Source organism: Diorhabda sublineata, chromosome 1 (assembly GCF_026230105.1).
Source record: "Diorhabda sublineata isolate icDioSubl1.1 chromosome 1, icDioSubl1.1, whole genome shotgun sequence".
Lineage (NCBI taxonomy): Eukaryota > Metazoa > Arthropoda > Insecta > Coleoptera > Chrysomelidae > Diorhabda > Diorhabda sublineata.
The window spans coordinates 27,282,460-27,404,355 of NC_079474.1; the positions used below are offsets into that span (position 1 = coordinate 27,282,460).

The following is a 121,896-nucleotide window of genomic DNA, read 5'->3' on the forward strand; positions in this document are numbered from 1 at the left end:
TAGTTTTCCGAAAGTTTACTTTTCGACCTGAACGCTCGTTTAAAAACCCCGATTCAATTATAAAATATTATTTTTATTCAGCATGAATTATGTGAAGCCAACATTTTTCTTGCTTTTATGAGAACTCATCAATAAAAGAGATGTTGCATAAATTTGGAATTCATTAATCATTATATCTTGATTTTTCATGGAAAACTATCATTTATTGGTTGTTATGACCTAACGTCAAGAATATATTTAGTTATATATATAATTAGATATCAAGTGTTGTGAAGAAAAGTTTCCTAGAAAAATAAAATATATTATTTGGCAAAAAAACTAATCATCAATATTTTGTTAATTTATTAATGAGGAATAAGTTAACCGAGAACTGTTTTTTGTTCCTTAATACTATCAATCATGTAATTGGGTTTTAAGGTATAAAAATAAAATAATGTACTAGTATGACATACATTTGTTATGAGCTTCTCCGTACAACTTTGAATGGAGTCCCAATGAGTTAACATCTACATTTCCAGTTATTGTTCAACCAAGACTCTGAATAGATACAGTAAACATCGATTCGTTATCTTGCTTGTAACAGTATTTACCTCAATACTTTCGTAATAAACAGATTTGGTTTTAATTCAGTGAGAATTAATAGTAACAAAATAACGCTGTGACCCAAATTTTTTTTATGTTTTCAAATAACCTTACTGGAGAATCATGAAGATGTGATTAGTCATTAGTCATTAAGCATTTGCTGTATGATGATTTTTGGTTTGTTTTGGAAAAATTACTCTCCAATCGATTTTACCTATTAAAATAAGTAATTTTTGTATTTTTCTGCTTCTTCCCATCTTCAGGTTTTTGTGATATATCAAATTAAAAGATATCTATCCAAGTACTTTTCTTGTAATAATGAGATTTCATTTTTGTTGCAGATTCGAGGAAGAAAATTGGATCGCTTCTCACGATCCATGAAACTTTCGAAACTCTACCCAGATACTAAATATCTAATATGCGTCTTGGCACTTGGAAACTGGGCACTTAACCTCAAAGAATCTCCACAAGGTTTGAGACGTTCTATCAACGAATCCCAAGATTTGGAAGTCTTCTCAGATGGTATGCGTCCATTATTAGTCGATTCTCCTACGAGTAGATGCGCGGAAGTAAATACCCTCGGAGCACCAGATAGTATGCACGTAGGAATGGGAATTCTACCTGACCACTCCATGGGTACCCAATCTATTTTAACACGTCGCCTCGGCCTTATTATTGGCTGTTGCATGGGTTTTATAGTATTTATAGGGTTAGTGACCGTCCTAGGATATCTTAAAATTAAAAAACAGAGAAGGGCCGTCAAACGGGACCAACCTTTACCACCAGAATACTTGTCGTATAGACATTTTTCAATACAGAGTGGAGAAGCGGGTGGACATCCGCATTTTATAACGAATATGAATACTACTGTATTGAACTAAAATTGACGGTTGTACCGTCTATACAAGGTGTATCAAATATTAAATCAATTGAATTATTTTTTAAGGTTCATTGGTGAGGCACATGAGAATGTACTATATATCTTAAATAAAAAAATTAATATTTCATTTATATATTTCAATATTTTGAGCTGGGTTGAATCAATTTTTCGAAATTAAATATTCTTTATATTAAACCATTATAATTATACCATTGTACAGCTCTACTCACAATTCATTATTCTAAACAATTCTAAACTCTAAACTCTAAAATTTCTATACTAATTATCCATCCGGTTACCAGTCGCTTCTTAAATATCCTTACTACAACAAACATTCCTCTTCAAACGGCTCTATACCACGGGTCAGTGATTGTATGGCTTTTTGAATTAAATAAGTTTTTAATGAAAAATTATTTCATTCGACAGATTCGTCGTCGAAAAAATTCTATGTGAAATTATTTTTCAATTGGAATGGACCACAAGCTACAATCGGTTTGAAAGTGCATTAAAAATTATATTATAACATACGTAATAAAAGGAATAAAATTTTCAATCCTTATGTTTGGGCTTTAACTTGAATTTACAGTAATGCCAGTGATAATGCCAACTTTTGTTTTAACACGTTAAACTTCGATCAAAATTGAAAAACTTTCCCCTTATCTCTAATTATTTTGTGTTTTTACACCATATGGAGTGATTATCCAAAGAAACATGAAGAAATTATTTATTTGATATAAAAAGTGCGCAAAAATGCTGCTTTTTGTGCGCTTAAAACTTTCCCCAAGGCCGAGAGCTGTAGCACACTAAAAACATCATTTTTGCATTTCTCATTCGAAATAAAACTTTTCATTGTATTTCTTTGAAAGGTACACCCGACTTGCACTATAGAAAAACAAACTTTTGTTAGCTGTTTAAGATCGTGAAAAAAATCAAATGTACCAAGAGTAGAATAATGTTTCAAGGACCCAAGACGGTCCAAATAAACTGTAAAACACATTTTAATGCGATCTTTTGGATCGTGGAGAGAGTTCGAAATAAAATTCACCATGCGGTTCATACGACCGCTCTGGGCACTGGGGAAAAATCAGTTGCGGTCCTATGGACCGTACTGGGGCTCAACGTGTTAAGAAACCCCGTTCTACGTAATAAAATCCATTTGACATGATGCAATACAAAGTGCAATACATTGCAAGAATCATTATTTCTTGATCAAAAGCATGCGCAGATGAAGTTCAGCGTTTGTTTCATGTAAGATCTCGTAGTTGCTACATTATCGATTCGGGACCATTTTCATAGCATGCAAGCTGCAATTCTATGGAGAAATGAGTTTCTGATCTGCTGATATTACTTTTACGTTTTCTATGTTCTGTCTTATATTTTATTTTCCTAAGAACTTTTCAAATGCTTCTTCATCCATTCACAAATAATTTTTGTAAGTTTTCTCATTTAATTCTATAGCTTAACTCATATTTTCTCTTGTTTCATCGAGTCAGGACCTGGCTCCTCTGTTCTATTCTTCCAAAAGCAAGACAGCAACAGATATAACTATCACCAGTGATCTTCTGATCACTGTTTCGTGTTGACTTTACATATCTTTGTTATTTTTAAACCGGTCATAGAATATTGAATAAAATTTGAGGTTAGAACATTGTTTGATTTTACTTATGGTAAGAGACGTGCATAATATTAAGCGACGTGCAATTATCGTCTATGCAATATTTTGATCTTGGAAGAAATTGCATGCAATCGCACTTCCTGGTCTTCCGAATATTCCATGGGTCATTGGCTCAAAACCGGCTTAAAGTACTGGTAAACTGTCCTTACAACTTCTTATAACGTTTCATCGTTTCAATTTTTAAATATATATATATATATATATATATATATATATATATATATATATATATATATATATATATATGAACAATTTCAGTAATCAAAACGTTAAATTTAATCAATTGTTTCAATTTACGGCTCTACAATAATTTCATAAATATTGTATTGTTATAAATGATATTACCCAGAGTAAACTGAACAATTCAATTACATTCAGAATAATAAATGATGTTACTTTATAATGAGACAAAACTGTTCTTATTTTCTATTCAAGTTTTTGAAACAGTATAACGTGACACGAATTAAACTACACCGAGACTGAAACGTCCTTATTATGTTAATTGGTTTCAAATTTTAATTTAAAGGAAGATTTTAGTCGAGATGCCTTCCTAACAACTAATTTATTCCTTTATAATTGAAGTTCTTCTTTTTCCTCCTTAATGTGTTCGTTCTATGCCACGATATTCTCTCCATCATTTTGTTTACGAGATAACATGATTGTTGCCTCGATTTATTTCCATTAAGTTTAATGTTCTGGCTATAAATCGACCTAATCATGAGCTTATTGCTATATTCTATTTCTATAAAACCGTGGCAATTTGCTAGTTACCAGTTCATATCATTGACCTGATACAGACAGTCTTGTATCAGACTTGTTTTCACTAGTAAAGTTTTATATGGACCCCATAAATTTTCTTGATTTTTAGTTGGTCAATGCTTTTCTATAAGTGATAGTTTTGTGATAATTATGTAGTACTAAACAATTCTGTGGAATTAGATTTTAATTCGTAATGCTTTGGAGATTGACTATTTTTCATCAAATGCCACCTACTCTAATCAGAAGGATAAGTGAACTACCTCAACAACTGCTTTTCTTACCTTATATTTTACTGCTTATTTTCCTGCGACGTATACAACCAAGATATTATATAGTATTCTATTCGATATTATTTGTATATTCGCGAATGAAAGAGATGGGCTTTACCTTTGACTTTCGAATGAGTACGAAGGTTTTTAAAATGAAAATAAGTTTTATTCCTTAACCCTCTCCAAAAGTGCAAATATAAATTTTTCTCTATATCCGACGGTATTCTAGTTACATAAAAGGAAAAGATTGCCAATTGTTGACGAAGCTGTGTAGAAGAGAACTTCTCTGAAGTTTTGGTGAGCTCGATAAGATCTTGGGTGAGAAAATCTCTATTCGTTACCTATCTTTTTTATGTTTAAAGCTAATGTGGCATATTATTGAATAAAACCCAATTTCAAACTTATTTTGAGATTCAGTACAGTCCTAGAACTCTTCTCACTACGTAGAGATCCAGATCGTACAGGTGAATGAAAATATACCTCCAGATTCTAATAGAACTATAAACATAGAAAATTAAAACTTATATTACCGTGGATAAAACGTGGCTTAGGACTTTTTTATTATTCTAGTGCATTTACAGAGATAGAAATAGATCTGTCGACATATCAATAGTATGGAATATACGTACAACTAGAAAATAAGGTTGTCACACTGAAAGAGAAATAAGTCCCTATGAAAAAATAAAAACTCAATATTTTTCTACAACTGACTGAATTTCATCACATCTAATTCACATTTCTCTCATCAAATGGATTGATTTTTTGCTGAAACCTCACCTATGGGATTCACCAAAAGAATGATTTGCAATGGGTCCTTGCAGATAAAAATCTTCAAATGAAAACATATCGTATGTGAAAAAGGAATTATCTGTCTATTGTGACATGGGTCTAAGTCATGGTCACAGTAATAATGGATTGTCTCCCAATTTCTCAGTCTTAATCAATTTCTTATTTCACTCTTATAATAACGTTCATATGCATTTTTATTCAATTTCCTTTTTTATTTGTATTGATCATACCCTTGGTATTTCAATTAAAAAATTTGTTCTCGAATATTGGACTATAATATACCGATATTAATTATGTCACATTTCTCATTTTATAAGATCTTTTGCTTCAAATTCTTCCATTTTTTTTCTCAATTATTTTACCATTATACAATTATTGAATACTACGTTGAATTATTTTCTCCTCAAATAAATTATTGTGTACTAATATCCACTATTAGATAATCTCATGTTCGTCTTCTTCTGTAATACTAACTCTGCCAACAAACAATGAAGACGCTATCGCCAAGTAGTTAATTGTTACGGAATCTAGCAATTCCGTGATTATTAATAATGGAATTACACACATTATTGTTCGTTGTTCATACTTGGTTAAATTTCAAACAAGTTTCAGTTGCGTGAATGCTCTTACAACCAGTGATATGTTGGGAGATAATATCGTGGTAAACCAAATCCTACCTAAATAATTTCGGGGTTTCCAATTCACAAATACTTCAATAACTTTCAATATAAATTGTTTCAAACTTTTGAATCGAATGTTAGTGATAAGAAATTAATTGATTCCACTCTTAACGCACTAATCTCGGAATTTACTCAAGTACCAAGTACTTTAATTAATGAACATGTATGAACATCGAAACTATAGTCGAGTGGATTAGGAAGTAAGTTAGTCAAATTAATGTATTTCGTTCTATTTTTGCGGTAAGAGCAACCCCGTTACAACGCATGACCGCTTACTAACTCGTCCTCTGAATATTTAGTTTTCACGGAACTCCAAAATGTCTCGGTGAAGAGAACAAACAACTTTTACATTGTTGTCTAAATGAGTTCAACAGTAATGTTACATTTCCACATTCTAAAACTGATGAAGCAATCTGCATATTCTCATCTCAATTTATCGGTAATTGCATTCCTCTTATTTGTAATATTTATTAGAATGGGTATAAAAAGCTAACGTGAAGGAATACATTTATGCCATCCCGGACTTATGTAGATCTATAAAAGAGAGCATTATTCCTCCATGTATCGTGTTGTTATATTTTGGAAGGATGAGATAACAATGTTGATAAATCAATCTAAATGTTACTGAACGCTAGAGGAAATCCGTTCTGAAATTTTTGAGTTTATTGCGACCAAACTCAGTTGAAATCTCAATTTTATAATATGTAGTAATATGTTTTTATTGGTGCTGCAACTCAGCAATCATTCTCCTCTCTCCATACATATTTAGAATTTATATACTACTGATCTGATGGTCAAACTAAAGTGAAACCGTGTCAGTTACCCTCGAAAAGCTAGTAGATTATAAACGTGGTAAAAGATATTTCAGTTTGAGAGAAAAACCGCCGATCGCTTCGTGCAGCCGCTACTCGGACAGAAGAAAGCGGATTTCAGCTGTAGGCTACTGCGAAGCTCTCGCACTACACACTCCACCATTGTTGACATTCAGGCGTCAGTCGCCAATGTGCCACAGCCACATAAACATGTTCGCCATTAATGATGTTCCCGCCAAGTGTGAATCGCGAAGTGTTTTCTACAGGTTTAAGGTCATAGTGCTGCACGAATCCATCAGAGAATGAGTCGGGTGTATGGGGAAAACTTTATGACGGTGTTGTACGTGAATGGTTTCAAAAGTTTAAAGATGGCCGTAACGATGTGCATGATGAAGAGGGCCAAGCACACAAATCTCTCCTTTCATATGACCTGGTTCAACGAGTTGACAGAATGGTTAAAGAAAACTGCACATTCCCCATTACTGCTTTGTCTACGGGATTTCCAAAAGTTTCAAGGTCTGTTTTTTCTTCTATTGTTACTAAACGGTGAGGTTATATTTGCGGCAACTTTCTTTGAAGAGGGTTGTCCACAGATATGACAAAAGTCTCAATCTATTCGGTAATTATAACGAAAAGTAACCGTAAGTGTACCAATCTTTTGGTAATCAAATTATGGTTTAATATGAACTTGTCTTTTATTTATAGCCTATCGAAGGTTGAAAGAAAAAACGGTCTTCATATATTGATAAAATTGTTGTTACTGCGTCAACACTAACATAAATAAAAAATCGTCGAGGTATTAGTTAACTGCTTGAAAGATTGCGTAAATATTTTTCAGTTGAAAAAAATGTTAACGATATTGAATATATACATTTGTCGTGTGTTATTGTAGTAATGGAAATTGAAGATTGCATTGATAAAAAATACTCGTTAAAATAAGAAGTGAAAAAATAGCATATTCTGTATTTAGATTTATAATTTGAATTCAAAACAAATTCAAATGCGATTCCAACCATATTTCTTGAGAAAACTTGTAGCGAATGTAATTATTAGTGCAAAATAGCAAGTTTTCAGTTGTTATAATAAAAACCAAAGCCGCATAAGGCGAAAAACTTGATTATTGGTTCTTAAAGTTATATATTTTTTGTTCCTTATAAAAAACCATGCGATAAAAACAGTCGATAATCATATCAAAGTTCATAAGAAAGGGCAGTAGAAACTACTATTCGGGGCAAAAAACTTTTTCATCACACGTCGCGTCAATTAGAGACGCTCTGGTGTAATGAAAGGAGACATTGACAGAAAAATAGACCAGACTACATGAAAAAATTGTTTTTGTGACTTTTTCTGTTTCGTGCAGGAATTCATCAATTTCTTTCGATTGAGATACTGATAAAAAGTTTTGAAATTGACAAAATATATTTAGGGAGAAACGAATTAGAACCTCAATATTTTTTAAACGTATTTCGATTTAGCGTTCTATATAAAGAGTGATCTATAAGTTCAAATTGGAAAGCTGGGACAAGAAATTTTTTTGAAGTTTAGTTTTCAATAAAATTTTGATCAAATTTCATTAGATTAGATATAGTAATTTTTATAATACAGAAAGAGGAATATTGTTATGGAATCAAGTAATACTAGTCAATCATGATCTATTTTGACAAGGTTGAGGATAATAACTAACGAAGTAATTGTGTAAAATCTTAATTCGGATAAAAACTAGACCAATGAAGTCATGAGTTACCACTTTTCCTTAATTGTGATTAAATATATATTTGATGTTGCTTAGATGAGATTAGATCAGCTATGACGTGAAACTACATCACTAGGGGCTCTCTTACACTACGCTGGCAAGCCACGACACTAAACACGTCGTCGATCACCTATCATTCAGGTAGCAAAACCTTACGAAGTGAGCTATTTATTTGGTGACTTATATCTTCTGGTGTTAAGAAGCTTGGATACAAGTACCGTAGCTTTTGTTCATATACAGCCTCAAAGACAAAGGAGGTTTTCAGCTGCTTTCTTTGGTTTCTTGCAGCGACGACAAGAGTTTCTCTTATTTTCTTCAAATGGTAATTCACCGGACAGTGTACAATGAGCTCACCAGTAACACTTCTTAGCTCTTATTTGCTTAACGATACGGCTTCCTGGAACCAGCTGGTAGAAACAACAAAAATCCTTCTGAGACGCGTTATATAAACTACTTCCAAACTTTCAAACACGTGTTGTTGCAGGAAAACTTCCAATAATTCTCTAGATCGAGCTGAATAACTTCCAGAATCAGATTCGTGGTTTTAGTAACTCGGTTTTAGCCAAGAATTCGCTTAAGTCTGCGCTTCCCTCCAAAACGCAAGTGCGCACCATAAATACCTATAAATTACTTTCTTCATTCATTAATTTAAACACTAAACTGATAATAATTCACTAATCACAATCACTATATAAATAACTTGAATAATTTATTTAAATTCTCGATTACTTTCTATTTCGGTGTGTTCACTACGACTATTTGTTGTACATTAACTACTGCGCTGCACAAAATCCTTATATATCCCAAAAAAATTCTCAAAAGTTTTAGAAATTATAGAAACAAAACAAATAAATAACATCACACGGATTCCGCGGTTTATAAAAATTATGTATAGCTCCAGGGCGAAGCGCGTTTGTATCATTAACTCTAGCATACTAGTTATAACTTACATCATTGTCATAGTAAATATTGTGAATGATGAATGATGATGAATCGAAAAAAACCTTTAGCAAAAATGAGCTACTACCTACAAGAGTGTATGTAAATATATGACCAGACCTGATCTGAGCCATTTATGTACTTCATGACATTTTTTTATATTAGTAGTTAATATGGAGTCGCCGCATGTGATACTATTCGTTGTCCGAAGATTGATTGCACTATTAGGAGAAAGCGATTCTCTTAAGGTAATTTAAAAACAAATCTTCTGTCATATCCTTGGAATAATCAGCATCATAGAATTTTTAACATACATCTATATTAGATAGGTACGACGCAGTCTTCCTTACATTGAGTAGTATTATAATACTTTTCCCTTTAGCTTATGCCTTCTTAAACTACTATTGTCTACCAAAACTACATCAAAACTGTCGTCGTCGCTTATTATTATTTCCATTTCGAGGATTTCATATATTTTGCAGTACTCAGCTACATAATATATATTTCTCCATTAGAATTGACTAATATTCTCATGTGATTCAACCAGAACTGAAGTACGTAAAATGTACATAGTTTGTAATGTAAGTACAGTTGCCCGTCCTTACAAATAATCACGGAAAAAACGAAATATATAACCCCACAATTTTTAAGCTTCCTACATTCATTATTAAACTGTTCCGACGATCAGACCATATAAATGATGTGTGACGTGTAACTGTATTTATATTAAAAAACTATGTACATCCATGGCCATTTTCATAGGGATGCAAATGTTTGGTTCTGATAAGAAATAGTTAAAAATTTAATAATTTTTAATTAATAGGTTTGTTCCAGCAGTAAGCTCAGATCATATTTCGAACGTTGATGTACTACGGATGACTTGACTATAATCTATTACGAACATGTAGGAACATCACCTTTGACACAGTTGGCTTTCATCTCCACTACCAACTAAATGCTCTATCTCCATCTTAAAAATATTTCACAGACGATATACGATCTAAAATACCGTAAGATTTTGAGGAAACCGAAAAAAATTGAACTTATTCAGTAGTAGCTCGAAACGATCAAAAATATTTTGAATAAATATTGTATATGGATATGCGCATGTCAATGCATATCGTAAGTTTTTGAGGAAATTGAACTTAGGAAAACACTGTGCAGCTTTTTAAATGTTAAATGTTAAATTTGGGTCAGCTACCTGCTCTGGTGAATCCCGAGCGCCCTCGACTTTCGACCCTTTTGGGAGCCACTGTGTACCTGCTTTTTATTACTGTTGCAGTAAGAAACAATTTTTTTATCAACAATTTCAAATTATTACAACAGTGCTGTTTAAAAATACGGCGTTTTTAATGACGAAAATCAAAGCTCTTTGAGAATATTACAAAGCTTAATTGTATTATTTTAATTTTTTGTTAAATTTACGATTTTGGCAAGTGTTTTTCACTGCAACAGTAATAAACAGGTACACAGGAGGTCCAAAAAAGGTCGAGCGCAAATAGCTGACCCAAATTTATTATTTAACATTTAAAAGGCCGCACAGTGTTTTCCTAAGTTCGGTTTTCTCAAAAACTTACGTATTGACATGCGCAGATCCATATCCAAAATGTATTCAAAACATTTCTGATCGTTCAATTTTATTCTGGAACGTGGAAATTTTTGTTCATTACATGAACTTGATACTGTAGAACGAAATTTTCGTATCGCGCATGATCCAGTAGTTACAAACAGTCTGTTCGAACAAACCTACTCGTATATGAACCAAAAAACACTTTCTTCCGTTACTAATATCAAATTGTAATGAAAATGTTCTTTATGAAATTATTTGTTCCATAATATTGAATTGAAATAATTTCAAATGATCACTGAAAATGGATGCGTAACTTTTTTTATAAATTTTCAATTTTTGAAACACACTCCCGATATTTGATAGAAAAAATTGGAACCGTCTAGTAAAACGCCATAAAAATTGTTAGACATTTTTATAGCATCATGTTATAATAATATTATGTTTTTAAATGTATATATTGTATAAGTTAAATCTTAATAAATGTATAATAAAATTGGTTTATAAATAATAATGTGTTTTTATTGATAGCTGCAAAAATTATTTTCTCTACCTTGGACCCGTCACATAGTCCCAACTACTTATGTTTTGTTTGTTTATATCAAAATAAAAACCTTATTTTATTTAAATTGCAGCGAGAAATGAAAAAAATGGCATCATCAATGTCTAAGAATGATCTATATAATAGTCCGAGAGCAGGACTGTATAAAAGTCCTATGGATCAGACACATGAATCATTTTTGGGTTATGAACAATAAAGCCGTAAGTCTAGAGGTCTAGATCCCTTAAGTTGCTTGACTCCCGCATGCGAAATTATGACTTCACTTCCGGTTTCTATTTTAGGTGTAATTGTAATTTATGAAATACATCAAGAAAATTTATTTCAAACGAAAGTTTTTGATGAGTAGAATAGAAATGTTAAGTGTTGACAAACTCTATTTATTCGCTACCCTGAGTCGACCACCATTAAAAATATTTTTGACTGCTATGAAAAGTGACGTATTTCTCATAGCTAACTTAATTTTAAAAGCAGATATTGCTCATACTGTGAGAATCAACAAAAATCGACGAAAACTTAGTTGGCTATTGTCAACTTTAAACAGTTTGTACAACTGTGAGATCATAGAAGTTTTTCAAATTATTAAGGTAGTTTTCATTAGTGGTTTCAAAAAGTCGCAATTTCCATTAAATATTATTTTAGTAGGACATAATTATACCAATTTATGATAAATAATATGGATACTGACAGTAGTGACGATTGTGATAATATTCCGCCAAAGATATCGAAAAAAGCAGCAAAAGTAACTTTAGATTTGTTGCCGGAAATTTTAAGAAAAAAAAATGAATTATCATGTGAGAAAGTTATGGAATTGACTGGAAATACAAAAAAAAGATCTTTTTTGGAAACTGTATTTTTGGTATATTTTAAATAGTTGTCTAAAACTTTAAAGGCGTCTACACTTTGGTCACCATATTCAATGTTGCGAAGTACTATCAGTATAAAAAATAACATTGATATATTCATGTATCAGAAATTTCGTTCATTTTTGAAAAGAAAGTCTTACAATTACGTCCCCAAAAAATCAAACATATTGACAGCAGACCAATTGCAGAGATTTTTAAACGAAAGAAGAAACTATTCTTAGAATTTAATTTTATTTTTTCCTTGAATTAACAAAATTTTTCTAATTAGTGGGTTTTTCAGTAGATAAAAATTAAATTTAAATCAATGGTCAATGGTGCAGTTAATGATAGTGTGTTCGCTTGGAACTCAGTAGTTCCGAGTTCAAAACTCTCGGATGGCAAGAATTTTTTTGTAAAATTATAATATTTAGATAATTTAGGAAATTTATATTCAGCTTTACTTGTCAAATTAGATAACACGAAAACAAAAAAGGCCAGAACGTTCACTGTAACGGGAGAATTTTATGAGATATATAAAAAATATGCTGCTCTTCAACCGATTGATTTGCCAAAAAAAGTTTCTTTTTAAATTTTCAACACGGAAAATGTGCTAGATAGACATAATCGCAATATTTTGAAGATTGGAAAACTTCCATTGCTTCAGATGTTCTTCGACAACAATTTTAGTAAATGCAGGAGCGCCATGGAGGATGGCAATCCAGTACTGTGGAAGAAGGAGTAAGTTCCATTAATTTTATTGTTTCAATTTGTGCAGTTGCAGAAAACGTATAGTATACAGCATGTGGGACATGGACATGTTTGCGACAGTCGCCCTTCGGGCTCGTGCCACAAACTTCCACACACATGAGATAAGTTGATCTTTTCCCACTTGTTGCACAATATACTATTTTTTTCAATTATCTTACGCCATCGAATACATGGATTTGTTTACGACTCTCTGAAATTCGAACCCCTTAAATGAATGAGAAAACATTGGTCGACACCTTCTATTTGCCCGAATCTGACTAGCAATTTAATTTGAAGAAATAAAGAGCCATCTTAAGTTTGCCATTATTTATGATGAATTTACTAAGAACGTGTTGTCATACGAGTGCTATTTGAGTTGTTTACAGATTTTATATGAATTATGATGAATTTAATGAAGGTCGTTCATAATCGGCTATTATGCCAGATAATCAGAAATCATCGGCACTGAGCGAAAACTGATATTTCAAGATCATCATGTTTAATAGCGTGAGATTGAGGCATACTAAGGCATTAGTTCCACTCGCAAACAATCAAAATATTGCATGAGTATTTAGCTGTGACAAATATGCATGCGAACCTGAAACTAAAAACAATAGACCCAACCAAATTCAATAGAAGTTGTTCGCACACGAGCACGCTGTGAAGCAAACGGTCGCCTGCTTTTTAGAAATAATTGGACATATCGTCACCGTTTCGTTGGAGTAACGTAGGGCAATCAATTTTGAATGATACACCAGCATTTGCTTGCCGAAAGTGTTCGAAAAAATCAAAGAAATCAATCGCAGGATAATTATCCACAACGACAATATTAGTTCAAAAACATCGAATTGATAGGTCCGTTATTGACTTAAGTGAATCGATGGTTGATGTGTTAAACAATAGTAGATGAACATAATAATACCATAAAGTGTTGATATATACGGGAAATAAATTTCAAAATACCTACGCTCTATGGTAGTATTATGTTCATTCAAATTTAACTATTTTTTCATATGCTACAACCCTTCTCAAAATTTCAAACTTTATCACATTGTACATTACGATTAGACTTTGATTAAGCCCGATGCAGAGCGATTCAGCCATTGTGAAGGTCTACTTCATGTGCAAAGCGAAGAAGCCGACATGTATCTATCCGATTGATTTCGATATGTTTTCCGCGCTCCTTCCTATTATGTCGTCTCGAACACCCCGGAGTAGAGCACAGTTAAAAATACGTGCATTTGAGTTTCTTCTCCACTTTGCATCTTAGATATTGACCATCTTGCGTCTTGAGGCGCTTTTGCGGTATACCAGTGTCCAGAAATCAACCCGATTACTTGTCTTAGCCAATTTCTTTCTAAAGTTGAGACTATCTTTTATTGCTTTAGATGAGAAGAGTTTTGATGTGTTTCATGTTGATGGTTTTCAGGCACCTGTTTTGAAAGCAGTCTTCAGTTCTGCTGTCCATTAGACTAGAATATGGGAATTAGAGAGACCGGTAGCATACTTTTGACAGCGCTTTTGCTAACTCGACCACCCTTTCATTTCCCAGGAACCCACCAAAACTCTATATAGTCATTCGTCGACGGCTTTTGAAGCTACTTATACAGTTTTATACCACTTTAGGAGTGATAATCATCATCACAGGTAACTCAAGGTTCATATGCTTCTGGTTGATTATGTGTTTAGCACAGGTTTTAGATTTCTCGAACCGTTGCTGCAAAAAAGCTGCCTCTGTTCTCAGTTGTGTCTTTGACCCGTATACAATACGGGCTTGTGAAGTTAAGGAAGTCATCTTCCCCGTCTCTTAGAAAAAATGTCTCAAATTCAGATCTGATAAAGTTGTAGAACTTTTGGCAATGATTATATTGTAAGTTAGAAATTTTTCGAGTTCCTTCCTCTTTAATGTAATATTATGCATATGATCCATTGCTCTCCAGAGACTTCACATTTAGGATAGCCCCTATTGCTTTTTACATTGCTATCTTACTGAACACTATTGACACTTACAATTACACTATGTGATGCGCGTTTCGATAACCAAGTTATCGTATTTAAAGATTCAGCTCACTCTCAGCTTGATCTGCTCATTCATGACTATTTCCCATATGAAATGGAAGCGCACTTCTATGTGCTTAGTCCGGCAATGAAACTCTGGGTTCCAGATTAGTCTTATAGTACTCATATTGTAGACAAGTTATGTTGGTAACCGAGACAGGCTTGTTATTTCGTTCAGCAGCCTACTCAGCCACACACTTCCCCGCGCCTTCACTTGCAGCTACATATTCAGCTTCAGTTGTGCTCAATGCCACGATTGGTTGCTTGCGAGTCATCCATGGAATAGCAGCTCCAACATAAGTAATAACAAATCCAGATCTTGTCTCAGGATCGTTGACATAATCGAGGTCAGAGAAGCACTGTAACTCCAAGGCTACACCTCCACAGTACAACAGACCATAACGTGAAGTCCTCTTCAAAAATTTAAAGATCCATTTTACGGCTTCCCAGTCCCTAGGAAGGTAGGACGAGTAGTAATAGTCGGATAGAGCAGGCTTCCAACAGCTTATATATAGGGTACAATCTTCTCCAATGGTGATCCATTCTTGTCACGATTCCATTTTTCAATTGGTGTCATTACAGGATTTGAATCTATCATGTTGAACCTCCTTAAGATACGTTTGGTGTAACCATCAGTTTTGACTTTTATTTGCATTCCAAGAAACGTATCCAAGGTGCCAATTGTGATCCCGAACTCACTTCTTAATTTTGGCAGTAAAAGCGTGCTGGGCCCATAATATCTTAGGCTAAATTTGAAATAAAGAGGAACTTTTGACAGTGTAATTAAAAACAACTACTTGAACGTCAATGTCAAAAAAAAATAAATAGTTATAGAAAGGTTTTCGTGAAAATAATATTCAAACGGTTAGTCCATTTTTCTTGTCTTGTGCTTGACCAAGTACGAGGTCGGTAACTCCAACATAAAATAACTTAAAACTTTTTTCAATATTCATTAAATAATTATCTGTTTCTGCAAATTGTGGGATCGAGAAGGAGGTATATGAATTAGAAACTTTCCATCTTAAACGAATAGATCTTAATCCTTCTTTTATTATTTCACGAAAGCTCCACCAAAGCGGAAACCGATAAAATAGATATTAATAACAACCCCTGTTACTTATTTAGCTTCATAACTTTAAGATTTACACTCGGTCCCTCTTCACTTCCTACTACGGCGCAGCCAGGCCAAGTACCAAACTTAATGGGAACATAAATAACGCGTTCAGCTCCTCGTTAGCAATACAAAATGAAAGTTTAATAAAAGTGAATTATTGCGAATATTAAAACTAACTTATTTTGCAATGAATTCTAAACTCTGCCTTGTATCGCAACTTTTTGTTTCAGCTCTCGCTTTGGCCTTTGTATTCTTTACTAATGAAAAGCAAACCCTGAAAAACTTCGAAACATGCGGTTCAGCCTCTAACGAGTATATAAAGATGTATAGACTTTGTTAATATAGCATTAGAAAGACACGAGCTTTTTTATAAATATTAAGTGATGCGTCTGTTTTAAAAATGAAGATTATCGTGGAACCAGCAAGTGTATATAATCAAAAAGCCTCCAGTTTCAAATGACAAGTGGAAAATGAAAAAAGTCTGTAAGGCTTCTCGGACAGTGAGAATCAAAAGCAAAAATCTAAGCTTCTTATTTCATTCAAAGATAAAATCAGTAAAATTCTAGAGAGTTTGTATCGTTTCGGCGAATAAGACAAATTCTTTCTAGCTGGAGACATTTATATAATTTTACAATCCAAAGCTATTATTATTATTATTCATATTACCACGCAGAATTCTTGTGAATATAAAATGGAAATATATAAGAGATTATTTATGAAATACTATTGAAATGAAAGTTTTTTTTTTTGATCAAAGCATTTGCGAAAAAAACAAAGCTAGTAGCTTAATTTCAGAAGCCAAATAAAATTCACTTCCAACACAAATACTACTGCTACCGAAGTAGTTCAGTAAAATACTATTTGGAGGCCTCGGGTCAATCATTATTTTTTTCCTCCCTATATTGTAAACATCGCATTTGACACTGTTTTGAAGGAAGTAAGTATCAATGATTTAGAATGCATCGATTGCTATTGACGACGGGATGTAAGTCAACTAGATGATGGGTTGTGAATTAACTAGATGAGGGGTGGCAAGTCAACTAGATGACGGGTTCTAAGTCTACTTACCACCATTAGATGGTAATAATGTTCAACATAACAAACATAGGAAATTTTTTCATCGTTGAAATCATTGAACTAACAACGATTAATTCTTCTAAGATTGTCCGAAGTTTATGATGAAATATTTTCCTGTATGAAAATAGTGGAATTTACCATCAAACAATCACACCATAACGTTGATGGAGATCATATATTATACAGTATATTTTAGAATAAAGGACGCCTAAAGCACCGTTTCGGAAATTGCAGTAGCTGTCTTTATTTTGCATCAGACAAGCAATATTTGCTGATTATTCTATATACGTTTGATGATTATACCAATCAATAATTCCAATTTCTCTCAATTTTTTTCAACTGTCAGCTTGACGTATTTGACAAAATGCTTATGTTACTAGAGAGAAACCTATCAAATGTGTCCATAATTTCATAATATCGAAATAAACAAATAGAAATACAATAACAAATTAGAATCAGAAGAATCTTATATACTTAGCAAGATGTGAATAAATACTAGTGTCGAACTTTATTATGAGATATTCCATGTTTTTGCGATCATAACTATCGTATTTGCGGTGAATAGACTATGTAAGGTACGCCTTAGGTACCAACAAACAATATTATTTACAGTTCACGCTTCTTATTAGAAATTATTGTTGATGTTTAATATCTGTTTCACATAATGAGAAATAAAAATTATGTATTTCTGTTAATTTACAAGAAATTGCAAAAAGAGCTTTTATATTCTAACTCTCTCTAGTGCTAATGATTAACGAAACTTCAGTGAACTTGTTTATTGACATATCCAGAAGAGAAATCAAAAGTATGGAACTTTTCAACTTCAGAAAGTTTTCTGAAATAAAACTGAGTGCGCTAAGAAATTCATGTCTACCAGGAGTCTAGGATCGAGAGGAACCTGGATAATATAGCACCAATTTAAATTGAAACTTTGAGTCGAAATATTCTCTGGCCAAGATCTCAGCCACATGAAGACTTTATGAATTTGTAAAAAATTCAAAGGAATTTGTAATATACTTAGACTTATTCGGTTTCATGATGCAACTACACGTGAAGAATCTCAAAAAAGAAAGAAAGCAGCGTCGATCCGAATTGAATTCCAATTCATTAGGACTACACTCAAATAGAATGACATTCGATGTGCAACTTTCTCCATACAGAGTGCAATCTAAATTCAAGAAGTTTATATACTTACCAATGTCAGTATAGACCTAAAGTATAGTGAATTCGACCCAACAATTCCATATGCATCGGATAGGCGGCAAATCATTAATTCAATAAATAGGGGTGAAAGTTGAAGATTTGACGGCATAATATGTGGGAGGGATATTTCAATATATAATTTTTTTACTACTCTACCATAAGAAAATCAATTATTATCATAGAACCCAAGAATTCTATGCACTAATTCAGAACACAACACAGATTGATAGTCAGTTAAACAGTAATTATTTAGAATTTAATCCCGAACGACAAACGAGTCGACGAATGAAAGGAATGTCCATTTAAGTAAAAAGAGTTGGTGCAATATAAACAAATATATCGTATGCTCAAATCTAAATCACCTTCCACGTTAAGCGATAAGTAAAGACAAACATAATATTTCAATAATTTCCTCATTCTGACTGATTCGCACTGACATAAACTTCATGGTTGCTAAAGCAATTGAAGTACTTATACCTGTTTTTATAGAAGAGTGACTGTTAATTTCTATATCTTCATTATGGCTGCAAAATTAGCAGAAGTGCGCAATTAGTGTATTACTAAAAATATTAGTAATATTTTGTTGTCCAAATTTTTCTTTTGAAATTTCCAAAATGAAGTTTTCTTACGTTATATAGTTTCATAAAAAATTTTGAGATATTTAAGCCCACAATAGTTGATTTCACATCTTTGATCAATTATCTAACCTCGTTATCGTGTATACTTAAGAAACCTTGTGATGGGTAAGAAACTGAACAAATCAAAAGAGAACTGATTGCAAAAGGTAATCAGGATTCCATATACTCCAATCCTTCGAGTGTAAGAAACTCTCATTCCGCAAAAGTTAGCTTATCTCTGCTAAAAAGTGATTGTAACAAAAAGCATAAAAAGAAGCCACGTTTAACCATTAAATGTAGGATGAAATAAAAAGTTTGATAACGTAGCACAGGGATGTAGTCGCTTTACCAAAATTAATTCACAAAAAAGTAACTTTTGAAACATCATAGCGTTATCTTAGCTAATATTGAAATATATGAATTCAAAGTTTACCTTGACGTATAAAAGGAGGACGGTCGCTTTTATAAAGAATAAATTTTTAACAAGTTTTGGTTTTCACTCATCCAACATTTTGCCATCTAGTGCGCAAATTAATATATGGAAATCTGAGAATGTAGTATCAGGCGAGTATGATGGATGATGTGAGTACCTCCCATCCCAACAGTTTGTTTATGTTTCAACATTTCATCAAATGAACCACCCTGCATATACTCTACCAAACGAACAGAAGAGCCTTTTTGGAATATCATCCCGAATATGCAATACTTTGTGTGCTTCATTTGGGGACAGCTACTGTCTTTTGGATTATCAAATAGGACCCATATTTAGTCTACAGTGATTAAGAGATCAAAAAATGCTTCTATGAGTTCTGTTTATATAATACTGATAGATTATGGGAAACCCAAACACCTGCTCCGCTTATTTTCCCAATTGGCTGCAAATATTCTTTAATGGTCGACCGAGGTGGTTAAGGATGAGAGCTTCTCGATTGCCGACATGGATATCAAATATTAAAGGTGGAACAGTTTTCGTAGTGTTCCAGATAGCCATAAAAGGGTCAAGAAAATCTAGTATATAGTTGACAACTTATTATTTATCTTCAGCTTTAATTGATAGATTTGAATTACACAACATACAAAGTTTGATCAAGTTCATGGTTTATTTGGTTTATCATCATTCTTTTCATTACTCGTTTGCAATGCCATTAATTATCTACAAAATAAGTAATCCAGAACCGAACCACATAATCTGATCTGATCTTCTGAGCTACAAAAAATCAATAGTGAGTGAACGTTACACTCATCTATGCCCTTACAATTATAGCAATCGATGGGAAAAGCTAGCTGATATATGAAGAACAGTACTAGAAATTGAAATAGCTTAGCTATATCAACAGTTAATCGAAGAAAAGATTCAAATAGAATGTAATAGTGGACATAATAACTTGAAAAACGTTAAGCAGTAATTCATAGATCGACTAGAATTAATATAAAGACTCAAACTAAACCGTCCTCGAATTATCCAATGATTTCCGAAGACGACTTGTTGCCTTCCTATAATTTCGAGCAGACAGAAAAGAGAACAGAATTTCTAATAAAGTGAACAAAATTTGGAGCGAATACAAATAACATTGCAATGCAAGAATAATAGAATTGACTGCATGTTACGGTGAAAATGCTGTATATACCTTATAGTAGAATAAAAATGGTAATGACCCTTAGTGGCCGGATCACATGAAAAATTAAGATATTTGATTACTTGAATGTCCACTTCCATATGTATTTCACAACGGATGGATTCATCCATGTGGCCATCCGAAATGAATCATTTAAATTTCTCATCAAAAATTGAATGCTTGGACATAGTCCTCTGTTTTATTTGGCATTCAGAATATTTATTGTATATTGTATAGTTCTATTTTTCACCATAATATTATCAGGAAAAAGAAAAACTTGGATTATCATTAGTAAGTTGACCATTCCAATATATTTCTGAACAGAAAATGTAATGAAAACTATCAAGAATATCTTAAAGATTGATACCTGGACGTTGCTACCCAAGAATAATGTTTTGAAATTAGAAATCTTCGCATATGATGATCAACAAAACATTCAGTAATCTCGTATTGTGATTTTAAACTCCTGTCCTTCAAGTGATTAGGCAATTCATCTTAATTGACAAGTATTTCGAACTGCACCATTATGAATCCATCTCTGTTTTCGTATAACGCTCGCTGTCATGTTTTCTTTATAATATTCTTTTTATGGAAACTCAGCTTCCGGCGATGGGCTTTTTCAGAGGAAAATCCAATAAAACCAACGTTAGGTAATTGCTTTTTAACATGTATTAGCGTTTGGTATTCAACATAAAGTAAATTAATTTTAGTAGCTGTATCAAAAATCTGCTACAAAACTATTAGCTGAGATCGCAATTCTCTCATGTTTATTTCCTTGCATATTAGAATCAATATGATAGAAACTGATTCTAGCGCTATACAAGTAAACTTAGAGCTCTTCATACTATACAGATACCATTGCTGAATATAATGATAGAAACATTAAAGATCTAGAATTTCATTAATGAATGTATATAAAAAAATCGTTTGATCATGACATGAAAAGCCTGTAGATATTTTGGAACACAAAGAATAATTGTCGACTTTCTTGTCATGTCATCTCAAGAAATAAACTTCTTCGACCAAAGTTATTCTGTACATGTTCCGAATTAAGTCATTAGGAGATTATTGTACTATTTCTTATTTATCGTATACACTATTTCAAAAAATAAAATCGAATAACTACCAACTGTTACCGAGGGAACAACAAATAACTTATCACCGCCACCCAGTGGCGTTTTTATTTTTCGCTTTGCTCGTAGCGTTTCCAGATTTTCCGGATTTATCAAAACGACGAACAATGCTTCCGGAGGACGACAGCCCTCGATGGAAATGGATTTGAGAATGTTCGTTGCTGGATGTGGGAAATGAACCAGGATATCATGAAATACAGTGCCAGCCGCCGTTTCGACATTTTTCTAAAGTCTAATGGCCGTAAATTTATTCGAGGTGACTGTTGGAAATAAATGCTGTTTATTGGGAAAAAATTTGAAAACAACGTACCGAGGAAAAGTTACTTTGTCAGTTTTTAACAGTAAAATGTATGTGACTCCTTTTATCGTTCTCTTTCTCTTAATTAATTCACTTATTAGAGAGTTTTTATTAAGATAACAGTGAAAATATATTTCAAAAGTTATTTATACAGTAAAATATGACTGGGACCGATGTATCTGATTTATCACTGGTTCCAAGTATTTGAATATTTGATTTCACTCCATTTCACTAATTCCTAGATATATCAATCCGCTCTGACTTTCTAAAATTCCTCAGAAAAAAAGTCTTTCTTGTTGCAGACACTGATTTTTCAAGTAAAAAACTAGAAAAATATATATTTATGATTGGAATTGAATTAAAGCAAAGACCGAGAATTATAATAAAGCATCAGATTATTGGGGTTTTTTCTACCACTCTCCTTTTATCCATTTTTCTTTCTTCTCGATCCTTTGATACTACATTTTAATTTGTCGTATTGTTTTCCTCTTTCTTGCTTCCTATCCTACATGTTCTAACCAAGATTTCCTTTTCATGTCTATGGCTTTTACTACTTTCCGTATTATACTTTGTGGTATTTATGTGTCCTTACCAGTAACATATTTTAACTACTTTGTTTACCACAAATTTTGTCTGTGCTTATATATAATTGTCTCATTTCTTATTCTGTCCGTCCTCGTTGTCACTGCTACTTTCCTTAGTTTTTTTTATATCTACTACTATTATTCTACTATGTTTTTCGTTGTTCACCTGCATATTATCATTTTTATATATTTGCCTACTCATTTTCTCCTGAATTATGGCTCATTCAAATCATAGTATATGTGATTTGCTTTTCTTACTCCGTCGCTATCTCAATATCTATTTTTCCATCTTCTACGACAATGCCAGATATTCAAATTCTGTCACATCAACTATTTTTCATCATCTTATTATTGAGTCTTCCTCCTTTACTACTATCCTCTTACATTTTTTGTATTCTCTTCCACTATCAGGTATTCTATTGCCTTGATCCATTTCCTTATATCTGCTTACTATGTCATCTGCATATAATAATCTATTCATTTGAACCGGTTCTAGGTTCTTGTAGCCAATTATTTTCTCCTTTTTCTGGATTTTCTCTATTATTGTTATTATCATCGTATCCTATTACTAGTATAAACAGAAGGGGAATAAGACTGTTTCTCTGGTTTTCTCCTATCCTATCATAAACTTTGTCGATTTTTTTCCATCTGTTAGAGCCTTCTCTCTTACGTTCTCATATATTCCTTTTGTTATCCATTTTTCTGTCTATTGAATCGGAGTCAACTTTAACTTTGTTTATCCATCATTTGCTCCTCCTTCTCCTTATAATCTCTGTAGTTTTCACACATTATGTCAGCTCCTTTTTCATGTAGGGTTGGTTATCTTGTTGGTGGCCGCAATCATCTCAGTACGGATCACCGAGCTAATTCCTATCCATACCATAACACTATATCCACGGTAGCTTATTGGTTTGATGATGTTGCGTTGAATGTACTGCTAGCTAAGATAAAATCAACGCATCGTGCAAAATCTTTTCAGTGATTAGACTCACCCTGAGTCGTTGTGCTATTTGATAGAATCATAATTCGCCTAGTGCTCCAACAGTAGGTTCTTACGTTTATTTTCTTCGTTACAAGGCTATTGGTCGTTGACTCTACCAAATTATAAATCGAACAAACACATAAATTTGCAGTTGCACGTGAAATTGATACGACTGTTAAATTTTTTACGGCCAATAATTCAGATTTAAAAAATATGTATTAGTTTTGCAGTGAAGTGTACGTTTAAAAAATTTTCACAATTTGGCATGGAATTCGAACCAATTTGTTAATATTTTTGTTATCGTAGCTCTTTCATAAAGTTGACAATTTGAATTTTATGATTATTTCAATATGCAAACTACAAGTTGGATATTATATTTAGCAAAATCCATTCTCTGCATATCGGAGATAATTTCAATTCTTACTCAACCCATATTGTTAGGAATGGAAAGATGGAATGATTAAGAAAAGAAAATTAACCTTTAAATACAGAAGTGATGTGATGAATTGCGTATCAAACCAAATAATCAAATCTTTTCTATTGCAATAAAAGCTAGTGATATCGTTGAATAAATTGTTTTGATAGGAATGATCAATTATAGTTTCACTCTGGCAAACGCTTCCTGATTATTTTCGCATGGGTTTAGTAAACTGCATAACTTCACATTGTATTGTAATTTACACAGTTATTAATATTTGTCTTGTATATAATGAATTATCCACTTTTTCATAATAATTTCATAATTCAGAACAATTGTAAAGTCTTTAGTGAATATAGTTTAAGAGTTAACTGGCTCCGTCGAGAAATTACGAAAAACTCGAATTATAATTCGCTTTTTAAGCTGATAAAAATGTTAATGAAATAATCTGTATTGATAGAGCTAATGCTTTGGTCTTTAGTGTTCTTGCCCATTCAATATTTTCCATGTAAAGTTCTCACATTTCTTATAAAACTATTTGAAAAGTTTCCTGAATCAATAAATCACATTTTCTAAGAGCGAATGAAAATATCCATCTCATATTTCAACGTTTATTCTTGAAAAACTCCCATTGCGGTCTGAAGTGTGAATTACTTTTCGTAGAATTGAAAGAAATGTCGTTTACCCCAAGATATAAATTTTTTGGATTAAGGTTTTTGTGGTATCACTGTAGAACTTTTTGTAAAATAACCATTTTTTTGCTAATTATTTGATCGATAAAATTATCAATTAGTATGTACAGCGGTGAATTTACACTAGGGGCAGTCGACAAGGGCCCAGAGCGAGACGAGAAATTCGATTCATCCATTATTTGTGATTTATAATTTTGGCACTTTTATTAATAATTACTAATCGAAATGCTTTAATCAATTTATTTCCTTAAAGATTACACATGCTCACAACCTAGCAGCTTGACGGTTAAGTGGGGAAGTGTTAATCAAAAATACTTTTTCACATACAACTATTGAACAAACAGAGGAAAAATAATATTCCGAACATGCTCCATTTCTTGAAATAATGGGTTCTCTAATTTTAAAAGTGGTGATATGAAAAATGATTTTACTCAAAGTCTAGATCCGTTTATTCAATCTCACTTCTCAAGAATTGCTTAATAAATTCATGCCTTTTAGTTATACGAGAGATAAGTAATATAATAACATAAAATTCACATATCTACATGGTGGGTATCACGGTTGATTAATGCTGATCAAAATCTCGCCCTTGAAATTGAAACGAATGATTGGTTAGTGGATAGTCCAATTGAGTTTTTCTACCATTATGTTACAGTAGATGAAAATCTGGGTACAAAATTATACCACAGGAAAAAAAAATAGCTGAAACATCGAGTTTTATTCGATAAACGTGCTACCAAGAAAGCAAAAAGTGTTTTTTAATAAAAAAGTTATTGCCACGATGTTTTTACAAAGGTCCAAGACAATGATTCCATAAGTGGTTCAGGTGGACCCCCGGGGGTCCAAGCGAAGCTCTGAAGTAGGAGTGTACTAGAATTTCTATAGTTACATCTGATTTTTTGGCGAGCTGGTAATATATTGTGAATGTAGCAACTTAAACTAATAATAACTATTTTGAAAGTGGTTTACGAGGAAAAAAGAATTTGAGAACTTCTGGTGTAAACTTTATTATTCAGTTTTTTATATAAAAAAAAAGAGTTTGTTTTATCATTATAGCGAACCTGCCTGTTCATCCGCAATTTTTGTTTCAGCAACCATATTCATATGATATATCTCCTTCTGATTTTTTTTCTCTAATCACAAAAAATGAAAAACGATATTAAACAAATTAAAAGAGACGAACGCGTATTTCGCGGACCTTAAAAATAAATTCGTTTTCGAATGCTTCAAAAAAATTGCTGGATCAACGACATAGAGTTGAAATGGTGTTATATTAAAAAACAAAATATTTTTTAATTCCGTTAATCCGATTTCTAGAATATCTAATAATGTATCTTAACGTACCAATACGTACAGGACTAATATCGAAGAGAAACATTTCTACTCGGAACAATGTAGTCCGATTTAACGTAACAATACTATTGCTTTTCGCAACGATTGTTTCATTGAATTTCTTGAACTCCAAGGTGCTAGAAAACTATTTTCCAAGAATAAAGAAAATCTTATGCTGACGCCTCAACTCCTTCAAACTCACTCAAATAAAATCTGGAACAACGCAGTAGCGCCCATAAGGAATATCACATTTTCTCAGGAAATTGAAGAAAATCCATGCATTACATTGCTCACAAATCAATAATATTGTTGATATTGTTGAATTTTATTAGCTGACTTGAAAAATATATTCCTTCAGAATTTTACATTCTTTCAGGAATCAGAGTGTCTCTTATTTATTTTCATGGGAAAGTTAATCGACTAACCAAAGTGGAATAAAAATTATATATGAAATTAATATATGAAAATATTCGCCATAATATATTCATTATGCAATATAAGTTATAAGTAAAGAGAAATTAAAGCTCTAGGCGACTTGATTGGATGATACTTTACCTTGAAATAAAGTAGATTCTGAGGAAAAATGTTTAACAATCATTTTTTCCTCACCCACATTAAACTTAAGTTGAACTGACAAGAATTACTATAGATATTCGAATGTAGATAACCGCTCCACCGATGATTGGAAGAGCACGCGCTCATCTTAGATCAAAGATGAAATTGAATGATGCAGTTAAAATTTTCTTGGCGTGCAGCACTCATCTTATTTCCCTGATCAAATCGAGAGATAGCTTATAATGATGTCTTTGGCATGATAGTCGTATGAAAACTGTTAATTCGTAAATTCTCAATCGTCAAATCTGTATATGTAATGAATATTTTTTGCAGTCATAATAGTGAAAATCAAATGACAGCACAAAATTTGTGATACTTGAAGTTACAAAACTCTTGAAGAACATTTTTCAGAGTTGTTTCCGTACTGGTCAAATATATGTCCTTAGCGAACATCTGGACATACAATTCACGCGAACTTCATTCTATAATGATTGCACGCAATCATTAAATTTCTTTTTATTCTCATTGAATTTAATTTCATACTAATTTCTCCATCACATCCTTATCTCCTCCATCTCTACCCTTTTATCATCAATTTAATTTATTATTATCGGTCTTATTCCAATACTTTATTCTAATTTTTCATTGCCGTGTATCTTCTTGTTTCTAAGAGTTTTCACACACCAGTATATCAATAAAACTCATCATTTTCACATACTGTGAATTTTCCAATGAAAATACATCTTGGTGTACACCACTGATAAACTAGAGCTGTAGCAAAGCAAACAGTTTCCTTTTATTAAAGGAAGGATCAAGATAGAAAACGTTCTCCGTTTCTTTGATTAGGTTATCAAAAGTTTGGGGACGGTAGAGGCTTTTTAGATAGATCTAAATAGGATATATCCACAGCCGCAACTCTAAACTCAAACGGAATATTTTATAGAGGTGAAATGTCGTAGCGTATGCCGAAAGGCCTAAGATATAGGAAATGACGTTCTCCATGATGCTGACTGGTATCAGACTTATAAGTATATATATATATATATATATATATATATATATATATATATATATATATATATATATATATATATATATTTGTGTTTGTGCATATTCTTGGAAGGGCATCCGGTTCTGTTTCCGACGGTTACTATTGCTTACGAAATAGTAAGTAGACTTCAAAATAAATACTTTTTGCAAGATGAAAATTTAATAAAATTCGTTTCCAGATCTAACCAAATTGGCTGCGACTGAAATTTGTTTTTTCATCGCCATTTGAGGAAACAAATAATATTGGAGTGAAAAATCAATTTATCATTAAATATTTTATTCTACAACAAGATGGTTCTCAGAAAGAAATCTCGAAAATATATAATAAATATCTTCAATGTTTAGAACATCTGAGATAAATTAATTACCAAGCAGACTCATTTTGATAAATAAATCACAATTTATCAATTACACATGTTCTCATGAACCAATATTATGCAATCAACTCTTCTGCTTGTTTCTTACAAGTTGCAGGATACTAGACGATAAGATGTACAGAAAAACCGATGAATCTATATTTACTGAATTGATGCCGTTGACTTGTAGCGTAAATGGGATTTTAGAAATATTTGGTATACCAATCTGGGGATGTTAAGTATGAAAATCCATGTAAAAATTATATAATTAACACTGTGGGGGACAGAATAAACAATTTTTCTAGTTTCTAATTTATGATTTGAAGCATCCTAATCCCAATTTTGTTATTTTATATAATTTACTAATAACTAATCAAGAAACTGACATTGATATTGACATTATAACAAACAGTAGGTTGGGTGAAATTGGATTCAATTATATCTCTCTTTTCTCGTTCCTTCTAAAAGATTCACTAACTGTCTCTTCCTTAGACCTGTAAATAAATCTGAGCTAGAGCAAACTATACTCAGCATTCAGAACAAATATTCCTGCGGTTTCGATAGGTTATCAGTTATTTTTGAATTTTCCAGAAGTGAGATTAACGGTTTATATTCTGTAATCAACGAATTCTTTGGAAAGGGTCTTTACCCTAGCTGTCTAAAAACAGCTACAATTGTTCCTCTGTACAAGGGGGTGAGACAAAATAGCACTAGTAACTATCGTCCTATTGCATTATTACCAATCTTATCGAAGATAATTGAACGACTAATGGAAAACCCTCTATCACCCATTCTTTTTAAACATAAAATGTTGATAGCTCAACAATTTGGTTTCCTACCTAATAAATGCATTAATAAAGCTATTTTTTCTGTTCTCAATATATACCTCACTTAACAATAAATTTTATACGGCATCAGTTTTCTGTGATTCCGCTGCGGCCTTCGATTGTGTTGATCATGAAATTCTACTAGTATTATGGCATCCGAGGTGTTCCCTTAAAATGGTTTGTATCTTACTTGAATGTCGAAAACAATTGGTACGAGCTAAAGCTTCAAGTAAATTTTCAGCTAGGTGTACTTCAGGGTTCAGTTTTGGGTCCAGTTGTTTTCTTGGTACTCATTAATGATGCCACAGACTGACGAATTAATGGTAAATTCTCTTTTTTCGCCACACCAGTGTAACCTGGAGTGGTCCAGATATACAAGCTTTACATTCTACCATAAGCAAAGATTTCATTATTATTAAGTCCCGGTCTGACGTAAACGGTCTCTGCTTAAACACTGAGAAAACCTTAGTTTTATCTTATAAAGGAGCTTGACTTGACACGATCCTCAAATTCGATCAAGTTTCTTGGTCTACATATTGACGGTGCCCTTCAATGGTCTACACATGTAGAAAACTTGGCAAAAAAAATTATCCTCTGCTTGTTTTACGATTGAATCTGTATTTGAACAGCTTAATTCTCGTACTGCTTTAATAATGTATTACTCGTTGTTCGAATCGCATCGTCGGCTTGCCTTTTTGGGGGTCTTGTAGCTTACACCTCTTCGATTCTATTTTCAAATTACAAAAAAATAGCTATTCGTTATATTTATGGTTTGAGTAGTAGAATGCATTGCAAATTCTATTTTAAAAACACAATATTTTAACTCCTCACGCTCTTTTCATTTTAGAATATGTTTGTTTGGTTCGCAAACACTTTAACAACTCACTTGAGAGAGCAATCCATGCCTACCCTACTAGAAGAAAGAAAGAAATACATTTCCTTAACTATACCCACTTCTGATCGGGTACAAAATACCGTCATCTTCAGCGCCATAAAATTAATCAATCAGCTACCTTTGGAATTAAAAATGGCAGACACATTCAATAAGATAGACAAAGACATTTCTGCATCAAAGACCTTATTATTCTATGACAGAATTCTACAATTTACCATAGACTCAAAAGACTGGTATGATTCAATTTAATATGAAGTAAGATATTCTATATATTATAATTACTATATTAGGTCAAATTGTTATTTCATATTTTGATATTATCTAATATAAAATTGTATCGCTTTGTCTCGATAAAATTGTGAAATATTCTAATGACAATAACGCTTATCTCTCTTTCTATCTATTGGTTCGAAACAAAAAATTTTAAATTTATCTATGGAAAAACATAAATTTTGCTAAGAGGAACATCACTCTGTGTAAATAATAGTTATTGCACTACACTAAAGAACTGCTTGTATTGTTAAATCGTTAAATTTTATTGTTCAGTTAAAATTATGAACATACCATGAAACGTGACACTCTTCTCAATTTCATATGAAAAACAACACGTTGTGTTACTGGATGTTATATACTTTGTGGGTTATTATGTTCCCCATTGGATGTGAGAGAATGAACGTGCAGTGTACTACAAATAGTGTAGATAGTGTACAAGTATAACTTGACCGTAAATATATCAGAAACAAAATATTATGTCGTATCTCGACAACGAAACAAACACAAGAGCATGTTTTTGAACGTGAAAAGTTTGAAAGATTTTTTTTATTTCAAGTTTCAGCTTCGTTAGTTTAGCTTTTTGACGTAAAATAGATGTGTGTATGCGAAGCTCGTTACACACACACACACACACATCAACATGGTCAAAGAATATTTCAACGGATTTTATCCAATCTGTTTGTTTATCATTATCTCACTTCTATTTTATACAGGATGGGTATTAAAACATTGTACTTGCTAAGTTTTCCATATCGCATGTTATTTCAATGTTATTTTAAAGTGCCAAATAATTATTTCTTTTAAAATTAAGTTAAAAGTGGAGAATAGAAATTTAATAGAGGAACAAATATTAAGAGCTGTAGGAGTTACAAGGTGGTGCTACGGTTTTTGACCTCCAGTGGGTCCATAATGTACTAATAAATGTCCGAACTGTCGGATTATCAATCTTTCTGCGAAAAGACCTCTGAATATTCCACTTTTATTACATGAAGATCAGGCAACAAGTTTAGATTGGGGTAGAGAAAACAAAAACTGGACTAAAGAACAATGGTTCAACATTCATCATTTCATTCAAAGAGTAAAGGGGTATGATAAAACAACAGGGATTAGTCCATAAACATCACATTTATTGAGAAAGAGCAATACATTTGAAAGAGCTTATCTTCTTTCTTAAGAAGGATTTTTAAGAGCAATTGATTATTTCAATCTTATACTTCTTGAAGCCGAGCCAATAAACACACTTTCTGCAGATTTAAATCTGAGTCAACATCCTTGGTGTACGCTATAAAAAAGAGTTACGCATCTAAGAACTTCTTTTAATAATTGTGAGGAGCTTATTAACTATTTTTGGCGACAATGGGAAGCTACTGATCAAATTGATAACCTAATTTTTAATATTAGAAGATTATCATAGTTGAGTTAGTGACCAGTCAAGGACCGTTGCGCTATCAGACTTGGGATGAAGAGGTAATACAACAGATTAAATAGCTCATCCGGCTCAATTATTAGATACCTAGTAATATCGAATTGTTGTATTATATATTGAAAGAGAAACTTTCCAAAAAGTTTCCTCTAATAATTTGTTAGACTTAGATTTGGATTTTCCAGAAACGCACGTGCGGTGAAAGGAAGAGCGGTTTCAGATATCAGAAAAGAGTTCTGCAACTCTGAGAACTGATACTATCCGTAAGATTATTCAAATTTTACACTCCTACCGATTGTGGATCCATATGATGCAAACAATCCTCTCCAGGTGGTTCATAACGTTCTAATAAGTTTCCAAACTGTAAGTTTATCAATTTGTCTGCGAAAAGACCTCGAAATATTTCATTTTTATTACATGAAGATCAGGCAGCAAGTTTAGATTGGGGTAGAGAAAACAAAAACTGGACTAGAGATCAATGGTTAAAGATATTGTTTCCGACGATTATAGTCTTTGATTTCATTAAGATAGTAGAGTAATCTGATGATATAATAGGGATTTGTCCATAAACATCACAGTTATTAAGAAAGCAACACATTTGAAAGAGCTTATCTTTTTTCTTAACTTAAGGATTTTTAAGAGCAATTGATTATTCCAATCTTATACTCCGGCCGGTGGTGAATCCATATGATGCAAAAATTTCTAATCTTATGTTGCAAAAACTATTCAAATTCTAGCCGAGCCAATTAAGACACTTTCTGTAGATTTAAATTAATAATGCAGATCAAATTAATAACCTAATTTTCAGTATTAGAAGGCCGTCATAATTCATAGTTGCGTGACTAGTCAAGACCGTTGCGCACATATACATTTGAGAAGAGGTCATACAACAAATTAATCAGCTCATCCGGCGTTTTTATTTAATTATTAGATACCTGGTGCTACCGATTTTTTGTATTATACATTTAATGGAAAACTTTCCAAAAATTGTCCTCTAACAATTTGTTTTCAAAAATATCACTAGACCATATTGATACGTGAATATTTAGAATATTTTGAATAATAACATAATATACTAAAGATATGCATATGGATTTGGTCTAGTGACATTGGTAGTGTTATTGATTTATGAATAATGGTGTAGTTAAAGTTCACATCCGTATTTGCTTCTTCTCGCTAGCTCTTCATTTTTCGTTGTTGTGACATTTTTGATAGTTCCTATTATGTGGATTGCCATCCCAAATACGTTGCAGATACTAATATAATGTCGTCCTAGTATACAGCGCACTAATGTTCAATGAAATTTGGTGCAAGTTAACATATTTGAGATAAATCAATGAATATTTAAACTCATATGAAGTAATACAATTTCATGTGCTCACACGTAGACCTTCAATTCAATATTTCCAACAAGTTGAAGAGATTTATAATGAATAAAAATAAACTCACTGTAAACTCTATAAACGGAGTTTGTTTCATTTGAAACCCATACATTGTAAAAGGACGATGTGATTGTTTGATTACGATTTCTCATATTTATCATTAAACATGTTTTTATGTAGATAAGATTTTTTGTGGTGATTATGGAATTTAAGGTGGGTTTCAAACGAAGCAAGTTTTTATAGAAAAATAATTTATAAGTCTTTGATCGGAAAAAAAATACATTTAAAGACGTAGATTTTGGATTTTACAGAAAGGCACGTATGATCAAAAGAATAGCGCTCCAGATATCAGAAAAGAGTTCTGTAGCTCTAATATAGAAAAATAATATTAGAAGTTTTCAGTTCGTCCTCTACAGAAGAACATCTAAAATCAAAACGAATCGATTGTTCTTAACTACAAATATGGATCGAAAGGCTGGAATTTGATACAAATATTGACCAATGGGTATTCCATTAACTGATAAAATTATGGGCGCTAGTGTTATGGTCGAGGATGGCAAAGAGGTAGCACAAATAAAAAAAAAATTTAAAACCAAACTTAGTCACGCATGATTTATCTCGAGCGCAGCTCCACTGTCCTGAAACCGTGTGGAAGGTAGAGGATAGGATTAACGTATTTAGGCTATTAGGACACTAAGAAGGTTCTGAAAGAAAGGTGACCAGGAATTCCAAAAATAAAGCAATGTGGAATACCCTGGGTCAAGTATCGATCGGTCAGGGGTCAAATGATTATTGTTTGATCGCAAAAAGGTTCCGGGAATCCGATCGGAGGGTGAGAAACATCATGAATGAATGTGTACATGTACTATATATTTTTGAATGCGACAGCTTATGGCGTGGTCGTCAAAAAGTCTATAGCCAATTTATTCAATGTATCGGTCCTTATTCAAATAAATCCCGTAATTAATACCTAAAGCTAACTAAATAATTTCATCTTGACATCGTTGAAAATATGGTAGAAATACCTGGACAAGTTAAATAAGCTACGTAAAAAGAATAACTCCAATGGGTTTCGGGGAACATTGGGAAAATGAAATACCAGAAAGATTTGCTTAAGTAGGGGCAGATGAACTTTTCATAGGACCTGAACCCTTTTGTAGAATTGGACACAGATCGAAGAAGAAAACTTTATGAGAGAAGATTGATAGAGAAAAGTTTCTGGAATAATGTACAGCAGCTGAACAAGGCAAAATATTCCTGGTAATAGTAACAGGAGCTTTATCAGGGCATTGCAGCCTCAATGGACATCTGCAGACGCTAGAAGATGAAGATTTTTTGCAGCTAGAGTCATTCCACATCCTGATCTTTCTTAAATGATTGCGATTAATAAATAGGTTGTAAACACTGAGTATTATCGGCAAGAAAAGGAGATACTATAGATCCTTTATCACAACATTCATACAACAATGTTTCTCAACTTATTTACAATAATTGTACGTTTCATATTATTACGAAATATTTTTATCGGTCGATTCATTATATAATTGTAAGGAACGTTACTCTAGCAAACGATAATAATCGATTATTATTTTTTTAATTGTAACTCGACGTAATCTATAAAATTTTTCGTACCTCATATTGAAAAAATCTTTACCACAACTTTCTCTTACATATCTACAATATAAATATGAACCAAAATAACCGATTAAAAATTTATTTATAGTAACCTATGAGATAATCAGAGCCGATAAGTTATCCCCAATGATTGCAGCAGATGACTTACTATTTCATTATATGTGTTGTTGATATTTTCATTCAGTTTCGATTGTTTTTTCCGATCGACTTCAATCACATCAAAAATTTAGTTAAGTGCGCCTATGAGCTCTCTAATTAAGAAACATACATATTTGTCTAATATAATAAACAACAGGTGATGTACTTCTTAGAATTTACGTATTAACGTTGCATTTAGTTTTAAGTTTTCTTTCGTCTGTCTTCACATTATTGAAGTAATTGCTTTTTTATTATTTTTCTCAAAATGTTAATAACGCGCCTATGAGTTGTTAATTTACGCATTTGTAATAATGCTGAGCATTTTACATTGTAGTACTGCACATATCTATGTAAATCGATGTGACTAATCCTACTATCAGTAAGAGATATGAAATTACTATATTTCTTTAGAATACAGCAATTGTGCGTATAGACTGGATCAAATGTTATCCTCTTTGAAACGAGTGAATTACGTGGATAATTAAAATAGTGTTTTGTGAAACCAACGGTACTTATATGTAGGTATACTTTCATATTAAATATTTCGTTGTTTACATAAAGTCTAAGCAGTTATTACTTGAATTGAACGTTTTGAAAGTCTAATAAGGGTTAACCAACTTTGCCTAACCTAATTTATATTCAGAGGAATGCACCGACAACGGTTCTGTCTAGTTCAGGTAATAATGATCGGTCGCGGCATGAAAAATGGCAACATTGTGAAAATCACCGATATTCATTGAATATTTTTTCCGCGCACATCGTTCATTGCCAATGACGTCTCGAAGTAATTCACCGAGACATTTCTCATTTAAATTTGTTAGCTGTCTTTAGCACGGTATATATTATAGTTAAAGAAAAATATTAATGTGTTCCGAGCATTGTATATACTAAATTGCTTTTCGGAAAGTACAACTCGAGTTTAGGTAGATCACCTAACAGCTGATTGCGGATCCTAACCTAGAAAGAGATTTAGGTCACAGTTTCCGAGCATTCAGCGAAACAGCGCTCAATTTGCGGGTGTAATTTCAAATTTAAAACATGACCTACAAAAACTTATGCTGAAATTAGGAAAAGTATAAAAACCGCATACCTCTTTAACCAATTACGCTTCTCATGAGAATTGGTAGTAGACAGCCAGGTGATTAGATAATTTTCAAAGTTTAAATAACCATATACAAATGAAACAACCCGTCAGCTGATCGCATTCACCCCCTGGTCTACCAGGGTTGAAAGGATTATATGATATGACTAAAACCGAATAAAATCGATCAGTTTCTAAACAACAATGAACGTGATCCGGGTTAGTTTCCGAACATTCAGCGAAACAGCGTTCAATTTTTGGTTGAAATTTCAAATTTAAACCATGATTTACAAAAACTCATACTGAAATTCGGAAAGGTATAAAAACCGCATACCTCTATAACCACTGGTCCACCAGTTTCTGAACAACAATGAACGTGATCCAGATTAGTTTCCGGAACATTCAGATCATAGTTTCCAAAAAGTCGTATAAAAAACCTATGGTGAGGTTTTCTGTTTGTTGCACTATGTTATAAATGTGGTCTTTTCAGAAAGTTTTAAGGGAAAAATTACTATTATCGGCATTAGTCATTAGAAGAAGGTGATCTGGAATCGGAAAGGAAATGAGAATACCTGTATGTTTCTATGATGATAAATTATTGAAAGACATATCGGAATTTATGATAAACAGAGGTTAGTTGATTTGTTTGAGGTAGGAGCAGTAGGAAGTCAAGCAAAGGTTGTACGAATACCATGGATTTTGGAAATTTTTTATATTATATCTGTCTCACCCATAGAAGGAAAGATTATCTTATGAGTAGGAAGGAATAAAAGTATCTTTTACATGGGACATATAACTAAAGTGTTGTAGCTTGATTGGAACGGAGATGACAGTGCTAATTTTTTGAAAAGTTCCATTAAAAAATTGGAAATAATGAAAAATTCATGGAGACTTTCTTTTTGTATGTGGAAGATACTTTGAAATATGAAGTACTATATAAGTATTTTACATAGAAGTAACCAAGCATTGTTTAATGAAGGAAAGACAATCTGGGGCAATGTGGTGTTTAGTGCCTAAAACTGACATATGAGGAAGAAATATCAAATTGATTAATTGGCGAGAGATTTTAACAAGGTTGCTCAGCTGAGAATGATTTTAGTACGATGTTTTGTTACGAGTTAGATGGACCATGTAGTAACAATAGGTCATAATGAAAGATCACACTATTATATATCAGTTTATCTGACATCCCTCCCAAACAAATAATCTTTTGACTTTGTTTCGTAATCCGCGGAAATAATTTTAACATTTGATCCGAATATTTTCTCTTTAAAATTAAATTTTTCGAGAAATAGTAGATATGGTTCGTCCATTTTTTAAATAATAAATGTCGTACTACATTTTAGGCAATAGTAATTTTTTATAACTACGGCAAGTTTTGAGAAAATTACTTCGATAACAATCAAAAATTTCCAATTCATTATATTTACCTTAATTTCTGCAAATTTTGTTGATATTTTAAAATGTCATTTTGGTCAGTGTTTGCTTGCGATATTATCGGAACAGATAATTCAAGACCTCAATTTACGGTAGTCAAACAATTTCCGTATTACTTGTTTAAACATCGATTTCAATTAATCAGGTGTACTTTCGTCATTATAATAATATTAGGATCACCAAGGAAAATCTATATCATATTTTGACAATAGAACAGGGTCGGTGGAATATTATTTCAATACGTTTCAAGTGTTTCAATGAAATTTTCAAATATACCTACATAATTTTGGATTCTACATAGTGGTTAACCGAATAGAAATTTTCTTACGGCAAATTAAATTCAGGCTACAAAAGGCTAATAAAATTGAGTTCAAATGAGCAATCTACGTATAGAAAATTATGAACTTGTTTTAGAATACCTATGCGTGATAGTGTAAAGGTTAGAAGCGAAGTTTAGAGTTATTAAGCCATTATTCCACAAGCCCATCAACATTCAATTATTTTTTGTTATTATATTCATAATACAATGATTCCACACTGATACATCTTAATCATTCAAAAGCAACTATTTCCACGATGCAACTAATGATTTTCTTAACGCTACAATCCTGTCATCTAATGAAAAAGTTAATTCCATAGAAGCGACGTAACTGCTTTGTGATCCTTCTTGAATAAAACCAATAACATACATTTGCATTTGATAATTCTTTATTTATACCTCTAGTATTTCATTTATTGAGGGTACAAGGAAGGAGAAAAAGTCTTTGTATATGAAGAAGACACCATCGTAATGTTAAATAAGAGTGGCACACATTAGCATTAGGGAAAATTTCAGAGGAATCTACAATTTCTCATTCATACCATACGCTTTGTCTACAGCAGTGCCATTCTGGAAGGTTTCTGAACTGTTAATTATAGTATCCAGCTAGACATTTTCTCATATAAGATACTCCTCCTTCTCTCTACTCGCCATTATTTCATTTGATGTCAACTCAAAATAATAATTTTTTAATTATTAAAATGCCTAGAAGTAGCGACAGTTAAATTAATATAAAGTTTATGTGGTAAAAAGACATAATCTTTTATTTGTATATTAGAAAGAAGCCTACAACTGATCAGGTAAATCTACCAAATTGCAAATGTCTTGCGTATAGAAAAAATACTGTACAAAATACACTATTTACACCGTCAATACACCAACACTCACGATTACACTGTCTAACGTGCGTTTCGATAACTAAGTGATCGTCTTCATTGACTGAAGACCAGTTTGTCTTCAGTCAGTGGTTATCGAAACTCGCGTCAGACAGTTTAGTTGTAAGTGTTGGTGGAGTGTTGTATAATATACTATAACCTATAGTATAGCCCACAATCATAAATATAAATATGTGAACTATATAATGTGGCATTTACTATTTTTGTTTACTACGTATTTTGAATAACCTTGGACAGCTTTTTACAATCATTGATTGTGTTAGGTAGGCCCCTCTCCAATTGCAATGAGTTGTGATTGAATTTTATTTTACTGGTGGTTAAAAATTGCTTGTGACATTTGAAAATATTCGGAAGCCTATCGATATACCCGCAAAAAAGTCTGCTGACTCCTAATTACAGTAGTAGTCCAAGAGGCTGCAAAAAACCTGGTCTATCGAGTTACCGGATGAAGTATTTTTGAATGATACTACTCACTGTAACTATTGAAAAAATCATTTAGTACCAGGGCAAATATTTTTTGGACATAAACTAAACCTATCGAGTAACAGCTTGAAACTGGTTTTAAAATTTAGTTTCAAGTGAGTAAAAAATAATTATGAACAAGTGCTTTGTTAAATCTGGTGCTAATCCCATGGCACGACACTTTTTAAATTTTTTTTTTGTTTCTTTACCGTACCTATCGAGTAACCGCTACAAATTATAATAAAATTAAAGTTTAAACATCTCTTATTAAGAAAATACATTAGTGTCCCTTCTATTGTAGTGACAAATGTCTGGCAATATACTTTATATTCCTTCAAGCCCTATACTATTAGTATTCATATATTATCAAGGCTAGTCAAGGACTATTTTGGAGTAAAGAGAGAAAGACTCATGTACATTTTTCATAGACTTAATGTCGCTTTCTTCTAGTCTTATAGTAATATTAGATACAACAATGAGCGTCGCTTTCTCAGGTATGCTGTGAGCAGATAATTTTTACTACGCTTCATCCATGCTACCGAGAGAGAAATTTAACATTAGAAAAAGATACATGGAAACGCTGTCCAAACTTGATGCGAACATTGAGCGTCTCAGTTATTGAACTAGTTGTGGTGCAGTGCGCACGTGATCCTTTAAAACGTCGTTTGAAAATTTTTTAGAGTATTTCCTATTAATTATTATTTAAAAAGTGCAGAAAGTGCTTCGGAGCAACAACAATGAAGATGTGTTTTTATGTGGTCCAGCTAACAATTTGAAAGACTTCGATGAAGCTCATTTTGAAAAGTCTAAGCGTATGCTCGTGTTTCGTAAGCAAAGAAAACATAAGTATCACGATATTAATTTTCCTACAACGATGCATGATGCTGGATATCATCCTGAGTGTTATGGAAAATTCGTTATATTAAATGAAAAATATAAAGAAGAATAGGAGATGATGCTACAGAATATTTTATGAAAAATGTAAAAATATTTGATTCAACTCAACTTCCATCATGGTGGAAATCACTGAAACAAAAAATTCTACGAACCATTTATGTAACTTCAATGTGGCAAAATGCTACAGAAGCTAACTGCATCAATTTCTCACCAGAATAATGCAGATGGACAATTAATGACAATAAAATTGAACCGCTTTGGTTCGAAGGTGATCCGACACCTCTCTTAGTTGAAGACATTGTTATGGTAGAACTTGATGAAGTAGAGCTTGATGAAATTGATAATTGACGATGATTATGAAAATAATGATAGTGATCATGAGGATAATAACGATGATAATCATTATGAAAATAGGTTGACCATGATTATAATCATGATAAAAGTGACGGAGACTTCATTGATGATAATCATGACGATAGTGATGATAATGATCATGATAACATTTAATAATAATTCCATATATATATATATATATATATATATATATATATATATATATATATATATATATATATATATATATGTTTTAATGTATATTTTTACATATTTAAGTTTTTTATTAATTTTATAGTGAAATATATGAGAAAAGTTTCATTGTATTTTATATTTATACTTCATTCATAAAATATTCGTATGAATAGAAAAAACACTTGATGTTTATTTATTGATTTCCCAATGGTTCTGTTATATGGTTGTATAAGCAGGGATATAAAATATCGTGCCAGGCAATTGTCACTAAAAATGAAGTGGCACTATGTATTTTCTTAATAAGAAATGTTTAAACTTTAATTTGATTATAATTTGAAGCGGTTACTCGTGCCATGGAGATTAGCACCAGATTCAACTAAATTTTAAAATCAGTTTCAAGCGGTTACTCGATAGGTACAGTTTATGTCCAAAAATGTACCGTAGAAAAAATATAGCAATGTTGTGCACCATATTCATCTGGTAACTCGATATGCCAGGTTTTTTGCAGCTAGCTCTTGGACTATAGTACGTCCAAAATTTTTCCAAGTCTCAATCATATCTTTCGGATTAGAAATTCTATTATGATAGACAATGTTATGCAATGTGAATACCATATTGTTAGGTATTTTTTGTGTTGTGTGTTGAAACCACGATAAAAGTGAACTTTTTTGGATTTTAGGCACGAAAATTGTAGGAAAATTATACGATTTACGGTATTAAAATCGAATTTCTAGTCTTAACTGAATAATTGAGAAACGCGAATGTTAATTGAAATCAATAGTATACAAGATATTTCAATTAATCCAATCATTTTTAAGATAAAAGCTTATCAAACAATGTGCCCAATATTTAGTCCAATTATAGAATCATGTTTAACTTTAAAAATTATTCTATCAATAAATTCATGAGTTTACGAATACTTCTGCATTAGAAACTTAAATCCTCCACTTATACTTATGTTACTTTCGCACGTGGGTTAATTAGAACTGTCGCCCGATATTACCGATGGTGTGCTCCAAGGTAACGCTGGAGCACACTTTTTGGGATCGGGTTCAACCAAAGGTTAAATAAAATGAGATATTTTGCGATAGAATGGGACACCACCAAAACAGTTTGCGACGCAAATGAAATGTGTCAAATCAATAGTTAGATGTCTGCTTCAAAATAACACTGGAGGACACATTTTTGTGATTGGGTTCAAACAAAGGTTAAATGCAAGGAAATATTTTACGATAGAATGCGATACGTCGCAAACTGTTTTGATGGTGTAGTAGGAGTAGACAGTTAATTCAAAGTTAAAGTAGCATTATCTAAGTCATTTCAACCAACAACAAATAAATTGAAATACTTTCTGAAATTAGAATATTGTTATTGTCAGGCCCCGAGTACGGTAGACCAATTTAATTAATTTTTATGATGATTTTTGAGGAGAATCTAATCCTTATAGAATAGAATATTTTCAAAAGATCCTATAATTGCTTATATAATCAATTTAAAAATAAAAATTTCCTTTTTGATCGAAGCTTTTCATCCGAGATATAACCCTGTATGGTCTCAAATATTATGAATAAATAAAATTATTAGACACAATAAAATTACATTCAGTTCACAATAAATTATGAGAAATTCCCTCCGTAACTGACCCTGAGGTTAACCAGTTAGACGTCCAGCAGGCTACGATCCAGATGACTCATTTAATTTTTACTGTACTAGATATAAACTAGATAAAAGTTTTCAAGACATTGGAGGTTTCTTATATTTTTCCCGATGAACGATTTGTTTTGCAATTTTTATTCTTGTTATTTACCCTCATAATATATATTTTACTTGAGTATTTAGGTTTTACATAATTCAACAATTTATATTGACACATTTTCGATTATCTGATCTGACAAACATGAAATTATACAATTTTTGAATCCAAAAGTATATATAATTTGCAACAGAATTATGCAATCATGACTATGAACTATTTTTTTATCTGATCAAATATGAAAATACTTAAGATAACGTATCACGTAACGTCATTTGCGCCAGACGACATAAGTATACCCCAAAAATGGTATGTTCAAATATCACAAGAGATAATAATCGACTATTAAACAACTACCAGACATTTAATTGTGATAACAATTCATTACTAAATGAATTGACTCAAATTGTAACGTGAATTATTTGCCGACATGATTCACTTACACACACACATTACACAAAATGGCAAATTCATTCAATAATTTATGTCGAGTAATGTGTTTTGAATCGTCGGCCATATTAACGTGGTGGACAAACAAAGATTTTATTTCATTCAAGAAGATTGTTTCGAGAACTTTTTTCATTAAAATGAATAACTGTGGCTAAAACAATGGAAAAAAAACACCACTACTGATAATAATTTTATTGTAAATAGCGCAATATTTTTCCCTCAAGACAATATGTCGTCTGGTTGTGACGCCATCCCTTAATGACCTATAATGAAGGCCAATCAACTATCGCATAAATGCAGTAGAACTAACGATATATTAAAGTAGAAAGGATGATATCATACGGCTAATCTCTCTAAGTTTCCAAACAACAGTTAACAAGATCCGGATAACTCTACGAATATTCAGATCATGATCGTGTTAACCTGATCATAGTTTCCGAGAAGCGCCAATACTCCAATAATTATAACCCAACTCATTATAAGTCAGGAAATTCTGCAAAATAAAAATTTTACTGTGCTATACAACGATAATTTTCACATTGATACATTGAGTAAAAATTGGGAACTACCGATATTTATTCACATTTTCAATTGCCCACTGTTTTAACTTTGTTATTATCTCTAAATACTGTAGCTTCCAAGTAACGGATTCCCCCAGGAAAGCTGATGGGTATGTGGGACGCTCGTAATCTAAATCGCTATCTTCCTTCATCTCCGTCTAATCAGGAACTATTGTGATATTATTTCTGGTTGGTGAGTCTGTCCTTGTATGTTGTTCCGTTTGTTACGTTTCTATTATATCGTCATACCAGGCAGCCTTCTACATTCTGTTGCCTAAAAATTGTTTCTGCGTAGGTAGCAACCAGTTGCTACCATTCTGCCTCGTGCTGCATCACCTGGACTATATTAAGAGGGTTTATGCTGCCGACAGTCTTCTCTACTTCCTCTCTCAAATCTCTCAAGTGGTTACACATCATCATTTGAGTCTTGTTCACAACATGTACACTCAGGTAATTGTACTTTATTTTGTTAATATTCCTTCCGAAGTAGACCTTGTCTGGTCAAAAGCTGGGTAATGTACAAGTTCACATTTCCGAACTTTGGGTCTAAACCTTTTTATTAGTCGTCGCGTTCGATGGTTGCTGCATCCTGTCGTTTTATATCTCAGCAGCTTCTGTATATCCTCTTACGCTTGAAATCCAGGGGGTCCACGAGAATTATACCCGCCACCACAGAACAGCCTGTGCAGAGACAGTCCGGTAGGAGCTGGCGATTCTCAGTGCACCTTGTCTCTGCACCATCGTCATCACTTTGAAGTATTTTTTTATTTTTAGGGCGTCTGGACAGACCTCTGCCCTATACAGAAGAATTGAGTAAGTTGTTGCAATCAGCAACCTTCGTTTCTCGGCCATGGTCCGCTAATATTTGCGGCTTAAAGATACTTTCCTCTCGGCCGCCTTTCGAGCTGTCTGCTGTATGTGAGGCCAGAAAGATATCTCCGTATCTAAAGTCACTCTCAAATACTTTACTTCGCATCTAGACTCGATTTTGTCTGTCTCGATCTCAATGGGCAGTCTTGTCTGTATTGGTTTCCTTGTGAGAAACATCAGTTTGTTCCGTTACGAGTTGAAGTCCGTAATCTGTCATCCATCCCCCTATCGTATCATAGCCTTGTTCAATTTAAGCTGCGTTATTCCTGATTTTTCGGTGATCACAACTATCACATGATCGGCGTAAGCAATGTGAAGCACATAAAGAAGCGATTCCAGTCTAAGCAAACTATCATATAGAATCTTCATTATCATGTTTATTACTATCATTAATGTTATTATTTTTATTACTGATAAGCAAACTTTAGGATGGTAGCTGTATACTTACCTAAAGAAGCAAAAAATATGGTCAAAGGATTCTGCCACCATCAGCGGCACCCCGTATTGTTTATATAATTGAGATGTATCATACTAGACAATAATTTTATAATGCCACATATCGCTTTGATTATAAACAGATGAAACAATTCACTAATTTTATAGGATAACTGGCTTGAATTTTGAAAGTTTTTTACCACATATAATTTAAATTATTCACATCAACATTCTATTTGACGCATCATATCCAATAAATAGAGCAAGCTCTAAAAATATTGAAGAAATGTTCTTGATATCATTGTCATACTTGTCATTTATTAATAATGTTGTTGTGGATATAAAGGAGATAAAGTTGTCTAAGAGGGACAATAACATCAAGAATGACATCTTCACCTGGGTTTTTCGAATCTATTGACAATACATATTGTACAGAGCCTTTATAAAGATCAAATAATGGAACGAAAAGTTTGCATTTTCAAAAAACTCTTAGACAGTTTTATTTTGATTAATGAAATACCTAGCAACTTATTAATATGGATAGACCCATCGGAACTGAAGGCAACGAGATTATTGGAATTATACGGTTAGTTATAATCAGTTTTTTATAAATTGTCTGTAATTTTAGTGTATAATTTATAATGTCTCAACTCTTAACTCACTTCCGTAACAACATCTTTTTTACTATTCGCTGCCACCACTGTAAATGAAATTAACTATTCAATAATAATAATAATATCAGAACACTAAGTTTGAATACGACAATCGCAAACTAAAATAAGATCCAAAAAAACCTATTAAAATAATACATAATAATATCTAAATATTCAATTGAAAATCGTAAAAATTTCAAATTTTTAACTACATAAGATAACGATTCTCATTGGTTTTCAGTTGTTATAGGTTTAATAAAAACATTGGGCTATTTTCTGCTTGATGATCACGAGGTTATCGTTGCAGGCAACATAGCGTGTGCTGTTAAAATACAGTTTTTATTTATTTGTTACGTATAAATGAAACATTTTTCTATATATAGAACTATAGAAGTAAAGTGAATAAACGTTTTATAGTTTGAGCTCTCACTTCATTACATAATCACGTTAAAAATAAACTCATAAAAAACTTAATATTAAAATGAGTTCAATTTGAATCTCATTTAAGTTAAAGTGATCCTGGGAACAAAAATAATTACAACTCATATTGTCATAACGACCAATTCTTTCAAACTATTTTTGTTGTATATTTGAATTTCTTGTTAACACTTTTCAGGTGTTTTAGTTGTTGTATTTTTACATCCTGGTACAAAACACGATTTATATACCATTTTTCAAATTTATACAGTTTAATAATAACGATTATTTTGGAATAACCGAGAGAATAACTATCGGATTTTCTTGGTGCCTATTACTGAAATGTTTAAACCCCCTACAACATTTTTGATTTTTCAATAATTTTTTTTTCTATAAATATTGATGAAATAATTGAAAAAAAATATTATAAAAGTTGTATACAGGATGAGTAGGGAGGAGCGCACCAAACTCTGGGAGTGTGTTATATCCGTGAAAATAATGTAAAAAAACTCATATGTCCTTATCCGATTTTCATTTGTTTTCAAGTTATGGAGTAATTAAAAATGTTCATTCAACTTTCCACTTATATCTGAATCTGAACATTATCAAAGTATGCCATGTTAGAGGCTCAAAGGCATTTGAACTGTCAGTGTACAGTGAACAGTAACTAAACGTTTAATTTCGAATTTATGTGATTGCTAGTGTTGCAAAATGCCAGATACTTATTCTAATTGAGAATATGCAAATATGGTGTTTGTTTATGGTTTCTGGTCAACATTTTACACACCAAAGATATCCTGATAAAAACATATTTATTAGAGTTTCTAACAAATTGTACGAGACTGGTAAGCTTCTTAGTGTTAACATATCATCTGAACGCGCTACTCGACAAGATTTGGTAGAAGTAAAAAATATTCTGCATCTAGTAGAAGAAGATGCAACTATTAGCTCACGGAGAATTGCCACTCAATTGGGAATTCCACAAAAAAAGGTGATAAACACACTCCACGAATAAGGCTTATATCACGTACAGAGATTACAGCATCTACAACCAGAGGATTAAGCTAACCGTATGAAGTTTTGTCGGTGGATAAATAATAATCATCGTGTTTTATTGTTGTATCTTTATCGATGAAGCTACATTTACCCGTGATGGCATTAATAATACTCGTAATACTCATGTATGGTCGGACAAAAATCCCCACACAACAGTCGAAAGCAATTTTCAACATCGGCTTTCTGTAAACGTGTGATGTGGTATGGTTGACAGTTATTTAATTAACTAACTATATTTCTTACAAAATGAATTACAAGGCCTACTAGAGGATGTTCCTGTAAATATTAGAATGCAGATCTACTATCAGCACGATGGAGCTCCTGCATAGGTCGCTCGTCAGGTCAAGCAGCATTTGGACGAACGTTTTCCAGGGTGTTGGAGATTGGTCGTGTAGATCCCATTATTTGGCCTGCAAGATCTCGAGACCTCACACCACTAGATTTTTGTTTATGGGGCTGGATGAGAAACGAAGTCTACAAAATAAAAGTGGACACACGCGATGCACTAATTAGACGAATTGAGTATACTGCAGCCCATATTAAAGAAGAAAAAAATGAGTCAATTGGGAGAGCAACAAACGCTCTTCCTAGACGAAGCAGAAAATGCTTAGAAGTCAATGTTTTTATGTGATAATTTGTGAATAAATCAACAATCAACAAAATTCTGATAAGAACGTATGAGTTTTTTTTACATTATTTTCACGTGTATAATACACTCCTAGAGTTTGGTGCACTCCTCCCGACTCACCCTGTATAATTTATTCAAAACTATTTTTTACTCAAACCATGCAATTACCCCTATTATAACATACATCAAACAATGCGAACCGCAACTGTTAACAATCTAAACCAAATTAAATATTTGTAGTAAAGTGTAAAGTCTTTTTTGATATTTTCAATATAAATGCTTTCAGGAACATGTGTTCTTTGGCGACACAGAGGTACTGAGAAAACGAAAACTAGTAAAATCCACTACTTTTGTAGAACAAATGGGTATAATAAACACTTTTAAACTCGCCCTTGTATATTAGTTTTACGGTCGAAAATATCTTTGATACTTTTTATAGTCCTCCAAGTAACAATAGATAAATTCTACTAGAATACCCTATTGTTTTCAATTAATTTTTACATAAAATATTTTCCTGGTTTTTCACTACTTTTTATAAAGGTCTATAAAATTCATTTCTGATACCTACGTGAATAATTATCATTCTATCAACCTAAAACATCGGGTTTTATTGAACATTTTTACGCGTAGATCATATCTCAGCAACGTTTTATCTTTAATAAAACAATTTTGTCGTCTCTAAGAGTTGAATAAAATTATTTAGTATGTATGTATATGTAAAATTGATTTTTTTTCAATGTGAAGAGAATAATGCTTATTCATGTTCCATAATGTATCAAATGTTTCGAAACATTATTTCATTACAAAGAAACGCTATCACTTGCAAGTAAACACAGTTTTATTGTACTAGGTATATTTATAAAAATATCTTCAGCTTCCTGTAAATATACATGGTATACAGATATCTATATTTTACAATAACATAGATAACAACACAATTTATTTGTTTCAAGGATTTGGGCACAATATTATATGTTATGAAAAAGATAAAATTGCTATTCTTAAAAAAGACAAGTTCGCACATTTGATATAAATTATTCAAAATATAAAAAGTGGTACATAAATAACAAAAGGCAACACTTAAACTTACTCGAACTAAATATGTTCTGCATTTTATTGCAGTGCCTCTAAAGTTACAGCAAAATATCAGCTTTTGACATTCACATCTAAAAGTTAAAAATAGGCTATTACACCTTTATTTCAGAAGTGCTATCGTGCATATTTCAACCTGTATATTCGCAACTAGGATAAATGATGGATGCCACACATCTGCTGTATCACAGAAATTTTATCGTTTGGTTTTATGGACAATATTCAACAATGACTTCTGGTAAACCAGTGATATAACTCGAATCCACCGATCACATAAGCGACTTTTATTTTTCATTTGCCAATCTGAAAGGCTTTTCGAGAAAAATGAGTTCAAGCAGTTCTGAAAAAAAAATTTAAACACAATTCGCAGCTGGATTTGCTCACAAAAATAGCTAAAATGTCAATTTCAAGGCGTTGAAGTTACTTTATATCGTAAACAGTTCATATATTGATTTGTTTGCTTAAGACATTGTTGCTTAAACTGGGTTTTAAACATATGTCAGAAGAATAGAGACTCTTCATTGATTTCTCAAAGTTAAGTCTGAAGGAAGATGTGGAAAATGAACCCTTATTTAATCTCGAAAAGATCCTATTACCACCTTAGCTCACCAAATTAGGACTAAACAAAAAAATTTTGTAGAAGCCATCGATAAAGATGGAACTGGTTTCAAATTTAAAAAGAAAACTCCTTTTTCGAATTTTGATAAAATAAAGGAAGGTATATTTGTTGGTTCCAGCGGCAAAAATTAATGAAAGATCGGCATTAATTATCACCTCAAATGAAAAAGATAGAAAAGCTTTGTTGGCGTTTATCAAAGTTACTGAAAAATTTTGGTAACTACAATACTCTTCTAGTTATTCTGATCTCATTCAATAAATACTTAACGCATATTATGCATTCTGATGTAATATGCCCTTGAAAATAAACTTTTTACATTCCCACCTAAGATTTTTTCCGGAAAATGTGAGCGCTTCAAGTGACGAGCACGGAGGACACTTTCATTTAGATATCGTCGCAATTGAAAAGCGCTATCAAAGAAAATGGGAACCAGCAACGCTTGCTGACTACTGTTTTTAATTTGACCGGACTCAGAATATAGGAGACATGTGAAATGGTCTAAAAAAAACATGTATTTTTAGTGCTGATAATAAAACTTGAGTTTAATAAATACTTTTTTTCAGAACAATAATTCATTCCTCTGTCACAAAAATCTTAATTTTTTTCACTTTTTTATTTACTATAACCAAAAGCGAAACTAAAATGAAAGTAGAAACTTGGAATATACTGATATCAAGAAGAGCAGGTGCACAGCATTGGGTTCAGTCCCATTCTACGAAACAATTTGTACAAATTTGTCTCAATGCTCGATAAACATGTACATATGAGAAAAGCAGGATCCAAAAAAATTTTATAAAAACGTAGAATAGAAAAATCAATATAAAGATGAATAAATTCATGTAAAACCAGATAAAAAAGATATTATGAGCGATTTCTTATTGGGAACGTAGCAATGAAACACTAAAGTGGACTAACTTTAATATATTTTCCAAGCTTTCGAATACTCATTGAATCATCGTCTGGGAAATACATAATTAAGATTTTCGGTGACTTTTAATTGTATTAATTCTTGTAAAAATTTTTGAATTCATAGGTTTCAAAATTCAATATTCAAATTGACGTAGATAGAAATATTTCTATATTTTTCTGTAGTGTTCCATTTTGTTCGGGATATATAAGGATCCATTTTGATTTTTCCATGATATTTATTCGATGTTTTTTTCTCACCATGGAACCTACCAGAATAATTATGAATTTATAATTTTTTCGCTATCCAATTCATCCTCTATTTCTATATTACCTTTGCGTTTTATTGTTCCACCATTTATTTCGTCTTAAGTCTCCATTTCAAACGTGATAAGTGGAATCATAGACGTCTTGTATTTATTTATATTTTTTTGCTAATGTTTTATACATTAACATTGCTCGCCACGAATTTTTGTTCCAATATCCGGTCTCACATTATCTCTGTTCATCTTATAACTTGAATATCTGACAGTTCCATATATGTGCGCCTCTGTATCAAGATATCTTTGTCGTTCCGATACGCATCTATTTTTTTTTTATTTCGTAACTGCCATGATCGCAACTTCTTTGATTTGTTCTTCTCGGTGTACTTTCTGCTACTAACTTGAATATGTTAGATTTCCATCAAATATATACCAAATCTGAATAAATGTTTTAAAAGAGATGGATACAAAAGGAAAAGAAATATAAACATTCTTCAACCTCTTTATGTCCTAATAGATTTTGGTGTATTGGAAATACTAATATTTATGATTATATTTAAATGAATCACAGAATTTGAATGAACATATTGAATTAATACTTCCTCATTTGATTACAGATCGCATACCAATACAGCTGTTCCAAAATATGTATTAGTATCATTATTCTACTTTTCAAATTATAATTATTGATAAAGTTTCTACTCACCATCGACTATTTTTCATTTCAACCACTATGGACTCCACGGAAGTTAAATATAATCCAAACCCAAGGGAAAAAGCAAATATATTTTCGGTGTTATTTTTTTGGTGAGAAACTACTTTTAATACGACAAAATCGACTCTCATATTAACATTTTTTCATTTTCAGGTACGCAGTTCCAACGTTTAGGGCAGGGTGGAAAAGGGAATTAGATGTTGACGATGTTTATAATACATTGTCAGGTGATAAAAGTGATTACCTTGGAGACAGATTGGAAAAGTAAGTTTACTGCTACATTGATTTAGAATTATCTGAGTTTCTATCATACTAACATTAAACCGGCGCGTGTGTGGTGAATTTTTACAACTTCATGTACGAGTATGTGCTAGGGTTAGAAGGATCCCTCGAGTAAAAATAAGGTTCTAGGCAGAAAAAAATTATTATTCATTTTTCAATAAACAGAAATAACAAAACAACGAAAAATAATTTTAGAACGTTTATCTCTAGAGCCCAAAAAGACATTTCACTAAAAATAGATGCATCAAAAATATAATCAGATAAAAATTTGGAAGCACTCTATACTTATTAAAAATGTTATGACTGCTTATTTTCGAAGCAAACTAGGCATAAGCTTTTAATGTTTATCACCCTATTAGTTTGTTTCTTTTTCGTACGTTATTTCGTATTTCGTATTTCTTTAGAATCACCAAGGGAGTTCTTGACTCCCGTTCTGAACTCAACACTTAGTCTTATATTATCTCGTCGAGTTGGTATATTGCCTTGTACTAATGACATTCGAAGAACATGTAAAAACGAACGCCTTCTTTGATACATATGATCTGAATTAATTTGACAAATCACCCTGGCATTGCAGGCAGCTGCTCATCAATTTAATCAACTGCCTACTGACTTTGCTATATATTTCAGGAGTTCCAGAGTGTCTCACAATGGCTTTAACACCAGATAGATGTGTTCTAATTATATTTTCAGCTCTTATTCTTACAAAAAGAGCTGAACAATATTTCTCCCACTTAGTTATTTTAACCTTTCCTATATATTATTATGAAGTTTCGTCACTTCCAGTGTCACAACTGCCTTCTTGTTTTCTATCTTACCTGATGGATCACGTTCTTCAACCGTAGCTCCATCTTCAGCTGTTTCCATACCCGCATCGCATCTACTCCATCTTCTTGTTCAGATTCAGATTCATGTAGACTGTAGCCTACAAAGTCATCCTTTTCAGAATCACTGGAGCCAATAGGTTTTTCATCAATTTGTAACTCATATCACAAAGCTTAAATCCTTTTCTGCTGATTTTCGTAGCTATACATTTTTATCTAAGCAATAATAAAAATTGAGAAGTAATTGAGAAATTAAAATGATGGAAGAAGAATAACAAAAAGGCAAATAATTACCTTGTTAAGAACTAAATTATACTCAGTTTGGTGGGGTGACAATGGTTAATTATTATAACGAACGCAGATCTTTTACTGCACGTTACTAAGATACACACCCTCTCACATCGAAACAGCAACTGTTGTCGCAATCCAGAAGCTGCCAGCTGCTGAAAAGGGGAGTGCAAACATCACTGAATAATCCATGGTTGACCATATATCCTCGAATCTATTTATAAATCACAACAAACTTTACTTTATTATGTATGTGAGTCTGATACTTTTGGAACGTGTCTAGGGTAAAAGTCCAAATTCGAAAGAGTTACATATCAATATCAAAATTGACCCTGTAAAGCACAGTGTTGTGCTTAAACACTCGCATTTAAAAGAGCTGAGTTTAATTTATTCCAGAAAAATGTAGAATTTATATTAGGGTAGTTGCAGTATGATATGACAGTGGAAAGAATGAATTTAAATATGGTAAAGAGAGGTATACTGACTAACAAGGAGATGGAGTACTTAAAAAGTTACCACACACTACATTGTTATAGAATTGTGGTTTTTCATATTATGTAGATGCAGACAAGCAAACTAGAAAAGAAATTGTGTCTAAACATAGTCAAAGAAATTTTATTTAGGTTAGGCAAGGTTAGTAACAATGGACGACTCATAGATACCTGCGTCAGGGTAACACACCTAGTCACAGGTCCCTCTTTGTACTAGCCACCATAACTCAAACAGGCATCAAATTGAAATAAAGATAACTTGCATGTGCTGAAAATCAGTGGTTTGCAGAGTTGCATGTTAAGGGATCGATGGGGAAAACGTGTTCACCTCAATGGAAAGAACGGGTATTAAAAGTGAAAATGATATTTTTCCAATTTTTAGTTGAAGTAGTTCTGGAACGGAGCAAAACAATGAGCTCCTTTACTTCATATTGCATTGACTAGCTGCAAAAACTGAACGCCCCCATGTTATCAAGATGTTTGTGGTATATTCCTTATTAACGACTGATAAGCTGGACACCGTATTCAGGAATAACTTCGCACCTGTCATATCAAACTCTTTATTTACTGACTATTCTATACTTTAGTATAACAAGAATTAATTATTGTTTATTTTCTTCAAGTCAAATCATCAGAATAAAATAGATGTTTTCCATCTATTTCGTGTAAATTGTAGTATCAGAGTAACCGAAATGATCAATATCTGAAACTTGCAAGTCGTTTAGACCATTAAAAACTCATTTAAAAGATGTAAATAATTTCATCATTTCCACTTTTCACTATGAATATCAATTTTTATTAGGCGTTAATGAATATTCATGACATAACTACTTTTTTGCTACATTTTATTTTGTTTTTCATACTACCGATTAAAAGAGAAATCTAAAAACGGAGAACGGAGAAAGAGTTTCTATAATAAAATCTGGAACATTATCCACAAAATATATTAAAAATTAGATGATGGAATTAGTCATTTTTTATTTCTTGGCAGCAACCCTTAAGGGCTTTGTAATTTATTTTAAACTTCAATTTTTCCAGTTGAGTAGGCGTTTGGAACCATGAATATTACAACGCTCATTAGAATACAGTGCTTTTCAGATAAAAGTATCCACCTTTAATAACTTTTGTAATACTGGTATTTAGAAAAAATCCAAAAACACGTCAATTTATGTTGGAAGGGGCAAGCATTATGGCTGTCCGACAATTTTTAAACGAAACATTCCCCGCTCGTTGGATAGGTAGAAGGGGGCAGATGATGGAGTGGCCACCTAGGTCACCGGATTTAACACCCCTAGACTTCTTTTTATGGGGGTATTTAAAAACAAAAGTTTATGCTACCCAACCAGAATCTCTGGATTATTTACGAGAGAGGATAGAAAATGAATGTCGACAATTAAATCCAGCCGTATTAAGCAATGTCAGAGAGGCATTTCAAAATAGATTATACCATTGTATGGAAGTGAATGGTACTCATTTTGAACACTTATTGTAACTTCATAATAAATAGCACAGTTAAAAAGATTAAAGAGTTTGAACTGTTGTACAGCCCATTTTAGTACAGGCAAATAAGGTGAAAGTAAATAATAAGTAAAATTTGTGCTCTTAAAAGAAAAATTGTTTATCTCATAAACTAACCACTTTAACCTACAAGTATTATACATTTTTGAAATCAGCTCAAAGAGGAGTATCCAAATTTTACATAAAAAATATGAAAAGTAATTTAAAAAAATAAAGGGGATGCTGCTAGGGGTGAGGGGGTGGCTTTTCCAGTAAGTTTAAATAAGCCATAATGCTTGCCCCTTCCAACATAAATTGACGTGTTTTTGGATTTTTTTCTAAATACCAGTATTACAAAAGTTATTAAAGGAGGATACTTTTATCTGAAAAGCACTGTATATTTAAGAAGGTTAATAGTCGGAAAAAATAAAGATTGAATAGGGGATATTAATTTATGATATAAGATTTCCAAGGAATATTTTTTATCTTGATAACAGTTTTTTTCTGAAATTTCCACACATATATAAAAATTTATCATATTTCAGTTTGAGACGCAGTGTAGGTAATGTAGATGATCTAAATCGCAATCAAATTACCAAAACTGTAATTCGGAATATTGTAGAGATGTATTTTGCTATTTAAAATTCTTTTTGTAAAAAGAAATCGAAATATTAGCAAATTAAGTTACTTACTACGAACAAACTGTATGGAAAATAGAGGTAAATTCGTAATCAACGCGTTATTACCATCTTTTGTTTGGTATTTGACTTGTGTTAGCACCTTGACCATCATTTTTTTAATAACTGCAGATGGAGCATAAGTAATATATTCAGTTTTGAATATGTTTTTATAATGCTTAGACCTCTAGATACATTTCCAAGTTATTAGGTTGGCATCTATACTTTCCAGATATGAAGCAATTGAGACTTTTCACTAAATCTGTGATTAAACAACAACACTTCTCTACAATAGTTTAGATCCTAAAATCCTATAAAGTGCGCTAACTCCAAGCGCTAGCCAAATATTTATCAATTATTATCAATCTTATAGTATATATATATATATATATATATATATATATATATATATATATATATATATATATATATACTATATATAGGATATGGATAGAATTTTATTGTCGATGTGTCCACATTGTCATATTTTTTTTTTCGATTTTAGATCAGTATTATACTTATATTATTTTTTCTCTCAATAGACATTGGAATGAACAAATGCAAATGGTTAAAAAGAACCCAAAAAAGAAACCGAGTCTATTAAAAGCTATAGTTAAAACCTTTTGGGTCGAATACACCCTTCTGGGAATCTTAATAGGTATAAGCGATTTAGGACTTAGAACATTCCAGCCTACTATGTTGGGAGGCATATTGGATTATTACAGTCCTGAAAAAATCACGAAAACAAAGTTTGAAGCATATATGTACGCTGTAGGATTAGTTTCATTCACACTGGGTATATCTTTAATCATGAATCAATTTCTCATAAATGCTGGTCATTGTGGAATGAGAGTAAGATCAGCCGTATGTGCTTTAGTGTACAGAAAAGTAAGTATTCATTAGATATCTGTTACCATATTTATCATCGATTAATCCATTATTATTACATTAACTTCAAGTTGTACTTGGAATGTTCCGTTCAAACGTTTCTCTAGAGTCTTTATATTGAGATGGAAATTTATTAGATCTTGAAATATACATATAATAAATATGAGTTGAAAATCAAAAGTTTTCAACAAGTCCTTCATAGAGTTTATTACGATCTTTTAATAGTGTATCTCTTTTAGTCTTCACACCTAGTATTACATTTATTGAGGTGGTCTTATTGGTCCTAATTGCAAAGGTAATCTCTTTGCAGTCCCGTTGGTGTTCTGGACATAGCCCATGGAGACTTCAAAATTTGGAAATTGTCACCAATCAGCGCTTGACAGTAATAGAAGATGTATATCGTAGTCTTCTAATCTATCACACAGAACCTGCGGTCTTCTCTTTGTTGTATCTGTGATAATCAGCTTCCTAATGTTCTGGGATTAGCCTTTTCAGGGTCATTGTTTCTCCCTAACTTAGCTGTAGTATTTATACAGCCTAAAATGAGGGGTTATTAGCCCCTATGATGGTTTTGGCACATCTGAATTTGTACCTCTTTGTTTTCTCCTTTTTCTACAGCTTATGGTTTACTTAATTCGCGAGGAACCAATTGTGACTGCAGATGACTGGCTTAGATAGGTCGCCAGCACTTTCATTGCCCCTCTGTCCAAGTATCCAGAGCATCCGCAGTAAGTATGTTCATCAGCTCGAATCGTATAACAGTCTTTCACCTTCTGTTGGAATGGTACACTCCTCTCGTCCTTGTCGCCTTTTATAGACTGTAGATCAGAGAGCAATTAACTATTAAAGTTTTCTCAGTCATACCACTATATTTAGCTTCTAATGAAGCATCTCTTTCCCTTTGTTATTTTTTTAATTGATAATTATAGGATTTTTGCAAAATATGCCTCCATGCAATATGCTAATCACATTAGTTTATTGCCCTATCGCAATAATGCAGTTATTATTGTAAATAATTGATTATCGATCTTACAAACTAAAATATACATTAAACATTAAACGAAGGACATTGAGGTCTACTAATATCAGGAAATCACAAATTCTTCTCAATAAAATAGTATTGGGGTTATTCTAGTGAAGGAGTTAAAATTCAGGACTATTGAAAGTGAAGTTTCACAGAAGGTAAACTTAAGAAAAAATCGATTTATTATTGAAATTAGTAAATTGAGGTCGATTTCTAATAACCAATTGACCCTTGAAGAAAAGTAACATCAAGATTCTTTTGATATTTGAACACACTACTAAGAATAATCCAGAGCAATTTCTCATAATTGAGAGAAATCATACATGGAGAAGTTCACTTGATCAACCATTAACCTTTTCACTGCTAGTATTACTTTATCAATAATTTCTGAAATCCATTAGAATGCGATTATGAGACTATTTTAGTCAGTTGCAACAGTCGTATGTTGAAAACCTTGTGCCCGACTTTAGGGATGGTCCGCAAGCACAGAGCATTTGTCTAGACCTACTAAAATGGGGCAAAACCGGGAAAACTTCCCTGGTCCGACTAAAGAAGGGCATCGCAGTGAAAAGGTAAAACTTGATGTGTCGTAAAATAGTTAGTATGCCATAAATAGCACTGTGAGGACTTTCCTATGGAATAAATAGAGATTACTGCTCCGTTTTTTTTATATTTGAACAGGGTTGGTTTGTAGTTTGAAATTAACTCAAATTAAAACTAATACATTGTGAATTTCCAAAATGTGCAGAAATCAACTCGGAACGGATATTTTACTTATGGGCGCTTGTATTAGTGACTTATTATTAAACCTTAACCAAACTATATACAATGTAAGATTACGTCGCGGGAGCTAAGTCTCTGGAAAACGGCGCAGCCTCGCTGAGACCTCGGTGTTCGAAATCTATCTCGATGCATAATTAATTTCTCCTGGAACAATGAGCAGATAGCCGGTATTGGGTTTCCCAAGTCAGCTATGTCGGGTAGGATTGATTTTATTGTATGTTATTTGCAATGTCAGGTATTGGTCAGTCAGGTGTGGACGGATTATCATTTTATTGAGGTAGTCTGTATGGAGAAATATGTACCTGTGTTAAGTATTTCCAAATGCAAGGTCAAATGGCGTGGTCGCCATATACATATTAACGATCCAGTATATCCAGGTGAAGTTTGTAACAAATTGCAAAGCTTTAAATTTTATATAGAGTGAATACTAAATATTTATCTCGCCATCGATCAGTATCCATCGATTTTTGTGATTATTCTCTTTCACAGAGTTTGAATTACATAAAAATTTGATGGATTCCAGAGATCGAGTATTCTTTGTATTTACATATAGGAAAATATATTCCTTGAAATAATAAAGCTTTTTTCCATATTTATTAATTAAATACGTTTAAACCTATTTTTTTAATTTGTATAATTACAAATTAGATTTATCTCCTAAAAATATCTTCAAATAAGCTTCAGGCATACGCAAGTTCATAATTGAAACGAATATTTTTGAAAAATTTCCCAAACTTTAACTTTGTTCCAAATTCATCTACTTCATATATCATTTAGGCTACTAGATTAAGCAGAACAGCGTTAGGGGATACTCCGGCAGGGAAGGTTGTTAATCTTCTATCAAATGATGTAGCCAGATTTGATTTTGCGTCAATGATGATTCATCAAATGTGGATTGGTCCTACTTCCGGTATAATAGTAATGTATTTACTATTTCAAAGATCTGGACTTCCAGGAATTGCAGGAATTCTAGTTGTTATAGTTATGGCTCCTTTACAAGGTAATATTCAGTAAATATAAGTATTAAAATCCAATTCTTCTATTAAAATATTATACAAATAAAACATGTCATTGAAAATAGCTGTTTCATATTCGAATGGTCCAAATATTATGTTGCGAATTTATTATTGTAATCGACATACTGATGATGATGATTGATGATTGAAAGATTTGTATATCTGCAGCTTACTCTGGAAGACTTGCATCAAAATATAGAAAGATGACTGCTTTAAAAACTGACGAAAGAATCAGACTAATGGACGAAATCATTCTTGGTATACAAGTGATAAAAATGTACGCATGGGAAATACCATTCCAAAAAGTTATTGCGTTAGCAAGAAAAGCTGAAATTAGAATCATAAGAAAAAACGCTTATATTCGTGCTCTTTTTATGACATTGGGAATGGTTACAACTCGTCTCGCACTTTTTGCTACACTTATAACAATTACATTGACTGGAGAAAGAATAACTGCTGCAAAGGTAAGATTTGATAGTTTCACTAATTCACTATATACGAGAACTGATCATTTTTCTCTGCCCATGGCTCATTTAACAATCAAAACGATTCTTTACATCACGTCACATTGTAACCTATTATGTATAGACTCATTATATAAACTGACAAACCGAACCTTTTTCAGCGTACCTAAAATAAAAGCCTAATTAGAGATAGAGCTATATCTCAGTATCAAAACACACCCAGATACAGAAGTACTAGGACATAGATAGGGAAAATGTGTTAACCATAATGGAGACTACATACTGTTATATATAACTTTATATGTCAGCAGTTTTTAAATTGTAGGATTCCTCAAAGAGGAATGGCCGTACTGAAACTAACGATTTTGCGCTACATCACATCCCTTCAAGGTCGCCGAACTTTGTGAAAAACACTGTTTATATTCCTTCCCTAGTTAAACTGAAGAACCGTATTGAGCAGCCATCAAACCTGTCTCTCAAGATAAGCTATTTAAGGTGTAAATCGAATTTGACTATCGGATAGAAGGGGACATTTAGCACCTGTAAATGCAATTCTATTAATTATTCTTCAATATAAAAGGAAACTCATGTCCATATGATCATTAGTTTTGAAAATATAAACATGCATGCATTATCTTTGCTCATTTTTATTGTAATTGGGACATTAGCGAAGCAAACAGCCCGCGTATTAATACTAACAATAAAATGACAATACAAGAGTACTATATTTCATATTTGCTTAGTGTCTGGCATTCATTTTCCATGCGCACTAAATTATGCATTATTGGAGAACGAAGTTGAGATGAAAATGAGCTCATTTCAAAACCCATTCTATAATATAATCACATTTTTAACACGTGTTGTATAAATATCTATTACGATATTTTAAATAGATCTATGTATATTATTGTGATGTGTCTTCAGAGACCGACAAGACGCTTTAACAAGTCATAGCGCGTGTTTTCAATATCTACATCAGAGAGGTTAGAAAATATTGTAGGTTATACTCACCACCTGTGCCGAGTTTGTTTACCTTTACCGGTATGTTCTGAGCGTGACTGAAAAGTGTTTTCTCAACTATATTCGTTTCTGTAATATGTCTATATTTGTCTTTATGTTAATGGAGGAACAATTTATAGAAGATGTACGAAATTATAAGTTTTCGTCGTACAAAATTTCAAAATAAGGACTACCCAGATAGAAAATATAATATTGTATTTTGTTGTTTTCTACCTTAGAGTTATTAAAAGTCGTTCCTCTGGAGATATTGCTTCTTCAAAATTTGTATTTTGCTTCTTTAATTTACTTTTTGTAAGCCATGTCAAATTCCGTCTTGGTCATCCTAATATACATTTTACACCTGTCATTATCATTGCTAATTTCGCGCCACAGAACATGATATTCACCACATTCGTGCCTACGTTGATTTATTGGATGAAGCCAGTATTCTCTGGATTCATATTGTAGCACAAACAATGCAGTAGTAACCTCAACCATTTCCTCTTCTTCATCCAACCAATCCATCTCTTCTTGTAGGTGCTCCATTATATTATAAGCTCCGGAGGATTGTGAATGTTTGTTGTGTGAATGTGTAAATCGAGGATACTACTTCACCGGTTTAAAAACATCAAAATGTCAGCTGGCACACACGTTTTACAATACAGTTATGTGCCCGGCCTATCTAATGTGTCTCATTATGACGTGTCGTGTTGACACGTATTAACACGGCACGTGTTAAAAATGTTTCCTTAGTCTTCTTGGTTCACAGCGCATTATGGACAGAAGTCATGATGTCAAACTATGAGTTGATTTTCCACAACTCCATTGGATATTAGGAACTCTCTCCCACAGTGTTACCACGCTGTTGATATGGATACTCGATATCGAACTTGCTGTCAACTCTAGAACACTAATCTCATTTTACAATGGTTATTGCTAAGATTTATCGCTATGACTAGGCTGTCAAAGAAGTAGTTTTATAAGTTTTTATTGACTTTAATACACATTTCTTCTATATTATTTTTCTATTACAATTATTTATTAATAAAAATATAACATTTTCATCAGTCATGTATTTATTACATAATCATCTGTTTCAACGTTTTTTTCACTGAATACATATTTTTCACTCTAATAAAAGATAATTGTTTACTTATTATGAACTAGAGCAAAATACTTTCGAAAAACTTTGTTGAACAGACGCCCGGATTGTGCTAAGTTCTAATTTTACATCAATAGTTCGTCAATCTTTTTGCAAATATGGAATCATCAAGACATATGTGACTAACTTCTAGAGAAGATAAGTGTATACATTCCAGGACAAGATACCAACATGGGAAACTATTTTGTAAACAATTCTTCAACTACTCTTCGTTTTGTTTTTGTTGTTATAAATGTCATGTTCTCAGGTTCAAGTCTTTCTTGTATAAGACTAACTAATAAATTTACATATATTTCTGTAAACGTCATGATTAAGTTCAAAGATACGCGGATAATGCTATTCAAATGACACCAAATGTCAGATGTAGGATTATAAACTGAACGTGATTTGTAAGTGAAAAATAATATAAGGGAGCCGCAATGGGTAACATCGCACACTCAAAACACACGACACTTTTATCGAAATAGCTTCGTCGATTCGGCGAAAGTTACTCCTAATACACTTATAGCAACTGAAAAGAAGCTCAACTTAAAAGTAACTAAAGTCACTTATTAGTACATGTCTCTGCACATTCAGCAGACTCAATTGTGACCGAAACCTGACTAAATCAAAAGTAAACGTTTATTGTTATGAGGCGTTTATTATGTTCTTAATATAGACTATGACAAATTAGTGAAGCTTGGAGTACTAATTGAATTTAAATGCGGGTAAAACGTTTGAACCAGAAGCAAAAGATGTCATCTAGGACCGAAGACAATGCAGTCTGTACGAGAAATCCACAATTGTATACTCACAAGAAATTTTTCTCACTATTATTGCGACAAAAGTTGCAACGAATTTCAAACTTTGATCTTCATCTGCATCCATACAAGCTGCATTTAACCCAATATTTGGAAGAATGTGACTTCAGAGAAAAGCTTATATTTGATAATAAGTCGGAAGGTTTTGTGACTCCAGAACTACAAACGAAGAATTATAGGACTTTATTTCAACAAGAAGGAGCTACTAATCACTTTTGATTTCAACAAGACAGAACTACCAGTCACATGTCAAATAATTCCATGTTGGTTGTGAAACAGATATTTCTAGGCAGATTGACTTCGAAAAGAGGTGATATTTCATGGTCTCCTCATAGTCCAGATTTGACGCCCCTTGACATTTTTTGTGAAGACACTTAGTAATAATCCATAATCAACTCAAGGAGAATACCCGTGGTGAAATTACAGTTAGTACATCAGCATAACTGAAGGAAGTACACAATAATTCTGTTCGCGGTTAGATAAGTGACGTCGTTAAGGCGGTCAACATTTAGATGATGTTATGTTCAAAAAATAAACTGTAGTTTGTACTATACAATTCCATAGATTTATTTTAATTAGACATTTGTATTTATTCCCCCCCCCCTCCCCTGAATTTGTTTGTGATTATATACACTAATTTTGAACTAATATAAATAATTATAATCTTTCTTTTAGGTGTTCGTTCTTATGTCATATTTTAATTTACTTTCAAATACATTGAGTGGAATCTTTATTAGAGGAATTACAGAGATCGCTGAGCTGTTCACTTCAATAAGTCGCTTACAACAATTTTTGGTCAATGATGAATTCAAATATGATCAGCTGAACAACATTGCTAAGAGTATTGATGAAAAATCTGAAATTATTCTCAGTGTGGATAAACTAAGTGCCAAATGGAATTCCACATTATACGACTGTGTACTTGAAACTATCAATATGGAAGTGAAGAGAGGCAAACTGATTGGTATTATTGGACCTGTAGGATGTGGAAAAAGCTCCCTTCTGCAAACATTCTTAGGTAAATTATTTCATTTATTACTTGGACAAGTAGACACAAGATCAAAAAATAGTGTTCTGCAGATCGATGCAAGATCTCAACTTTGCTTTATTTTTCTTAAAACCGACATTTTGATGTAAAGTTGAGCTGGGTGAATTGAATATACAAATAGTTCAGAAACAGGTCATTATGAGGTTAGGTTAGGTTAGGTTACATTAAACTTAATTATTTACTTTCATCTAAATAATAAAATGATTAACAAATATTAATACACGTTATAATGTTTTGAACAAAAACAGACTTCAAAGCAAGAATAAGAATAGACATTCCTAGAAGAGAAGAATGGAATGAAAAATCCATTTTAAAGGATAATGAAATCTAAAGCTCGGTAAAAAGATATGAAATAGGAGCTGTTGTGATTTGAAATTAATTCCACCTCTAAAAATCGTAGTGACTAGAAACTGAATGTAATATACTTTGAGCGGAAATCTAAGCAATCGATAAAGCTGTTAATCTGATAGGGGAAAGTGGTGGATTAAAAAGAAACACAAAAATCTACACAGCCTTAAAAACAATTGAATCAAAACCGATAAAATCCAAAGAGGTAATGAGCTATCGCGTGGCAATCTCCTGCGCTCGTGAGACTGAAGGGATCCTATGTTGGGTACCTAGACTCTATGAAGTGGAAGGCTTGGTGGCAAGGGAGAAGGAAATAACAGTGCTACTACCGATGAAATCCGAAGCCAAAATCTGGATATATGGTCAAGCAGAAGTGATTGCGCTTTATCCACAGAAATTGAGTCAAGGATCAATGAATATAATTTGTAAAACAGTCAATCCAGAAGAGCATTAGAGTGATCACAGGACATTATACTGTGGCCACAAGACTCCAGACATTAGGAGTGACAACGGATAGCTATTGCAAAAAGTATAATGGAGAAGAAGAGACAATTTAGCATCTGCTCTGCCTTGATGGACAAACTACGTCAAAATTGGGCGACTCTACAATAGATTCCCTCGACAAAATAGTAGTAGAATTAGAAATACAAAATGGAAAAATTTTTATTCGCAGTTGGAAATACTTGAAAATAAGCTAGTTAACTAAGTTTCCAAATAGTGGAAAAATAAAGGTAACACAATAGGCCTCAAACCTTAGAGTGATCTACGACTAATCTAGATCGAAGTCCTTACTAGCCTAACCTATCTTTTGCAAAGGATATTCGCTATTAGAAGCTTCGCTTTCCGGACGAAAAATTATCCTCCACATTAAAACATTAAGAACAGCATGACAAAAATTGTGAAATAATCACATGATTTACATACTTTACGGAAAGGAAGAAAGAAGGAAGCCTTTGTTCAAAAACCTACTAAATTTTATTAAAAAATACCAACTAAATATATAGACAAACTAATAAAATTGATTGAGTAAAATATACCCAAGGTTGTTATTTATTTAAATTATATGAAAATTTGTGGAATAAATAATTACGACTAATTATTCCCGAACATTGATCACGCTAAACTTTTTAATTTTTAGGCGAATTGGATATTGAAAATGGAAGCATAAGCGCAAATGGCGAATATTCATACGCATCTCAAGAACCTTGGATATTCGCTGCAACCATACGGCAAAATATCCTCTTTGGAGCAGACTACAACAAAAAACGTTACAAAGAGGTTATACGAGTTTGTGCATTAGAAAAAGATTTGGAACAATTTCCTCAACGTGATTTCACCATTGTTGGAGATAAGGGTGCCTCTTTAAGTGGTGGTCAAAAAGCTAGAATAAATTTAGCCAGAGCGGTATACAGAGAAAAGGATATATATTTGTTAGACGATCCTTTGTCAGCTGTCGATATACATGTTTCTAAGGTCCTTTATGAAGACTGTATTAACGGATTTTTAGCTAACAAAACTAGAATTTTAGTAACACATCAAGTTCATTATTTGAAAAACGCCGATAACATTATTATACTCAACAATGTAAGTAGCTCTTATGAATGGAAATATTCTTTTAACTATAACACTTAGACTTGCCACCTATGAAAGCATTTATAGAAAGTGAGGCAATAAAATAGACAATTAAAGCATATAAGGAACAGAACTTAAAGCACGCTATCTAAACCTCTCTCTCAACGAGATCAAAACCGTCTTTCTCCAAACGGGAACGCCATTCCAAAAGGTCCATTAAACAAAGATGAGCTAAGCAGAGCTACTGATATAGTCACAAGACACCTGAAGAATATCGGAGAAACACTCGACACATTTTATCGTTTATACAAAGAATCAAAGGAAACACCTGCTCTGTGGATGCAAAGCTTTCAATCGATAAAGGCTACGCTTCCACGAAGACGTGAGCCTCTTAGTCCCCAGTTAGGTAGTTCACCTTCCTAAGTCGTTGCTTGACGCCCTAGTTCTGATTTAATCCAATAATTCTAAAAATAAAAACTAATCAACTCATTATATCAACTCCTTTCGGTTTGCAGTCGAAGAACAAATTAATGAATTTTAGATTGGTTTCGACCTTTTAACCTGTCATATGACTCCTCCTCAAAAAATAATTTTCGACCTGAGTTGAACTTAATATTTATAGTCAGATATGATGTAACCATAAGTATTGAATTGGATGCCACCAGATCTTCAAATTCAAATAAAAAAGAAATAAAAGCTGGAAAACTTTATATAGAATCAATTAATATCTCCGAACACGATCATCTTCTGAATTAATAATATTATATCCGCCGATAAAAATTGGAATAAATTCGTATAAAAAGAAAACTATTAACAAGCAATTTGAATTCTATAAAAATAAGATAAGACCACTTATTTGAAGAAGGCGGTAATCTGGTGTGAGGCTCTATTGAATTCAATTCAATTGAATGAGGAAGATATATAGGGAACATAACTTTGTAAAAAGGAACTTATGTTCTATCCCATATAAAAAAAAACAAATCCATAGTTTTGGAAACAATAGAAAATTTCACGAAACAATAGAGACAAAAGAGAACAAATGAAACTCGGCTTTCAACAAGAATTATGAAAATAGACCAAAGGAAAAAACTATAATAGAAAAAACAAGCTTACTAGAGAATAAAACATAAATCCACAGAATTATTTAAACAAAACAGTTTGTTCTGAACACATTTTTAATTATGCTATAATAATGGAATATCGCTTCCTAAATTTAACTGGAATAATTTGAAGTGAAGAATAGATACATAAATTTTTGTCAGATCCAGATTTGGAAGTAACTATACGAAAAAGCCTCACTATAACTAAATACTTTGGCATTTTCATGTAATTAATCAAATTATACTTATAGGGAAGAATTGAAAATGAGGGTACTTTCAATGAATTGGTCAATAGTGACAATTTATATGCTAAACTGTTAACATCAGAACCTGAAATGACTGAAGAAGAGAGAAAAAAACACGTGGAAATCGTTCGTCAAATATCTAGACAATCTAGGAAAGTAAGTTTATTATTTATATAATAAATACAAAGATGGACGTAATCATGTTTTTTGAACAGCAAATCTAGAAGTCGTTCTAAACTTTTCTATTATAAAGATATTAAATTATATTCAATTGAATTACAAAGTTGATTGCTTCAAATTTTGTCAGTTTCTATTATACTTTTCTTTATGTCTTTTAATTATTTTTTCAATTATCGTGAAATTTCTCTCGAAATTACATAGCTAAGAATCCAAATCATTTTTTTCTAATTAACTTAAATTTAACATTTTTCAAATTAATTTGAGCCTGTACTCACAAAGAAAAAGTCATGATATATTTTTGACATCTCCTACAGACAATTTTCCCGCTAACAATTTTTGAATCACTACTTTAGTCAATGCGCTTCAATTCTAGTCCATAGCTGCTAATTCCATAATAATAAATTCAATTATGATATTACTACCTCCTCTATTTGGTATCTTCACATCTCTATATGTCTCGGCAAATGTATTTGTAGGTTGTTCTCTTCAGTATCTTTTGTCAGAAATCATAAATCTATGCATCCATTCCTTTATAAAAACGAGTACTTATTTGTTTTGTACTTATTGAAAGAGAAACAAATTACCTTTTCGTAAACTTTATTTTGCACAACTCTCGAACGAGACTGTAAATAATTATTAAAATTTGTTTTTTGTTTGTCGAAAGAAAGTTCCCTTCAAATTTTAACAATTATTTATAAACAATATTTTTTCTAGAGTAGAAAATCTTCTACTACAAGTTTACTTAGTGCCAAGAGTATAGTAGAGAGTATTTTAGAGGATGACATGGACGATAGTGACGATGAGATTGAAAATAAAAATCCGCAAATGAAAGATATGCAAGAGGAAACTACCAAAGGAAAAGTGTTGGGATCTCTCATGATTCAATATTTCAAAACAGGTGCCAATTGTTGCAACGTAATTCTAATTCTGATTCTTTATGTGTCAGTACAAATTTGTGGAAGTTTAGTAGACTATTTTGTTAGTTTTTGGACTACGATCGAAGACTCTCGAGTTATAACAAACTCTACCACTGTTTTACCTGCTACTACTATATCATATGTTACTGAAAATATTTTAAACTCGTCTTCCGCGAATAACTTTACTGAAAAAATTGCTTCTCGCGCATTGTTCGAATATCCAGATTGGAGTACGGAAACTTGTTTATTCATATATGCAGGTCTCCTTTTAACGGTAATATTTCTCACTTTAGGAAGATCGTTTTCATTCTATTCACTAGCTATGTCATGTTCACAAAATCTACACAAGTCATTATTCAATGGAATCATCTATGCCAAGATGAGATTTTTTGATACAAATCCCAGCGGTAGGGTACTGAATAGATTTGCTAAAGACGTTGGTAGTATCGATGAAGTTATACCAAGAGTTTTGCTAGATGGTGGTCAGGTAAGAAATGTAAATTGAACTTTATTTTTCCCTCCTACAGCTTGATATGTTTCAGATGATTCTTCAAATGTGCGGATCTCTAATATTAGTGGGCGTAGCTAATCCGTATGCGATTATTCTTGCAATCGCACTTGCAGTTATGACTGGGGTTTTGAGAACTATATACTTGAAAACGTCCAAAAACTTGAAGAGAATCGAGGGAATATGTGAGTATGACATTTGCTAATTCTGAGAGAAACATTATGATCATTTCTGAGTGTTAGATACAAATTTTTGCTGGTGCAAAATCATAGTCTCCAGTATGTGCGTTTGGTGCTCATTTGAACTGTTTTGTACTTATGAATATATTCTAGATGTAATATTAACGGCAACAATGAAATCTTCTTTTTTTCTTCACTATCACACAAAATTTAATTCAAAAATATATACTGCTCATCAGTGGCGGCTTGTCAATATGTTCTAATAGTATTATCCCAAAATATTTCCAAACATATTGTGAAAATATCATTTCAATGATCAAAAGGCTTACTTACAATTATGTAAGTTAGTAAGTAAGAAACTATCACTAGGTTCTTCGCATCAATGATTTAACACACTTCTACTTATATATTATACAAAAATACTTCGTATTCTGCTACGAGCAGTGAAAATAAATTACGTTCAATCCATCTCCTACAGATAACGAAGGTAACTTCGATAGGTTCTTATCGGTGCCAGTTAGACTTTGGTCTAAAACAAATTTAATTTAATATCAGAGACTGCGTCGCGCATATAGATTAATAATTATTGGAGCAAGAGTTTAATTTTGAATTGTGACGTTATTTCTCTGTGCACCCATCATTAATAAAATATCCAGTTTAATGCAAAAAAATTAAATATACAAGAACAGCGAAATAGAACAACAATGTTCAACTCAAGTTTTTGAGTGTGTAACAGTGCAAGATTTGTTTTGTTTGATAAAAGACAAAAACTGACATGAAGTTTTTGTGGCTAGATGTTGCATTTGAATTAGGATTAAGAAGTCATGACCAAACTTAGGAGTTGAGACACATAGGAATTGTTTGATAATTAATGGATTTTAGCTAAGTACTAGCTTGCTAAATACTAGGAATACTGTTTCCTATCTAGTTCTTAGCTAAAATCTATCAATTAATAAAGGACATCTAAAGAAACCTTCTGGCGTTTATAGAGAAGTTTAGAATTCAACAGAAAAGGTTATTATAGATATTGCTGTTATTGCTGACGAAACTACAGATGCTAAGTAACAAACTACAGCTTGTTATTGTTACGCCCAACATACCGGAAGGTCTGTAAAGAGATTTTGGAACTTAATAAATTCAGTTGATCGTATTAACTATTAAATACCTGATAATATTTTAGAAAAAATTAATATACTGATTATTAAAATACCCCTTGAATGAATAGTTGGAAGATATGACGCTGCTTTAGCCATGAGTAGTGTTCTGAATTTTGATAATATCTATAGCAATAGTCCACAATAGATAAAAACTGATTAACGTTATGACAGCTATTGATAACTGCGATGACATTACGAGGATGGTGCCAGAAGTACCTAGCCTGACCTAGGGATGGCAGTAGTTGCTTAAAAAATTCCACTGTATTAGAAAGTACACAATGTATACAGTATATGTTTCAAGTTTGAAGACGCCAAATTGTTCAGTATTTATTTGGCGGCCAGAAATATTGTACGTTTTTAATGAATTTGTAAACATAGTAAAAACTGGTTATCGTAATGTGATACAATACTTTTATATGAAAGACTTAGTCCAATCAATATAAAAACTAAACTAGACTCTATTCCAAGTGAGACTGCTCATTCTTAACAACAATAAAATATTAGATAGCAGAGTTTAAACAAGCCGTACGACCTGCGAAGATCAGCTTCGCAGTGGTCGACTAACTGAAATAACGACTGCAGAATTGTTGAAAATAGGTACCGCGTTTGCTCAGAATGGAACAAAAGCAGCGTCGTTAATATGTTTCAATCGAATGTTTGGAAATGTTTCATAGAAATGACGCCATATGTTTGCGTCGTTTCATAACCATGGGTTCACCACTCCACAGCCGAAACAAAAGAACGATGGAAAAAATAGGCTGGCTCTAAATGACTCAAAGACCGTTCCATCTTCTGGCAAGGTCAGTTTTCCTCTTAATATTAAGAAAATAAGAAAAAAGTTTCTTGAGAAATATTGTCTGCTTTGAGAATACTAACTGCCCACACACAATAATTTCAATAATTGAGTGATTGACACTTTTTCGACTTAGAAGAGCGCCAAATAGATTTCTACTATCGTTTGTATTAAGAAGTAAATTAAAATTCAAAATTGTGTGATTTTCATACAACCATAGTTATTAGTACAAGTTCAATAATAGATAAACTGTTTTTTCAATTGTACCTATTCACTAAAAGAAATCTTAAAAATCTTAAAATCTCGAGGAGATACTACCGTTCATCCTATGAAGCATTGAGAAAGCGGTTTGATATTTTTTCCATTGTTTCTCTTGTGAAAAGAATATATTTTCTAACATATCTACCTAATTAAAGTCGATGTTTTGACCATTCGTGAAATTTTTGCTGCTCTTTGAGAATTTATGGAAATTCAGAATCGAAATGTTTACCTCTATTTCCATATGTTCCAGTTGAAAAAAAGCTATGAATATGTATAAATTCTGTCATTATTTCAATTCCAAACGAAAATGTAGGGGAAAAATACGTCTGGTATCGATTCAGACATACATATTTTATTATACGAGGCGTATTACAAAACTAACGACCGTTCACTCAAAATAAATTTTATTCACTGTAATTCATATATACATCTAACTGAAATTGATATCTGCAAAAGTTTCTGAACATTTCACTCGCATTTTAACTCATCTACAAAAGACTGTTTCGCAATTGATATCGTCTAGCTATTACTCAAGTCGATAAATAGTTTACAAAGATAATCCAGGATCGGTATACCCAGTTTTAACATTTATTACGATCAAGCTAATTTTACACTAGCACTACACCAACTCTCACAATTACACAATCTTACGCGAGCTTACTTGTTTACTTTCAGTCTCTAAAGATGATACTTGGTTATCGAAACGCGCATCAGACAGTATAATTGTGAGTGTTGGTGTAGTGGTAGTATTAACAATGTGTTCAGTATTGTTGGAGCTAATAGAGATAGCATAGCTTGCTGTTTTTTCTGTTGTTCTGTTACTCATTAATATTATCTCCTTCAAGAGCAATATAATCATTCCAATGCTTCTCTAACTTCTCGATACCGGTCTTATAGAAGGATTTGTCTTTTGCCTCAAAATAGGCTTCAGTTTCAGTAATTGCTCTTCATTTGAGGTGAATTTCTCACCGGCGACCTTTTTTTTTGAGATCAGCGAATAGCCAATAGATACTGGTGACCAAATATGAACGATACAGTGGATGAGGAAGCAGCTCGAAGTGTAATTCGTTCAATTTAACCTTCGTTGCCATCGACTTATGAATCGGTGCATTCTCTTGGTGGCTCTATATAATATTTGCCATTGATTGTCTCTCTCTTTTGGAAATAGTGGATGAACAATAATCCATGCGCATCCCAAAATACTGTAGCGATAATCTTCCCAGTTGACTGTTGTGTCTTTGTACGCTTCGGACGTGGTTCACCGGCTACATTCCACTCAGATGATCGTTTTGATTCCAGAATGAAGTGATGGATACATGTTTCATCAATTGTCACATATCGACGCCAAAAATCTGATTTATTACTGTGAGTAAATGCTGCATCCACGTTGGAAACAAATGCATGCAATTATCTCACGCAATTTCAATTTACGATTAGATATAACCAATTTGTGGACTTTTATTATGTTTTGTGGAGTAACCAGCTCAATTGGACGACCAGAACGTTCATCATCATCGATTTCTGTACGACTGTTTAAATACAGTAGTATATTACTTTAGTTCACTTCACTCACACGGATACTGAATTATATATTTTATGATAGTTTTTAATGTTTATTTTTTTTTTCAGTGCGAAGTCCTGTATTTACGCATCTCAACGCAACTTTGCAAGGACTAACAACAATTCGAGCTCTCAAATCAGAAAAAATATTACAAGACGAATTTGATAAAATCCAAAATTATCATATCAGCTCCTATTTCATGAATATTTCATGTGGCTCAGCTTTTGGATTTAGTTTGGATTTATTTTCTTGTATTTTCATTACAGTTTTAGTATTCACCATACTTACTTTTGATGAAGGTACAGTTTTAATAAAAACAAATATATTGTTAATTATAGTATTTGAGTATGTTAACTCACTTTCTTCATTATCCAAAAATTAACAGTAGGTCACTGTCATTCTTCACATCCGAAATTATGAAAAAATATCTTGAAACATTTCTGGTAATATATTATTTTGTTTCATTCAAGCTGCGAACCTGCGTCTCCAACTTAACTTAGTAAAATATAAATATGTATATATCAATCGATTACAGCAGACCAATATACATGTTTTTATTAATTTAGAAGAAGCCTTTGATCTTGTACAGTTGAAAAGCACCTTCTTTAAAACAGAAAACTTCCACATAATCTTATTTAAACCATTGAAAATATGTTGGAAATACATCAGATTCAATTATGGAGTCCCGATCATTCTAATAGATTTGGGGCGTGGTGGTTAATATTTTCTGCTCCTTCTCCTTCCGAACATCATTAAGGACGAAATAATGAAAAGGTATAAGACCTCATGAAGTATATAAATTGGGCGACCTTGAATTACGAATAAAAATGAAATGCAGCGATTATATAATCAATACAAATGTATTTCCAGAAAAACCAAAATGCATGACAGTAAAACAATATTAAGATGTAAATTTGAAGTTAATCAGTAGAAGATGAAATTAGGAATAGAATTATAAGGTTACAAGAGGCCAACTAAGCCAACAACAATGGTAGGTTGTTAAAATTCCACAATCTGAGACAAAAAAATAAAAACCAGCAAGACAAACTATAACATAAACTGACACACCTGAAGAAGAAACAGTTACTAGGAAGAACTGAAATAAGAGTCCTCCATAGATTAACTGTAAAAAAATAACGTACTATATGGAGAAATATATGTGACAAATCACTATTATGACGTAGAAGCTTAGGGAGCCCCCGAAAACGAGGCTCAATTTAGCATGTAGCAAAAACTAGCAAATCGTCTAATTCAAAAAAAAAATTACAAGAAACGTAGATAACAAGTACTAAATATTTCTTCCACAATTGTTTTAGCTTTTACCAAATTCAAATATTTTGTTTTTAAAGAAATTTGAAACTAAAAATCTTACTCAGCTATCTTATTGAAAACTTATATGAACATAATCAGAATAATATATTTTTAGCTATGGGTATTACTGGTGGAGCAGTAGGCTTGGCGATATCTCAGGCGACAATGCTATCTGGAATGGTTCAATTCGCTATGAGAATCACAGCTGATATTTCTAACCAATTAATGTCGGTAGAAAGAGTTCTCGAATATAAACAACTACCACAAGAACCTCAACCTGAAAATCCAAAACCGTTACCAATTAATTGGCCCAGTCTTGGAAAGATTAGGTTTGAAGATTTGAAGCTGAAATATTATGAAGAGGGACCACTGATTATTAAAAATTTGACATTACAAATCAATCCAAAAGAGAAGGTTAGAATATAGTTTGAAATTTCATCTATCAAACTTTCCAGTGTATAAAAAAATTATGTAATGTTTTTATATCATATAACTTAAGCAATATCGTTCATAAACCGTATCTTGCGTAATTATTTTTTTCTATAATATTACAATATTTTAGGTTGGAATAGTTGGAAGAACTGGTGCAGGCAAATCGTCTTTAATAGCTGCTCTCTTTAGACTGGCAGTTGTAGACGGTAAAATAGAAATTGATGGTATAGATACCAAAGATTTAACGTTGAAAAGCCTAAGATCGAAAATATCAATTATCCCACAAGATCCTGTTCTCTTTTCTGGTACTTTAAGATACAATTTAGATCCATTTGATGATTATACTGACGAACAATTATATAAAGCTCTCCGAGAAGTAGAACTAAAAGATCCCAATAATGTCATAAACAGATTGGAAAATAGGGTGATGGACAGAGGAGCAAATTATAGTGTCGGACAGAGACAACTTATTTGTTTAGCTAGAGCTATAGTACGAAATAATAAGATTCTTATGTTAGATGAAGCAACGGCCAATGTTGATCCTCAGTAAGTAAAGTCTTCGTTAATCTCTTTATGGTGAAATTGTCAACAGAACAATGTAATTAGTTTGATGAATCATTGTATGAGTCCAACCTATCTCAATCAGTATTTCTCATAATTCATGCTCCTTGGTCCGCTGCTCATATTTCATATTTTGTTTGGCGTATTCGTCTATGTACTGCTCATATTCAAGAATATATGGAAATAATCAGATTGAATTACTTTTCAAGTTATTTTTTTCCGTGTGTCGATGGCTAACAGAGGAATCCATCTTACTTTATTCCATATCAATCTCAAGACAACCAGGCAACCTACATTTCCATTCGAGAAAACTGTTGGTGCTAGATTAATTGTCCGTCTTAAATGTTTGTGGATCATTAAAGACAACATGTACCATATGAATCATAAAAATTAACTGACATAAAATTAAATTATTTCTATTCCAACTTTAACAATAATAATAACCAAACAGATAACAAACAACCATTCAATTAGATGATCTTTACTAAATTCATGATTTAGATTTTGTTCCTAAAATGAAAATATTTGTAAAAAGTTAATAATGCATTTGACGGTGACTTAACTGACTACACGTTCAGCCATCGACTAAAGGTGGTGATCGGTATCTACCGTGACACCTAGTCTGTAGAAGGTGATGAAAATTGGACAGTCTCCTATTAATCATATCTTGAATGTGCTCGATAACAAAACATGTGCATTATTTGGACGTTTGTTATCTTGGTAGATAATAACTTCTATTTAGATAAAGCAATAAAGTGGTTTGTAGGACATCATCAAGATATTTGTCATGATGCCTCGAATAAACGCCTGTGGCACAATATGTAAAAATCGTTCTTAAAAACTCTGTGCATATGCCTCTCTACAACAAACCCAATATACGTCGTTTTTGCTCTTCTGTACACACGCAAGACCGTTATTAAAGAAGAAGCATAAACCAAAATCTTGTCTGAATCGCTAACATGTTGATAATTTTGTCAATGATTTATATTATCACGATCACCACTAAAAGATGAACTTGAACTAACTAACAATATCTATTCAATTCTGGTTACGGATACGTGCTTCTTGGTTTTGTATATGATCAATGGTTGAAGATTGGTATCATTATCATAGCCTGCTCGAAATTTGGTCATTATATTGCCAAGTAATTGGGGACAAATAATTAATTTTACTCGGTGTGTATGTTACAGATAATTAGCATAGACTAGTTAGTGTACAGATTAACAATCTTACATCAACTAGGTAATTTGCAGAATACCTATGTAATTTGCAGATGAACATGCATAAAATAAATTCCATAAAACAGGTTCTTGTTTGAATGAAACATCTTAATTAGTTGTAGGTGATTATTCGATATAATTTCTGAGATCTGTAAACAAATAAATAAAAAATATCAATTCAATCAACTGAAGAAAAATCAATAAGAAGAGTCTGAAGAGAGAGAGAGAGAAAAATGCTTTATTGTCAAAAAATTGTTACAATTTGAAGACGAAAGCTTGTAAAAACTAAAAAAAACATAAAAATAACTAAATAAAGATACAAATAAAATAAAATTTCAATATACAGAAAAAAATCAAAATGAGTGACAAAATTATGGATAATAATTAGTATATAAGTTCTCAGCAAAAATTAAACCAGTATGCAGCATGCCCGGAATTAAATATTATTATTAGAATAAAAGTCGTTTACAGAGTAGAAGGCACTTTCCAGTAAATATTCCCTCAAATTATTGCGGAATGTGGGAAAATATGATATCGATTTGATTTCAATTGGCAAGTGATTGTGCATTTTTTTGCATTGTAAAATATTGAGCCTTTAACTAATTCTGAACGTAGATAGCCTTGCAACGACCTTTTCGAAATTGGAGAAGCGTGTTTACGAATTAGGCAAACGTATTCAAAGAAAAATAAGGAATGAAGGGTCAGAATTTTTAATCTTTTAAAGAAGTTCCTGCAGTGAGCCCTATTGTTAAGTCCGAATGAATATCTAACAGCTTTTGTAGTTTACAGACTCGCTCAAATTGAGTCGCACCACACATAACCCAAAAAAAAAGGGCATATCGGGAATGCGACTCAATACGGGCATAATAAACTGTTTTAAGGAGGTGGATAAGTTCACTTCTTTGGAAAGTGATAACTCATAAAAAAGGCTGCAATGTATTTTTATATGATAAAATTTTGGTTTTTGAAATTAGAATCGCACCAGGATTTGAGGATGATTAGGTAACTAGATATGGTTCACTGAAGTGCTATGAAATCAGGGTTGCTCAAAGAGAAACTAGTGTCCTGCAAATAGACATATTTCACCACTGATGTCTAGATATGCAATGTCGTTGACATGCGATAAAGCTGCAAAATTCCATGTCACAGAATTACATTTCGAATTAGAAAAAAAATTGTTTTCACGACAAGCAAATCTATTACTTGCACACTTAGATTTGCGGTCACATTACTTGAAGCCCTGGCTATGATATATCGCCTACTTTGTCGCCGTTTGACGTAAGGAAATTTCGACATATCAGCTTCAAAATTTCACTTTTAGTGTCCAGTTTCTACAGTCCACCATTAGGTCTTTGAAGAAATACAGCTTAAATTGTTCTTCCGCTATAGTAACAGTGTTTCATTCACTGTCTTACGCAATTTATCAAATTATTCGTTACCACACAAACCAACTAGGTAAAGTGCAAATAAAAGCTTTTTTAATGAAAGATTACTTAGTTGATGTGCACATTAACGATGTACATTCTAACGGTAACAAATATCGATATTATCAATATTTTATACTATTTTTCTATTCTAGAACTGATGCTCTAATCCAAAAGACTATCAGAACGAAATTTTCAGACTGTACAGTACTGACTGTAGCACATAGACTTAATACAATTATGGATTCCGATAAAGTGTTAGTAATGGATCAAGGTAAAGTAGCGGAATTCGATCATCCACATATACTTCTTCAAGACCCAAATGGAATATTCACTAAAATGGTAGAAGATACTGGAAAAGGGGTCTCCGCTCAATTGAGACAAATAGCCAAAGTTAGATATCAAAATATGAATAATTTGTCAGAGTCAATTTAAACAAAATTCTAATAGTCAAAATGATATTGTTAGGTTAGGTTTTTGTTCGCATTTGTAATATAAACATATACTTTTTGACACATACTATTTTTTTACTTAACCATCAATAATTTCCCTTAATTACTTTGTTCATACCACATTTCCAGAGAAATTATCTCTGTTTTTATACAGAGAGGAAGCAAATGAATGTTACATTCTTCTAATCATAATTATCAAATTTTTTTACCATCACATCAAATACTTGCAATCTACCATCACGTTAATTAAGAAAATTTTGCCTTCAGTTGATAATATTTCATGATTTATATTGTGGTCTTCCCACAACATTTTGCGAATATGATATGCTGTGCCCCCCATGATGAAATTGAAAAATGTATAACAGAAAGTCTTCAGTCCAAAAAAAAATTCCTCTTATGGTAAGTAGTAAGGTATGGGCTGGCTGCTTCTTGCTAACGATATTTCGATAATTATCGATAAAAATATAGGTCACCATAGAACCATTGCCATTGTCAATTATATTCGCGTAATTTACGACGAAAAATTTTAAACTTTTATCAAGAACAAGAAAAACAATGTGAGCTATCAAATGAACTATTTCTCATAAACCTTGCATTTTTGTCTGATATGATGACAAAACAAAACAATTTAAATATTTGCCCGCAAGGTGAAACGTGGTATATTTATGAAATGTGGCAAAAGATCCAAGCGTTCATCATTTTTCAAAACACTGCTTTGTCGATCGGAAATATCTGCACAACACTTCCCGGAGGTAGCTAAAATGTTAAATGAGCAGAACTGTGAAAATAAATTTTTCGATGAATATGTAGGTGTCTTGGATTGTTTAATAGAAAAGTATACTGATAGGTTTTCTGATTTTGACGAGCACACTCCTGCTATGAAACTGGCTTTTGAACCACATTTAATAGATATATCCGAGGCTCCTTCAGAGCTACAAATGGAGTTAATCGATTTAGGGGAAGATAGTATCATCAAATCCCTTTTTAACGCTAAAAACGATCCCATAGAAATCTGGAAAAATGCTGTTGAATATCCATGCCTTCGAGAACATGCTCGCCGTTTACTTTCCTGCTTCGGAAGTACCTACTGTTGCGGACAACATTTTTTCTTATGTCAAAAATAAAAACAAATTTAAGAACGCAAATTACAGTTGCACATTTAGAGGATCAATAATTAAAGCTGTGTGTTACGAAGCTTCATCCAAATATACAATTGCTGTCAAACAAAAAACAAAACCAAATAAGTGACTAACTTAGTGAATGAAAATGTCACTTTCTTAGTTCAATCAGCCTATGCGGCCTCTCTTATTGCTGCCTAATTTAAATGTGGCCTCTAATGGTAAAAAGGTTCCCCACCTCTGGTCTAGTCCATAGTGGGCCAGATTGAAATCAAAAAAATTGAACTGAATTATTATAACATTTTGTTTATTAAATTATATAAGTATATAATATACGGTTGTTAAAAATCATATCAATGTTATAAAACATGATAGGTAATTATGTTGAGCTCGAGGATCCAGATACCTGACTTCTCTGGCTTTTGACAATTATGGAACTCGACACAACAATTATCGCACGCGCACGACAGAAAAAAATGCACAATACCTTCACAATCACTACTTCGCAGTACAATTAAAATCCTTCTCCAACTGTAGCGCTCCGATTTCTCGACTCAACTGACTCACGTCGCGCCATCGCACTCGTTTTATATGGATAAGGAAGATTCTAATCTAGATTTGAAGCTAAGAGATGACGACACTGTCTTTCTCTCTCGTTTGTCTAGGCATACGCTGCCTTTGAAATTACTTATAAACAACCCTAGACTTGAGAGTACGAGTATTTAAAACATCCGTAGAGGAATCGAATGAAGTCTAAAGGCTCTAAAAAGCATTCTTCTTTCTGTGACTCATTGCGATCGCGGGTCGTATCTTTGACATGACTGGTCAGTCAAAGTGGTATTCTGGGTAGTGTCGACTTTTTTTCCAAATATTTGTCATGTTGTAAGAAAAATACATTCTCTCAAAATGTAACGTATTTTTAGATGATTCAATTCAATAAAAAGTTATGTTGGTTTCTGTTATATAGGGTGATCCGGGGCTTGTACAAAAAAATTTTGGAACAAATAGATGACGTGGAAATAATGCTGTGAAATTTTCTCATACGACTCCTAGTTTATGAGTTATAGGCCTTCAAAGCTGCGAAATCAGAACTTATATTTAAGTATATTTTCTAAATTATACATTCGAACATTATGAATTTTCAATATATGCTTACGTTTGTTTAGTGTGTTTGGCGGAATAAATAATTCTACACTACTATCTGAAGGCCAGGGGCGGCTCATGTCTAATGATTAACAATCCTTTTACAGGGACAACCTGTACAATTTGAAGACAGCAATCGATTTTTAAAAAAGTACTGTTTGTTTAACTCGATAAAATTCACGGCTTAGTAGATATTTAGATTTTGAGATCATTGTACATGCCGAGGAAACCATTCGCGATAAAGAGACATTCTAAAGAAAATTATCATAAATTGTATGTATTTATTGAAAATACCTATAGGAGGTCTTGATGATCCCACAACTAGCGTACGCAAAATGTCACTACAATTTAACGTATCAACGAAATTCTGCTTGCTTCTGTCTCCTAATCGATATCCAAACCCACTCCAGTTCGTTTATAATTTCATGCTTTATTATATTTGTATTAAATTTAGGCTATTTCCTCGGGTAATTCATTTACTGATTTGTGTTGCTCATGACATTTAGATGCAGTAGAGTTAAATTATAGAATATTTTGGATAATTCTGATTTCTCTCCATTTTTCAGAAATTGCCATCAAAATTACTTCTAATTTTTTTATAAGTTTTACTTCGTATACAGTACTCTTTTCTATAAGTATCTCATAATTAGCGATTGATACATCACTTTTCATTAGATATTTTCTTTCATAACCTGGACATTCTCTAGTTTCCAATTTCTCCACAGAAGTGGATTGGACCATTAATTAACGTTTTTTAACTTTTTATGTACTTGGCGTGTTTAGAGAATTGATTTCTGACAAGTTATACATTTTTTCTCTATACTTGTTATGTATTGTTGAATATTTTCTTTTGTGCTTTATATCAATCCCGATACATATCTACCGCTAATCATCGATTCTCTGAATATTCTCGTCACCTCTCCAGTTTTATAATCATTATGTGCTCTATACCAGAACGTAATGCTATAACAAGTACGCTTTGATAAATGAAAGTTTCTCACGGTATTCTAAGACTCTTTTAAAACGAAGTTATGTCATGAGTGAATAGGACCAAAAAGAAAATGAAACTAATTTAGAATAGTATTAAGAATTAAGCATATTCCTAAAATATATACTTTCTATCCCTGATATGTAGTTAAGAAACGAGATAAGTAGTAGCTTATTAAAAAAGATTGAAGTGAAACGTTTGTTGAGAAAATGAGGATTGAGAACAGCAATCCTTCTATTTTTAATATCATTTGGGAAGAGGAAAAGTATGACAACTACTCAGAAAATCAGTTTTTTGAAAAGACATGAGACTAGTGGCGTATCAACGGTGGGTGTGAGCGGGAACGCAACCACTGCCCCCAAGCCAAAAATGTTCTATAAAAAAAAACCAAATAATTAATTTATTGAAGGATATAATTAGAATCTTATATTGTCAAATGCTATTTTATAAAAAAATGGAACTTCCGTTACACTGAAGGGTATTCCATACCGAGGTTCTGTGGACTTATGTCTGTCCTGACCCCTCCCCGAGCAAAATTCTGGACACGCCACTTCATGGGACTAAATCATCTTGAATAATTTTTCTTATTCACATCAGAAAATAAATAAATTTATTGCTCGTCTGTGCGGGATAATTAACAATGTTTAAAGCAAAATCTAAAATCTACTAAGTCTAACGAATGGTCCAAGGGATTTACTTTTTTATCTATACAAAGGAGAGGAAATATTCAGAAAATATATAAAAATATATTTCTAGGAAAAATTGCGTTGAAATTCACAATTTTTTATAACATTTGAATGAATTTCAAAAATATGTTATTTAAAATTTGCTACACAGATGAATAATAAATTTTAATGGGTTATAGGAAAAATCTCGGTTTCTTGTGCAAATACGTCAAAAATATTGAATAATGTTATAGATAATTTTAGTATCTATTTTATAGTTTATACATACATCTATATCCCCTATCTTCTCGCGTTTCCAAGAAATATTTAAAAAAGTAATTTTTGGATGAGTTTTTAATTTTTTCCTTTTTCCAAAATTGAATTCAACACTTTGTTACAAATTATCCTTCAAATGTATGCTAAAATAAATATACAGAGTGAATTTTATGTATGTGTTTCACAGAAAATGGATTGGAAGGCGTGGTTTTATCGAATAGCCCCTGCGATCACCCGACATGAATCCTTTAGACTATTTCCTATGGGGTCATTTAAAAAACATCGTTTATAAAACGGAACCTGCCAATATTGAGGATTACAACAGGGACAAGAAGAATTGAGCAGTCAGGGATGTTGCAAAATGTATTGCAAAGTTTTTAAAATCGCATGGCTTGTTGTATTGAAGTAAATGGACAACATTTTGAGCATCTGAAGTAATCGCCTTTACTGTATGTTTTCTAAAATTCGTAATTTTTCTACTTCACAAATGTGGATCTACTTCTAACATGACACAAACTTTCATTCTCGTTCTCGTTCTCGTACCACTATAATACCGGCCATATCACAAAACCCTTGCGCACAAATGTAAAAATCGTACTAGCCATTTCCGAGATAATTGAGGCTTCCATACATAAAACTCACTCTGTATTTAAAAATACAGGCTTACTTTTTATATTTTAATTGAACAAAATGAATGTTACCGCATTCCTAGAACCGAAATTGTAGATTTTAGTAGCGGTTTAAAAAATCCTAATAATCTCTAATTTATTTACACAATCAAATTCTGGTATGTCATTATTACTTGAAATCCATAATAAACATGACTATCTAAAATAATAACTCTCTTGATAAATATCACACATTTTTTGCAAATGCTGATTAAATACCTTTTTATCTTCATATATAGATAGTCCCTTGCGAGTTAGTTATCTTAAATCATTACAGTGTGCTCTATTGAATGGGTAAGTTACAGTATAACACATTATATATCTTCACTTATTGAAAAGGGAGTTTAAATAATAATCTATTCCATTTTTCGTAATTTTTTTATATTATTTGTAGAAATAAATGAAACATTTTTAGACAAAAAGAAAGTTCAGATAAATGAGAATTTTGTGATTAATACCAGTACCAAAAAATTATTTTACTATATTATATATTACAAACTTAACCGGTTATGATTATTGCGAATTAATAATTTATGTTAATCATATAACAATTATTTTTTGTTCTAATTGTTGTATTTTATATCGACCAGCGAAAAAATCGGAAGGGAAGGGAAGTTCCGTCATCTATCAATATGTTTACACTGCTCTAAAGAATTCGTCTCACATTTTTCATTAAAGGTTAGAAAGAACCAATAATGTTACATAAAGCTTAAAGTCGACTAATTAAAAAAACATTTATCTAAAAGGTCAAATGCCAGTAGAAGATTTTTTACTTTCGACATCTATCAATACCAATCCGTAAAATAGTTACTGGAAACAATCGTCCAGGCTGATTATTCAACTTTTATTGTTTGGATATTGTCTTGTATTTAATAACTACCTTGAAACAATCATAGTATACCAGTTCTGCGTCGTTAATCGTTCTAAAAGTGAAATTACCATTTCATGTTTTTTGTTTTCAGTTATTATTAGTTTTTATTTACAAATGGTATTTGTGAACCTTCCCTCATTTGTAGCGCATAGTATTTAGAAGAGGTAGATATTTAAAGGAGGATTCATTCTCCTTCAGCCAAGTTTCAACTTTTTTTACTAAGCTCAACGACGTTGTTAAGATCTAACGTGAAGAAAACATTCAAATACAGCTTACTATGCCTAAAATTATTTACCAGAGATCCATTTTCAATCAACGAAGAATGGAAAAGGTAATTCGTGGCGAGGACTACGATCTAAAAATATCCAAAAAATCCTGTAGTAGTTAATAGGTTGATTTTCGATTCCTCGCATCACTTTTCAAACGCTTTTTTGGGTGTCCGTTTTAGAATTAGTCCTGGATTCTCTTTCCCATCTTCTATATACCGAAAATGTATGCTCCAAATTGATAATCTTATAATAATGAGTTACTATGCTAAAAAAATATCTTAGTATGAATCAAGTGGGTTGACACGAAATTTTACATTCAAAATTCCTTTTGCATCTCAAAAACTATTAACACTTTCTTTCCGGTTGCTGGACTTCAATTCATTTTGAAGCTTGAAGACTTCATACTTCCTCTTAGCCTATTGTTTTAATTCTGGATCATGGTGGTAGACCCAAGTTTAACAACGGTTTTGAAACAATTCAAGCAATCCTCCTTATCTCCTTCAAATGTTCTGAGAAACCGCATAAAAAAGTGTCATTGTATCTGTGTTAGAGAAAACGTGACCCATTTTGTAAATATCTTTCTGTAACCCAAGGCCCAAATATTACTCAAACATTTCTTCACTCATATTGTAGTTGAAACTTGAATGATCAGTTAAACAAATACTGTAATGCTTTGAATTTGAACAACTGCGGATATACTAATTAATTGACCAATCTACATGAAACGATGAAGGTACTAGCGACAAATGAAGTGAAATTTCAGTTCAATGTATTCCTCAATGCGCTTAAGCAGTCAATAACTCAAAAGAAAATAAATAATATTAATTTCATTGCAGCATCAACACAAATCCCATTCAAACATTAAAAATGAACCATGTTATTTAATAATAAGCAAATCTGTGAAAAATCTGGTGAAATATACTAACCGAGCATAAATGACTAAGTCCATAATCGAATTAATGTTTGGTCATGAAGGCTCATTCTATTATATAATTTCGTATTTTTTATTATAATACATCAAAAAGGATAATAATTGGAAATTCTATTTAATATTCAAATCAACGACCAACATAACAGTTGAAAATAAACGAAAATTATTTTAATGACTATTCACTGATACGGAATTTCAACCAATAACAAACCGACGTGAATATTTCAAAATGAATTCATCTGTGGAATAAATATAATTTTTTTCAACATTTTGTTCATTAATTCTTCAGAATAATTTACTAAATTAATAATACAATCATTGTTATGGTATTATGAAGACTAAGTTTGTTTTTTGTTAAGACTTCATGTTGATCTTATGTAATGTTACAATAATTAAATTAATGTTATGTTGTTCTAAATTTCACCTCAACTGAAATTGAATATTTTATTTCCGTTTTCAGTACTGCTTAACTCAAGCAACCCTCTACATTACAAAATATGAGCAACCGATGTCTTTATTTCTTTATTTATTTCAATTCCGCGTAGTTGAGGTCTACACCCATAGCAATCAGTCAAGAATGCTGCATTCCAGCTTTAAAATAAATACTTAACAACACAAATTTTTAGTTAATCAAACTTGAAACTGATCAACATTCATTTTCTAGTTCGATAATCGTAAATGTTTAAAATGTAATCATTTCTTACGATTCTTTACCGTTACCTAGGACTATGTCCTTTTATTTTGAGAAAGTTATTCTATTTGTCTCATATAAGAAGCGCATACAGCTAAATGCTACTAGATAAGCTTGCCCAGTAGTAATCAGCCGAGAACCTAGATAATCGACATTGTGATAAACCTTATAGCATTGCATCTTGTGGACGGTCGAGGGCCAACGTATTAAAAAGAGGTTTCAAGAGAATCACTATTATTTTCCTGAATGGACGTTTTTATAATATGTGTCACTAGGATCATATAAACCATTTCTTTTGCCCTTTTCATCTTGCGAAAATTGCTTAAAAAAAGTCAATAAAGTCTAGGAAGCAAATCAGTTATTCAAAAAAACTTAATGAGGCTAGTCGTATAGGATCATGAGTAATCCAAAAAGGCAGGAAAATAATTAAAATCTAGGAAAGATATAAAAAATCTTATGGAAAAGGCAAGGAAATAAATTTTAGAAGCAAGGATATAGTCAATAAATTTGAAAATAGACAAGGAAATGGTCACAAAATATTGGAAGGAAAAATTATAGCTGAAAAATATCATAAGGAAATAGGAAGGTAGTAAATAGTCTATATGGTTAATAACCAAGAAAGATCAGAAAAGGACAAGAAAAAATCATTAATATCTGTAAAAGCAATATAATATTCAAAAAAATCTAAGATAAGGTAAAAGTCAAGAACATATGAGAGGAGGAAATAGTCATAAAATGTTATTGGAAAGGAAATAGAAATATAAAAAGCAAGAATGAGGATGAGGATAACATCTTTCTCAGACAAGGACATAGTAAACAAATAGTAAAAAAATATGAAAAAGCAAGGAAACAGTCAAACAAATTTGGAAGGAAGGAAATCGTCCATGAACACAAAAAAAAGTGATAAAAATTATGGATGCAAAAAAATGTTTAACTGGGCTCATAAATGCAGCAAAATATTCTGAAATATCATAAAAAGGACAGACAATGGTTAATAAATTCTTGAGGCGCAAGAAAATAGTCAAAAAATTCTGGGTTGTACATAAATAGTTAGTGCAATATATAGTTACAAATGTCATGAAAGGTATGGACAATCCTCAAATCCCAGAGGTAAGAAGGAGATTAAAGACATAAGGCCATGGTGACATAAATGTTATTGCTTTTTTTCTTCATTATTTCTCTATCTGACTCACGTAATGTTCTATGTAATTTTGGCAGTCATTAGTTATAAATTGAGCGTACATTTTGGATTCTAATTTGGACTCGATTATTGAAAAACGAATACGAGTTACCTACACAACTCAACAAACGATCAAAATAAAATTTTTCTAACATATATATAACGATAAAGAAAGTAAAATCTTATAAATAAAAAAATATCCGTTCTGTGTCGCTAATATTTCCATTAGAAATTTAATTCTCACCAGAGGCGAAGCTTTCCACGAGTTCTTTGTATATCTGACTTAGTATGCAAAAACGAAGAAGAGTTTATAATTTTTCATGAGGTTTCCAATAACCCTATGCGCTTCATACATTTATATTTAAAAAAATGTATGGTATGGCTGTACCCGAGCGGTTGAATGAAAATTTCATATTATTGGCAAATACCTTTAACGTAAAATCATTTCACGTGTTTCAAGGGAACTGAGTAGTAGAGTCCGTATGGCAACGACAACTGTAATTTATTGATAATTATTGAATAAGAGAATTTCTGAAAATTAATAAAAAATATAGTTATCGTTTAATAATGAAATTTGATCGATTTTTAAACCGGCACTTGAATCTAATCAATTCCAATTTGTATAACTAGCCGAAGGAATATAAAGTACGGCTTTCAACATGTTACGAAATTTTTTTGGTTCCAAATCTTGCAAATCAGCATATTTTCAATTCCATTGTTAATAATCTGTTCAAATATTATTTTATGTATTTTCTTTAATTAACTTATCTATTGTTCCCTAATGTACATAAAGAGTGCATTAACTACGTTAAAGTACTGCAAATCAACGTCATCAGCAGGTATTTTTATGTTCCAAGTAAAATACAAAGAAATATTCATTGTGCAACAGTAGTAAATGATAAAAAAAAAAATAAATATTTTAATGTGAAATATTTGAAAATCTATATTGTTTAATCTTCTTGGTATATTCCAATATATTTATTAGTAACAAAATAATTTTGATGTAACCTTCAATGAATTGTTGTCAACTTATTTATTGTTAGTTCTGTATATATAAAAAATTTAACATCTATTGTGCAAATTTTCAATGCCGAAAGCAATTAGTTCTTGAGTGAACCATCACAATTTATCCAGGTTAAGGTTTAGTACTTCAAAATGAACAATTCCGGATATAGTCCACCAAATAGAAAGTCACTGTCTTTTTCGTTTTGGTTCATCATATAGGACCTAATTTTCGTCTCCAATGATCAACCAATCAATAACGGCTCAGTATTGCCCCAATAAAGCAATATGCTGCATTTGAATGATTGATTAGTTAATAATGTTCCTTGTGGACTAACTAATTTTGTGAATCTCAAAGAGCCGCATTTGCTCTTCTGCCTATTTCACACCAAAATGCAAAAAATATTTAATTATCTAGGGTAATTTTATACTTTCGCGGTCCCCTCGTTTTTTGGCTCTAGAAAATCGAAAAATTATCCGATTTCGATGAATTGTTTTTCAAATCTTGATCTTAACACACAGACCTTTTCGCACATATAATCGTTTGTATCTTTTTTATTAAGTTATATGAATAAAAACATTCTTAATGGGTTAGAGCAAAAAAAATGAATTGACTGTTGGCGGTAAGAAATGATTAAACAAATATTTTTCAATTTTTTTTTTCAAAATGTAGATTACTATTATAAATAATATTATAAATTAATTATGATCATATTTAAAGTCATAAAACAATATACAGTTTTGAAAAAAAATTCATCGAAATCGGGTGTTTCTTCGATTTTCTAGAGCCAAAATATGAGGGGACCGCGAAATTATAAAATTACCTTATTTGGAAGTAAAAAAATTACAGAAAAAAAATCTACTCATTGGTATTAAAATTTGTTGTACAGGACGTACTTGTGATAATTACTTAATAATATTTATAAAAATTTATAACATGTGATAAGAATAAATGTTTCCGTTGGTTGAGTTTTCAATTTTAAATTTCCACCAAAAACCACACATTCCACATCTCTCGTTATCCTTCTGGGATCCGTTGAGATCCGCAATCAGCTGATAGACGATTTATCTTATACTGGATTCTAGTTTACGAAGAGCCCTATTCTATTTATATAGAATATCAGACTCAATACCGTTCCTTGGGGTATTCTCATTAACTAATAGAGATTTGAATCCAATTAGGATGTCAATAAATAGTATCTTGTTGTAATAGTTTCTCCCAAAAATAATTTGGTAATAATAATAATAATCTGATAAGATTATTTCAATACTGAGTAAATTACTATCACTAATAAAAGTAATTTTAAGCAAATTGACATTCTTCAACTTCGTACTTTCTCAGGTGTTTATCAAATCATTGTTGTTCTGATCACTACATTGAAAATAAAAAAATTAGTCATCAAATCTTCTTTATAGTTTTCATACTCATATGGAATTAATTCTTTTTTAAATTGATAGGCATCATTACTTAATGAAGAAAACTATAAAAAGGGCCTAGGAACGTATATATAGTAACAAGTACCTATAGTTTCAAAGAAGTGCTTCTATAGTATTCGTAATTTAAATTAAATTAATCAAGTATCTTGTATTTCGGTCACGGTAAGTTCTCATATTTGACACAAAACTCACCGAAGTGTCAATTGCCCATAGGCAATGCTTAATGAATTGGAAAGCAACTAATTCAAGTTACCAAATATTCGTTTGATTTTTAAGAACTCAATAACTATCAAATAAGTAAATTTCGCCGTAAAACTAGAGAAATAACTTGATTGTAACGAGTAACAAGATATGCCTGGTGTGAAAGAAAAAGCGAACATTTAAAAAAGTGAGAAGGTGCTATGAAAGAACTAGGTAGATTATTTTGAATAAATTGTTCCGTTTAGATTCTTTCATTTTATTTTTTAATTTCATTACACTCAAACTCTCCAAACCAAAACAATAATGCAATATTTTTCTACGTAGTAGAATCATTTCTCTCTTTTTAACATATTAACGGCTATAATATTCTGCAAAGATTTGATTATTCTCACGACAAATTATTTCAAAATACCATCATCAATGTACTCTGTGTTAACTAGATATTGAATCGTTTGTTGATATTATTTCCTTCGCTTGTTCATCAGCTCTACAAGGTCATCTATGATTCATTTATTTCAGCAGTTTCAACGTTTGCCCCTACTTTTTTCTATTTTTATTTTCTCGATATTAAATAAACGAGTTCCGTAGATATAGCGTAGTGTGTGAATTATCTAATGTGTAACTGAATACACGTTTCATACTGAATGTTTCGCGTCATTAATAAATATGACGAAATAACGTGGCAATTGAACCAATTTATGAATGCATTACTGATTTATGGATGGATGGATATGATTGTTATCACCATTCCAGTTATTTTAGATAACAATTAAACAATTATATCACAGATCAGACAAGGATAAGATCCAAGTATTTGAGGTATTGTTCAAAATTTTCACTTAATATTCAGTATTATTATAATTATTTGAATTTCAAATCCCTCGTGTAAATACAACCTTGGAAATGTTTAAGATATAATGAAATATTTAAATTTTCTTCAATTAATATCTCTATACGAATATAAATAAATACTTATATGTTTAATATTACTTTCATTCATATAACTAAATAACTAGGATTTCCCCTTTTTGGTTCCGCAAAGACAGCTGTTCAGTATTCATATCGATCGGAGATTATACATACTCCGTAATGACTGAACGTACGAAAGGAAATTGAGCTTAATTTACGATAGTTACTAATTCTTGGAAAACATGTGGTCTTCGAACAACCTCGCGTTAATCCGAGGTCTATTTCAACAATCTCTTAGCACAATCTGATCTATCAGATTTGAACTATGTATATTAGTCTTGTACGATTGTTCCCAGATAATGTAATACACTCACATGGTTTTCTCCTGAATAATGGCTTATATGTCAAAAAATAATGGATTTTAGAGAGTTCGAGATTGATAAATTCTTCCAGTTCAAACTTTTCAACATGTTGTATCTCAGTTCGTTAGAAATATTCTCACTATTTCTTATATACAATTTTGTTTCTCTTCTATTTAACGTGATGCTATCATCTTATTGACCTTCAGTTTATCCTCAATATTTTATTTTTACCTCCCATATTTATTTTGTTTGTGTTCTCCTTTCATACTGACAATTGCAGCATTCTTCGTTCAATCCTAAATGCATTTTGAATTATCTTCACGTCCTTACTTCATCTATTTTTGTGGTTCTAAATACTCCTCTTCGGTACTTCATCTAACGCTGGTTTTATTTTGTTTGAAATTTAAGGTCCACGGGCAAATTTCTAGATTATTTTTGACCGTTTCAAAAATTAAAATGAACTTGTTTTCTCTCACAACTACAGAATCTTTTCTCAATCTTCTACATTGTATAGTTTCCTCTGCAACTTTTAATTCACAGTAGTCTCAAACTTCTATCTTTCCTTTAATCTGATATTACCTCTTTTCCCTTTTTAACATCCCTAGTATCTCGTACAAATCGGATATTACTACCAAAAAATATTTGCTTTCTCAATTTCTTGTATTTTAATGGGAAAATTTGTTAACTTAAATTTCATCTTCTTTCCTAATGTTTTATATAGTAATATTGTCCAGTACTTATGCCTCTGGCTCATATACTTTATGCGGTCCATGAGCTCTTGGCCTCATGAGTAAATAGAGTGCGCTCGTAAAAACTTTTATTAGTGAGTCTCAACAAGCTTTATACAAAATTTCAACTTGCTGCTTCGATCCATTTTATTATAGTAGAGCTCGAACCACCACTCCTTCAAGTTATTTTGAAAAATATCTCTAATTGAGTATCGTGCTGTTATAAAATTATTGATTAAAGAAGAATTAACACAAACACAAATGTAAAACAAAATGGAGGCTATTTACAGTGACTTGTGTCCACCAATTTCAACAATTAAAATTTTGTTTAAGCTTTTTGGCTGGAAACAAGTTTCACTAGAAGATGACCCACGTGCGGGAGGTCCTGTGACGGTGACTATTCCAGAACACATTAAATTAGCGGAAGAAATTTTCAGGGGGCTAAAAACAAAAAAAATTGCTCCATAGACCGGTATATCCAAAATAAGTGTTCTAATGATCCTACATGAGTATTTAAATATCACAAAAAGTACAGCACAAACGCACCAAAAGAAATCAAATATAATCGTGGACGTAACATATTACTCTGACTTACTAGTGGCAAACAATTATTGAAAAAAGACGGAGCAAAATCAGCCGAGATGCGCTTTCTTTCTTCATGACAATGCTTCGGTCCACACTGCTTCGATTTTCAAGGCTACTGTACATGAATACACCATAAAGTGCAGATCTTTTGTTCGAAAAGCTGAAGGCTGAGTTAAGGGTGAAAAATTGTGTATAGATCCTGTGATATATGATCTCTCTAAAATTATTGGAGATTTTGAATTGATATAATTCATGAAAACTACAATATTTTTAATATTCTTGTGTTGTTTTTATTGTTTTTGGTATATTATGGCTAGAACACTAAATCTATTCTATCACACCTTCTTTCCAACATCGTAAAAGCTTCGTTAATCGCATATATTGTTTCGTCGTTTTGATTTTACAATATATAGGTACCATCAATATTGTAACTTACAAAATTTAAATGATTTGTGGAAATATCTGTTTCCTCAATATATGAATTGAAATTACCGAAATACACGACAATGGATAGCAAAACAACTAATTTTTATCAAGTTGAAGAGTTTTTTGACAAAAAGTTTTTTCGGTTGAATGTTGATCAATAGAATACATTATGATTTCATTGGGTCAATCGAGTCAAATTTGTGGTACGTTTACTCACTATGCCTTTTTAAAATAGTCTATACTATACGGTTTAGGAGAGAAGAAATTGTAGGAAATTATTATAGAAATAAGAAACGTGCTAATGCCACTACATATTCAACAAATCTCAAATGAAAACAAATCATCAGTGAATTTCCCAGTTGATGGATACATTTATGGAAAAGAGACGATACGAACCTCAGTCAATAATCATGAATAAAACAGTCAAGGTGATAGTTTTGGATTTACTTCTATGAATAGTACCTAGTAACTCAGGCTTTTCAAATTTTCAAATTTCATTTATATAGACACAATTACAGGTACTGAAGTGAAACTAAACCATATTTATTAGTTAAAAAGGCGGCAGTATTCATTAGTTTGAGCGATATTGTGAAATCATTCTTCATTTTTGGTAACCTAGACAGCGGAAGTTATTACATTTGTTAGAAAATTACAACGAACTATTTCTGATCAAGATAATACCTGTCATTATTTTAATAATTGCTTTCCAGGTCGATGAATTGGCAGAAGAGAAATTATCAATTGGTCTGGGGTCATTTGGAATCTAATGTATTTGAAAAACAACTCTAATTTCTAGAATATTTACATCAGTATTTCATTACTTGTTTAAAAATTTATTACATTCGCAGTTACTTAGAAGGGGTACTTTTTATTGTTACATAGTGTATATAACACAATCGGCCTTCGGTTACACATTAAGCTAATATCAAATTATCAACGACATAGACCTATATCATAAACTGCGCCATAGTTCAAGAGAAGACCGTAATTTATAGTTGATTTCCAGCATACTTTGATAAAAATTCATATCTGTTCCAATCATTTAACAAGTTGTTTATTATGCAGCCTCCAATTATTATCTCACTACGTTTTGCTGCTCAAATTTCATGTGATTGTTTTTCTACAATTACAAATAAATGAAATATTTATTTAAAAAAATGAAGGGCACCAATCTTCATACGTGAGTGTGGTTTGTAGCGTGAAACATAGTGTGAATTACAACGCTATTGAGGTAGACTAAATATAAATTTATTCTTGTATACATTTCAAACCGATCTAAGTATAATAATATCTCACAATAAAATCGTAAATTAACTAGTATCGCGTGTGTTTCTTTTGGTCTATCTAATTTTTTTTTGTTTCAGCACAATCTATTTATCAAATATTTCCCTTCAATGTGTGAATTTGAATGCAACAGATCTAAAAGGAAATCGAGTATCAGAAGAATTCGAATAGAAAAATCGCGGAATCCGATTTGAAATGGATTCGACAGAAGTGAAATATAATCCAAATCCTAGAGAAAAGGCAAACATATTCTCAATAATATTTTTTGGGTAAGAAAATGAGATTTATCATTTATACCGATCGAACATTCGGAGATTTTGGATAGAAATATATAGTTCAATATAGTACTGCAAATAATTCTTCATACTATGTTAGTTTGGAAATACATTTCGGCTATTTTTACTATTTCCAGACCATCATTTTTCCACTCTTCCTCTTAATTGTAATTTGAAAATTAAAGAAAATATTTGGCTATTTAAGAATGCAACATGACCCTATTTCAAATATTTAGTCGTAGAGCCAAATTTTACCTATCGTATTATGAAAAATTATATAACTCCATAGAAAATCTCGCGAATCCTGAAGTGCAAATACTGATAAGATTTTTTTAGCCAATAAATTACCATCAGCGGATTTTTTTGACGATGTAATTTCCGTAATTTCACAATCTCTCAAATTTTAAGACATTTTTTAAGGAGTATTGTATGAAACGAACTCAGAAAAATTAGATTATTGATTGTTTTGTGGTCAGTGAGTACCGAAAATACTTAAGGATATTCACAGAACCAGTCGAAAAGGTACTGCCTTTGAATTACCTTATTAGTACTACACGAATTATGAGGACTTTTTAAACAAAATCGAAATAGGTAGAGACGAAACAATAGTATGGGATGGGGTCATATCAGGTCTATAACTCAGATAAGGAAGATTTGTAAAACTTTCTCATTGAGGTAGTTGATGCTTGACATCTTCTAGGATTCCCAAGGAATCTTGTTTATCGATGTCATATGGAACAAAAAGCAATTAAGAAGTTTATTCTAACTTGTATGAGACATTTTTAAATACTTTCCAAAACAAATGTCATGGTCTACTGAGATTTGAAATTTTCCTTATGTTTGAATGTTTGCGCCTCGAGAGGTTTTGTGTAAATTGAAATGAGATATATTTCAACATCCCCTTGCCCATCCTTGACTCTTTCTAATTATCAGCTGTTCACTCCAATGAAGTTGTACCGTTGATATGTGAATCATTTTAAAACGTTCATTCATTTTGAATAGTGATCCGCAATTTTCAAATTGAACTTGTAGTTTTCGTGGAAGCTCAAATCTTTTTTTTTGAAAATTCGTTGTCTATGGATGCTCCCATAATACTTCGAGAAAGCATTAAAAGCCCAAAATTCTATGGTTGCCATGTCATCCTTGATTTTTAGATAGAATTATTTGATATATCAACACATTTTTAATTACCCTGATTGATCGATTGTTTCTTATAGATATTGATAGTATTTATTATTGTCTTAAATTCATTTCAAATTTTTAGGTTTACACTGCCAACATTTCGAACCGGTTTGAAAAAAGACATAGATGTTGACGATGTTTACAATACATTATCTAATGATAGAAGTGAGCGTTTAGTAGAGAGATTAGAAAGGTGAGTATCGTGAAACAAGTTTTATGGAAGAAATATTGTAGTTCAACTCACTAGTGGATCTAATCAGTGCCGTTATTAGACTCACTCTACATTAGATTATCGTACATTACAAAAATGTAAATCAATATAATTTATCACATATCATATTATAAGTTCATTGGTGTTTTACGAATTCCAATGTCAACACTTATCAACTTACTTCCAATCAGTATCAAAACAAGTGCGGAAAGGGACTTTTATAACTTGGTATTACTGGAGTCTTCACCTTGTTTTAACTTATTCAATTTTAATAATACTCTTATCTCCAAATATTTTCAATTCACATTGTTCTGAAATCTAGTAGATATTCTGATTGCTACTATCTAATATCAATTAAGTATTTGTTCTGCTTGTATTTGATTATATTTATGATAACTATACCGGGTCCTTCACAGTGAAATATTTTTGAAACTGTTGGCAATTTAATTTCAAAACTCAAAGATCTCAAATATGTCTATTAGAAACAATATAACACAAACTAAGTATAGAGATTCTCTCCCTCGCAAGTTAGTAAGCAGAACTCTTGTAAAATAAGACAGGATTTAATAAAGAAAAATTATATCATCTTGAAGACAGCCAATACTCTGGTATTTGAATTAAAACCGTCTAGTAGTCATTAAAACGACGAGCTATTTTGGAAGCAGTTCCAAAATAGTTTGGAAGTGCTTAGGCATACTTAACGAACTAAACTAAAAAACATAGTTTCCCTATTGTGGGAACTAGGACTCACAGGAGTAGGAATAATTGAAAAAGTTCTCAAAAACCCTTATAATAGAAAAAGTTCGTAGTTAAAAGTGACGAAGACCAATCAACGGCCAGAGAGCCAAAGCAATTTTTAAAATGAATGCATAATATCACAGAGTATCAAGTTTGAATGCTAAAGACGTACTATATACAACAGGAAAGTTAACCTAAACTGAGAATTGCCTAAAATATACCAAAGAATCAGGAATCAATAACCTCTTAATTTCAGATGCAGCTCTATGAATTTGATTGGAAGAGGGGTCAATAGGTCTCAACTAATCGCATCCCTATCGAATATACTACTTGCATGAATATAAAATAGAAGCTTACGATTGGCTACATTAAGAAGAGCTGTTATTAATAATATTGCGGATTTGTACAATGCAACTTTTTAATATTCACTCAAAAATCCATTGTGATGGTTGTGTATAGAACCTTTCTAACCTACCTTAAAATTGTGAGATGTTCTATAGAGAAGCAATCGAATTTTTAGGGATACTCTCTTCAAAATAACCGGAAGTTAGTTTTCTTTAGGGCATACATAATACCAATTGGAACATAAGCTCAAAATATTTGCTACACTCGTTGCATGTTGATTAAATCAGTCGTTATGTGATTATTATGGGAATTTTTGATATCAAAGCTTGAGAAGTTGGATTTATCAGTAAATGGAGAACTGCAGTAGTAGTACAATTAGGATTGTTCAATATTTCAAATTGTTACTAATTGAATACAAAACTGAATCAACATCAAAATTAATATAATGATTTTTTTTCTGATACTTTACGTTATTGTCAACATAGCCGACGATCGTTTCATATAAATATGTTTTATTCCATTATTTTGATAAAAAGCATCCCTGTAAAAGTAATGCACTAGAAATATATTTTTTTTATAGTCAAATCTGGTTTTTCAGAAAAAAGTCAACGTGTCGCAGCTCATTAATTTCTCATATTTATAAAAACTTCGTGTCATTTGTTATAAAATATTATCAAGTAATGTATTATCTAAAGAAATATACAAAGAATAATATTAACAAATTTTCAGAAATTGGAAAGCACAACTCAATGCGGCAGCTAAAAATCCTAAAAAAAAACCTAGTCTCTTAAAAGCAGTCGCGAAAACTTTTTGGGTGGAATATGCTCTATTAGGATTATTAACTGGATTTGGGGATCTTGTACTCAGAACTTTTCAACCAACTATGTTAGAAGGAGTACTAAAGTACTATGCTAATGAAGAAGGATACACAAAACTTTCTGCATACTTCTATGCTGTTGGAATGATATCATTCACACTTGCAAACTGTCTTGTTATGTCTCAATATATGGTCAACGCGGGACACGCTGGTATGAGGGTGAGAGCTTCCGTGTGTGCTTTATTATACAGAAAGGTTAGTTTTATAATTCGTGAGAAGATTGTTTTTATTTATATTTAGAATAACGCTTTCGCATATATAGTTTCACCACTCGAGTTCATAGCATATGCATTATCTTATTCAATATTAATAAAAATTAATTAGTGTAAATCTTAAATGCAGTTCTCATATTTCTCACATTTCTAGTTATGTACGTTAAGAATTTGAAGTACATTTACTTTTTATAATATCGAAAATTGTTATCAAGAAAATATACAATTATATTTTAATATAAATAAAGTGCTAAATATATATAAATAATACCATGAGTTTTCAACGAAAATTATAAAAAAATAATATCTACCAAATTACTAATGCTTCGTGGTTCTATCATTATACTTCAATACAAGTTACCGTTCTACAACAAAATCCTTTTCATATAATTCTAATATTGTTGGGGTTTTTACTCTAAATGAATGTTGTAATATTCTTCGTAAGGTGTTTGTAAACTACCCTTATTTCCAAGAATCTCCAAAGAAAGGGAGTAGAATCTGGCAATATATCCAAAGCTTTGAATATATCTGTATCACTTTTCCTTTAAAAGTATTTTCAAATATGTCCTTCCTCTCAAAGGACTATGACTTATTACACGGTCTATACCTGTAGCCATTGATCTAGGGGCTACATCCTTATAAATTCCCTAGACAATATTTGTTGCATGCGTCTTAATAAAGCATTTGTGAATGTTTTCACTCCAACAATTGTTGGAACACACTGCATAGATGCAAACAGGAGATTTTTGGCGGTAAAAAATCTCTTGGAGCTGGATTCAAAATATTTAACTACCATTTTAATTATTTTCCCTACATAAGGTTTCAGTAAAATTTAGAATATTGCCACCAGTTGGTCTCACAATGCATACAATTTCTATTCCTACATTTGAACTTAAAACCTTTTATTGGAAATCTAATTTCTGGCGTATATGTTTCATTTTACTTTAATAAAAAATGTAATAAATAAAATAAATCACTGTTATACATCATAAAATGTGATAGAACATCTAAATTTTGACGTTTGTCACCATAATTTCTCGAATGATCCAGAATATTAGATTACTGTGAGATTATGTATTCAATAACAGAAATTGCAGGGAAAAAACAATATTAATTTTTAAAGAAATTATATATCTTTCATAATGGGGATGAGTTTTAAGTCTTTACTGATTTAAAATATTGCGCTTTGTTTGATGGGAATCAAATTATACTTTTTTTGATATAACATCAACTATTAAGTGCTGATATTTTTCATTTAGGCTACAAGATTGAGTAGAACGGCATTAGGAGATACTCCACCAGGGAAAGTAGTGAATCTTTTATCCAATGACGTATCAAGATTCAATTTCGCTTCAATGATAATTCAGCAGTTGTGGATAGGACCTGTTTCATCAATAATCGTCATCATAATGTTGTACCAGAGAGCTGGACTTCCAGGAATCGCGGGAATAATATTAATTTTTATCATGTCTCCATTGCAAGGTAAATACAACGTCATATTTATTATTATGTAGGATGAAAAAAACCATACTGAATAAAATCATTCTTTTGCTTAGTGTACGTATTTATCATGAATCCTGAATAATACATCACTCAATAAGTCGTGTGAAAAACAATCTAAACAAAACAATAATAAGACCAACATTTAGTCAGAGGAGAAAAGTGAATTCTTAACAAAGCAGAAGAAGAGAAGCTAGATATATGGGAAAAAAATACTCTAAAGAATAAAGCAGGTAAAAAGGATGGAGAGAACAAATAATGAAATAAGGAATACATTTGAAAAAGCAGAAATAACCATCAAAATTGCTTATTTTTAAAATAAAACACTCTTTATACATTATTATTGCATTAAAAAAAATCATTGATAATTCTAACTGACCATTAAGAAAAAGAATTTTGAATTTATTCCAATTTACAAACATAGTTATATAAACGTAGTTATACAATTTTTCGTCTATTCTTCATTTTTTTTGTGTTGAATTTTTGAATACAATTGTTGTTGCTTCTTATTCAATATTGACATAGATGACCCAACACTAGACACCATCTTCCAATTATCATCATATTATATCTCTGAAAAATGTAGTGGCAAATTCCATAGCCGCTTGAAATTATGAAATATTATAATTCTATTAATTTTAATCTTAATAAGAAATTATTTTTAAATTTACATGAATATCAATTTTTTTATCAGTATTGCACTCTCGAATTATTAATTATCATTACTGTTATATCAACAACGTCCTTGTAGTTTTTTATATTGTCAATATAATTAGCTTTCTACACGATTATAATAATGTTTTTGTTTCTAATCATTTAAATTTATTTTCGATAATTTCAATATTATTTGCTAACCTATTCTACCTAAAATTAATTCATAGAAAAGGTTAGATACGTGCATAAAATAATCTTGAGTTCGGATATAAATTACTAAGGAAATCACATAACAATGATTTTCAGACATTTTGATACCAACGAATTGTCAACTTGGATAAAGAATTTCCCTAAGATATTTTCTATAAGACATAGTTTCTGCGTATGCTACTTGTGTACACTATTTATGTTTATTATCACAGATAGTCTTGAGTATATATTATTAGAAATTTATTTACAGTAATCACTTATCATTCTAAAATTTTATTTTATACAAATTTCTAGTATATAATGCATTTGGATAGTCTCCAATAGTAGTTCCTCTTACTACAGTCACCAAAGATTTATAGAAAACGATCTAGTTAGTTTTGGAAGGGTTGCATTTTAATAATCATTTTACTATCTAGAGTATCAAAATGTTTTGATTCATTATTCCAAAAAAATTATCAACTACAACCAAGTTCACCATTCTCAAATCATCACAAACTGCCCATCGATATTCGTACTATTTCATTTTTTTTGTAACTTCTTAATACATAGAATGACTTATAGGAAAGAGTCCACTTATATTGCTGTCACCAGATTATTTTCCTGAGCAAAATTGCAGCAGATGTGATATTGGTACCTGAATAAAATAAGCTATTTTCATCGTACTGCAAAAATTATAGTAGACCCATTCGAAAGGTTCGGTTCTTTAATGGGATCGTTGAATATTTTTTTGTTGAAACACTTAGGAATTTTAATTCCGCTTCAAATTGGTTATCGATACCAAATCAAATTCGATCGAACGATGTTTCTGTATCATTTTCTGGTTCAATTAGACTACTGAAGAATGAAAGGAAAGGGTCGTAAGCAATTGGAAGATTATAATGAAGTATATAAGACAGACGTAATGGAAGAGCCTTGTTTGAAACCAGTGGAGGATTGTTTTATTCTGGAAAGCCTCCATTAGCTTGTGCGATATTAACCAAAGAGACTACAAAGGGAATTTGACCTGACAAGACAATTTTTAGTAATTTATAGTTAGCTTGTTAAACTGGTATAAAAAGCTGATTCGGCTATAGTTCCATATATACTAGATTATATTCAAATTTTGAATAGAAAATTTCTAATTTTACATTAAAGGGATTAATAAGATCTAATATTAATTAACAATATCAGTCATACCACTGAACGTATTACTATGATTTTATATCTTTATTTCAGCTTATTCTGGAAAACTGGCTGCGAGGTATCGAAAAATGACAGCCATGAAAACAGACGAGAGAATAAGATTGATGGATGAAGTTATTCTTGGTATGCAAGTAATAAAAATGTACGCATGGGAAAAACCATTCGAGAAAGTCATAGCAATGGCCAGAAAAGCTGAAATAAGAATCATTCAGAGGAACGCTTATATAAGAGCACTCTTCATGACTTTAGGTATGGTTACAACAAGATTGGCACTTTTTTCGACGCTGTTAACAATTGCTTTGACCGGTGGAGATATAACTGCTGCTAAGGTATATACTGCATGTAAATTTTTATCTATAAAATTTCTTTTTTCCAATTTATAGCTAAACTTAGGTTATTCATAGAAAGTTATAATCATTTAGAATGTGTATTCATTCCATAGGTAAAAAAAACTTATTTTCGCATAGATGTAACTAGGAAGAAATTCTCATCATAAGGAATTTATGGAGTCCATGGGTTAAGATGTTGAAACTTAGATTTAGTTTTATTCCAGCGTTTGCTATAAAAAATGAAAGGACTAGAAAGTGCTATATTTATTCTTCTGTCGGAAGAAGTAAAATAAGTAAGAAAAAGAAGTCCAGATAACTACTTAAGATAGGAATAGGCAGAATAAGAAAGAAAAAATGAAAAGAGAGAATTATTATTTCATACAAATATCCCTTTGCATAGAACACTTATCATAATAATGATATATATGATAGATGTAGGGTTTACAAATCAATCTGATGAGATAATGGCAATTATTCTTTGGAGCGATTGGAGAAAACAGAGGACCTAATCCTAAAATATGGATAAAAAAGATAGTTACTCCTCTGAAGGATTGAATAGCATAGGCTATGGGTACATTTTTCGCCTTTAAAAGATACATATTTTCAATTCCGAATAAATGATTGTCTGAACAATAGATTGAGGTTCTCAAGACCATCTCCTAAAATTAAAAGGTCGATAGTGGCAACAGTATATCCGTCTAGAGTTATGTTTTGGTGAAGTAGTTAAGAGTGGATTTCTGGTATCTGGCATTTACCATCTGGAAATTTTGTTTTGTCTATCGTCAAGCATACTTTGAAGTTGTAGCGGGTACCTATAAAATAAAATTTGGGATAATTACAGCTGCTGTTAATGCAAAGTTATTTATTGCAATTGAAGAGATACATAAAAAAATCTACAAAAGCAATAAATTTTTAGGTATTCGTCCTTATGTCGTATTTCAACATGCTGTCACAAACATTAACTGGAATCTTCACTCGAGGTTTAACAGAAATAGCTGAAATGTTTGTTTCATTGAAACGTTTACAACAATTCTTAGCCAATGAAGAATATAAATATGAGCAGTTCAATAATATTACGTTAGAAGAAGTGGACAAGACGAAAGCAGCGTTGACTGTTAATAATGTAACTGCTAAATGGAATGCTTCGATGAGCGATAGCACTCTTACTGACATCAACTTGGAAGTTGGAAGAGGTAAATTTATTGGTATTATCGGACCAGTGGGGTCTGGAAAAAGTTCTCTTCTTCAAACATTATTGGGTAAGTGTATAACGTCATAAAACATAGGTATATTCATATGTAAAACGAGGTGTAAGCCATGTTTTAAACATAAACCAGTGAGGTTATTTGAGATAACGCTAACCGTGAGTTGCATTCCCACACACTAATTCAGTTAATATTTTGTCAACATTCTAATGAATGAATCCGACTATACTAACTTGAATCTATTTTCTTAATTGTTAAGCCTCAAACATACTTTGGCAAAAGCAAATCTATCAAATGTAATTCTTATACACTTTTTTAGACAAATCAACGCGAATGGGCTATCATAAATCACGATTCGAACTTTTCAAGTAGAACAGACACATATCACATGTAATTTTATTGAACAGATTATATAGATTACTGCTTTTCAAAATAACAACGATTAAATGTTCCTGTAATCTAAAATTTTAGCTTCGTCGTCTTAAGTATAGTATTTGGATAACAATTCTGCGAAACTAATTTTCTATCAAACATGCGATATTGATGTGACTGGCCTCTTTCAAAAATCTACCCGTCATCCCTGAATTTTAGGTCTTGGGTCTTGTTTTTACTTACTGAATGTCAAACAAACATAGATCAATACTAAAACCAATTATAACAAAACTAAGAAAAATCATCAGCTGCAATTTCTTATTTCAATTTCTATGTCGTTCACCTATTACTTTTTGGCCAATGTGAAATAGTGAGCTTTAGAATCTTCCACATTATTTTTCAGATATTTCTGAGAATATACATTTTATTATTTGTCTTTAAAAAAATATATAGTTATCAGAGTTTTCGACAATTGTATATTTGAAATACTAACTGCACCACAAAGTCCTGGTTAGTGTTTGTTTCTCTCTTTTCGGATTCACCCATCCCAATGAACACAAAAAAGAACTTTCTCTGGATATAAATGTACTTTATAAATCAATAGACTGGTATAATTATTACCTATTAGCATCTGGACACAATGAAGGTAATTTGTGGGGTATGTACAACTCTAAGAGCATCGATTTTACCTTTATGTGCTTCGATTTCAACACATTATTTAGGTTCAGTTCTCGAAACCAAGAAATCTTCAGCGCAGAAACAGCATAGAATAATATTCGTTCAATATGAAATTTCCATAATATTTTTCCGAATTTTGTTCTTCATTTGATATAACATGTTTATTTTTATACAATTGCGTTGGAAATTTCTCAAGATTTGTAGTTTTCCAACTTCTCAATGCATAGAGACCAATTGAAAATGTAAACTTTCTCTTGCAATAATTGCAATGCGAATGACTATTCCCGACTATCCATCTTGACGTCCAGCGGAACATACGCTCGTCAATAGGCTCGTTAAAACAAATCGTCATAGTCGAAGATTCAGAAAATTACCTTACTAAAATAGTGGTAACATGGAGAATATTTTAATTTTATGGTAGATAGGGGGGAAGGAGAACATTTGGCGACAATAGTAGTAACCGTGTAATCTGAAAACTTTGTCATTCCTTGTTTTCGTGCTCATGTCTCAATCTTACTCATTCCTTTAAAACTGTTTCCTATTGTGGTTGCCTCTTGATTCAAAGGCTTTCAATAGACACATTCAAACACAGAAATATTTCTTACCTCTACCCTCCATAATCAATTGGAAGCTATTTGGATACCCAACTTAAGTTTTATAAAATTAGAAAATTCAGTAAAAAATGAAAAATAAATAATATTCTCACAAGTTCATCTCGTGGGCTAGAGTTGAACTTATTTATTTTGTTTCTATAGAAACAACAATTAGAAAGAAAGGATAGATAAAAATTACTATACCTACAATCAAAACAAATTATTCGCTTTGGAAAAATCATTTCACATTTTATCCATTATTCATCTAGATTAACACACCTCACCTTCAGACTTTATTAAGAATTAAAGAAGAATTAAAATTTTTGTCATACTAACTATCCCGTAAACACATCTCACCTTAATATTATCATGTCACTTATTTGAATAATATTAATTTCGTATTTATTTTTTCAGGTGAATTGGATATTGTGCATGGTGATATAAGTGCAAATGGGAAATATTCCTACTGTTCTCAAGAGCCTTGGATATTTGCTAATACGATTCGTCAAAACATTGTCTTTGGAGCCGAGTATAACAAGAAACGTTACAAAGAAGTCATTCGTGTTTGTGCATTGGAGAAAGATTTAGATGCATTTCCAAAACGTGATTTGACCATAGTAGGGGATAAAGGGGCTTCTTTAAGTGGTGGTCAAAAAGCTAGAATTACTCTAGCTAGAGCTGTTTATAGAGAGAGAGATATATATTTATTAGATGATCCATTATCTGCTGTAGATATACATGTCTCAAAAGTACTTTATGAGGATTGCATAAATGGTTTTCTGGCCAATAAAACGAGAATTTTAGTTACTCATCAAGTACATTATTTGAAAAATGCTGATAAGATCATCATACTAAATAATGTAAGTTATAGATCTGCAAAATTTTCATAAAAAAACAAAAACTTAATGTACCTTCATGTTTTTTCAAATTACTCCCAAACCAATTGAACAAGCAAGCTAAAAAATAGAGCAACTGTCCAAAAATGAAGTTCCTCCTATAAATGTCACTCTTCACTTAAATTTGAAATAATATTCAAGCTTATAATTTCTAAATTTTTTTTATAGTTTTTCCCCATAACAAATTCAACTTTTGGCAGGAAATTTACCAGCTAGAGAGCTCTATGGCGTTGCAAAGCAATTGACTATTTAATAATCGTATGGTCAATATTAAGGAAAAAATAACATAGTTTAAAAATTTCTCTAGATAAAAGCAAAAAGTAGAGTAAATGTTCACGATTTTTAGTTTGCTGTTGTATTAGCAATACTTCGATTTTAGATAACCTAGTATTGATCCCAAATATTAAAAAATGAGAACTAGCAGCTGCTAGTAGTAATTGCAATTCTGTAAACCTATTAATCGAAGTAGATATACAGGATGTTCCGCATAATAACCGACTCAGGGCCTAGGGGTATAGGGTAGAAAATAAGACGATAACTTCTTAAATACTATTATTGTTTTTGGTTATTCGTCTTTTCCTTGAAAGTTTCAAGAAAAAATTACCATTACTCAAAACATTATCATACAGAGTACCAAATTTGGTATTTTGGAGTTAAAGGGTTGCAAATAAATTAATGTTTTTCTAAATGTTAGGCCCAACTTTGAAGCCTTATAACTCCTCAGGGATGCAACTTGGTATAGAGTCAAACACCTCAAATCGTCATAGTTTGAACTCTCCTATACCTCTCTGCTCTGAGTTGGTTCTTATACAAAACACCCTGTATATACCTAGAAGCTTGTTATTTCAAAATTTATTATATTTGACTAAAAAAATATTGTGGCTATGAGGTTCTTATCTCTTACATGTAAACATCCTGAACTCAACAAAAAAATCTTCAAGTTAATTTATATGAATAGATGGATATACATAATATTTCAATTGTCTTATCCTAGAAGCAATCAAAACATCATAGTTCTATAAACGAAAATGAAGGATTTGGCAGTTTTTTCCAGCAGAGTCCTCAACCATTAGGTATTTATGTTGGCTGGATAATTCCCGTCCAGTCTTCTGTTTTGGGATTCTCCGAGAAGATTAAGTAACACATTAGCGTGGGATTTTCAAGACTATTTTGGTATTTCATTATTTGGTATAGGATTTTTGGTATATATGGAATTTTGAGATCAGTGTATGATTTGTCACATACCATGAGCCATCAATTATTATACGAAGTATAATTGGATTGACTTGTCTGGATTATCACTACGTTTGATTTGTTGACACAAACTCCTAGCTCTGTACCATACATCCAAATGTGTTTAATAATTGTTTTGTACAGTAGAAGTTTATTTTCCAGAAGTATTTTGTAGTTGTCGCATATGGTATTTTTATGTTGTTTGTAGACATGTTTGGATATCGTTTCAGTGCCTTTGTAGCATTTTAGACGTTGTAGCTGGACTTCCGTGACTCGCTAGTATAACAGTGACGTCTGCAAATGTACCTATGACACTTTCATTCTTTGTTGTTAGATATTTCGGAGTATATTTCAATAATTCAGTCAAGCCAAGTTATGTTCGACTTACATCCTAAGCTCTGCGGTTTTTCGTTTTGATGTTTCTATCATACACTTGACTCCTCTCTTTTTACTTCGAATCGACAAAATTTCAAAAATTGATCCTTGGGCTCAAAAAAACCTTATCACTTTTTTATATACATATTAAAATATTTTCTTCCCATCTATACAATTTGAAAAACTAGTAAAAGTGATACTACAAGAAAATTAAGATCAAGCTTTGAAATTGATTGAAATTTGTCTAAAATTAATTAGAAATTCTAAAATTGTTTTTCTACTTTTCAGGGTAAAATAGAAAAAGAAGGTACTTTTGATGAACTAGCTAATAGTGATAATTTGTATGCGCAGTTACTCACCTCAGAACCTGAAATAACTGACCCAGATAAAACAAACCAAATAGAATATGATCGTCAAGAATCAAAACAATCCAGGAAGGTTAGTCATTTTAAATTTATTTAATTGATGTTTAGTTTTATTATTTATAATATAAAATTCTTTATATCTGAATGAAATGAGGAAAATGCTTTTTAAAGCAGCTCCTTACAATCTACTGTTTGCAGAAATATTTAAGGGGTCTTAACTCTAGTAGCTAAAGGATAATAATGTACTCTCCATCAGAAATTACATAATTTTTTCTCTCTTCAAGATACCATATTTATTGATAATTATTCTTATGCCATTTCGACAAATTTGATTCAACTTATTATTAAAAAACATTATATATATTTACAAATATGACAAATAAAAACATGACAATATTTGGAAAATACAAACAGTCTAAAATATAATTCTAGTGAAATATAATTTCGCAGAAAAAAAAATATAAATATTGGAGAATTGATATTGCTCATCTTTAATTTGATCATGGCATGATAATTTTCAACAGTAAACTGCTTAACGTTATAACCTTAATTCCTCGGCAGGAGACTCTTCCTCAGGAATTGGTATTCGGCCTCAGTTAAATTATTTGAATAACTGTTACTAAAATGGGGTGAACATTTAATATTGAATTGGGTGGAGCTTTTAAACGAACGCCGTTAAACATTAATAAAAAAGACGGAAAAGCTGAAAACTCATCTTGAATCAAATTAAAAATAATAATTAAGCAATCTAAAGCTATTCCCGGACTCGATTATCCAAATTAGTATTTATTGTAAAGAACAATAATCCTTGAATGAGCTCACATCCTAGCAGCTGTAGAACTGCGGGAAAAAAAATAAAATGAGGAACGAAACGAGAACACAGATGGAAATTACTAAAGAAAGAACGAGTAAAAAGAACATATGCTCTAACATATAAAAAACTGAATCTTAATGTTTTTAAAATATAACCAAAATTGAATCTGTTATATTCTACTCTATTATACAAAATTTGCTCAAAACAAAAGGAAATCCATAGAAAATCCAAAGAATTTTTGTGAGCACAATAATGAAAAAAAAACAAAGAGAAGTTCACCAGCAAATATAAAGAATAAAATCACCACAAATTCACTATAATTTACTTTGATTTAATGTGTAGATTGGTAGAGAAAGAATTTGAATACATTCCGAGATTTTATTGAATTTTTAAATGAAGTTGGAGTTCGATAACCAATCAATTTATTCAAAAATTCGAATGTTAGAATAAATTAAACAGAAGTTACTACTTTGCCACGATATGTATAAAAAAAAAGGAATATTCATTATGTTTCAAGAAAAACGAAACAAACTGAATGGCATGTTACAACTTTCTAGTTATTTACTACAAAAAAGTTTAGATTCCCTTTTATCATTGGCTCATTTGATTATTGTACTTTGCTGGTACATTAAAATGGCTATTTTGAAAAGGAATTTCAGGAAGGAGATCGATACGTTGTGGGTACCGCTAAATCAACACTACTACAGTAATAAAAAATGCAAACGATACAAATGTATTTCGCAAAGCAAATTCAACCTTACTATAAAAATATATTCAAAAATGTATATAGAATAGAACTTTCTAATATATTTCTAGGTGGTATTTCACAAGATAAAATATGTATAGAAACCCCACTTCCTTTTGCTACTGCGCACCCTAATCTTATGTCCTATCCAACTTTTGATTCATAACAGTCAAATTCATAACAAAAATTATATAGATATTCATTCAAGATCAACAGATTTTTTTCACAATTTCTGAAAAATGAAATTTTTTAAATACTATAAACACTATATTAATGAGACACTCTGATTGCAGTTTGGACCTAGACCAGACACTGAAGGAGACAGACCAAAACGATTCGAATATGGTGATCAAGCATCAAAACCGTTCAGGAAGGTTTGTAATATAATAACATTTATGTAATTGATATTTAGTTTTATTATTTATCATATAAAGTTATTTATATCACAAGAAAATGAGAAAAATGCTTTTCAAAGCAACTCCTTACAATCAACTGTTTGCAAGAAATATTTATGGGGGATTACCTATAACAGCTAACAGTTCTATTGACTTGTAAGGGGTGCTGTTAATAACGACACTAATTAGGAACCCTTAACGTTTCTTCAAATTGGTGGAGATTCTAAACAATATTTTTCATTAGTAGTATGTCCTATCCAACTTCTGATGAATAGAAATACTTAGTGAATATCAACTCGTACATATTAGCTAACTGTGTGACTAATTTTCCACAAAATCTACTACTATACTTTAGCCAGAACAAAAAACATCTTGTTCAGAAATCGAGTCAAATTCATAACAAAAATTATATAGATATTCATTTAAGATCAACAGATTTTTTTCACAATTTCTGAAAAATGAAATTTTTTAAATACTATAAACACTATATTAACGAGACACTCTGATTGCAGTTTGGACCTAGACCAGACACTGAAGGAGACAGACCAAAACGATTCGAATATGGTGATCAAGCATCAAAACCGTTCAGGAAGGTTTGTAATATAATTACATTTATGTAATTGATATTTAGTTTTATTATTTATCATATAAAGTTATTTATATCACAAGAAAATGAGAAAAATGCTTTTCAAAGCAACTCCTTACAATCAACTGTTTGCAAGAAATATTTATGGGGGATTAACTATAACAGCTAACAGTTCTATTGACTTGTAAGGGGTGCTGTTAATAACGACACTAATTAGGAACCCTTAACGTTTCTTCAAATTGGTGGAGATTCTAAACAATATTTTTCATTAGTAGTATGTCCTATCCAACTTCTGATGAATAGAAATACTTAGTGAATGTCAACTCGTACATATTAGCTAACTGTGTGACTAATTTTCCACAAAATCTACTACTATACTTTAGCCAGAACAAAAAATTCAAGATCAACAGATTTTTTTCACAATTTCTGAAAAATGAAATTTTTTAAATACTATAAACACTATATTAATGAGGCACTCTGATTTCAGCTTGGACCGAGACCAGACACTGAAGGAGACAGACCAAACCAAATCGAATATGATCGTCAAGTATCAAAACAATCCAGAAAGGTTAGTTACCATACATTTTACATATATGTAATTGATGTTTAGTTTCATTATTTATCATAAGAAGTTCTTTATATCAGAAGAAATTGTGAAAAATGCTTTTTAAAGCAACTCCTTACAATAAACTGTTTGCAAGAAATATTTATGGGTGATTAATTGTAATAGCTAATGGATGATAATTCTTTTTGTACTCCCCCAGAAGTTGCTTGGTACATAGTGTTGTATAGGAGAGGGAATCCAACTATCACCAAAGTCAGCAGAGTTGAAACCGGAGCTCAGAATAAGTAATTGTTCAGTAACTTCGACTAAATGTACAACTTCAAAGTATAAATGACTGTATTGTTATCTTTCTTGGTGTTAAGAGCAACGACGGTATAATCACAGTCCACTTTAACGTACCTAAAATTTCAAAGTTGCAAATTGACTGTAAAGCAGCTACAAATCTTTGCCAATAAACTGCCGACGAATTTATTGAAAAAATAATAAACTCGCGTTAACTGCGTATCCAAAAGAGTACGAGGAATAAAAGCAATTATAAATTACAAACAACTTTATATATACGTATATTAAAGATAAGGCTAGGACTTATCTATGGAAATCCGGGATTGTTACATTCCTTAACTGGATTCCAAGACGTTGGATTTGATTGATTGGTTTCTTTTTTTATGGTGTATCGGCTTAATCCCTGATTGAGCTCCCTGCCTGGCATCTGTAGAACTGCGGGAACAAAATAAAATGAGGAAAGAAACGAGAACACAGATGGAAATTACTAAAGAGAGAACGAGTAAAAAGAAGATACTTGAATAAAAAGAAGCTAATGCTCTAACATATGAAAAAACTGAATCTATATTCTTTTAACATATAACTAAACAAGAATCTGTACTATCCTATTCGTTCTGTTCCCAAAAATTTTTGTGAGCACAATAATAAAAAAGCAATCATAGTAATAATAAGTGAACGTCAACTATTACTTATCAGCTAACTGTGTGGATAATTTTCCACAAAATCTACTAGTATACTTTAGCCAGAACAAAAAACATCTTTTTCAGAAATCGATTCAAACATTCAAAAAAAATTATATAGATATTTATTGAAGACTGGTGAAACTAATTTGGATCAAGCTCATTTATAAATATGAAATTTTATTATATTACACTATTTTAATGTAACTTAGAGCTAGAGCATTTTTAATGAATCACTCTAAAGCATAAGAATAGCTTAGAACTCTTATCACTGTTATCACTTTTTTTTGTTATTTTAGAGTCGAAAATCTTCAATTGTCAGCGTGATAAGTTCCAAAAGTCTTGTGGAAAGTATTTTAGAAGAAAGTGATTCCGATAGCGAGGAAGAATATCAAATGAAGAGACCTCGAATGAGAGATATGCAAGAAGAATCATCCAAAGGCAAAGTCCTAGGATCCCTTCTACTTCAATACTTTAGAACTGGTGCCAACTGTATCAGCGTAGCTTTAATTTTGATATTATACGTTTCGGTACAAGGTGCTGGAAGCTTGGTAGACTATTTCATCAGTTTTTGGACCAATATTGAGTACATTCAAACTTTGAAAAATCAACAATTATTAACATCAACAACTAGTATAGATATTGCCAATTCAACCGAAGATATTGTTAGCACTACAATAATGCCTGCTGCTAGTAACTCCACTGCAAATATAAGTGATCCTGTTCACTTAAGTGAACTTGAAACTATCATGGCTAATTCCTGGTTCGAATATCCAGAATGGAGTACAGAAACATGTTTGTTCATTTATGGTGGTCTATTGTTGGTTGTGATATCGTTAACCTTAGGAAGATCGTTTTCATTCTATACTCTAGCAATGAGATGCTCAAAAAATTTACATAGGTCATTATTCAAAGGAATTATAAATGCAAAGATGAGATTTTTTGAAACTAATCCAAGCGGAAGAATACTTAACAGATTTGCTAATGATATTGGTAGTATCGACGACGTAATTCCAAGAGTATTATTAGATGGTGGCCAAGTAAGTTATAACAATTGAATTAATGAAAGTTAATACTCTATTTTTCGATTATTTGCTACTATTAATATCACCGAACACATTACTAAACAGCTAGAAAATGAAAAATAATCATCAGCTTCACCCATATTCATCAATACCAGGAGAATAATTGCCGTGATTAGTTAAACTACGTGTAATGATATTATTTCAGTTAACGTAAATACTAGCAAAAAAGGTGAGCACAACGTATTGAGGTAACATGATTTTTTATGCGCCTAGCTTAGGTTCTGATAACTCAACCAATTTAATCCTCAAATATGTTGCAAAATTGATAGTCTGTTATCAATTAATTCATACATATGTTCAACTGGACAATAATTGGGCTTCCTCACTCTTGTCCTATCATACAAAAGCAGTAATCGCTGAAGATGACCTAATTCCTTTACTGTATAAATATCAATCGTCCTTCCATGCTCTTCAAACCTACAATTTGCTATAGCCTCAAACAACAATCTTGTCATTCTATGGTCGATCGATGAACGTGTAGAATCTCGTACTCTAAGAGTTCAGGATTGTGTTGGCAGGGTCACCGTGTCATCACAGGGTTGCCACGTAATGTCTCTCTATTGAATATCTCTTTTTGTATGTTATACAGAATAAATATTTGTTGTTATTTTTGCTGTGCTTTCGTTCCAACTACTAATTAATAAAGACAACAATTTTAGTGTTAAAACAAAATGGAGCTGAGGCGATATTACTATATAGTACAGACTAAATATTTAATACTTAATAGCTATGTTAATAATTTATAAGCTTAATAACTGTGATGAAAATTATTCTGATAAATCAAAAATTATAACGGTGCATTGCATCATCCCTCTCTGTGATAACAGACTTCCTCATGACCAGTTATGAAGTATATTGGAATATAACAATCCATTGCACTACACCTTTCGTCTGTCAACCGAACTCTCAACTTAGATGGTACGAATTCTATAAACTCTATACATTTTGTTTGATACGGGCTATGTGACACAAGAGGATGCTCCAGTGTCTCAACTGAAATTTATTTTGTTTATTATAAATTTCTTATTTCATATGTCTCACACCACAAGGTTTTTTTCTCATTTGTAGTTTCCCGTTTATTTATTTCTTAAGCCAATTAGTGACCATTAGACACATATAGTCGGAGAACTTTTTGAATTTACAAATAGATGTTCCTGGACAATCTCACGCGTTACATTAATATTCCAAATTACTTTTATATTAATAACTCTGATTCACCATTTAATCCAATTTTGAAATAATAATAACACATGGTGAGATCATTATTTTGTACCAAATATTCAAACTGTTTGAGCTTAATTTCAATTCTTATTTCTAAATCATTCATCATATGTAATAACCCTGAACCAAATTATTACCACTTGACTTAACGAATGGGGACGAATTCAAATATTAGCAAACGTTTACATTTTCAACTCTTCTTTAACGCTTAATTTGAATTTTTGAAGAACAAAAAATAGAAACTTATTTGGAAAAAGTGGGAGAGTTTTTTTTCTCTATTGAGTCATAATTAATCAAGTAATTTATTACTTTAGTTAACACATCTGTGAACTCTTGTTTTATATGTTAACTAATTCAAAATATTACCACAAATTGCGAACTGAAATAATAATTAAATTATTATTATTATTATTATTAAGAAACTCATAAGAAAGACAAAATCTCAAAAACAATAGTATCAATCATAGGATTCAATTACTGATTATTTTGTACTACACTTTATTTGTAACAATTTTGCGTTCATCAAAAATTTCTTTAACTTCTACAGTATTTTCTCTAAAATCATAAAAATGAATGTGCTGAAAATTATATTTAATTAGTTAGAATAAGCAAGAGAAGTTGCTTTAACTACCTTTTGTAATTTACACATTGGAAAAAAACGAATATTTCAATTACATTTTTTGGTTTCGAAAAATCAAAGAAACTTATACCTTGATAACAAACTCTTTTCCAGATGATGCTCCAAATAGTTGGATCCTTAGTATTAGTCAGTTCAGCTAACCCATATTGCATCATTTTAGCAGTAGGTCTTGCTATTGTATCAGGACTTTTGAGAAAGGTATACTTGAAGACTTCAAAAAATTTGAAGAGAGTTGAAGGAATGTGTAAGTGGTTAAAATTTTTGAAAAATATATTGTAAACTTCGATAAGTTTTAAGTAGTAGTTACTGTGATTGATGGTTTCGTATTTTTTCACAATTATATCCTAATATAGCAAAACTTATCAATTAAAAGATGTCTTATTTAATGAGAAAACGCCTAAGGATTCAGATTTTCCAAAGAAGTCTTATATAGAATAGAATACTTTAATACTTACTAAAAAAATTTACGGTGTTGATCATTATTATAATAATTCATCAGAATTTTTTTCTCAGCACATGCTGTAATTAATTATATCAGAACTAGAACGCAAATGGAATCTAGCCTGAAAAGATCCCGTTATCTTTCTTATGACGTTTCATAAATTATGTATGGTGGTAGAAAATTGGTAAACTACCTGTAAAAAGTATACTCCACAGTTTTAATTGCCAGCCACGGTCGCCATATAAAAGAGTCTCACCAAAAAAAGTGTTCTAAATAGTTTAAAATACTTATATATTCAATTTTTTTTAGTGAGAAGTCCCATATTCACTCACTTAAATGCAACTTTACAAGGACTGACAACAATAAGGGCGCTTAGAGCTGAACCAATTCTAGAATCAGAATTTGACAAGATTCAGAACTACCATATCAGTGCATGGTTTATGAATATTACAGCTGCACAGGCCTTTGGATTGAGTTTGAATTTATTATCCAGCTTATTTATCACTATACTTGTCTTCTCTATTCTCACTTTTGATGAAGGTAAGAAAACAAAGTTTTATTTCATAGAGGGAGCTCGTAACGAAATATTCTCATGAAAACAGAATCATTCGATTATAAAATTTAAGAGTTCAGTTTCTCGAAATTATCCAAATAATTCTTTATCAGTTGGAAATGAAATTTATAATTTTTTGGACAGAGCCCTAAAACTGACATAATTCCTCATTTTTCAAAACCCAAATATTTCACGCAGAAACATGTACTGTGCTGTAACCTCCCAAAAAGTTGAAAACCAAAATTTTTTTCCCAAGAAAGAGCAGAAAGACTGCTAAGAAAAGCAGAAGAAGTTAAGGCTTAAATACCATACTTCAAAACTTTAAGTTTCGCGCAAATTATCAAGAAATGATCAGAAAGATAGAAATGTCCCAACTATACCTCAAACCAATTAGCATGGATACCAAGATGCTGTCATCAACTAGAGCGGAAACATTTTGCGACTGAGAAGTCGAAGTCATTGTTATGAATGAGGAAAAATACTTGCCAATTCGTAAATCAAAGGGAAAGATGTTTTTTATACGGACAATATAGAATGCCCTAAAAATATACAATATAAATGAAAAGCAAAATTCGCTGCTAAAGCTTTGGTTTGGTGTGAGATTTTGAAAATAGGGATATCCAGACTTTATGTGAATCGAAAGATGAAAAAAGTTGTAGATTCTGAAAGATAGATTAACATTGGCCTCACTAAATTAGTTGATTTTGTACGTCATAATCACGATGGATGGCAACTTTAAATTGGGTACATCGAAATAACTTACCTTTTGTACCAAAAAAACCTATAATTTACCCTAGGCCCCCCCAATTGAAAATTTTTGAGCACTTTTATATCGTAGAGTTCTAAAATACGCGAAATAGAAGCCATCCACGACCTATTGAGGGAAGCAGTAAATTACGCCTATTGGAGAGTCACCTCCACTTAGCCTAAGCTATTAATTTGTTAGTTACTAATCCAAAAATTATGGTAAATGCGAAAAGTTGCAATACTTGCTAAAACTATTGGGGCATACGTTATGTTTTAACTTCTAACTCTTCAGCCGGAAAAATGCTGATTCGGACCGAAGAAAAGAGAAATCGTTTACAACAGTGTCCATGTTCGGATGATATTGCAAGGAATACCCTTGTTATTGAGTCTAAGCAATTATTGAACCATCCAGTGAAATGTCGCTTCGTAACACAACGTTTAGTGGAAACCTGAAATAAATCTAATATAGTATATCTCAGACTCAGACTCGATTGAATCTAATCGAGCTGGATTTTAGGAGGGTATTAAATCGTCCATCTTCCGCCATATACACTCGTGGTCAAAAATAATACACCACCCCGATTTCTGAAAATATTTTTTTTTGTTTAATAAATTAATATTGCTATTGTTTAACTTCTTTTCAATCATTTTGACGCATTAATAAGAAATGTGTAGTAATTTTGAGTGATTTTTATTGGGTAAAAAAATAAAAATAAAAACATTACAATAAAACTAAATTTTCTTAAAAATAAAACTTGCATTCTAAGCAATAATGTTCCTTTTTTTATAACGCTAATAGCGTGTATTTCTGCCTCTGGATGCAATTGTTGCCAACATTCTCCTGAGCATGCTTTCAATTAGGTGCTGCATAACTTCCTAAAGTATATTCACCCATTCCTTTAATGCCGCTTGCTCAAGCTCATTTGAATTTTGAGGAGATTGATTTCGACGACACATGCTTCATGCTCGATAGGATTCATATCTTGATTTCTTAGTGGCCTTTCCAAGGTATGATTTCCTACTCCGTTTAGGTAATTCAGAACAACTGCCACAACATGTGATCTAGCATTATCATGCATCAAACGAAAATCATTACCAATGAATAGCCCAAATTTAAGTTTAGTAAATGCTAGTAGGGAATAATATAGAAATACACGAGTATTTCAACTATAAACCTGAATTTTGCTATAAAAAATTTTATTAAGTAACAGAGCTGAATATTTTACAGTTTTTCTAGTCTATGTCAAAATCACACACTTTTGCCACCCCTCCGAAAGCTTTCCAATGCCTCTCTCGGTTTGTCACGCAATATTCTCGAATCGCGGTCTATCACGGGCCTCTTTCAATGGACCTAATAAATAACAGTCGCATCGAGTGTAGTCCAATCCAATTCATTAATTCATTCAGCGTTTCCATCTTAAGCCGAGCTGTATGCAGTTTAGTGTTCTTTTGCAGCAAAATCGCACTAAGGATTGGAATATCGCGTCATTTTAATCTATAAGCGGTTTCGCTGTATTTTTTATGAGGTTACTATAATACTGCGCGTTCACATTTCCTTGTCCAGTGAGAACATCAAGCACAATTACTCCTCTCTTGCCCCAAAATACAGTAGACAACATCTTCCACGCTAAGATTGTAGCCGTCGCTTAACAGTCTCGTTTGTGGTGAATATTCGATGCAATAAATTTTCTTCTTCCTCTTCATACCGCTGCAGGAGACACGTGCAAACTTCCCCGCGTGTGAATTTCTGCTCAAAATTTTGAAGTCTTGGCACCCATCTAGTTGAAATGTTCCGGTAACCGAGCCGTCCATGCAATATTTGCTCAATATAACCTACGCTGATGGCCAATTCTTCAGCTAAATCGCGTATAGACCTGGTATTCCAAAATTAGTTTTTCTATAGTGCTGATATTCTCATCGATAACACTTCTGTTCTGGGATGTCGCGCATATGACAAATTTACCACCACTTTTCGTAGTGAAAAGGCAATCATCCCCAAATTGCTCAAGTAATTTTCGATAAATTTCCGCGGATTTTTCATTATCTTTGACCAAAAAACGAATATGTTGCGTTGCGCAACAGACACACCTTTCTCAATCTCTATCTCATAATTGATCATAGTTTTTGTTTATTATTCATTTTCCCCTCATGCAAATTTAGCATCTAATCTATCCATCTGAATTTAGAATCTGATAGTTGGGTAGCTGTATCAGTCAAACTAATAATAACTTATATTTTTTGTCAGATGTGATGACATGCATTGAAGTTTAAATAATTTAAGAAAAACTAGTATACTATAATTCTTGTAGTCACCAATATTCACGCACCATTTATTCAGTAGTCAATATTACCATCTACTAAATATCTACTTAACAAAATTCAATTTCTATCGTCTTAATGAACAATTGAACAAAATATTAATTTCCCAACTCCAACAATCTACTATAGGTACAAACTTATATCAATTAATAACTCGTATTATGATTTATAAACGAGCAATTTCAAGCTGATTTAAATTAGTAGTTCGATTCTTAAAGCGATTACAATAACTTTGTACTTTCCTTAATTGAATAATTCATACGATTTTCGCTTATAACTTTCCCAGAAGTGAAATAGATTGGTCAACGAAATGTAGTTTCAAATATTAAACGTATGTAGGCAGTTTACTATGAGGGTGAAGTCATCGATCCGCGAATGACAAATTTTGAAAGTGCGCATGCGATCGGTCCTAAACTGATTCGGAATTCGGAATCTAATATCTAAATGTAAGAGCTAATCATACAGAGAGAACATCGAACAACTTGCTGCATATTAGACATTAGACAAATTATGTTGAATTGAAAAAAATTGGTGTCTTTATAAGTACGTAGCAGGTATAAATAAATAATAGGATTGTATTTGCCAAAGTTTATATGAAAAAAATAGTGTGCTTTTTGCATATCCAATTTTATATCACACAAAGGGGTTGTAGTAAAAACAATATAAATTTTATTAATCGAAAACTTACAGGTAATATGCCATTTCACAGATTCAAGTAAATAATATAATTGAAATTGCAATATCTCAATACAAGATATCTCACAGTCATATTTATAAAGATCTATTATACCTAATATTAAATGTTTTTTTTTCAAATCTTTGTTCTAATAAAATCTATTGCACCCTCTTTTGCTAGAATTGAGCTCATTATACAGTCTCAAAGCATTGATGAATGTGGGTTCTGTAACAGTTCCCTTGAGGATTATTATCAAGTAAAAGTGCCAATCTAGAAACACTCTGAAAGTGAGGAACTCGTTTAATATATTCATTAGAGCTCTTGTGGAACAGAAAAATTCTGGTCCGGTATAATTGGCGTATATAGCCGTTTCTGTTTTCCTGGTCTAAATCGTATGTGCATAGAAATTCTGCTGGCAAGGTGATAGATAGGGTTCCTAATTGAGTTATAGCCTAGTTCAATATCCTAGATGCGAAAAGTGTGAATATTTCTAATTCTCCATTCGATTGAACAAACGGATATAATTTTTTTAGTCTATTACCTATTAAACAAAATCACAATGCCAATATTTCTATTCATTTGATAGGTTTGTAGCATCACATAATTCTGGCTAGAAATTATTTTTCATGTCACTAACTGTAATTCATTTTCTCAGAATTGGGTTTAATGGGAGGAACAGTGGGTTTAGCAATATCTCAAGCCAATACACTCACCAATATGATTCAAATGGCTATGAGAGTTACAGCTGATATTGCCAATCAGTTGTTATCTGTAGAAAGAGTATTGGAATACGAACGACTACCACCAGAGCCTCAACCGAACAACCCGAAACCTTTGCCAAAGAATTGGCCAGATTCCGGAAAAATTGAATTTCATGAAATGAAATTCAAATACTGGGAAACAGGTCCGATTATTATTAAAGATTTGACATTGACAATTAATGCTGGACAAAAGGTAAGCGCTTATCATTGCGAATTTTTACTTCAATCGAATGATAGTACAGATACTATTGTTCTAAATTTTGGAAATGACACATAAACAGTATAAAGTTGGATCTATGATTCTCGAAATTTGTATTACTTGGCTCCTTGTACAAAAATTTGATTCACGAGTCAGTACTTTCTATATTTACTTCACGTCATAGCGAAAGGGAAACTTCCAATAGTGTTTTACTCATTTTGGTGACGGTACACTTCAAAATGTATAATGGTATTATTGTATTGAATTAGAATATATGCCAGTCTTCCTAAATTGCTCTTAAATGTTTAGAATATATATACATGAAAATTATTTTTTGGTACAAATCAAAAGTTATAGACATATTTCTATTTTGAATTACCGAGAAAGTTCCCAATCAATACTATGGAATGGATTGGAAGGATAATGAATTTTAAACCAATGAAGTTGATTATTTAAAAAAACTATTAGCCTATAATAAGGCTTACGTAGTAAATATATACTTTGTTATGAGAACAAAAATCCTCTAAGCAATATTAATAATTGAACTTTCTAATATGTAATAAAGAAACTTCATACTACAAAGTTTCGGGTGAGGAATTTCTTTGAAAGCTGGTAGAAACCAGATTTAGAAAACGTTTTCTATCATCTACTTAGAGATGTCAGTCTTTCCAAAATAGTAGAAGAAAAAATGTAAGAAAAATACTTAATTAATGAGGAATTATTCTTGAGGTATAGATGGAAATTATCACAAGTTTCAAATGAATATTCTGATCTATGCAATTTTCATTGAAACAAATACTCTGCTTGAAATAATGATATACTCAATGATAAAGAGCGGATCTTTCATTTCTACATTCAAGACTGTTATCTCTTTATTTATACTCAAAAAACACTTTTAAACATTAGCTCTGTTTCACAAAGACTGGTCTGGTAACGCTGACATACCAAATGAAATTTTAACACACCATAATTTTTTTCGAAGTACTATATAAACTATACAACTATATAAGCCTCACGTCTATGAGTCAGAGAACAAGTTGAAGAATTTCAATTTTGAACTAATTAGGACTTCACATGTGAGTCACATGACTAATGGATGAGCAACTATTTCCAATATTGAAATTATGGAGCAGTTCCAATAGATAGTTCGTACCTAGCTAGCTTTATATGTCTTTAAGTTATATAGGTTGAAACTTATATCCAAACCAGAACCAAAGAGTCTAATTATTATATTTTAATCAATTATCATGATCTAATTCCATGAAAATAATTAAATTAATATCGTGTTATATCTGTTAAGAATAATAAACTAATCAATATATTCCTGACATAGTATTTATTCCAATCTAGACATTTTGCCAATTGTGATAAGTTGAAAAAAATTACGCAGTTCTATTCTTTAATATCAACGATTCTCCAAATTTTCAGGTTGGAATCGTAGGCAGAACTGGTGCCGGTAAATCATCTTTGATAGGAGCTCTTTTCCGATTGGCCAATGTAGAAGGTAAAATTATCATTGACGGTGTAGATACAAAAGATGTTAACTTGATGGATCTTAGATCAAAGATTTCCATTATACCACAAGACCCAGTTCTATTTTCTGGTACACTAAGATATAATTTAGACCCCTTCAATGATTATCCTGATGAAAAATTATACAGAGCCTTGCAAGAAGTAGAACTAAAGGATCCGAATAATATTATAAACAGATTGGAGAACAGAGTTATGGATCGTGGATCGAATTACAGTGTTGGACAAAGACAGCTGATCTGTTTAGCTAGAGCTATTATTAGAAACAATAAAATTCTTATGCTGGACGAAGCGACCGCAAATGTAGACCCACAGTAAGTATTTTTCGTAATAATTTACTCTCCCAATGATGTGTTCGTTTATTAGAATAGTTCAATAACTTAGTGCATCCAAATTGTGCACTCTTTTTTGCCTGTTTTCTGGAATACTAAATATCACTTCAGGAGATTGTTCACAAATGTTGTTGTGTTTACATTTATATTTACGCTCACATTTTCTTTTTCATTTGGTGTTAATAACCTTGAAATGCTTCTTGAATTTTGTAAAATACTTTATAGTCCCGCACAACTACAGTAGTGTTACATAAAAGAATATTATAATATCCAAGGTCACTTCTGCATACTACTTTTAGATAGATTTAACCCGTTTGAATCAGATCAGAAGAATATGTTTTGCCCTCACATCACAATCAATAATCCAATCGTATACTCTTGCATAATTATCTTTTCATTTACTTTACATGGAAACATTTACTTTTGAATCGATTTTATTTATACCTACCGAAACAGCTTTTTTACAGAACCAAATCTTCATATTTTTCTACAATCACTTCTATTTTATCTCTCAAATATCAAAACCGAATTACAAATTATCTATTCCAACTTATTTTCAATATATTTGTTTATTTGTAGAACCGACGCTCTCATTCAAAAAACAATACGAACCAAATTTGATAAGTGTACAGTATTGACTGTAGCCCATAGATTGAATACAATTATGGATTCTGACAAAGTACTAGTAATGGTAAATGGAAAAGCCGCAGAGTTTGATCATCCACATATATTACTCCAAGATGAAAATAGTTTATTCAGTAAGATGGTAAACGACACAGGAAAATCAGAGTCTGAAATGTTGAAAAAGGTGGCTAAAACGAGTTACGACAATAGTTTATCATAGCAAAGTTGATTTTTATAATTGATAATATATAGATTATATGGCAAACTTAATAAATCTTTTTACGAAATCTGTTTGTATTATTCCCATTCCAACTTATCATCACTTTTTTTCAGTGGAGAACCTAAAACTGGTCCGTTAAATTTCGGATTCTCCATCAACTTCTATAGTTTCATCAACGGCACCCATATAAATAGTTTTTATTCGATTTTGTCATTCTATTCCGAAGTGAATGGATGAATCATTTAGAACGTCTTATCAGCCATAATCAAATCACTCAATACCACATGCTCGAGTCATTC

The 121,896-nt window shown here is 31.7% G+C and overlaps 3 protein-coding genes across 7 annotated transcripts in view; all 3 read left to right on the top strand.

The window, feature by feature from the left end:
* The window catches only part of LOC130445422 (chaoptin), a 360,273-nt gene extending 358,607 nt beyond the window's left edge, over positions 1 to 1,666 (top strand). Inside the window, exon 6 of the mRNA XM_056781032.1 lies at positions 924 to 1,666. Coding sequence (XP_056637010.1) covers positions 924 to 1,463 — 540 coding nt within the window. The 3' untranslated portion in view covers positions 1,464 to 1,666. The remainder of the gene's footprint in view (positions 1 to 923) is intronic.
* Positions 1,667 to 34,517: 32,851 nt separating this feature from the next.
* On the top strand, positions 34,518 to 77,080 carry LOC130446434 (ATP-binding cassette sub-family C member 4-like). Of its 2 annotated transcripts, XM_056782705.1 has the most exons (16): positions 34,667 to 34,750; positions 34,849 to 35,032; positions 50,454 to 50,643; positions 50,705 to 50,815; positions 55,153 to 55,498; positions 58,083 to 58,305; positions 58,490 to 58,785; positions 62,422 to 62,764; positions 64,281 to 64,726; positions 66,066 to 66,215; positions 66,954 to 67,643; positions 67,699 to 67,849; positions 71,684 to 71,914; positions 73,042 to 73,340; positions 73,489 to 73,904; positions 76,719 to 77,080. In XM_056782705.1, the coding sequence occupies exons 3-16, from the start codon at positions 50,570 to 50,572 to the stop codon at positions 76,996 to 76,998; spliced, it is 4,056 nt and encodes a 1,351-aa protein (XP_056638683.1). In that variant the 5' UTR covers positions 34,667 to 34,750; positions 34,849 to 35,032; positions 50,454 to 50,569; the 3' UTR covers positions 76,999 to 77,080. The 2 variants fall into 2 exon arrangements, with proteins under 2 accessions (XP_056638691.1, XP_056638683.1); XM_056782713.1 differs by lacking the exon at positions 34,849 to 35,032 and having other exon boundaries at positions 34,518 to 34,671.
* Positions 77,081 to 82,072: 4,992 nt separating this feature from the next.
* LOC130453068 (ATP-binding cassette sub-family C member 4-like) lies at positions 82,073 to 121,664 on the top strand. 4 transcript variants are annotated; one of them, XM_056792668.1, is made up of 18 exons: positions 82,073 to 82,167; positions 92,830 to 93,018; positions 94,289 to 94,399; positions 96,230 to 96,572; positions 97,849 to 98,071; positions 100,169 to 100,464; positions 101,381 to 101,723; positions 103,727 to 104,172; positions 106,105 to 106,254; positions 108,034 to 108,114; positions 108,648 to 108,728; positions 109,209 to 109,289; positions 110,548 to 111,288; positions 113,288 to 113,438; positions 113,946 to 114,176; positions 118,587 to 118,885; positions 120,320 to 120,735; positions 121,333 to 121,664. In XM_056792668.1, the coding sequence occupies exons 2-18, from the start codon at positions 92,945 to 92,947 to the stop codon at positions 121,595 to 121,597; spliced, it is 4,332 nt and encodes a 1,443-aa protein (XP_056648646.1). In that variant the 5' UTR covers positions 82,073 to 82,167; positions 92,830 to 92,944; the 3' UTR covers positions 121,598 to 121,664. The 4 variants fall into 4 exon arrangements, with proteins under 4 accessions (XP_056648646.1, XP_056648643.1, XP_056648651.1 ...); XM_056792665.1 differs by lacking the exon at positions 82,073 to 82,167 and adding an exon at positions 89,038 to 89,274; XM_056792673.1 differs by lacking the exon at positions 82,073 to 82,167 and adding an exon at positions 91,616 to 91,668.
* The last annotated feature ends 232 nt before the right edge of the window (positions 121,665 to 121,896 follow it).

Bases quoted from the DNA above. Each gene is read 5' to 3' on its own strand.
- LOC130446434 (XM_056782713.1), top strand. From the start codon at position 50,570: ATGGACTCCACGGAAGTTAAATATAATCCAAACCCAAGGGAAAAAGCA. The intron at 64,727-66,065 runs GTAAGTAGCTCT...TTATACTTATAG, and splicing joins ACATTATTATACTCAACAAT to GGAAGAATTGAAAATGAGGG. The intron at 67,644-67,698 runs GTAAGAAATGTA...GATATGTTTCAG, and splicing joins TTTTGCTAGATGGTGGTCAG to ATGATTCTTCAAATGTGCGG.
- LOC130453068 (XM_056792668.1), top strand. From the start codon at position 92,945: ATGGATTCGACAGAAGTGAAATATAATCCAAATCCTAGAGAAAAGGCA. The intron at 114,177-118,586 runs GTAAGAAAACAA...TCATTTTCTCAG, and splicing joins TATTCTCACTTTTGATGAAG to AATTGGGTTTAATGGGAGGA. The intron at 118,886-120,319 runs GTAAGCGCTTAT...CCAAATTTTCAG, and splicing joins CAATTAATGCTGGACAAAAG to GTTGGAATCGTAGGCAGAAC.